The sequence below is a fragment of the Neomonachus schauinslandi genome, chromosome 16 (genome assembly GCF_002201575.2).
Source record: "Neomonachus schauinslandi chromosome 16, ASM220157v2, whole genome shotgun sequence".
Classification (NCBI taxonomy): Eukaryota; Metazoa; Chordata; class Mammalia; order Carnivora; family Phocidae; genus Neomonachus; species Neomonachus schauinslandi.
Window position 1 is genome coordinate 13063155 of NC_058418.1, and position 135320 is coordinate 13198474.

The window sequence follows — 135320 nt, forward strand, 5'->3', positions numbered from 1 at the left end:
GAGATAGAGAGCATGAGATGGGGGAGGGTCAGAGGGAGAAGCAGACTCCCTGCCGAGCAGGGAGCCCGATGCGGGACTCGATCCGGGGACTCCAGGATCATGACCTGAGCCGAAGGCAGTATTAAGCGACTTAACCAACTGAGCCACCCAGGCGCCCGCCGCTGTAAACATTCTTGTACGTGTATTTTGGTGAACATATGTAAGCGTATGTTCCATATTTTCTGAGATTTTCCCAAGATCCAGACTGGGGGATTACCCTTCCCCAAAGACCATATGTATTTACCTTGTTGAACGTATTTCTAATTGTGTGCTCTTTTTTGAACTGGTTCCTGTAGCCTCCTAGACTCTTAAGATTTCCAGGTAGAGTTTGTAGTCGTTTTCCATTTGTTTGAATAAACATTTCATTTGGAATAATTGTAGACTTACAGAAAAGTTGGGAAGACAGTGCAGCGTTTCCATATACATTTTGTCCAGATCCCTCTGCTGTTAACATCTTACACACCCAAGTACATTTCCCCAAACTGAGAAATTTACATTGCTACATTATTATCAACAAAATTTTAGACTTTACAATTGATTGTCTTACTGTCTCCATAATGTTGCCATTTCCTGAACGTCATATACAGTAGGAAGCCCTTGCAGATTGGCTTCTTTCACTTAGTCGTATGCATTTAAGGGTCTTCCACGTCTTCTTGTGGCTTGACAGCTTATCTCTTTTTAGCGCTGAATAATATTCCGGGTGGACCACAGTTTATTTATCCACTCGCCTGCTGAGAGACATCTTGTTTGTGCCCAAGTTTGGGCGGTTATCAATAAAGCCTCCATAAACATTCACATGCAGGCTCTTCTGTGGACATAAATTTTCAATTCCTTTGGGTAAATATTTGGGAGTACAACTGCATATTGTAAAAGTATGTCTCATTTTGTAAGAAACCACCAAACTGTCTTCCAAAGGAGCTGTACCATTTTGCATTCCCACCAGCAATGAATGAGAGATCCTGTTGCTTCTCACCCTCACCAGCACTTGGTACTGTCGGTGTTCCAGATTTGGGCCATTTCTACTAGGTATAAAGTGGTATCTCATTGTTTCACTTATTTATTTATTTTTAAAGATTTTATTTATGTATTTGAGAGAGAGACACAGAGATAGCAACAGGGATAGCGAGAGAGAGCACAAGCAGGGAGGGGGCAGTGGGAGAGGGAGAAGGTGACTCCCCGCTGAGCAGGGAGCCCGACGTGGGGCGCAGTCCCAGCACCCTGGGATCATGAGCCAAAGGCAGATGCTTAACTGACTGAGCCACCCAGGAGCCCTACATTGTTTTAATTTGCAATTCCCTAATGACATATGATGCGAAGCATCTTATGCTGATTTGCCATCTATATGTCTTCGGTGAGGTGTCTGTTCAGGCCTTTTGCCCATTTTTATTTTTTTAAGATTTTATTTATTTATTTGAGAGAGAGAGATAGTGAGACAGAGAGCATGAGCAGGAGGGAGAGGGAGAAGCAGAATCCCTGCTGAGCAGGGAGCCCGATGCGGGGCTCGATCTTAGGACCCTGAGATCATGACCTGAGCCGAAGGCAGACGCTTAACCATCTGAGCCACCCAGGCGCCCCATAAATAAAATCTTAAAAAAAAAAAAACACCAGATATGTATGCTACATTTTCTCCTAGTCTGTGGCTTGTCTTCTCATCTCTTGAGAGTTTGTAGGTTTCTTTTTTTAAAAAAACCAGATGATGCAAGATCTTTTTTCTTAAGATTTCGTTTATTTATTTGACAGAGAGCACAAGCACAAGGACAAGCAGGGGGAATGGGAGAGGGAGAAGCATGCTCCCCGCTGAGCAGGGAGTCCAATGCGGGGCTCGATCCCAGGACCCTGGGATCACGACCTGAGCCGAAGGCAGACGCTTATCGACTGAGCCACCCAGGCATCCCGATGAAAGATCTTTTATAGCCACTGGTTCTTAAACTTCAGTGTGCATGAGAACCACCTGGAGGGCTTGTAAAAACACAGCTGGGTCCCACCTCCAGAGTTTAATTCAGTAGGTGTGGGCTGGGATCCATAAATATGCATTTTAAGAAGTTCCCAAGTGTACGGATGCTGTCAGTCTGGGACCCACACTTTGAGAACCACTGTTCCTAGCAATTCTAGGGTCATCTTTTCATAGATACTGAGACCTCTTGGTGACTTCTCGGATGAACTATGAAGCCTTAGGCCAACTCTATATCTATTATAAATGTTACCAACCTTAAGTTTTAATGGTAGTTTTGTTTTAAAAAGTCTTAAATTTAGGACATTGTGAGGTGCCTCGGTGGCAGTGAAGTGAAGCATCAGTCAGTGAAGCATCCGACTCTTGATTTTGGCTCAGGTCATGATCTGAGGGTTGTGAGATCGAGCCCCATGTCAGGCTGTGTGCTGGGTGTGGAGCCTGCTTGAGACTCTCTCTCTCCCTTGCCTCCTCGTCTCTCTCTCCCCCCTCTCTAAAGAAGAAGACGGCTTAGTAGCATGATACTATGTCATAGGTTTTCACCATTAGCGATAGGTCTTTATTGTGACCAGACCAATGAGAGATCCAGCTTCAGTTTCCCATAATTATAAGGGTCCAGCTGTCTTTTAGGATTCTTCTGGCATCAGCTTGGTTTCCACCCTTCCTTCTACATGGTGCAGTGTTTCTTCATACTCCCTGCCTAGGAGATAAAAGGAAGTATTTATTCATCTGCTCTCATCCCCAGTTGTTCTCCCCCTCGCCCCTGCTTGTGCTTGCGCTCTTGGCATTAATTTCCCTGCAGTGTGGGTTTGCAAGTGACATGGGTGCTGAGAGGGCTTCTGCAGGGGTGTGGGGCCAAGGGTCAAAGCAGCCCAGGGGTAAGCAAAGAACAGTGCTGAGGAAAGGCGCTGTCAGCATGCACCTGCATGAAGATGAAACTAGCAGGGAAACTGTGTGGCCCTGGTCACCTCAGTAAAGGCTGCAGTAAAGGGGAGCCTGAGAGGCGGTAATAGGGTGCAGAAAAAGCATGATATACTGGCCTCCTTTCACTTCCCGAGACACACCAAGCTTGTTCCTGTGCTTGGAGCCTTTTATATGACAGCTGTCCTGGAAACTTCACAAAATGCAGGGAGAATGTTCTGGATTAAAAGAGACTCAAGAGACAGAGCAACCCCATGGAATGCATGGCACTTGATTGGATTCTGGATTTTTAAAACTGCTAAAAGGTGGGGCGCCTGGGTGGCTCAGTGGTTCAGTGGCTGCCTTCGGCTCAGGTCATGATCCCAGGGTCCTGGGATGGAGCCCCGCATCGGGCTCCCCGCTCAGCAGGGAGTCTGCTTCTCCCTCTGCTTTGCCGTTCCCCCTGCTCTCTCCCTCTCTCAAATAAATAAATAAAATTTAAAAAAACTGCTATAAAGGACATGTTTTTGGACAACTGGGGAGATTTAAATGTGGAGTGTATACTAGTCACTTATTCTTTAGCAGGACAGAGCAGAACGGCTATGGGTCTTGTGGAAGGTACAAAGATGGGAGCCTAGTGCCTGCCAAGGGGAGGGGATCTGGTTAACACCTCCGACTGAAGTTGGGGCCCCGAGAGGGATGCACCCTGGGGGAAGAAGTGCACCAATCAGCTCTCAAAGCCATCAAGGACTAAATCTGATCAGCTCAGACACTATTTGGATTAAAAGAATGTGTCCCCCACCATTCTCACTGCGTGAGAAGCTAATCCACTCTAGACAAAGATAACACCATTTCAAGCTTTAGATTTGCCTGTAGTTCTATGGCAAGAAGTAACATTCGTTGGGTATTTACAGTGTTTTAAAGCACGGTGCTAAGGTGCCTTGGTATATTATCTCCTCCAATCTTCACAGAAACCCTGTGATGCAGGACAGACGTTTTGAGTAACCGGTTTCTACCCCTGGGCTAATCAAGTAGCAGAATCAGGATTTGAATCCAGCCAATTCCAGTCCAAAATTTTCCTGTCTTAATCACAACAGTATTGTCATCAGCTTCTCCCCTGAGCTGGAGGCTCTTGTATCTTGACTTCTGATCTCATCTTGACTATCTCAAAGGATCATTGTATCTCCCAAATCAAAATCCTGATGTCTTTTTCCCAAACTAACATCCTCCAGTGTTTCCCATCTTAGTGACTAGCAACATCGCCCGTCCATGGCAAACAAGTCAGAGAACCAATCCCCTTCCATCCATGCAAGTCAGGTTTTCTTCCTAAATGTCTCTCAGGCATGGTTACTTTCCTATCTCTGTCAAACCCTAGGCCCGCTTATCAACATCTCCCAGTCGCACAACTGTGGTTGCCGAGACTCAGGGCCCTGCCCCTCACACCCCATTCTCCAAGATGTAGCAAGATGTATCCTTCCAGATGCATATGGAAGCATGTCACACTCCCTTGTCACACATCAATGGTTTCCCATTGCTCTCAGGTAAAGATCAAACCCTTGACCATAGCATTTAGTTTTGCACGAGTCCCCAGCATACTTGTCCGTCCTCTGTTCCTGGAGGGGAAAATGTCAAAGACTTTGTCTTCATATATGAAAACCACCACAGTAACTAACGAATATGGGAAGATACTTCGAGGTTGTGTGGAGTCCCCTTGGGATTCTCTCTCCCTCTCCCCCTTTCCCTCTCTCTCTAATAAATCTTTTTAAAATTAAAATATATAAATACATAAATAAAGGGGCACCTGGGTGGCTCAGTTGTTTCAGCGGCCAACTCTGGATTTGGGCTCAGGTCATGATCTCAGCGTCGTAGGATCGAGCCCTACATCAGGTCCCGTGCACTTAGCAGGGAGTCAGAGCCTGCTTGAGATTCTCTCCCTCTCCTGGCCCCCCCTTCTTGTGTGCTCTCTCTCTAAAATAAATAAATATTTTCCATCTGCTGAGTAACCACAGGCAACAGTTTACCGGTGACTTCAATATATCATAACATGGGTCATCGTTTTTCCTGGTTTGATAACAATGTCTTCACTACTTTTTCCACATAGGTCACTCTTTTGTTACTTGGTACTCCTGGTACCAGTTTCTGGAGCAGTTACATGACAAGCTTCGTCAAACACTGTGGCAGAACACAAGAAACATTTATTTAGCCTTTAGCCTAAGGGTCGGCTGGGAGGTCCGCTGGAGACAGACTGATCTTTTTTTTTTTTTAAGATTTTATTTATTTATTTGACAGAGAGAGACACAGCGAGAGAGGGAACACCAGCAGGGGGTGCGGGAGAGGGAGAAGCCGTCTCCCTGCCGAGCAGGGACCCCGATGCGGGGCTCGATCCCAGGACCCTGGGATCATGACCTGAGCTGAAGGCAGACGCTTAACGACTGAGCCACCCAGGTGCCCCGAGACAGACTGATCTTGAGTGCCTTGTCTGAAGCCACTTTCCTCAGCTCCATATTGTCTTCTGCCCTCCAACAAGCTGGTCCAGGGTTGTTCTCACGGTGCCAACAGGAGTCTGAGAGACAGTAGAAGCATGAAATGCCTCGCGAGTTCCAGTCTCAAAACTGACACACCATCCTTTCTGCCACATCCCATTGGTCAGAGCAAGTGGTAGGTCAGCTCAGGTTCAAGGGGTGGAGAAAAAGAACCCTACTTCTTGGTGAGAGTGTTACTAGACCCCCAAGACCAGGTTCTTGAGTCTCAGCATCATGGAAATGAACAGTGAATGCGAGAGAAAGAAAACAGATGATGTTTATTAGAAATCGCTTGTACAGGGGGGCCCCTGGGTGGCGCTCTTGGTTTCGGCTGGGGTCACAATCTCTGGGTCCTTGGATGGAGCCCCATCAGGCTCCGTGCTGAGCCTGGAGTCTGCTCCAGGATTCTCTCTCCCTCTCCCTCTGCCCCTCCTCCCCCAGCTCACTTGCACTCTGTCTCTCTCTAATAAATCTTAAAAAAAAAAAAAATGACACTATTAAGAAAATGAACCATTGGGGTGGCTGGCTGGCTGGGTGGGTGAAGCATGTGACTCTTAATCTCCACGTCCTGAGTTAGAGCCCCACATTGGGCTGAGTTTACTTAAATATTTTTTAAAAAGGGGCGCCTGGGTGACTCGGTCGGTTAAGTGTCTGCCTTTAGCTCAGGTCATGATCCTGGGATCGAGCCCCTCGTCGGGCTCCCTGCTCAGCGGGGAGCCTGCTTCTCCCTCTCCCTCTGCTCCTCCCCACTGCTCCTGCTCTCTCTCGCTCGCTCGCTCTCTCTCTTTCAAATAAATAAAATCTTTAAAAACTTTTTATAAATTTTTTAAGAAAATGAACTATTCATGAAAAAATGAAAAACGGGTGAATCTCATAAAAATACTGTTGTGTGAAAGACACTTTATATCCAAGAGTATATAAAGTTAAAAAAAATAAGCAAAACTAAAATACAGGAATGCACCCCTAGGTAGTAAAACAAAAAGCAAAGCGGGGAAACAATTACCATAAATACCAGGATTGTAGTTACCTCTGGGTAGGAAGGAAAGGACAGTGAAGCAGGGGGAAGGGTTCAGGAATACTGGAAATTCAATTTCCAGTGGTAGTTACATGGATGTTCGCTTTCTGATAAATCATCCAGCTGTATATTTCATATACTTTTCTGCATATGTTATACTGCACAGATAAGATTTAGGGGAAAAAATGCCCAAGAGTGGCCAAAGAAATTTTAAAGATAAGAAGGGGCTGTGATTAGAAAGCTTTAGTAGTTAAGAGGATTGTTGTGAGGAAGACAGACAAATGAATGAATGGAGGGCGCCTGGGTGGCTCAGTCGGTTAAGCGACTGCCTTCGGCTCAGGTCATGATCCTGGAGTCCCCGGATCGAGTCCCGCATCGGGCTCCCTGCTCAGCAGGGGGTCTGCTTCTCCCTCTGACCCTCCTCCCTCTCATGCTCTCTGTCTCTCATTCTCTGTCTCGCAAATAAATCTTTAAAAAAAAAAAATGAATGAATGGAAAATAATAAAGAACACCTTCCCCCTCCCCCAACAAAAGCCCCTGAATCTAGACTATTTTGGTATATAATACAGGCGGCATTTTTTTCCCCCTGCAAAAAGTTTTATTATTTTCATTTGGTCCACAGCTTGGGAGCGGGCTCCAGGGTGGTTAAAGAGCTGCCTGGCGGCTGCTCGGACAAACCCAGACAGAAGCCCCGGCACTAAGGGGATGCCAGAGGAGCCCCTCAAAGGCCGCTGGGCTCCAGAGGCTGGCAGTCACGCTGGAGGGTGAGCCTTTCGAAGAGATACTCGCCCAGCCCGGCCTGGGGGCAGCACAGCCTGCGGAGGTTAGTCAGGTGGCCGCCCATCTTCTTGATGGTTTTCACCTCCTCGCCCAGGAAGTGGCTCTCCAGGAAGTCACAGAGATGGGCGTCTGCGTGGGTAGAAGCCAGGTCATGCAGATCCAAAAGGGCCTCGTTCAGGTTCTTCTCGAGGACCACAGCAGTTTCCATGGCGTCCAGGGCTTTGCCCCACTTGTCATGGGACGGCTTCTGCACGTCCTGGAAGAGGGAGCTGCCGCTGCGCTGCTTTTGCAACATCAAGAGCTCCTGGGCGCCCTCGAGCTTCTTCTGGGCTAACTCGCGGAAGAAGCGGCCCAAGCCCTCCAGAGCCACATCGCTGCAGTCGAAATAGAAGCCCAGGGAGAGGTAGGTGTTGGAGGCCCGCAGATACATGTTGACCAGGCTGTTGACGGAGGCCTCCACCTCGGCGGAGTAATTCTGACGAATCTGACAGCTCATGGTTGACTGGCAACAGGGAGCTAAGCTCAAAAACCGGTGTTGGTTGGCCCCGGAGGCAGAGGGTAACCGGGAAGATGGTTCCGAGGGCTGAGGCTGTGCAGAGGGTAACCGGGAAGATGGTTCCGAGGGCTGAGGCTGTACAGAGGGTTGAGGCTGTACAAGCGGCTGGAGGGTGCTCGGAGTCTGGAATAAGGGGTGTCCCTGCGTCTGTTCGGTCCAAGTTCTGTTGAAACACGGGGCCGATCCAGGGGCCCGCCGGGCGCACTGTTGATGGGGCATTATAATCATGGGAGAAGAAGCTTAGAGTGAAGCATGTTGGATGGGATCTTGGGAAAGCCAACAAGAAGCAGTCTTGTAAGACTTTCCTTGTAAACCTTAAGCTGGTCCAGATGGAAAATATGGCTCCGCCCTTGGAAGTTCGGTTACCTCGGGGCAGTTTCAGCTGTGATGGCACATCCGGCCGCTAGGTGGCGGGTGGCGGAGCGCGGGCGCCCGGGAATGACGCGTGCGCACTGCTCCTAGGTTGATCCGTAGGCCCTACGCTCGCGCACACGGGCTCGCACGCTGCGTTTACCGGCGCGCACGGCGCACGCGCACTCAGCTGCACGCCCGTCGTCGTGCTGTCCGGCTATCGCAGCTTTTCTGGGAGCGGCCGAGCTGACCCCGCCGTCCGAGATGTCCGAGCTGCCCGCCGACTGCAGTGTCCGGCAGACGGACGCCGCGAATGGCCACCGCGACGTCCGGCAGGCGGAGGTAGGCGGCGGGAGGCGGGAGCCGGCCCCGGCGCGGCCCGCGGAGCCCGGAGAAGGTCCGGCGGTGGCGGCGGCGGCGGCGGCGGCCGGGGAGGCCCGCGAGGCAGCGGTCGCCCGCGAGCTGGCGGGGCCGGCGGAGGAAGAGGGCGCGCAGGCCAGACCCCGGTCCCGGCCGGCGAACGGCCCGGGCCTGGCTGCGTTGCCGTACCTCCGCCTCCGTCACCCACTTAGTGTTTTAGGAATTAATTACCAGCAGTTCCTCCGCCACTACCTGGAACACTACCCGATCGCTCCGGGCAGAATCCAGGAGCTGGAAGAACGCCGCAGGAGGTTCGTGGAAGCCTGCCGAGCCCGGGAAGCCGCGTTCGATGCCGAGTATCAGCGGAGTCCCCAGAGGATGGATTTTGACATTTTGACATTTACTATAGCTCTCACCGCATCTGAGGTTATCAATCCTCTGATAGAAGAACTTGGTTGTGATAAGTTTATCAGTAGGGAATAGTCTGGTGATGGAACTGCCTCGAGGAGAGCGAGACTTAAACACCGGTCCTGTCGCGTTTTGAAAAGTCATTGTATATGAGATGAGGCCATAGTTGGCGGGGGGGGGGGGGGGAAGTTTATCATGAAAAAAGCGTCAGGAAAGAGAGAAAAGATTCAAAGCTTCGTGACTCCTCTGACGTTGAGTTTGCGGTTGATAACAGATTCTTTGCCCTGCGTGGTGGAAATGTCTTTCAAAAATTGCTGCCCCAAAACGTGAAGGAGAAGTTTTATGAAACTGAGACTTGATGAAGTAATATTGCCCGTAATAGAGCCTGTGGTGATGAGAGAAACTGTCAGATAACTGATGGTGGGAATCAGGAGAGACTGGAAGCCCACGGAGAGAACTTGAAATTGTCAGAATATGTGCTCTCCTCGCCCTCAGGTTCCACAGAAGGTTTTGTCTAAGTCGATTTTGTGTTTTCGGAGGCATTTCAAGTGGCAAACGATGTAACTGTTGTATATATTACGTGATAAATTACGTGTTCAAGAATTTCTGAAGTTTCTGGATTTTCTTTCATTTTTTTAACTTAAGGTTTTTTGGGGTTTTTTTGTTGTTGTTGTTTTTGGTAAATGTATTCACACACCTCCAAAATGTAAAATATACGCTGAAAAGCCTTCCATCCCTGTCCCCTCCATCCAGTGCGTACCACAACCCACATCTGTAGGTGCCTCTTCTGTCCTTGCAATTTCCTCATGTATACACAAGCAAATGCGAATTTGGGTGATTTTTTTTTTTTTAATTCACAAAAGTTGGTATATTTACTGACTTAAAAGTTGCTTTTTCAGTAAGAATGTATCTTTTTTTTTTTTTAATATTTTATTTATTTGACAGAGACACAGCGAGAGAGGGAACGCAAGCAGGGGGAGTGGGAGAGGGAGAAGCAGGCTTCCCGCAGAGCAGGGAGCCCGACGCGGGGCTCGACCCCAGGACCCTGGGATCAGGGCCTGAGCCAAAGGCGGACGCTTAACGACTGAGCCACCCAGGCGTCCCAGTAAGAACGTATCTTGAAGATCCTTCCAAACCACTACATTTCCTCATTCTTTTTTAGAGCTGCATTTTGTTTAATTCTGTGGTGGTTATGTTGTAATTTACTTATCCAGGAACGCACTGATGGGCGTTTGGGTGGTTCCCCATCTTTTTCTTAAATTTTTTTTTTAAGATTTTATTTATTATTTGAGAGAGAGAGAGAGAGAGTACAAGCAGGGTGGGGAGGAGCAGAGGGAGAAGCAGGCTCCCCGCTGAGCAAGGAGTCCAACGCGGGACTCGATCCCAGGACCCTGAGATCATGACCTGGGCGGAAGTCAGACGCTTAACTGACTGAGCCACCCAGGCGCCCCTTGACAATATAATACAGCATTTTTTCCTTAACTTTTATAAAACAACAGGGCATCTGATAATCAGCAGCTTCTTAGATTCTTTGTTATATATTATAGCCGTAGTGTGAATTTACAGAATTGAGAATCCTGGGCCAAAGGTACTCATTTGAAATGTTACAGACGCTGCAGAGTTGCCTTCCGCCGTGTTGTACCACATTCCACTTCTGCCAGCAACCGAAGGGCATCTCCTTACAGCCCACGGACACAGTAAGCCATCAGATGTCTGCATTTTGCCAATCTATATACTTGAAAGATAGTATATCGTTGGTTCATTTGGAGAGAGAGCGTGCACGCTAGCAGGGGGAGGGAGAAGGAGAGACGCTCGAGCAGACTCCCAGGGGCTCAATCCCGGGACCCTGAGACCATGACCTGAGCCGAAACCAGGAGTCGGAGGCTCAACCATCTGAGCCACCCAGGCGCCCCGACAGAATCAGTTTTGCTTTTCTTGTACGAGCGAAAAATCTCTTCTGAGAGTTCTATATATTCCCTTTTCCATGAACTGTTCCTATCTTTTATCCATTTCTCTCCTGAAGAATTTTGTCCAGGGCTATTTGTGTAATAGTGATATGAGATATAATAGCTTGTAATGTGAGTTATGGGTATTTTTTCCCAGTTAGCCATTTGCATTTGGTTTTCCTGAAAGCCTTTTGGCACAGAGATTTTTTGCTTTTGTTTTTGTTTGCGATTTTCTTTTAAACGGGTAAGATTTTTTTTTTTTAAGATTTTATTTATTTATTTATTTGACAGAGACACAGCGAGAGAGGGAACACAAGCAGGGGGAGTGGGAGGGGGAGAAGCAGGCTTCCCGCGGAGCAGGGAGCCCGATGCGGGGCTGGATCCCAGGACCCTGGGATCATGACCTGAGCCGAAGGCAGATGCTTAACAACTGAGCCACCCAGGCGCCTCTCCTTTTTTTTTTTTTTAAGTTTTTTATTTTTAAGTAATCTCTATACCCAACTTGGGGCTTGAATTTACAACCCCGAGATCAAGAGTTGCACGCCAGCCAGGTGCCCCTATTTTCCCATTTTTAAAAGACTTCCTTTGTGTCCTTCAGAAGAGTATTAATGTTTGTCCTCAAATGAATGTTCCTAAAGCAGGCCTTTCACAGATCTAGTTATGTATTCCTAGATACTTTTACCTTTTTTTGTTTTTTCTATGTAAGTGAGGATTGTTTCTGTTACATTTTCTAAAAGTTTTCCTGTGTGTTTGAAAATAATTTATTTTAAAAAAGGAATTGAGGGGCGCCTGGGTGGCTCAGTCATTAAGCATCTGCCTTTGGCTCAGGTCATAATCCTGGGGTTCTGGGATCGAGCCCCGCATCAGGCTCCCTGCTTCGCAGGAAGCCTGCTTCTCCCTCTCCCCCTGCTTGTGTTCCCTCTCTCGCTGTCTCTTTCAAATAAATAAGTAAAATCCTTAAAAAAAAAAAAAAGAAATTGATATGTACACATTTATTTGATAGCCTGTTACCACATTGAATTCTCTGGTTTAGTTTCTCATGTGGTTCTCTTATGTTGGAAAACAGGTGCTATCAAATAGTGAAAGTATTGCCTCTTTACAACTTTTTTTTTTTTTTTAAAGATTTCATTTCCTTGACAGAGAGAGAACAAGCAGGGGGAGCAGCAGAGGGAGAGGGAGAAGCAGGCTCCCCACTGTGCAGGGAGCCTGATGCGGGGCTCGATCCCAGGACCTTGGGAACATGACCTGAGCCGAAGGCAGACGCTTAACACACTGAGCCACCCAGGCGCCCCACTGCTTTACAACTTTTATACCTCGAACTTCTTTCTCCTTATTAATTCCAGTACCTTCTGCCTAATGTAAAATAATGTGAAGGATAATCAGGCATCCTTGTCTTGTTCCCGATTTTGTGGAAATTCTTCACATATGCATCTGTCACTCTGTGGATGTGTGTCTTACCAAGAATGATTATTGAATTTTGTCAAAGACCTATTCAGGCCTTTTCAGAGTCTTCAGTGATCCTAGGGTTATTTTTATATTCATCACCATGATGAATTTGTTACTGATAATGCATGATCTTTGCATTCTTCAAATGATCCTTATTTATAAATGAGGTATAATCCTTTTAATGTGCTTCTGGGTTTTTTTTTTTTTTTTAAAGATTTTATTTACTTATTTGACACAGCGAGAGAGAGAGCACAAGCAGGGGAGCAGCAGAGAGGGAGGAGCAGGCTCCCGGCTGAGCAAGGAACCCAATGTGGGGCTGGATCCCAGGACCTTGGGATCATGACGTGAGCCCAAGGCAGCGGCTTAACTGACTGAGCCACCCAGGCGCCCCTCTGCCTTTTTTTTTTTTTAAAGTAGATTTGTTCTTTTGTTTTTCTTTTTCTTTTTTTTTTAAAGATTTTATTTATTTGACAGAGATACAGCAAGAGAGGGAACACAAGCAGGGGGAGTGGGAGAGGGAGAAGCAGACTTCCTGCGGAGCAGGGAGCCCGATGCAGGACTCGATCCCAGGACCCTGGGATCATGACCTGAGCCGAAGGCAGACACTTAACGACTGAGCCACCCAGGCGCCCCTCTGCTTTTTTTATTTTTTTAAAGGAGGTTTGCATGAGTATTCTGTGAGGTTGCTGTGTTGTTTTCTTGTGCAGTATTTGTTACTTTTAGATACTAATGTTATCATCACATCATATAAATAATCCGGAAGCCTTCCTTTCCTAAATTCTGGAACACTTTAAAATCCACTGGCATCATCTTATTAAGGTTTCGTAGCATTTCCTTTGGGACTGTCTGGGTCCGTGCTTGGGGTGGTAAGGGTGAGGGTCCTGTCGCCACTTGCCCGCCTTTGCCCTGTGGTAAGAGCAGTGGATTTGTAGGGACTTAGAAGACAAACGTGTCCTCACGGACTCAGAGTGACTGACTTTCTTGATCAGATGCCTCTCTCTGCACTCTGTGGTAACAGAAGGCAGTGGCTGGACTTGGAGGGCGGCAGGCACTAAATATAAGCCCATGACCTATAAACCTGCAAAGTAGTCTTCCTGAGGCGCCATTTTCGCTCTCTGGTGTGGTGGGTATCTCAAGGTCAAACAGTCTCCCTGGGTTTGGGAGGTCAGCCTGGAGTTCCTGCTTATCAGGTTACCCAGGGAGGCTGCTTATTCTCAAGAGTTCTTCCAGGATCTGGCCTGAGACTCTGGGTCCCTGATGGCATCATTGGGCAGCCAGCCAACTCCGGCCCCCTCCTACCAGTTCACAGGAAAAACAATTTATTTGTCCTGTTGTGTGAGCCACTGACAGTCTGGTTTGCTGTTACTTGGAGAGAGGAACACCCCAACTGAAACCTACTTATTCTGTGCCAGGCCTTGAGAATTCCATGATTAAATAGTGTTATGATGCCCATTTTACAGAGGAGAAAATTGAGGCTCCCAGAGGGAGGGTCCCTATTGGAGGTCACAGCAACTGTGTGGTAAAGGTCTGACTCCCACACCTTGCAGGGACCTCTTGGCTCATGCCCAGTGACCCCACAGTGCCAGGTGCAGAATAGGGGGCCCATCGATGTTCCAGGAATCCACGCATGGCCCTCCCCCCCAGGTCACCGAGACCTCTCCCAATACTGGGATTCTAGGACCTGAGGCTAGATGACAGGAGCAAACCTGGGGAGCAACAGGATGAGGCTTCTCTTCAAAGCTTCCCTCCCTTCCCCCCACCCCCATCTCCCAGTCCAGACCCTTGGCAATGCCCAGAGCCCAGGAGCAGGCGATCGCCATAGACCTCAGGAGACGGTGGGCCAACATTAGACGCGGTCAGACCAGAATGCAGGGAGGCAGACTGTATGTATTTCCCTGTTCCCCTCCCCGACCCACCCCAGCCCCAGCCACCATCAGAAAAGGACCTGGCTTGGCAACATTTCAGCCCTTTCCGGCATCCTGCTGAGGCTCCTGAAATAGAGAAAGAGAAAATTGTCTAAAATACAATAAATAGTTGTTATTTAAAATAACAACTCCATTTAAAAAATAGCACTTATATTAGGGTTTACTATGTGTCAGGCACCATCCTAATGCTCCCTCCTTGAGTCTCCTTGCCATTTTTCAACACACCAGACACATTCTGACCACAGACCCTTTGCACTTGCTGCTCCCTCTGCCTGGAATACTTTCCCCCCAGATATCCACATGGTTCAGTCCCTTACTTCTTTCAAGTGTTTACAGATTTAAAAAAAAAAAAGATTTTTTTTTTTTAGACAGAGAAAAGATTGAGCCTGACACATAGTAGGGATTCCAGAAATCCTGTTTGTAATTATTTTAAAAACAGCTAAAATACCATGTGAACATTGTCTGGATCATGATTCCCAAACCACCTCTAAAAAGATATTTTTGAGACACTTGAGGTATTAGATGCCATTAAGACATCTTAAAATTTTTGTTGGGGGCAGGGGGGGCGCCTGGCTGACTCACTTGATAGAGCATATGACTCTTGATCTCAAGAGTTGTGAGTTCAAGCCCCATGTTGGGTGTGGAGCCTACGTAAAAATAAATAAAATAGGAGCACCTGGGTGGCTCAGGTGGTTAAGCGTCTGCCTTCAGCTCAGGTCATGATCTCAGGGTCCTGGGATCGAGTCCCACTTCGGGCTCCCTGCTCAGTGGGGAGCCTGCTTCTCCCTCTGCCTCTCCCCCTGCTTGTGTTCTCTCTCATTATCTCTGTCACTGTCTCTCTCTCTCAAATAAATAAAAGCTTTAAAAATATATAATTGGGCACCTGGGTGACTCAGTTGGTTAAGCGACTGCCTTCGGCTCAAGTCATGATCCTGGAGTCCCGGGATCGAGTCCCACATTGGGCCTCTGCTCAGCGGGGAGTCTGCTTCTCCCTCTGACCCTCCTCCCTCTCGTGCTCTCTGTCTCTCATTCTCTCTCTTGCAAATAAAATCTTAAAAAAAATTTTTTTTTAATTAAATATATAATTAATTAATGTAATTAAATTTTTGTTCGGTGTGGGGATGGCCTTATACTTGTTTTTAAAACTTATTAGAGATGCATACTGAAGTACTTACAGGTGGAATAACATGAGGTCTAGAATATACCTTCAAATACCACTGTGCCAAAAAAAAAAAAAAAGGCAAGAAGGAAAATAGATGGAATAAGAGAACGGTGGTAATAGTAGACCTGGTTGATAAGTACATAGAGCTCATTACACTAGTCTCTCAACTAGTATATATATCTAAAAATTTCCACCAAAAATGTTTGAGAACATTATAACCTCCATTTATGTAAAAAGTCTAGAAAATGTAGGGGCACATGGGTGGCTCAGTCGTTAAGCGTCTGCCTTCAGCTCAGGTCATGACCCCGGGGTCCTGGGATCGAGCCCGTCGGGCTCCCTGCTCAGTGGGGAGTCTGCCTCATCCTCTGCTCCTGCTCTCTCTCTCCCTCCCTCTCTCTAATAAATAAATAAAAGCTTAAAAAAAAAAAGTCTAGAAAAATGCAAACTAATCTATGATAATGGAAAGCAGATCAGCAGAGGCCTGGGACAGGGACAAGGGCAGGAGAAATTACTGATGGTCCCCGAGGAAATTTTTGGGGTATGACAGACACGTTAATTATCTTCATTTCGGAAATGGTTTCACAGGTACGTTCATATGTCAAAACTCATTAACTCATACGCTTTAAACATGTACTATCTCTTAGACATCACTTATACCCCAAAAAGGTGACAACAGATTAAGTATTAAGTCAGTAGCAGCTTGCAAATGTGTATATATAGTAAGTGATTTTAAAAATCCAGTATATGGGGCAAATAAATAAAATCCAGTACTGGTGGCAAATAAATTATTGTGCATATGCTTTAATACCTTAAAACAACGTTACCAGTGGAACTTTCCGCAGTGATGGGTTCTATGTCCTATATCTGCACTGTCCAGTCCAGTAGCCACATGTAGCTACAGGGCACTTGAAATGTGGCCAGTGTGACTAATAACAGGTTTTTTGTTTTTTTTTTAATTTTTTGTTTGTCAGAGAGCGCACGCGCTCAAGAGAGCACAAGCGGGGGGTGGGGGGCTGCAGGCAGAGGGAGAAGCAGACTCCCCACCGAGCAGGGAGCCCGATGCGGGGCTCGATCCCAGGACCCTGGGATCATGACCTGAGCTGAAGGCAGCCACTTAACGACTGAGCCACCCAGGTGTCCCAATAACTGAGTTTTTATTGCATTTCATTTTAATTGTAAATTGCAAAGCGGCAGGATGTTATTAGATAGTACAGCTTTACAACGAAAAGGAAAGAAAAAGAAAGAAAAAAAAGATCTTAAGCTCTTTTGAAAAAAATTTAGCTGACATCCACTGAGCCCTTCTCTGAGCGATGTAAATTTATTACGTTATGGGAGGTGTCTCATGGAAGAATCTCAACAAACCCATTTTACAGAGGATGGAACTGAGGTTCAGAAAAGCGTGTAGCTGACTTGTCCTGATCTGAACAGGGAGGACAGGCTGAACTAGGACTGGGACTCGAGTGCCTTTGACTCCAAGACAGTGCCCCGGCCCCTGCCACCCCCCACCTCACCCCCTCACCTCCCTCATCTCACCTCCAGCCAGTTGCCTGCTACCTTTTGCTGATCTCCTCCTCGATAATGCTCATAATTTTCTGCAGCCTGGCCTCATCCACAAAGCCATCACCTTTCTGGACACAAAGGAGAAAGAGCATGGACATGTGGGTCTCCCGCCCCACCGCCCTCCCTCCCTGTCTGGGACCCTTGCTCAGAATCACCTTCTTTGAATGGACCAGTTTCCCATCCACAAACACTTCAAACTCCCCTGTAGCCTGGGCAGCTCTTTCCTCCTGCTGGAGAGGGAATGTTGGGGGTTGGGAGAAGGTGAGCACTCTCCTCCAAGCCCCTGGGGTCTCAGAGCCCTGACCAGCCAACCTCCCCCAGGCCACTCACAAAGAGAAGTCGATTTGGAAATTGCTGCTCCAGACTCTTTCTCAGTAGAATGAACTGCAGAGTGGAGATGGGATTGTGGGGTCAGGGGATCCCAGGACTGTGGGGTCACAGGTCTTGGAGGGAGGGGAAACAGGACCTCCTTCCAGACTTCATGTCCTATACTCCCCACACCTCCAAAGTCAAAACTACTTACCCGAAGGCCATAGCTTCAGAGGCCGCTGGAGGGAGGGCAGAGAGAGATGGAGGGAAGACACTGCATCAGGATCTCCTCCAGCCCAGAGGGAGCTTGGGAACACCTGAGTCTGATCCCGTCCCTCCCATTTGGAACCCTCCCACAGTGCCAGCTCACCCAGAGCAAAAAAAAGCATGGTTCACAAGCCCCCCACGGGAGCTGTCCCCATCACCTCTCTGCCCCATCTCCTCCTCCACTCTCCCCCTGGCCCACTTTGCTCCAGCCACAGGGACCTTGGAGCTCCTCCTCCAATACTCCAGGCATGCCTGCCTCAGGGCCTTTGCACTGCCTGCTCCCTCTGCAGAATGCTCTTTCCCTGGTATCTACATGGCTCCTTCTCTCCCTCCTTCAGGTCTTTGCTCATACATCACCTTCTCAGGAAGGCCTTCCTGACCACCCCAGCTAAAACTATGACCAACTGAGCCACCCAGGAGCCCCAAAGATCTGTCTTAATCACTTCTGTGCCCCTAGTGCCAAGGACAGGGCCTGGTACAAGGTAGGTACTTATCAATGGAATGAATTAGTGAATTAGTAAATCCATGGAGTCAGAGAAAGAGCTAGAAAGGAGAAGGGCAGGGGTGTGTGGGCAGCTCAGTCGGTTAAATGTCTGCCTTCGGCTCAGGTCATGATCCCAGTGTCCTGGGATCGAGTCCGGCATCGGACTCCTTGCTCAGCTGGGAGCCTGCCACTCCCCCTGCTTGTGCTCTCTCTTTCCCTCTCTATCAAATAAATAAAATCGTAAAAAAAAAGAGGCAGAGAAAGAGAGGGGAAATGAGGAAACATGGGGAGGAGAAAGATCCACAATATGGGGAAAGGAAAAGACACTGAGTTGCCTGGAGAGACTACCTGGGCAGATAGGAACGGGGTGGGAGGGGAGGGGGTGAGTGAAACTGGGAGAGATGACGGGGAGAGAACCTTCTAAAGCAGGAGAGAGGTGAGCGGGTTGGAGGGGAAGACCGAGCCCCGGCCTGGGAAGGCCACTGCTGTTCCTGGGGCCACTGACACAGAGACTCAGCTCTGGGGCCAATGAGAACTGAAGCCAACTTCCTTGGGCCTTTGCACCTGGGCTCCTCCTCCCCCTTCCTACCCAGATCCCCTCCCGACGCCCCGATCTTCACTTAGAGGCCGCCCGGAGAGGCCATCCCTGACCGTCCAGTCTGAAATTCCCCCGCCCCGAGTCTGGCTTTGCGTCTGCAAAGCCCAGCTCGGCCTGGAGAGAGAAGCTGGGGGCTCAGGTGAGCGCTCCATCCCCGCATAGGCCCGGCCCATGGCGGGCAGCAGACTCCAAATAAAGGAGTGAGGGTGAATGGGTGAGGCTCGGAGCAGGGATGTGAAGCCACAGATCTCTAGCCGCAGAGAGAGTGACAGGTGGAGGCGTTTCCACCTGGGAATCTTGACTCCCCCCCACCCCAGCAAATCCCCAAAGCCCCAGCGCCCCACCCCCTCCAGCCTCTGGAGGGGGGAGGCAGGTGTGGGCGAGGGCACCCCTCACCAGTAGATCACTCGAATCACGATCTTGCTGTCCATCGGGAAGCTCTCAATGGTGGGAGTGAAAGTGTTGGTGGACTCGGGTAAGGTGGGGGCAAACGGGTCGGGACCCAGGATGGGCACCGGAACAAACTTGGGAGTGGAATCTGTCAACTTCGTGGCCGAGGAGTCTGCCCTCGAGGTGGAGCCCAGGGTGAGCCCCAGGAAATCAGTGGCCGATGGAGTGTGGACAAGAATGGACTCTTGCTTGGACCCGAATCCACTGGCGACGGAGGGGAAGTGCTTCACACTCGGCTTGGGCGAAAGATCCTTGTCGGGCGACAAAGCGGGCTCCTCCGGAGCGGATTCTGGGTGTGGATCCAAAGGCAGGACTGAGTCCGGGAAGGATTCCGAGGCAGGGACCGCGGCTGTGATCTCGATCCGAACCCGGGATGGAACTGGAGTTGGGGCCGGGGCCGAGGCTGGGGCCGGAGGCGCGGTCCAGATTGGAGTAGGTATCCGGGCTGGAATAGGGGTCTGGACCCGGGTCAGCATCCGTGCAGGAGTCGGGGTCCGGATCCGGGTCAGAGTCCGGACGGGAGTCCGGGTCCAGACCGGGGTTGGGGTCTGGATGGGAGTGGGGGTCCAGGCCGAGGCCAGGGTCTGGACGGGAGTGGGGGTCCGGGCGGAGGCCGGGGTCGGGATGGGAGTCGGGGTCCGGGCCAGGGTCGGGACGGGAGCCAGGGTTCGCGCCGGGGTCTGGATGGGAGTGGGGGCCCAGGCTGAGGCTGGGGCCCGGACGGGAGTCGGGGTCCAGGCCGAGATCGGGGCCTGGATGGGAGTCGGGGTCCAGGCCCGGGTGGGGACGGGAGTCGGGGTCCGGGTGGGGGTCAGGATCTGGACGGCTTTCGGGGTCCGGGCCGAAGTCGAGGTCCTGACTGGGGTTGAAGCCCGGACCGAGGTCGACATCCGGGCCGGGGAAGGGGCCCTTGCCTGGTTGTTCATGGTGGGGGCAGGGGGCCCCCCGGGGTAACGGGGGTGGGGGTGGGATCCTGCCCGGTGCTCCTTCCTTGAGCGGGGAGAGCCTCACCCACACCAGGGTTCTAAAATGGGAGACGACCACAAGGGGGCACTGTGACATTGTGTTCCACCCGGTGCGTAGGTTCTATTGCTGAGGGCCAGGCACCAGGCGGGAGGGACCTCCAGATCTCACCTAAAAATTCCCATCCCTAAACCCCACCTCCAGGGTAAGGAACACAGAGATTGCTCCAGTGTTCTCCTCACTGTCGCTGAACATTCATCCGTTCAGTATATATTTCTTGAGTACCTGCTGTGTGCACATTCCTGGGCTGAGAGACTCCAACGTCAGAGCCCTAATCAGGAAAGCCCTGGTCCAGGGGCGCCTGGGTGGCTCAGTTGTTAAGCATCTGCCTTCGGCTCAGGTCATGATCCCAGGGTCCTGGGATCGAGCCCCCCGCATCGGGCTTCCTGCTCAGAGGGGAGTCTGCTTCTCCCACTCCCCCTGCTTGTGTTCCCTCTCTCGCTCTGTCTCTCTCTGTCAAATAAATAAATAAAATCTTTAAAAATAAAAATCTTTAAAAAAAACTAAATCAGTTTTTTAAAAAAAGGATTTCATTTATTTGACAGAGAGAGAGCACAAGCAGGGGGAGCGGCAGGCAGGAGGAGAGACGTAGGCTTCCGCTGAGCAAGGAGCCCAACATGTGGCTCGATCCCAGGACCCTGGGATCATGACCTGAGCTGAAGGCAGACGCTTAACGACTGAGCCACACAGGCATCCCCACAGCTGGGATTCAAATGGAAACTGTCAGGCTTGGGCATCCTGGCACTTAACCACTCCTGTCTTGTTCACTGCTGAATCCACAGCTCCTAGAAGGAGGCCTGGCATGTTCACGGGAGGTTCACAGGAGGTGCTTCCTAAACATTTGTCTTTTTATTTTGAAACAGTGTAACACAAGAAATTAGAAAAATAGTACAGAGCATCCTGTATCATTTCCACCCAGCTTTCCCCAATGGGAACTTAAGATGTAACCACAGTACATTGTCAAAACCAGGGCTGTTACATTGGTCCAATACCATTAGGTCAGGTACAGACCTTATTTTGAATCATGAAAGGGTTTTATTTTTTTTAAGATTTCTTAGAGAGAGCATGAGCTGGGGGAGGGGCAGAGGGAGAGGGAGAAGCAGACTCCCTGCTGAGTGGGGAGCATAATATGGGGCTCCATTCCAGGATCCTGAGATCATGACCTGAGCCGAAGGGTGACGCTTAACTGACTGCGATGCCCAGGGGCCCCATGGGAGGGTTTTAAAAGGAGGAGAGTTAGGAGCATCTGGGTGGTTCAGTCGGTTGAGTGGCCAGCTCTTGATTTCGGCTTGGGTCATGACCTTGGTGTCCTGGGATGGAGCTCCAGATCGGGCTCCTTGGCGGGGAGTCTCCTTAGGATTCTCCCTCTCCCTCTGCCCCTCCCCCACCCACCCACGCACTCATGTGCACTTTCTCTCACTCTCTGTCCAATAAATCAATCTTAAAAAAAGTGGGGGGGGGGAAGAAAGTTATGACCTACTGTGCTTTGCAAGCACTGAGTCCTTAAACCTTGGGCCTGCGTCTCAAAAGCTATGAAGATCATGAGAGACACTGAATTTTCTGTGTGATGCTAAGCAAGTTTCTACCCCTCTCTGGGCTTCAGTTTGTCTCTCTGTGAAATGGGCTTTCCTCTTATAGTGTCATATTGAGAACTAATGCTCATTGAGCATCTGTTATCTGCCAGCCTCTGATATTAAATGCTTTGTGCATATTTAAAACATTTCTTCGGCGCCTGAGTGGCTCAGCTGGTTAAGCGTCTGCCTTCAGCTCAGGTCATGATCTCAGGGTCCTGGGATCGGGCCCCGCATCGGGCTCCCTGCTCAGCGGGGAGTCTGCTTCTCCCTCTCATTCTCCCTCTGCACGCTCTCTCTAATAAATAAATAAAATATATTTTTTTAAAGATTTTATTTATTTGACAGAGAGAGACACAGTGAGAGAGGGAACACAAGCAGGGGGAGTGAGAGAGGGAGAAGCAGGCTTCCTGCAGAGCAGGGAGCCCGATGTGGGGCTCGATCCCAGGACCACCCTGGGTTCATGACCTGAGCCGAAGGCAGACGCTTAACGACTTAGCCATCCAGGTGCCCCAATAAATAAAATCTTTAAAAAAATAAATAAAACATTTCTCCAAGGCTCTGTTCATTTTCTGTCTCTTTCCCTCTCTAGTTGGGATGGCAGGATCTCTTTCAATCTATCTTCAAGCTTGAGAATGCTTTCTTCTGACAGTTCAAATCTACTATTGAGCCCCTCCAGAGAATTTTTCATTGTAGATACTGTACGTTTCAACTCCAGAATTTCCATCAGATTCTTTTTAAAATAGCATCCGCCCCTCTATTGTTCTCTACTTGGTGCAACGTTGTTATTCCCTGCACTTCTTTACTCACCAGTTGCCTCCCCCTCTCCAAACCTGTTTGCAATGGCTACTTTGGTTTTTGTTTTGTTTTGTTTTAAAGGCTCCACGCCCACTGTGGAGCCCAACGCAGGACTTGAACTCACCACCCGGAGATCAAGAGTTGGATGCTCAACCAACTGAGCCACCCAGGCGCCCCTGCGAAGCCTACTTTGAAGGCTTTGTCTGTTCATCCCAACCTTCGTCTCTGGTCCCTCTCCCCGGCAGTTTCTGTCTCCTCCCACCCCCTCCAGTATACAGGTCTTATTTTCGTTTCTTCGCCTATATCATATTTTTTTGTTGGCAACTGGACATTTCAGATAGCGCACTGTGGCAACTCCAGGTGCTGGTCCCCGCCCTGGGGTTTATGTCTGTTTAGTGACTGGTCACATGATTCGTTCAGTCTGTCCTCGCTTCCTCCAGCAAGTGCAGAGCCAGGGAAGGGAGCGTGCAGAGCCTTAGATATGCCCAGTCATCCTGGGCTGGTGGGTTTGGGCAGGTTCTCCGGGTCTTTCCCTGACCATGCTGGGCAGGGGAGCTCCACCCATCGTCAGCTGCTTGCTCTACTGTTCTCGTTGTTCTCAACACTTCAGGGGGCATAAACTTTTTCAGAGACTGATCCAATCAAATTAGGGATCCTTGGAAGGGTTACTCCCCAAGTCCCCCAAATCAGTTTGAGATTAGTTCTGACCCAAGGAGGGTTCTCACCAGCTGTCTCTTTCCCTGGCTCTCTGGCAAACTAGCCAGAGTCTATCAATCTCCTTCCATCTGCCTTACGTACACCACGACCTCCGCGGTCTCTGAGGCATGGTTAGCCTTGAACTTCTCACTCGGTCCCAAAAAGAGTCAGTTCCTTTGAGGAAATATTTGGAGCTCTCTGCTCTGCAGGCTGCTTCTCCCACAGACAAAATCCCTGAGCCATGGCTCTGATACCAGGGTGGGGACAATGGTCGACTTCACTCAGAGGGACCCCACTTTCGGAGCTGAGTCCTCAGTGGGGTGAGGCGGCAGGCCCCCCATCTTCTAGCTTGTCCTCTTGATGTGAAACTCCTGCCCCAGGAGCCAGGGAGGGGCAACCGGGGCCCCAGTATTCTCAAGCACTCCACAAGTATGGGCTGGGCTGAGGAAGGGAGACTCCCCTCTCGGCTGTGCTCCCCCAGAACTTGGCCTCAGCAACAGGTAGCTGGGAGCAGGATGAGAAAGGCTGACATTCTGCCCCTCCCCAGAGGATTGCCCTCCAACTGGGAGTTGGGGGCGGGGAGGGAGCCCAGTCAGAAATGGAGGGGCTGGGGGAGGGTCTTGGTTCACCCATCACTGGTTCTCCCTGTTCTCACCAAATTTTTAGATTTTGTTTATTAATTTGCTACATGCCCTCCGGATCATCCCCAGAAGCTTCAAATGGTTGGGCTGCCATTCTGTTTTTTTGTTTAAGATTTTATTTATTTGACAGAGAGGGAGCGCAAACACAAGCAGGGGGAGCACAGGCAGAGGGAGAGGGAGAAGCAGGCTCCCCGCTGAGCAGGGAGCCCGACGCGGGGCTCGATCCCAGGACCCTGGGATCATGACCTGAGCTGAAGGCAGACGCTTAACTGACTGAGCCACCCAGGCGCCCTTGTCATTTTGTTTTTATAATTTGCACCAGTTTGCGGGCAGGCAGGTCCGCCAAGCTCCTCATTTGGTCATGCCAGAAGTGGAACTCCATACAGTCCATTTTTAAAACACAAACCATAGCACCCTGTTCGTTCTTTTGTACCTTGTATTTTTCCCCCTTGGACAAAATATATCAAAGAAATTTCATACGAGGGGCTCCTTGCTCAGCAGGGAGCCTGCTTCTCCCTCTCCCCCTCCCCCTGCTTGTGTTCCCTCTCTCGCTGTGTCTCTGTCAAATAAATAAAATATTAAAAAAAAAAAGATTTAAAAAAAAAGCACAGGCTCAAAATGGCGTCACTTAGGCTAAGTCACCAAACTGGGGCTTAATACCTAACCTAATTGCAGTTTCAACTTCACCTGAAAATGTAAGACTTAACAGGCCAGTCAGGAATTCTCTGGTCAGCACCAATAAGGTAATCTGTAACATGGACCCTCTCCACCCCCAAAAGGAAGATGAGGTAAGTTCCCAGTAAGGCTCCCTACCCTGGGATGCCTGGGTGGCTCATTCGGTTAGGCATCTGCCTTAGGCTCAAGTTATGATCCCAAGATCCTGGGATCGAGCCCCGCATCGGGCTCCCTGCTCAGCGGGGAGCCTGCTTCTCCCTCTCCCACTCCTCCTGCTTGTGTTCCCTCTCTCGCTGTGTCTCTCAAATAAATAAATATTAAAAAAAAAAAAAAAAAAGATTCCCTGCGCTTCCCCTAGTGGGAGGTGACCGTGGCCCCACCCTCCTTCCCATAAAAACCTTCCTGCTCCCCTCTACTCCCCAGACAGGACGCTGCCCAATTCATGAATCGCTTAATAAAGCCAATTAACTCTTCAAATTTATTGAGTTTTTGTTCTGTAACAGTTGGTTTGCCGGCCCGCTACGATACTCATGTCTAGTAACAAACCCAGATTTGGGGTAGAGGGAGGGACGCTGCTTTACCCGCGCACTCCACTTAATTTGGAGAGGCTGACTGACCTTACTTCCTGCCACACGCTAGACAAATAGCCAAGACTGGCCAATCAGAATAAGCCATTCAGCCTGGCCCCCATCCAAGCAAGGCCATGTGACAAACTGGAGCCAATGAAAGCCCCGCTTACAAATGAAGTCATTCCCAGACACAACTGGATGAAAATATACTGAAGGCACCTGGTCCCCGAATCCAGCCCTGCTGAATTCAGCTACACCTACCACAAGATGTTTCATTTTTATGAACTAATAAATTCTTCTTATTTAAGCCACTTTGAGTTGTTTCTGATCCCTCCAGCAGAGTCCTATTATTCTTCTCAGGACACAATAACTCTCCCCTCAGTCCCAACACTAAGTACAAAGCACTTAGCCCAATGAGTCAAAGCTGATCACAATAAGAGCCTTTTTATAGAGGTCTCTGGAGAGATGGCGGGAGGTGGATAGGATTTAAATAACCATTATGTACAACTCCCAAAGGTAAAATCCTTGCAGCCACCCCCTCCAGTTCCAAAGTGTCTGAGGCAGAGATTGGACACCACCAAGTAAATACAAAAATATCCAGGTTCTGTCTCCAGGCGGTGATGGAAAAGGGGCAGGTCAGGCCTAGAAATGAAATGAGTAGGAGGCATTAGAAAGGGCTGCCCCTCGGCCTCCTCTCCCTCTCCCCAGTGAGTGGGAAACAGTGAAGCTCTGGCTGGGGCTCCCCATCGTGACCTCTGAAGGTCATATGATGTTCCAAAGAGAAGATGGCACATAGCTCCAAACAACAGCAAGAGGGCTACAAGACAGAACTAAATTAAGCCACAAGTGAAAGTTGGCTTAAGGACCTCCCAGAGACCCTACCTTCCTTGTTTTACAGATAGAGTAAAAGAGGGCTACAGGAAATGCAGGGGCTGCCTCCGCCCAGCGTGCCCAGTGTGTGCAGAGCGGGTACAGGGGGGTAGCTACCTCCCGGGCATAGATGGAAGGAGCAGATATGACGTAAATCGCACGAGAGTCTCCATCTTCGGGGTGATTCCAATCCGCTGGCTGGCTGCGGGAGGAAAAGAAGATCCAGACCCTTCCAATTCTCCGATCTTGTTTTCCCCACCCACCATGGAGAGAACCCAAAGCCAACTAGCGTAACTGCGGAACGACCCAATCAGAAAAGGCTGGGAGCAGGTAAGAGGAAGGGACCAATCGAGGTCTATCAAGGAATCAGGCCAATTGCACTATGGAGATGGACGAAAGCTGCCAGGATAGACAAGGCGAGAGAGAGCGCGGCCCCTTACCTCAGCCCATCCTCCGAACCCTCCTGCGCTCTCCTGTTGTTGAGTGCATCTGGGAGCGCGTGCACCGATGGCTCCGGAGTCCCCGCCAGCAGGCGAGACCCAGTATCCTGGCCAGGGCCACGGCGCCGAACGTGGACCAGCAAGAGCGCAACGCCGGCCAAGCCGGCGGCCACCAGCAGTCCCAAAGCCGGAGGCAAAAGGAAGCGCTGCGGGTCCCCCTGCCTCAGGCCCGGCAGCGCCGCGGGCAACGCACCTGCGCCTTCGTCCGCGCCGTCGGGGTGAACCCGGAACTCGCAGCGCGCGCCCATGTAGCCGGGCGCGCAGGCGCAGACGAGGCCGGAGAAGTGGGCGTAGCAGCGGCCGCCGTGGGCGCAGGGGCGCGCGGCACACGGGTCGGTGCGCTCGCGGCAGTCGCGGCCGCCGAAGCCCAGCGCGCAGGAGCAGCGGCGCGCGCCGCCGCCCTCCAGGCACGTGCCGCCGTTGGCGCAGGCGCGGCCGGCGCAGTCATCCAGGTCGTGCTCGCAGCGCGGCCCCGCGAAGCCGGCTCGGCAGCGGCAGCGCAGAGCGTGGCCCAGATCCAGGCAGAGCCCGCCTGTCGGGGAAGGGGCGTCAGGGGCGCGGCCCGGACGGGAGTCCTTGAGCTGTGCGCGCGTCCGCTCCTCCGCTGTGTAGTCCTCCCCACCCTTTCCTCTGAGTCCCCGCTGTCTCCATCTAACTAGGGCCAGCCTCTGGGAGTTGGCCTGGAAAGCAGACCTGCTTCTTTTCCTCTCCAGTGAAGTCTTGGTTTGAGTCAGCCTCACCTCTTTGGCGCGCTGTTTCTCCTTCTTCTCTCGGCTTCAACCATACTCAAATAGTAGTCCCAGAACATGTTTGAACCAGCTGGCCTTTGCCCATGCCTTCTGCCTGGGATGCCCCTTCCCTTTTCCCTTCCTCCTTTCCTCCCGTTCTTTTCAACTTGTCTCTCCCGGAGCTCAGCCTTCAGGTCTCTGCTCAGATGTCCCCTCCTCTAGGAAGCCGTCAACCCTGCGCTCCCCCATCACACCCCTGACAACTCTGGGCTCCGAGGACAAGTGTGTCTTCCTGCCTGGGCTGGTACCCCCATGAGGATGGGGCCCAGAGCTGTCTTAGTCACTGCTGTGTCCCTAGTTCCACTCAGCCCAGAGTGAACACTCAGTGTTTTGGAGAGAATTAGTACTATAAGAATGCTCATGGGCGCCTGGGTGGCTCAGTAGGTTAAGGGTCTGCTTTCAGCTCAGGTCCTGATCCCAGAGTCCTGGGATCAAGCCCCGCATCAGGGTCCCTGCTCAGTGGGGAGCCTGCTTCTCCCTCTCCCTCTACCCCCTACTCGCGCTTGCTCTCTCTCAAATAAATAAATGAAATCTTGAGAAAAAAAAAAAGTGTGCTGAGCCCTTTACATTAATGATCTCATTTAACCTTGTAACACCTATATCAGATGAGATCTCTCCACTGCTAGGGACACTCCTGTGGCTCCATCTCCCTCATGATAAAACCAAAATCCTCCTCATGGCCCATGAAGCCCCCCTCGATCTGTCTCGCTCACCTCCCTGACCTCATATCTCACCACTCTCCCTGCATTCACTCTCTCACTCTGCTCCATCCACACCTGCTTCCCTGTGATCCTCAACAAGCCAGGCACATTCTGACCTCAGGGTCTTTGTACTTGCTATTCCTGTTCCCTGAAACATAACTCTTCCCCATAGATCCCCATATGGCTCCCTCCTTCACTACCCTTCAGCAAGGTTTTCGCTAACCACTTTGGCTAAAATGTCAACCCTCCACTCCATACACACTCCCCATCCCCCTCTGGCTTTATTTTTCTTCTTAGTTTGTTTTTTTTTTTAAGATTTTTTTTATTTATTTGAGAGAGGGCATGTGAGCAGGGGGAGGAGCAGAGGGAGAGGGACAAGTAAACGGGCTTGACGCAGGGCTTGATCTCATGACCCTGAGAGCATGATCTGAGCCAAAGCCAAGAGTCCTCTGCTCAACCAACTGAGCCACCCAGGTGTCTCTTTTCTTCTAGTTTTTATCACCATCTAACTTCCCCTATAATTTACTTATTTATCTTGTTTATTGTCTGTCTGCTCCATCAGCTCTATGAGGACAGGGCTTCTCCCTCTCTCTGCCTCTCCCACCGCCCCTGCTTGTGTTCTCTCTCTCTCAAATAAATAAATAAAATCTTAAAAAAAGACAAAGAAAAAAAGAACAAAAACAGGCTGGGCAGAGGGGGAGGGTCACTTCCCTGGGCCAGAGGGTAGAGAAAGCTCAGCCAGGATTCCCACCCAGGGCTGTCTGAGCCAAGCCCCGCTTTTGCCACTGACCACGCAGGGACCCCCCTCCCCCGTCCCTCACCGCCTGGCCTCCCCACCTCACCGTTCCGGCATGGCTTCAGGCTGCACCGGTCCACTCTCTTCTCACAGTTGGAGCCTTGGAACCCCGGTGGGCAGTGGCAGATGTAGGCAGAGTCAGGGTCCGCGCCTCCCACACATAAGCCGCCATTGAAGCAGGGTCCATCCGCACACGTCACCCCGCTCACCTCGCACCGCAGTCCATAGAACCCGCGGGGACAGGCACATTCGAAGGATCCCGGGGTCTCCTGGGCAGCCGCAAGAGGACTTCAGAACGGGGTCTCCTGGGAGCAAAATCCTTCCCCCGTCCTATCTTGACCATGGAGGGCTGCACCTTGTCCAGTCCTACCTCCCAGTCTTCAGGGGCCGCACTTAGGGAGTCCCCTGAAACAAGCCCTCGCTGCACTCCACGTTTCTGGCTCTGCCCAGCCAACCCCGCAGAGGGGAAGCTCTGGAGGCCCAGAGCGACCCCATTCCCACCTCTTCACCTTTGCCTACACATGCTGCCAGCTGGGTCTGCCCTCCCCGCTTTTCCGTCCGCATAGCCGAATCCTACCTCCGGGTCCTAGCCCTAAGCCCACCTCCTCCTTGAAGCCTTCTCTGGATCTCCCCTTTTCAGGCCCTCCCCCTAACCTGACCCTGTTTCTCACTGTCCCTTGGTGGCAGTGTCCAGGTGGCCCACGCTGGGCTCCACTTTATCCCAGTACACACACCAGGCTCATTCCCACCGCCACACTTTTGCCGACCCCAGGCCGCTCACCTGGTTACTACGGGCTCTTCCCAAACCCATTCATTCCCCAATCCTTCAAGGCCCCAGATGAAGACTGGGCACCTCCAGGAAGCCCTCCCCAGGATGAGGTAGGAGGGGCTGATACTGACGTTACAGCTGCCCCCGTTGGCACACGGGTTCCCGTCACAGGGCCCAGGCCTGGGTACGAGGCATCCAGGGGTGGCAGCCGATGGGCCCCTGGGAGTCAGGCAGCTGCTGGAGACAGGGATGGTGCAGAGGGGCCCAGTCCAGCCCTCCAGGCATTGACATTCATTGGGCTGCTCACAGAAGCCGTGGTCGGGACTGCAGCCCGCTCGACACGCCGCTATGGGGGAAGGAGAGGCAGAGGGAGAGTAACGTTGACGAGGGCAGGGTCAGGAGGATAGGAAACAGAAGTTTCTGAGCGCCACCTTGTTTCATCCTTGTGACAGACAGCCCTCTGGGCTAGAGGGTATTGTGACCCCCAGTTTCCAGACAGGGAAACTGAGGCCCAGAGAGGCACATAGGAAGTGGCAGATGGAGGATGTGAACCTAGGCCATTGAGCTCCAGACTCTGTGCTCTTAGAAGGAGACTGGAGTGGGGCCTGCAGGGTCTGAGCTTGGAGAGAGCAGAATGAGAGAAGGGGATTGGGGATTAGGGAGGGGCCCCTGGTCTTTCAGGGGAAATAGGGGGGTCTTGAATTAGGGCAGCCCTGGGAGAATCTGGATAAGCCCGGGAGTCCTAGGGGCTTCAGTGGGATTCAGAAGTTTGGGGAGGAGTCTGAGGGTCCCCATAACGGAGGTCGGGGATCCAAGCTTTAGATCTGGCCTGCAATTGCAGGAAGGGAGGATAAAGTAACCCTTGGTGAGGGGGTTGAGGGAAACTGCGAGGAGTTTCCAAAGCTCCTGGGTGGGGGTAGGAAGGGCCCCAGCATTAGAAGAGTTAGAGGGTCCTAGCCTTTGGAAAGGGGTGTGCGCATGCGTTGGAGGACGAAGGGGGGTGGGTAGTACCAGCATGGGATATTGGTGTGGGGTTCCTGTTAGGGAAGAGAAAGGGAAGGGGGCTGGAGTGCCCAGAAGTCTGGAGGGAAGCTCAGGGTCCTCAGTTTCCCCGAGGGTGGCAGCTGGATCGTGGGAGGGGGCTGAGGACCGCGAGAGGGGCTAGAGGGGGGCCTGGGGTACTTGGCAAGCGGTCAGCAGCATTCCGCCGTTTCCTGGAGAGGGGTGTCTGCGGCACCCAGGCAGAGCTCTCGGGTTCCCAGTTCCCTGAGGAGGGTAACCGGGTTGTGAAAGGGGCCTGGGGGCCGTAAGTGCAGCTAAGTAAGGAAGGGCCGGGGATGGGGTGGGGTGGAACGCAGGACTCACGCGTGGCCTCGCACTCGTCCTCGACCGGCACGCAGGGGCGCAGTCCCGAGTCGCACCGCGAGGGGGCGCTGCGCGAGCGGCAGAACCGCGCGCATGCGGCCCCGACGGCGGGCGGCTCGCAGCGCGCGCGGTAGGAAAAGCGCAGTTCCCAGGCGCCTGCGCGCTGCACGTCCCGGGCCCACGGGCCCCCGGCAGCCAGGCGGCGCCGACCGGCCACGCGCGCCAGCAGGCTCCAGGCGGGTCCTGCGGGGACAAGGGAGCGGCGCTGGGGTGGGCCGGGCCGCGACCGGACTCTGGCGATACAGATGGAGCTTGCACTCTCCCTGCCGCTCTTAGCGAGGCCAAAACACCCCTTTTTGAGCCCTGAGAATGGCAGTTACCCCCTTAGCAAGGCTGTGAACTCCCATAATGAGGTCGCCATCCCATTAGTACCCTATTACCATCGCGATGATAACAGTCCTCCCACAGAAGCCGGAATACCCCCAGATCTTGCCCCAGAATCTTTGTATATTAAAGCAGTAATGAGACCTCTAACACCCTGTGCCATTTGATATCGCTATATGGCCAAGGCGCAACTCAGGCTTTTTGAAGTGAGGTCATAACACCCCGAAACTGTGCCTCAGGATCTTCCTGTTTCAAAATGGTGACAGAGACCCCAATTACTAGACCATAAATTACCCTCACTGCCTGAAGCCTCAGGATACAGAGAGTGGCATTTTCTCCCCAGCAAAGCTGTCACACCCCCACATTGTGCCACAGGAGTTTTCTATATCTAAATGGTGACAGAACCCCCCCACACACACACACACATACACTGTGGGCCTTACATGGCTCCCAAATCCCCTCAAATTAAGAATAAAATCACCCCGGGGGCGCCTGGGTGGCTCAGTTGGTTAAGCGACTGCCTTCGGCTCAGGTCATGATCCTGGAGTCCCTGGATCGAGTCCCGCATCGGACTCCCTGCTCAGCAAGGAACCTGCTTCTCCCTCTGACCCTCCCCCCTCTCATGTGCTCTCTCTCTCTCCTTCTCTCTGTCTCAAATAAATAAAAAATAAATAAATAAATAAAAATTAAAAAAAAAAAAAAGAATAAAATCACCCCGGGGACCCCTGGGTGGCTCAGATGGTTAAGTGTGCCTTCGGTTCAGGTCGTGATCCCAGGGTCCTGGGATCGAGCCCCACATTGGGCTCCCTGCTCAGCGGGGAGCCTGCTTCTCCCTCTCCCTCTGCCTCTCCCTCTGCTCATGCTCTCTCTCTGTGTCTCAAATGAATAAATAAAATCTTTTTTAAAAAAGAAGAATAAAATCACCCCATCTCTCTCCCTGAAACCTTTGCTCAATATTCACTCTGGTCAACATGCGATGTCCCGTAGGGCTTCTGGGACCCCTATGTAGACACCATGACAGAGCTTTGAATAGAAGAACCAGAAGTAACTCATTCTGCACCCCGGCTTATCAAACTCCGATGGTGATAGTACAGGACTGGGTTATATCCTCCTGCTCTGGTGGCTTCGATTCCAAGGTAGTAAGAGTGTACTTTGCCTGGCATCAGGCCACAGACTCCTACATCCAGTCCCAGGACAGTCCTACACCGACCCGCCAAGAGCCCTGGGACTACCAACACCCAGCACCGCACTCCAGGAGCTGTGAGGACACCGCAGGGGGGGGGGATCACGTGAATGCTCCACCCTATAGACAGCCCCATGTCACTATCCTGGATCTTACATGGGGCCCCAACTCCCTGGAGCCCCCACAGTCTGCACTTTAGTCTGATGACTGAAGACACTCACCTCCAATCTGTTCTAACTCCTCTCTCCAGGTTTCGATGATGAGAGAGAAGGTGCCCTGGTTGGGTGGAGGAAGGAGAGGAAAGAATGGAAGACAGTGGTCAGGGTGGGTACTCAGTGAAGGCCAGACTTTGTGGGGGGGAGGTCATTCAGGGACCAGGCAGACAAGGGACAATTCCCAGAGGGGCTGGCCCAGGGAAGGAATGACAGTTTGGGCTTCCTTTATAGAGCACTTCCTATGGGTAAACACTAGACTGGAGATACCTAGTTGAATCCCTCAAGATGGACCCTTGTGAGGTACCATGATGATCCCATTTTACAGATGGGGAAACTGAGGCTGGAACAGGGAAAGCCACTTTGCCCAAAAGGACAGGGGTCTAGAATTCAAGTACAGGTCTGTTCACCTGTCTGCTTTTGGGGTTGTGGGTTAGGAGATAGGATTTTGGAGGTAAAAGTCATGAATACGGGCCCCAACTGGAAGATCTGAGTAGGGATAAGGTGAGAGGAGATTGGGGAGACAGGGTGTGGGAAGGTCCCTAAGTGCAGGGAGATCTGAAGATAAAGATAAGGATTCCAATGTTTAGGGATCCCCAAGGAACAGAGGTAAGGTTCTGTGAATTTAGGATTTACAGAAGGTGAGTTTGAGGTTCTGGGAACTTGGGGTCCCAAGCATGCAGGGTGGGCATCAGAACATTTGGGATCCCTAAAGGGGAAGTGGGATTCAGAAATTTGGGGTCCACTGTGGGTAGCCCACAGGGTCTAAGAATGTGGGATTCTAGATGATAGTTACTGGTCTGGGAATTTGGGGTCCCCAGAGGGAAAGGTTGGGGTCTTGGAAGTTGGAGGGCAGAAGGCCATAGAGGTTTGGGTAAGGCCTCCAAGCACGCGTTTCTCACCGGCCAGGCTTCCCGGAAGGGCACGCGCATGAAGCCGTCGGGCAGAGGCAGGTCAGGCGCGGGCGCTTCGGGCTGCTGGGTGTAGACGGGTCCGCGCGCACTCAGCGCCGCGCCCAGGGCGCACGGAGACTCGGCGGCCTCCTCGGAGACCCCCGGCTTCAGGCAGACCCTAAAGAAGAGGCGGCACGGGCCCTGCGCACTGCAGGGGGACCGCGGGGCCCCCGGGCCTGGTCCCGGCCTGAAAGAGTGGATCTGCAGCTCGAAGACGCCTGCCGGCCGTGCCTGGGGCCGGAAAGGGGCGCAGGGTGAGGAGGCGTCGGGGCCCAGGCGTCCCGTCCGCCCCGCGGCCCCTCCCCAAGACCCCGGGGTCGCACCCCTTCCCATTCCTCCCTTTCCACTCCTGCTCTGACCTGGGGAAGGAAAATAAGCGCCAGGATCACCGTCCGGGGCAGGAGCTGGGGCATCTGCGGGCTGACCATGGCCTTTCGGGGTGGGGGGGTGCTGGGAGCCGCAGCGGCTAGCTCCCGAGCCTTATATCTGAGGGGACGGCTCCGCCCCTTCAGGCAGCCGCCGGGCTCCGGGAGACCCCAGGGGAGGAGGTCGCAGGGGAAGGGGAGCTTGCTGGAGCAACCGTGAATGGTGGTATGGGCACTGGCAATGTAGTGAGCGTGCGATCTTGTGTGTGGTTTGGGCACGACTTTGTGAGGATGGGGTGGGGCTAGGGGGTTAAGCCAGTGTGTGAGGTTATATATGATTTTAAGATTCTGTGCGTGCGTGTGGTGTGAGCAAGAGCTGGCTGGAGGCTGTACGTGACTTTGTGATTGTGTGCCTAGCTGAGACTACGTGGCTCCACGTGTGCCTAAAGTTGTATATGGTTAAGACTATTGCGAGGTTGTAAGATTCTGTGGTTGTGTGTGTGCGTGTATGCGTGTGCACCTGCATGGGAGAACATAGGCGTACGTGACTTCATGATTGTGTGACTTTGGGGGATTGTGCGGCTGTTGTGGATGCTTCTCTGTGCGTGTATAGGAGTAAATGTGAGATCCTGAACCACTGTGTGGAGTCACATGAACCTCTTTGTGGTCTGTGCAGGTACCTCTAGGTGGCTGTGTGTGTGTGTGGTAGGGTCTGTGTCAGCTGTGAATAACCGAGCGTCCGAGCGTGAAAGAGATTAGGTGTTGGGAAGTCCATGGGTGTAGCCATGTGTGGGTACGATAAAGATCCGGGGTTCTTTGTGGACCTGTGTGTGTACATGCGCGGTGTGTGTGCTCCCCTCCGGAAGACAAAGCCACCCTTCCAAACCCCGCATCACGGATGCACCAGACGCCGGGGTGAGGGGCCCCCCGCCTGCGAGGGGGCTCCAGCTGTATGTAAATGCCGCCATCTGCCGGACGGCCGCGCCCCTCCCCCTTTCGGCCGCAGCTGGGCCGCCCGTTTGGCCTCCGGAAGGTGTGAGGAGCAAATGGGCAGGAAATTCCGTCTTCACAGATCAAGGGGAACCCGCTCCCTCACAATGGGGCGAGGGGGCACCCCCAGGCCCTCCAGAAGCCCCTAAGTATTCCCGAACCACGGCAAGAAAAACCCGGTGGTGGGAGCAGATGCTCCAGCCTCTTGGTCATAAACGTTCTGTGCCAGGTGCTGAGTAAAGTCCTTAGGTGACGCCAACTCCTTCCCCGCCCCCCCGCCCCGCAAGAAAACATTTGAATACTTACAGGCTAATACTTACAGGGGGAAATACAGGTTCGATTTACAAAATTATTTTTGTTTTAGAGAAGATAGAATGATCAGTAAAGTATAGCCCAGCAGAACCGGGCATACACAAGTGCTCATCAATTCTTAATGAAGAGAGAGTTCAGTTAGAGTTTCCTCTTAGGGGTGCCCGGCTGGCTCGGCTGGTGGAGCGTGCGACTCTTGATCTCGGGGTTGTGAGTTCAAGCCCCACATTGGGTGTAGAGTACTTAAAAATACAATTTTTTTTTTTTTTAAGATTCATTAATTATGGAGAGCACGCAAGTGCGGGGAGGGGCAGAGGAAGAGAGAGGGAGAGCAGACTCCCCAGTGAGCTCAGAGCTGGATGCTGAGCTCCATCCCACAACCCTGGGATCATGACCTGAGCCTTTTGAAATCAAGAGTCTGTCCCTCAACCGACTGAGCCACCCAGGCCCACCCCCCCCAAAAAAAATTTTAAAAAAAAGTTTCCTCTTAATCTTGAGGACTGGAGTCATGAAAGTCTTTTGAGCAGGGGAGGGTCATGGTCACTGTGCAGACACCCCAGGCTCCTTCACACAGGTCTTTCCTCTGCCGGAGTCCTCTCTACTCCCTCCTCTATTGAATTCCTTTTTTGGCAGATTCCCCCTCCTGCAGGCACTTCCCTAACACTCACCAAGGTGGCCACGCACCTTCTCTGAGTCCCATAGCCCCGATTCCTCTCTCCCAGCTGTGACCACTCTGGTCCGTGGGTCTAAGTACAAATCTGACCATGTCCCTCTCCTGCAGACCCCTGCATGGCTCCCCAGTGCCTTCAAAGTACACTCTGAGGGATGCCTCAGTGGCTCAGTTGCTTAAGCGTCCGACTCTTGATTTCAACTCAGGTCTTGATCTCAGGTTGAGTTCAAGCCCTGAATTGGGCTCCACGCTGGGCATGGAGCCTACTTAAAAAAACAAAAAGAAAAAAAGAAAGAAAAATACCCTCCAAGACTCTAAGGTTGACATTTGAGCCCCCCCACCACATCCCCCTACTCAAACTGGCTCTGTTGCCCAAAGCGGAGAGCCAAACCTCGTGGACCAACTACTGGGAGTCAAGTTAGGCCCTGTACTGGGGTAGGTGGAGGAGTGAGCTTCCCATCACGGGAGACATTCAAATGGAATCTGGACAGTCTTTAGAACCGGCTGTGGGAGAAGGCAAAGTCCTGCCCTGGATGATAACTTGGGAAGGTAACAGATTCCAGGTCTATCTCAAACATTTTAAAGATTATAAAAATAGCCAGGCTTTATTGAAAGTTTGTGCCAGACATGATAATGTTTCAGGTGAATTCTGTCACATCTGTGTGTGAGGTATACTTTTAAGAGATTTTCATGGAGTCTCTCTGGCTATTCAGGACTCTTCCTTACCAGCTGATCTTAGTGCCTACAGGCCATGCTGAGGTGACATCTGAGCAAAGATCTAAGGTGGGGGGAAGAAGAGGAAGTGATATGCATCCTGGTAAAATATTCCTGACAGAAGGAACAGCAAGTGCAAAGGCCCTGAGGTGACCGTGCCTGACAGAGATCCCCATGGCTTTCCCCATTTCCTTGTGATCTGTCAGATACACCCTCCCAAGAGACCTTCCTTGACTGCTTCATCCAATCTAAATCAGCACCTCAAGTCCCCAAACCACTCTACTTACCATACCTTATTTTTCTTTATGCATTTATTACCTCGAGAAATATCTGACCATTGTTTCCTCCAAGAGGGGAGAGCCTTTTATCTAATTTGCTCACTGATGCACCCTCGTGACTAGAACAAGGCTGGGCAATCAGCACTTAGGAAATATTGGTGAGAGTCAGTCAATGAATGAGGGAGGTACTATAATGAATCTCTTAGGAATGAGTAAACCAAGACCCTTGAGACCTAGCCCGGGTTATAGATAGTACACCTTGGGGCTGGGCAGGTATGCAAATTTTAACACTTCTCTGTGAGACTTTAAAAAAACATAGTGGGGCGCCTGGGTGGCTCAGTCGTTAAGCGTCTGCCTTCGGCTCAGGTCATGATCCCAGGGTCCAGGGATCGAGCCCCACATTGGGCTCCCTGCTCAGCAAGAAGCCTGCTTCTCCCTTTCCCACTCCCCCTGCTTGTGTTCCCTCTCTGTCAAATAAATAAAAATTAAAAAACAAAAACAAAACTTAGAGTCCAGAGATTCGATCTGGCCCACGCAGTTACATTTTAATTATTGTAACAAACACCAGGGGATGTCTTTTAAAAATATTTAACTGGTACTAGCACTAAGTGCTGGCTGGAGGAGAGGCTGGGCCAGCCGGGGGTGGGGGCCACGTCAAAGCGGTCCAGGATATTTCAGTCTGTGAAGAGCCAGTACGGGGATCGGGGGAGAAGGCCCACGGGAATCTACACACCGCTGAGTGTGGGCCGTCTTGTTACTCACAACTGCTGGAAGACAGGTCCTACCGTCACCCCCACCTGTGAGCTGAGGTGGCAGAGGCACACAGATGCATGGCCCAGGGTCCACAGCTCCCATCTGAGCGCCTCACTCAGCCTTCCACCCTAGCCTACCAGCTAGGTACTGTTACCTTTACAGATGGGGAAACTGAGGCACGAGAGGCAAAGTAACCTGCCCGAGACCACACAAGGCGGGAAGTGGCAAAGCTGGGATTTGAACGTGGCCACTCGGGAACCCAGACTGGGGAAGGGCATGCGACTGTGCCGTCCCCTGCAGGGGCCACGAGCCACAGGTGGCTGCTTAAATGAAGGTTACTTAAAATGATACGAGCAGAAGCTCCAGTCCTCAGTTACCCTCATGACGCTGCAGGTACTCCATGGCTCCGTCCGACCATGACAGTGCAGACACGGGACACGGGATAAACATCACAGAAAGTTCCAGCGCACAGTGCCGCCACACCATCTGTCTGTCCCAGTTAGGAGCCAACATTTCACAAGAGACTTAGTATGAAAATCCCAACTTCGGGCTTCTATTGGAAAAGCAGATCAAGCAACACCAGGCCACCTTCCCACAGGGCCACAGCCGACAGAGGGGGCGGCAGCCGCCCTCTCGGGCCGGGAGGAGCTCTGCTCTGCCAGAGCCCCCCTCCCCCCGCACCCCCCTCCTTCCCCGAGCCCACACTTGGGGTGTGCACACAGAGGCCTCACAGGAACCTGCCTCTCCAACCCCCCTGCTGCCCTCTCTTCCCTTTCCCACAGATGAGGAATCTGGGGCCACGGAGTGAGACGCACTTTTTGAGGTCACATGGCACATGGGAAGACGCGGCCAGAGGGACCCAGGTTTGCGGATTCCCAGGCCAGTGTTCAAAACCAATCCTGAGCCACCAAAGGACCTACTCCGTGCTGGGCAGCCCATCAGCCACCGTGGGACGATGACCCAAGAGTCCCGGACCTCACCCCGATGGCCCCACCTGGAGACTCTCCAGACACAGCAGTGTGGCATCTGGGATGGACTTTATTGGATGTGGCTGCCCAAGCCATGGTCTGGGAGCACTGGGGCCTGGGGCCCAGGACCCAGGCAGTGAGTCTGAGGAGGCTCAGAGGTCAGGGCTGTTTGGAGCGAGGCCATAAGCGGTTGGTGAGAGAGCCGAAGAAGAGGTTCTGCTTGTTGGATTTGGAGAGCTCAGCCAGGCGCTGCTGTTCTTCCTGGGGTGAGGGACAGAGGAGGGTCAGCCCAGGGTGGGTATTCTCCTCCTAGGCTCCCTCATCCAAGGGGCCACCTTCCTTAAACCTGGGCCCAGCCCAGACCCCTTCCCCAAGCTCCCAGAACACCAGCCCAGACACAGGAGCCCAGACTCAAATCCCGGTACTGTCCTAATCCCATTCCCCAGATCCCAGGAGGCCCCTCCCCTGAACCCTGGGAACCTACCCTGTTTACCCTAACCTGGATGCTAGCAAGACCCCAGGCCCTTCATCAGACTGCACTGTTCTGCTCCCTGGGCCCCGGTGCCCAGCCCTCAGCCACATGACCCTTGTCTGGATGCTGGGGGATCCCAGGCCCAAATCTCCAGGACTCCTCCTTTGGGCACTCAGGAGCTCCAGCCCTGCTCCCAGGAACCCACCCCAGAATCTGGTCAACCTCAGTCTAGACCCGAGGATCTCTTTCCCAGACTCAATCCATATTCTTAGCCCCACTTCCAAATTACCAGGATTACACTGAGACCACCAGAACTCCTTGCCCAGTCCCTTGGGCCAAGTGTCCAGGGATCCCTCTCCCCAGACCTGACCCAAACCTCCTGTCCACACAAAACCGGGGCCTTCAGATCCGCTGGAAACCATCATGGACTACCCCTCTCCAAGATCTATGCTTGGCGTTTCATGTCTCCTGTTCTCAGAGCAGGCTGTGGAATCGACCACCCCCTCCCCCATTGCAAGAGCCCTACGGGACAGGTTGTGTGGAAGACAAGGGCCTCGCTCAAGGTCTCGCAGCCAGAGCAAAGACAGGCTAGACAGGCTGCTCAAGGGCCCCTCTCTTGGGAGCCTCGGGAACTGATGCGATGCCACCCATCCCCCTGCAGATCCGGGGACCCACCTGCTCTAGCCGGCTCTGTCGCTGTTTGAAAGCCTCCAGGGGGTCATCCTCCAGGGCGTAATGCTCCAGCACAGTCCTGACATCCTCCACGCGGTTCAGCGCAATGGCTATGGGCACAGCAGGCAGGGGTCGGCCAGGCAGAAAGGCCCCAGGGAAGCAGGGCCCGCAAGGGTAACGTCAGACACTGGGGCTGGTCAGAGCTACCTAGAACATTTCTTAACACTCTAAAAGGGCTCCCCTGGACATCCCCCAAGTATTCCCTAAATATTCCAGAGCACCCCAAACCCCCAAACATTCTCGGAAACTTCTAAAGACGACAAGATGCTTGTGAACCTCCCACACTGAAGTACCCAATTTTACATGGGTAAAATCTATCATTCCTCTTGAGAGTCAAGGGCTCCAAGGTCAGAGGCCAGGAGGTCAGGGGTCAGCCTCACTCTTAAGGAAGGCAGACAGGTCCAACAAGACCCGGTCATCGGAGTTGCCGTCCCAGGGCCGCAGGGCGACGCCATTGTAGGGCTGCAGGCGGAAAGCTTCCTTCTTGCAGTCCACGACGACTACACGGGCAGGGTCCCGATTCAGACACGAAATGTCCTGGGAGTGCAAACAAGGCCCAGAGTCTCACATAAGCTACCAAAATCACACAGTCCCAGAGACACTCGGCTCCAGACACAGAGACAGCAGATGGCTTCCAAACTTCATATCCCTCCGTTACCCCCAACTGTCTCCTTTGGAGACACTACCCCCCACCATCCCCCCGCCCCACTCCCATCCCCAGATACCGGGGAAGGAAGAAGAACCTAGAAGCCCAGCCTGTGCCAGGGGCAGGATCAGACCTAGGGCAGAAGCAGGGTTGAGGCTGGGGTCAGAGCTGGGGCCTCATTCCCTCAGGAAGTGCCAGCCCCCCCAAGTCCCAGAGGACCACCCATGGGCCCCCACATGGCACCTTAACATGGTGGCCATCCATGTATCTTGTGGCATCCCGGAAGAGGCGGTAGGAGATGAAGCCATGGGGGTCCACGCTGTCGATGAGCGGGAATGCAGTCTGGGGGGTGGGATGGGAGGGAGAAGAGGGTCAGGCTGAGCCCTCACCCTCCTGCTCTCCGGCCACACTGACCATTCCTCCGCTGTCCCGGGGCCTTACCATGCCAGTCTCGGATGTAAAGATGACGATTTCATACAAAGGGGCAAGCTGCTGGAATAAGGTTTCGATGCCTGGACGCTTCTTAAACCTCCAGCCAGTGGCCAGCTAGGGAGGCAGGGAGAACAGTGAAACACCAAGACCCAGAAACCCCCCAAAGCACAAAGCCCCAGCCTGGGGGGGTCCCCAGAACGAGAGTGCTCTCCCCCATCTTTCTAGCTCTGGGGTGGGGCTCAGAGGTACACGGCCGTGACCGAGGGTCTTGGAGTCTACAGGGTCTGGGTCCCAGACTAAGAGCTGACTCCTCGGTAGCACGGACCGCACGCCCAGGCCCGCTCACAAGCAGCTACGGGGTAGGCAGTCTCACAGGTGAGAAAAGCAACGAGAGCGACGCCTCCTCCCCAACATCACACAGTGGAGCGGGCTCCAGCATCTCTGCTCTTAACCCTATCTTCGCGATCCGGCCACCGTGTCTATCTAGTGTCCTCAACCCGCTGCCTTCCCCAGGACACACCGACCACTCAGGGTGCAAGAGGACGCCCGTGAGCTCCAAGACCAGTGTGTAGGGCGGCTGGTAGTACGGCTCCCGCAGAGGGTCTGGGAGGAGGCAGGGACTGGTGGGCTCGATGATCATCTGTGGGAGAGGGACGGAGGGGGGGGCACTCAGATGAGGAGGCGGGGGCCCGGGCTGGAGGGATGGGGACTGGGCTCAGGGCTCCTGCTCACCTGTCTATAGTCTTTGAAATATTTGTATGTCCGGCGCAACTGCTGTACCAGAATCGGATCTAGGATAGCAGGGCACAAAGGGGTTCCAAGATGAGCCACTGCACAACCTCCAGGACGAACCAGGGGTTTATTTATCTACCCAACACAAACAAGCCTACATACCCACCTGGTCTGAATGAGCTCACTCCTAAGTCCAAAGGTAGATGGCAAGAACATAACCGCCAGGCAGGAGCAAATACACTTATTCATCTGCCCAGTTTTAATGTGAATACTTACACCCACACCCCCCCCATATAAAACAGAACGTTGATACGTCTGCCCACTCAGAACCCACATACACAGAACTCTGCTGACATTATGCCAGTGTGTTCAGTCCATTTTGAACCACCAGGCCTCCAGATCTGTCTGCTTTAAGCTAACACGCCGAGTCTATTTAAACCGCACTAACCATATACATACGCTTATATACTTTATAAACTAGTGGTTCTCAACTAGGAGCAATTTGTTCCACCACCTTCCAGGGAACTTAGGCAATGTCTGACGACACGTGTGATTGTCAAGATACTGGTGTCTAGGGGACCGAGGCCCAAGATGCTGGCACGCCCTCCAAGGCACAGGGCGCACCCCCCACAACAATGCACTACCTGCCCCAAAGTACTGAGGGGGTCAAGTCTGAAAAATCCTGGTTTAAATGGATATACTGAAGCCAGCTGAAAGCAGGAAGTTTACCTGACTGCCTACTTCATTACAGTACTTTTAGTCTAGTTAAGCCACTATCTATGTATGGGCCTGCCTTTTCACAGCCAAAATACTGAAACGAGTTATGCTCGCAAACACACACTTTTTAAACCTGCGTGTTTACCTGCCCCATTTACATCAGTATGTTGATTTATCTGAACCAGAAAGATTACCCAGTTAAAAGATCATACTTACCCACCTGCCCAACTTAAGTAACCTATGTATTAACATGTGGGTTTGCAGACTTCCCCAGCACGAACAGGCGGCTTTCTGGACCTACCAATTTTATTTTTCTCCTGGGAAGGGCCAGGTGTGACAGGACTGATAACTACTCTCTACTATCCAATTTGTCAGAAACTCTCCACCAAAAGCTGGTTAACTAAAAGGAGGAGGGAGGAAAGAGACATTGTTTTGGAAATGAAGAGCCTGATGGGGTGGGGGGCTGGGGGGAAACAAGAGGCTGTTATAAAGAGGAGGGGATTAAGGGCTGCAGCCGCTCAGATCTAAGGCACAGGAAGCCATGTGTCCGGTGATAGACAGCCCCCTCTCTCCAAGCAGGCCTACCGTGGACTCCCCTCCCCCATCTGTCCCTGACCATCTGCTCCTGGGCCAGTGAAGAGGACTGAAGAGGACTGAGGCTTTGTAATGCCCTTCCCCACAAAGCCACCCAGCTGCTGACTCCCCTACCCACCAATGGAAGGAGGAGGGGTTGGGGGGGCACCAGATGGGAAAGGCAACATCCCTATAAACAGCAGAACAGGGAGTTTCGGGGACCTCAGAATCTGTGCTTGTTTTCACTCACCATTGTCGAATTCATCGGGAATCTGGAAGGTGGAGACAAAAATATATGGTTTGGGATGGCAGAGGCAGAACCCCATCAAACCCAAAAAAGGAATCTCCAGGGCCCAGGGAGGAGTAGGCAAAGGGCTCACCCCGAGACCAGAAATGAGCATGAGCAGACCAAAGGGGAAAGGACCCACAGGCTGGGACCCCTGGCATAGCCTCTGGGTCTCTCTCCCCCTCACCTTGGCACCAGTTTCATCCACAGAGTTGTTTCCTGTAAGGGAGACAGGGAGGAATGAGAGAAATTGGGGCCTGGTCTCCTGGGTCTTGAGGAAGGAAGAGGGCAGGGGGCCTGGATTCCTGGGTCTGAGAGAAGAAGGAAAAGGCATGGTCTTCTAAGATCAAGAGAGGAGGGGGCTGGTAGTCAGGATCCTGGGTTTCCGAGAGAAGAGGGACTGGGGCTGGGTCTCAGTCTCTGAAGGAGGAAGGGATGATGGGGAGGGCTGGAGTTTGGGGTGCTGCAGGAAGAGGCAGCTTAGGAGGCTGGTCCAGGCCTCTCCTTCCCCAACTTTCCCTCTTCTAAATGACTCTCTGGATCCTAGTGCAGAACCAACTAAGAGTGGAACCTTGAGCAAAGTAGGTAGAGGAAAAAAAAAGGTCCTCCATTTCCAAGGCAGATGTTCTAGATGGCTGCCTTAATGAGGGAGGAGCCAGGCAATGAAGATGGGCCAAACCCTTAGAGGGAAAAGGGGGTAGGCTATGCAGAAGAGAGGGCCAAGGGAACAAAACTAGGAAACAGGCATATGTGTCTCACCGAAGATATAGACGACGCTCACAGTCCCACCAGCCCCGAGCAGCCCAGCAAGCCAGAGTGCGACTTTTTTGGCGTAGCTGGGACCCTCTGTGCCCCGCTGATGCTGTGGCCCCTGAGCCTGGGCCTTGGTGCCCGTGCGGCTCCCAATTTCCGTGGCCTGCAATTGACAGGAGGTAGATTAGCCCAAAGGGAAGTGCGAAAAGGCAGGATTATCCTGGTACCCTGGTAGAAGAATCAAGGTCAGGAGCCAGGAAGCAGACACCCACATGGCCTCAGGGTGTTTAGTCTCTGGAGGGGCAACCAGGAGATTGGGTCTCTTAGAATAGGCAAGAACTAGACTGTCTGGGGCCAGAATGCCAGGGGTTCAAGAGTTGATAGGCCGGGTGCCCAGGATCCTGTAGGGCAGGGAAATGAAATCAGGGAGCCTGGCTGGACACTGGGATGCCGGGAGCAAGGCAATGGAGGGCACAAAAGGGGACTGAACGGGTAGTTAAGGCATCCGGATGCCCGGGGCTCACAGTAGTGGGGTATAGAGGGGAAGGGATGGGAGCGGGGACAGACGGGCAATCGCTTGCCTGGGGAAGTAAGGGCACGAAGTGAGGTCAGAATGGCTGGATCTCTGTCAATGTGGAGGCAGGTTGATATCAAAAGCCCAGATATCTACCTCATCATCACCTCGGGGAAAGTACCCCCAACGCCAGACTGGGACCCCAGCATCCCGGGCTCTCCTCAAGTATTACCTGAGAGGTCACTGGGACGGGAAACAGGTGACCTCCCTTCCCCCGGCACCCACGTGAGGTCCACAGGAAGTGGCGTTCAGAGGACGCACTTCAGCCCGCAGCATCTAGCTGGGGGGCGCAAGCGTTGCCCACCCCGGGAGGCAGGGAAGCGCCCCGAAACGCGGGCGGCGTTCCATTCAGCAACCTGAGGTGCTGCGTCCCAGAACCCTCACGCGGCGGCGGTCCGCCCGGAACTCCAGAAAGGGACTCCCGCACTCGGGGGACCACCCCCATCCGGCTCACCTGGTCCGGGGTCCGGGGGGGTGGCGTCGCCAGCCTCGCGCACAGCCCCCGCGCGCCGAGCCGGAGCTCGCTCCGCAAGCGGAGGAACAGCGCCGCGAAGGCCGCCATCTTGCGCTGACGCCACGCGGCCCCGCCCACTCGCTCCCTCCTCTCGGGGCCCGGGCCCGGGCCCTGACCAATGGGGGCCCAGGGGTGGGGCGGGCGGGCGGACGGGAGCCCGAGAGAGACAAAGGGCTGCGGGCGGAGAGCGGCAGGCGTGCTAACCTCGGCCGACCTGGCTACACAGCCCGCCGGCCTCACACCTCTCTCGGGCCCCGGGGCATTCCCCGGCCCCTGCAGCCCCACGGGGCGGCACACCCAGTGCCCGGCGGCAAGGCTGAGGCCGCCGCGTGGGAACCCTGTGTCTGCGGATGGTGTCCTGAGAGAGGAAACCCGCGAGCTAGTTCGTCTCGCCCAGAGGAGGTCCGTCCAGCAAGCGGACTGGACGCCAGCCTTCCCAAACTCTTCCCCCACGTGGAGCCTGGAGGCCGAATCAGCCTTCTCTCCCGTCCTCAGAGCCCTTCCTTGCTCCTCCTCCCCTGAGCTTCCGAGGAAGGGTCTGGAAAGCAAGCCACTTCAGCGAGGTCCCAGCCAGAGGAGTCGCGGCTGGCTCTCCGAGGTCAGGCGTATCGAGACGAAGTCGATAAATAAGGGGCTACAGGTAGCCACGAAGAATCTCCCTCCTTTGAGGAGAGGAGGTCAGATACTGCTTATGTAGACTTTCAAAACATGGGAAACGACCATGAAACATTTAGGGATAAATAACTAAGGTCAAGCTTCTTCTGGTCACCTCTGTAGGGGAATGGACTGGGGCTGCTGCTTAAAGTGGGTCCCACCTGCTACGTTCGGTTTCCTGAGCTGGGTGGTGGGGACATGGGTGTTCCGGGTGTCATATCTTTTTTGAACATCTGAAATATATTTTATATTGCATTTATTTAAAAAAAAAGACATTTGATTGTCAAATAAGGAAGGTGAAGGAAGGTCAAGGTACTAATAAGCTCCATTCTCTACCTTGCTCCTCATCTCCACCCTCAAGCCATCAGACAAGCCACAGCAATTCTGGTGTCACTGCTATGTGGGCTCCAGGGAGAGGACCATCAACTGCGGTACCCTGCACTGTAGGGGGAATTTAGGTTTTCCTGGGGGGCGGTTAAGGATCTTCACTTCACATAAGCGAGAATGGGCTGTAACTTCAATCACAGGCAGGCTCTGGTCTAATAATCTCTTTCCAATGTCTCCTCATACATTCATCTTGAAGAGTCCTCTGGCGTGGGCAGTATCATTTTCTAGATGGGGTAACTGAGGCTTAGGTACCATTCAGTTATTTGCCCAGAAAGTAAGTGGGGTCTGCAAATGACCCCACTTACAAAACAGACACACACCCTTGACCAAACAGCTTTTTATTGAAAGACCATAACACAAAAGCAAGCTGGGGAAGAGAGGGTACAGAAGGTGGGGACCCTCCCCCAGACTCTATTCTGATTCCTATGAACATCAGGGAGGGAGACAGGAACCCAGAAAGGAAATCCTGAACAACCAGATTAGCCCTAGTCCAGGCCCCAGACCCTGTGTCAGAGCCAAGGGCCAGGGAAGGAAGGAGGGACACTCCATCTGCCAGATATCTGCCAAAGTCCACCCACCCTGCGTTTCTCAGGCCTCCAGGAGCTTCCCCAGGAAGCGGAGGTTGAGGATCTTGAGCTGCTCATCAAGGTCCATGCGGACGATGCCGTCCTCACCATCGATGCTTAACAGGACCCCTGTGGCTTCCCGATCCTCACCCAGAATCACCTTCACCTGGGGAGGCGGGGCAGGCACGGGGTCAGGGTCCGTGTCAGCAGCCCAGGGCCCCCACGTCCCCTGGCCCCCCCCTTACCTTGTTGTTCTTGGTGGGGGTGATGGGCTCCAGGTGCTCACTGGAGATGCTGACCACCTTCTCACTGTCCTTTAGGTACACAGAGCACATGCCTCCCTGTGGGTAGGGACAGCCTGGTCAGTCGGGCCTGTTTCCAGTGCAGGACTGCTGCCCATACTCAGGGGCCATGGGCTCAGGGCTCATTCTTACAAGTCGCTTTCCCAAGGTGACACAGGCAAGAAAGGCCAAAAGCTGGGCCTGATTCCTGGACGTGTGGTGTGTGGGGGCAGGGTGACCAGATCAGCATGGGAAGCACCAGAATGAAGCTAACTTAGGCCAAAAGAGACTGCTTCTCAGGCACGTGACTCTTCATGTCCCAAGTGGGTCTCATCTTTCCCCTCCTGGGCCCACCGTATCTCAGGGATGTCCTCACAGTCCCTAGTCCCTGGACGGAGCTCTGACGTCATGTTAGCTCTTTCACCGACAACCTCCAGCTCTGAGGTGTGTTCATTTGGCCTCCTAAAGGTCTCTGCCACCTCCCCCCCTCCTCTCTTCCTCACAGCCTTACGGGCTAGCCTGACCTCCCCCAGGGCTCCCCGCCCCCAGTCTCACCCCCCTAATCCATCCCTGCTAGAGCAACATGGTGAGTTAATTCCAAACCACAGACCTGATCCCACCACTGCTCTGCCTGCTTAGATTCCTCAGGACACAGTCCAAGGTCCCCAGCCTGCCACGTGACTTGACCCAGTCACTTCTCTGGCCTTCACTCACCTTCCCCCCCTAGGCTTTCTATGTTCCAGCCACAGTGAACATACTTCAACTCCCCAGATGTACCAGGCTTTCCCTCACCTCCAGGCCTTTGCAAGTCCCCTCTTTCTGTAACACACTTAACCCCCTCCCCAGCCACTTCTCTTGGCTTACTCCTATTCGTTCTTCAGGTCTCAATGCAGACGCCTCCTTCTCCAGTAAGCAACCCCCGAGCCCCTCCAAAGTTGAGTGAGGGTGCCTCCTCTGGGTTCCCATAGCTCCCCTTGCCCTTGGGGCTTCCTGTCTCCCAGCTCTGTGGTCACTCAGGCTCTCCCTCTTGGGGACATGTCTGCCTCCCCAACTAGAATGTGAGCTATGTGAGGGCAAGGCCTGGAGCTGTTTTAGACTCTGGTGTTTAATTAATTAATTCAAATAATATTTACTGGAAGGCCAACAGGCTATTGGTCCCTCATCTAGGAACTAGGGCTACTTAGGAATGAAATACAGGCTCAGTAACCAAAGAATCACCCCCTGAGTAAACTTTAAGCTTTCAGGCAGCAGGTAGGTAACATGAAAAAAATTACACAGACTTATAAGAGGACAGATCTGAGATAGCTCAAAGGCTTCCCTGAAGGATGAGTAGTAGTTTACTAGAAAAAGGGTGGAAGGAAGAGAGTTCTAGACAGAGGGAAGTGATGAGCAAAGGCCCTGAGGCTGCAGGGAACTCGGGGACGGTGAGGAATGGAAAGGCCAGTAATGCTGGAGCAGGGGGAATGCTAAGGGTAGGGGTGCCCAGCGCTAAGCTAAAGCCAGGCACAGAGGAACGCTCAGTCCGTGCTACGGAACTGGTCTCAGAGGACTATGTTAAAGTGTAATCTAGCTCCTGGGCGCCAGTCACTGCTCCAGGCCGAGGAGAAACCCCTGCCCTGCAGTCCAGCCCTTGCAACCCTGCTTTCCCAGAGTACTGGAAATGTGTTTAGGTGGTTAAAAGCAAAAACCCAGTAACCACAGAGCTTGGGGACCCTGAAGGAGAGGATACCTGCCCACCCACCGGCCTGGGCCCCACTTACTGTGACGCTGCGGATGACTCCTGTCTGCCCCACCACCTGCGTATCCAGGTAGGTGTCCCGCACCTTCACCTGGATATCAGTGGTTACCCAGTCGCTGGAGTTCTGCTCAATGCCTGAGCCTGGCGTGTGCGGGTTGTAGCCACCAGGGGAGGGGGCTCCAGGTGTCATCGGACTGTAGCCAACAGGGCTCGGGCTGGGGCTGGCCTGTGGGTGAAAGGGGGACAGTGTTGTTGCAAACAGCTCCTCTACCTTGGCTGTCCACATAGGCCGAAGGCCCATCCTAGCCCACCCCCCTCTTTTTCTTAAAAATTTATTTATTTTAGAGAGAGGAAAGAGCGAGAGTGAGCATGCGAGCACAGGGAGGGGCAGAGGGAGAGGGAGCGAGAAACTTCAGCAGATTTCTTGCTGAGCTTGGAACCCGACTCGGGACTCGATCTCAAGACCGAGATCATGACCCAAGCCAAAACCAAGTCAGACGCTTAACCGACTGCGCCACCCTGGCGCCCCCTAGTCCACCACCCTTAAGGGCATGCAAGCTCACCCATACCTGATAGGCCATGGGAGAGGGTGTGGGGTGGTAGCTGGCTGGAGAGTGGGTGTTCTGGTAGCCTGCTGGGCTTGGCGCCACCTGGTGGTAGCTCTGGGGGCTGGGGCTGGGCTGGTAGGAGCCTTGTGGGGAGGGGGCGGCATAGGGGGAGAACTGGTCTGTGTTGTACCTGGAGAGTCAAAGACAAAAAGGAGCATTTGTTGGGGACAGTGTTGAAGAGAAGAAGGTAACAGCAGCACAGAGGGTCTGGGCAAGGTTTGATTAGGGTCAGCCCCAGTGGACTCACATGGCTGGCGTCCCTGGCGTCTGTGGGTTATACTGAGGGTTGACCTGTGGGGATGAGGGGTCAGGATAGCCAGGTGTTTGGGGATTGGGGGTGCCCCCATAGGCCTGTGGGGACGGGGTGGGCTCGTCATCGAAGGCATACTCGTATTCTTCCTCGGCCCTGTTGGAGAGAGAAGTCTGTTGAGAATGACTGTGGTAATCACAACGATGTAGAAAATGCTTCCAGAATAACATTGAACACCTCACAACAGCCCCATCCAGAGGCCTCCATGTCATTGGGAGGCAGAGACAAGGCTGCCTGCCCAAGGGCACACAACTGATCACGTGACCTAGAGCACACAAATCTGTCTCCGAGCCCAGGTCTTAACGGCAGCAGGCTAGTCTGGTGGGGACTGGAGATTATCTGACCACCAGCCCCAGCCCCACGTACCCCTTCACATGTGAGCAGCCTGGCGCTGGGAGCAGAGAATTCAGGGAGGGCCGTACAGACCCCTCCATCCCGCAGACACCCAGCATAACCACTCACACATACGGGATCAGGGAACCTTGTTCCCCACCCCTGATCCTCACCGGGACGGCGTGTTGGGATTGTTGGGGTCCCAGGCCCCACTCTGAGCAGGAGTGCGGCTGCCGTCATGCAGGGGTGTCTGTGAACCGTAATGCGGGGTGCGGCTGCCTAAAATGAGAGAATGGGACAGATGTGTATGTCTGTCCGTTCTGCCCTGTCTCCAGGCCCCGCCACGTCAGCCCTCGTCCCCTTCCCCCGGGGCATGCTCACCATCCTGGAGAGGGGTCTGAGAGCCATACATGGGTGTGCGGGAACCAGAGCCATACATGGGCGTCTGGGAGCCGTACATGGGCGTCCGCCCATAGGTTGAGGTCATGCCTCCCGGGCGCCGTGAGCCCCTGTGGACACAGAGAACCAATGAGATGAGTAAGCCCCTCTCGCCACCTAACAACCCCCCACCTGGCCCGGCACTGCCCTGGCCCGTACACCGTCGTGAGCCGCTGACGGTCCACAGAGATGGTCTGGCAGGTGGAGTGCAGCTCCACGCGGGCTGTGGACTCGGTGGCGTCCTTCACCACACCAATGTAGCCTGGTGAGGAGACGGGGGGTCAGGCTGGGTGGGGACCCCACCGTGCCCCTCCCCAGGCCTCCAATATGGCCCTCAAGGTCACCTTTGTAGGGCCCTTGGGAGATGCGCACAGTCTGGCCGATGAGCTCGTTGTCTCTCCGCCCCCGGCCCCTGCTCATACCTCCGCTGCCGCCACCGGGGCTGCCAAAGCCACCGCGCTGACCTGCGGAGGAAGGACAACGTCAGCAGTCCCCAGGGCCATGTCCTCCCCTCCCATGCTATGTCCACAGACAAGAGAGCCCTCGAGCCCCCTCTCCACCTGCTTGACTCTCCCAACGCACACCCCCTGGTTTAGGAGCTTCCTCCGGGCAGCCCCCGCCAGAGCCCCGACACTGCCGCAACCACCCTGGCCTGCCACTGGGGGCCGCGGTGGGGGAGGGTCCTGGTCTCTGTGAGCCCTGAACCCCATCATGGCCAGGCCAGCAGAGCAGGCACCCAGAGAGTGGGGGCTGAATAACTGCCCTCCCCCAGCCCCCCAGACACATCCTTGCCCAACTCCCCCTCACCTCCAGCACTGGGGTGCATGGGACTGCTGATCCGGGGGCTCATGGGGGCAAAGCCACCCACTGTGAAGTTGGTCACATCTCGGGGCTAGGGAAGGGACGAGAAGTGAACCGGCAGGCAGGGGCCTGGGGGAGGCTCCCGGCTCCCATGCCACTGCCTGCCTCCATTTGGGAACAGTTCCTGCTTGAACTGGCCTGGCGGCCATCCCTCCCTCCTTCTAGTGACGATACCTCCATTTCCCTTTGGGGAAATTGCCGCGCCTAGGCCACTCTGGGCTGGTCAATGAAGAGGCCCGGTTCTCGGGCTTTCTGGCCCCGGTGATATAAAGACTGCAAGTCAGGAGAATTCCTCACCCCATGCACAAGGCTGTGAGGACCACTCCCTGGTCCCAGCTCCCCAGAGCCCGGGCCTGATTTCCTGAGACGTGGTTCTGTACAGCTTTCCCACACGACCCACCTCATCTGTATCTGCTGCTCCCCAGAGACAGTCACGCGGCTCTGGGTCCCTTCATTCAGGTCTCTGCGCAGGTGTTACCTCAAGCAGGCCTTTCCTGAACCTTCTCCATCTAAAGCAGCAGCCCCCCATGATTCTCTCTCTCCCTATCCTATTCTACTTTTCTTCGCGGTGCCTGTCATCGCCTCGCCTCACGCTGTACAACGTCTGTATTTACTGATTTGTTCGTCTCCGGGCTAGCAGCTGTAGAAAAGCAGAGACGTTCATCTTATTCACTGTTGTAGCTCTAGCTGCTAGCCTGGACAGGTGCTCAAAAAAACTGAATGGATGAATGATTTGGTAGAAAGCCTGGAATCCCAGTAAACCCTGCCAAGGACCTGAGCCTGACCTCTGCCCTCCTACTCCCCCACAAGCCCATTCTTGTCACTGCTAGGGCCGGGGAAGGCCAGGAACCCAAGCGCCAGGTTGCCACTGCACCCGCCTCACCTTGGATCCCCCTGCCAGGACGAGGTGGCGGGTCTTACAGACAAACATGCCCCCATTCTCCACCAGTTTCTTGCAGTGCAGGAAGGCGAAGCTGCGGAAGAGATGGCGAATTTCGCCCTCCCGGCCCTGGACGGGGAAAGGACGGTCACTCTTGGGGCCGTGGCCCACCCCAGCAGTTTCAGGTGGGGCCGACGGGCAAGAGCTTATACTCACTGAGTGGGGGCCGTCAATGACCTTGACGATGTCCTTCACATGGATGTTATTCTGTTCAGAGTCCAGGGCCACGGCAAAGCGGTTGTCCTTCTTCCGGGTCACAGCCTGGTGCCTGACGGTCACCACCTTCCCATACATGTTCAGCACCTAACGGACGGAGGGGAGGATGCTGAGCCGTGAGAGTAGAAAGGGGTGACATAGAGAAGGGCTTCCCTAAGGTGGGATGATCTTTCCTTGTGGGAGACCGCCCCGAGTTCTGCAGAAGTCTACATTCCCTGGCAGTCTCGGGGCACCACCGCCCAGGCACTGGGTCAAACAAAAATGTTCCCAATCATTCCAAAACACCTTTCAGGAGGAGACTCCATCCCGAATGAGCACCAGGGACCTGAGAAATGGGTGCAGGAGTAGATGTTAACATAATGTTTACCCGTCACTGTGTGCCAGGCCCCCTACTAAATTCTTCACACAAGGTTTCACTGAAGCCTCAAAACTTCCCTCTGAGATGGATGTGGTCACGGTTCCCATTTTACACAGGGCAGAATCTCAGGCCCACAGAGGGCAAGTCCCTAGCCCCGGGTCACACAGCATGGAGCAATAGGGCCAAGATATGAATCCAGAGTCCAGGGTCCTAAGCATCAGGCTCTGACTCCCACGTCCACAGGGTACGGATGGAGGGGAGGAGGGCACCTGCAGCCCCCAGCCCTTGAGCAAGCACCTGATCTCAGGGCCTCAGTCATAACAAAAGTACATGCTACCATTCCATTTTACAGGGCACAAAACACACACAGAGGGTAAATGACATGCCACTTGCCCGACACCACAGAGCCAACCCTGGCTGACAGAGCTCAATCGGCCCCCCAGAGCAGTCTGGGTTCTTGGCCACCACGCTCCACCACCTCCCAGGATGAGGAGCTTGAGGGAGAGGGAGACCCCCACAAGGAAGCCCCGCTGCTGAGTACGACACACATGCCTGGAAGGTCTCCCGTTCCAGTCGCACGATGACACCCACGGTCTGAGGGTCCAGCTGCACCAGCTCCCCCCACTCATGCTGGCCCCCTACATCCACGCCCGATGCCGTCTCTGAGCAGAGCTGCAGGTCCCGGGGGAGCACCTTCAGCTGTGGGAAATGGGAAAGGGGTAAAAAAGCAGGGTCCAAGCAGCCACTGGGCCTGGGTCTGGTCCTGGCACATTCCACACTGCTCCCCACCTCCCCCCACCTACCTCATGCATGGTGAGATCAGAGAAGAGGATGACGAAGTTCTCCTCCACCCGCACAATGAGGCCTGTGTCACCCTCAAATCGGCCAGCAATCACCTTTACGTGGTCCCCCATTTTAAAGTACTTCCGAAGCTCCTGGGCTGGGAACTCCAGCATGTCCTGGGGATCGGGTGTGGGCACGCTGAGCCGGGGAAGGGAAGCAACCACATCCTGCCCACCTCCCCGTCTCCAGAAGCCACTCGTATTCGCAGAAAAGACCTTGCCAAGACCCACTCCAGGCTCAGGGCACCCAACCACAGACTCCTGTAGGCTGCCTGGACAACCCTCAGACTGCCCCAGAGACAGCTCACCTCAGACTAAGGGTATCAGCCCGGACACCCCTTACTCCACACACAGAAAGCCTGTCCCCAAAACATATGACACAGACTAGACACTTCCTCAGGCCTCTCCGGAGAAAGCCTCACCCCAGACACACCGTGCTAGCCCAGACAAACCCTCAGACGGACACAAAGACCCAGACACATGCGCCCTTAAACAAACTCAAACCAGGCAGCACCTTGGATTACCCCACAATTACACCGTGCTCTCAGCCCAGTACACACATATGGGCAGCACGGCACCTACCTTGAGGTCCTCGTGCTTGGGCATGATGGTGATCTTGTTGCCATCCACGCTGAGGATTTTGCCCTGCAGGTTGATGAGCTCGCCCTCACACACCTCCACATTGTCCCCAGGTTGGAAGTTGTGCTCCCGCTCCTTCCCTGCAGGGGCAGGTGCGTGGCTGACTTGGGGGCTGCCCGCCATGAGCCGCCTCCTCCTCCTTGGCCTGAATTACCAACAGGGACCAAGTACCTGTGCTCTCAGTCACCACTTCAAGGTCAATGCCCTCCGGCTGATCCTCAAACTTCTCCAGCTCAGAGAGCGTGGGCTTCACACCCTCCGTGATCTGAGCCCCAGGAGACAAGGGAAAGAGAAGGAAGTAGACAAAGGTCGGTGTCACAGCCCAGCTGAGCAGGCTAGGGAGATGGTGAGATTTATTTCCCTAGGGACGCTCCTACACTCCTGACTTGGAAGATTATCCAGGACAGACCCAGATAACCCACTGCTCTGGGGCCTGGACTGAAGGAGGGAGAGAAAACTTGGCCTCCCTGCTTCCCAGCATGGTAAGCAAGATGCCCTCCGGGACCCTCACCACGGCAGACATGGCAAAGCTCTTGAACAGAAAGCCCTTCCGGCTATAACGGTTCCCCTCGAAGATGAGGAAGTCACCATCGGAGGCCACATCACCGCCCAGGGACCTGGGATTTTGTGGGGGAGAGAAGATTGGGAGGGGGATTAAGAAGAGAATCTTGCTGGCCCTCAGGCTCCTCTGCTGGCTGATGGGGAAGGATCATAGGATGGCTGCCCCATCCCATCCCACCGCGTGCCCTCCTGGCCAAGTGACATGTCCTGAGCCCAGAGACTCCTCCCTGCACTCCGCTGCGCTCTCTCCCTGCTTGACTGCTCAGCATAGCGCACCTCACCTCTGATGAGCTACTGTTTAATGCGTCTCCCCAACCAGAATGGCAGCTCCCGAAGGGCAGAGGTCTAACACTTTTCATTCACTGCTACTTCCCCTAGAGCAGGGGCACTCGGTGAATAGTAGCTGGACCCAGCATTGGAGCACGCCAATGGTTCACACATGGAGCACTCAGCCTGCGCCTGGCCTGACCACACACCTCACGGACCTTCTCCCCAAAGCCTCTGACATCACACATGACCCACATTTCCCAGGGAAATGAGGGAGTGAGGTTCGCACGGGGCACACCTCATGGTTAGGTTGGTCTGTGTTCGGATTCGAATTCGGGGGATGGGACTCCCAAGCCTATGCCCTAACTCTCCTGGCCCTGCATGTGGGGTGGTGGACAGAGTTCTGGCCCACGCTTCTAGAGTGAGGAGGGAAAGCCTGCCCCAGTCCCAAAAAAGGGAGCATGGGGGAGCAGGCCGAGCTCCTCCTGCCACTCAATCCTCTTCTCGTTGGTGTGCTGAGTTTGGTGGAGGCCCGAGGGAGCTCTGCGGGGCAGGTCAGGGCACTCAGTAAAAGGAGGTCCAGTCAGGTGGACAGCAGGGGGGCAAGGGGGCCTAATTCGGGCATGTGAAGTACTAGCCAAGTCCTGGGATGCAGCTCAGAATGTGTTCTGTAATCCCCCTTTAAAGGAATGAAAAACCATCTGGTGGCTCACAAGGCCTTCTAGAACAGGACCAGTAGCTCTCGTTCCTGCATCTCCTCCTCTCCCGCCCTCCCCATCGGGAGTCCTCTGGCTAGCCCTGGAACGCTGGGCTCACTGGGCTGCTCCAAAGCTCCCTCCAGCTGCAGAGGGCGAGGGACACACCTTGACGGGGAAGGGCTCGGTAGCTCCACCTCTGCTATCTGGGCATCAGGAGGTCAGGGAAACAGACCTCACAAAGCCTGACGTGCCAAGAGATCCCATTTCAGTCCGTGATCCTGGGGCCAAGTGCCATTCTGGGTACACGTGCGCATTAATTCACCTCTCACGACAACCCCAGGAGGCAGGGGGCGTCACTGTTGGTGGTGACAGCAGAGAAGCCAGAGGCCCAGGGACGTTCAATAACTTGATGGAGGCAGTGCTGCCAAGCTGACCACTCGCAAAGCAAACCATGGATGGGTCAGAGGCACGCCCTGCATCCCAGCTCAGGGGACCCCGCCCGGCCAGGCCCCAGGGGCACTCACCTGATCTTCTCGGCATCGAACAGCCTCTGTGGAGGCCGCTTAAACTTCTTCCTTTTGGCAAACCAGTCTTTCTGTGGAGGAAAGGGGGTGTGGGTGGGAAGGGTGGAGGAGGAGGGCTCGGCCACCGGCAAGGATCAGGCATCCTCCCCACCCGTGAGCTCCAGGGCGACCCCCCAGTACCAAGCTCATGCGGGCCTTGATGCGGTCGTAGTCAATGCGGGGGATCATCTTCAAGGAGATGGTGTTTTGGCTGGGTTCCACATAATCCACCTGAGGAGGAGGAGGTGGTCAGGAGGGCCCTGGCCTTCCCTCCCCAACCCTAGACACAGGAAGGGCAGGACAGGGGGTGGTGGTGAAGAAATCACACTGCAGACACCTCTCCACATTCTCTCTAGCCTGTCTCCCCTCAACTCTGAAGCACAATACCCACTACTTGCTTGACACCTCTCCTCGGACATCTGAAAGGCCCCTCAAGCCTCGTCCACCCACAACTAACCTCCTGTTGGTCCCCAAGCCTGCTTCTCCCCTCCATCATTCCCTCTGCTCTGGCACACCGCCTGGGAGTCATTCTGGACTCTCCCTTCCTCTTCCATCTCCAGTGTGCCAGCAACTCCTGTCAGCTCTGTCTTCAGCTCTGACCTCTTCCCCCTCCTCCCTACTGCAACCCTGGGCCTGTCCCATCACCTGCCACCAGGACTATGGCGGCAGTCTCCTCGCTGGTCTCCGTGCTCCTGTGGCCCCATCCGGTCCAGCCCAGGGCTTGACAGCCAGCTAATTCTTTGTTTTGGGGGGCTGCCCCTATGCTGCAGGATGTTAGCAGCAATCCCGGCTTCTATCTACTGGATGCTACAGCAACTCCCTCCTCACTTGACACAACCAAGAAAACTCCCCTGCGGACAATATTGCCCCTGCTTGAGAACCAGGAGTCTATTCTCAATGAAGCTACCAGAGTAATCCTATTAAAATCCAAGTCTCGGGGCGCCTGGGTGACTCAGTCAGTTAAGCGTCTGCCTTCGGCTCAGGTCATGATCTCAGGGTCCTGGGATCAAGCCCCACATCAGGCTCCCTGCTCCGCAGGAAGCCTGCTTCTCCCTCTCCCACTTCCCCTGCTTGTGCTCCCTCTCTCGCTGTGTCTCTGTCAAATAAATAAATAAAATCTTAAAAAATAAAATAAAATAAATAAAATCCAAGTCCCACTGTGTCCCTCCACCTCCAGTAGAAGCCAAAGCCCTATGATGGGCCACAGGCGCAGTCCCCTCCCTGAGCCCACCTCCTGCCGCTCTCACCCTCGCACACTCTGCTTCAGCCAGGGCGGACCTATTTGCATGCTGTTCCTTCTGCCGCAACACTCTTCCCCAAGACCTCAACAAGGCTCCCTCCCTCACCTCCTTCAGATCTTACTCAGTATGCTTTGAACACACACACAATCCTGTGTGCTCCCAACAAAATCTAGGCTCTGCATCACCTAATCTGAGTGGAGGTCTGCTCTCTGAACTAGGAAGGGGCCGGGAATGATAAAAAGAAAAGGGGGGGGGACAGAACAGGGGAGCAGGAGTGTGATCGCCGCGAGCCCCTCAGCCACCCTGCCCCACCCCCAGCCCTGGCACCTGGGCGATGTCGTCCTTATAGATGCCCCTCTTGAGGCGGACCCAGGATTTGGGCTTCAGGTTGGCCACCTCCTTCACGACTTTGAGCACATCTGTCATCTCCTTGATGGGCACCATCTGCTGGTTCCAGTAGCCAAGCCGCAGGTTGCCCACACCCTCGATGGCCTGCTTCACGTGCGTCTGCTTGTAGGCCTCCACGTAGATGTAGCCCTTCACATGCTCCGGCGCCACCACTGACTTAATCTGCAGGGGCTACAGGGCCGAGCCCACGGCAGGGGACAGTGAGACACGAGTGCCCCGAACAGTTACAGCTGCCACCACAGTGCTCGCTCTTCCGGGAATTCATCCCACAGAAATGTTCATGCAACGACCCGGACACAAGGATATCCATGGCAGAGTTATTGATGACAGCAAACAAATAAGACTGGACATTTGTAAATGCCCCCAAGAGGAATTTGTTAAACTATGGCATAATCATTCCACGAAATATAACGTAGCACTTAAAAAATAACGAATCTCTATGCAGTGACACAGAAAGGTAACCAACATAGGGGCGCCTGGGTGGCTCAGTCGGTTAAGTGTCCGACTCTTGATTTCAGCTCAGGTCATGATCTCAGGGTTGTGAGATCGAGCCTCACGTTGGACTCCAAACTGGGGGTGAAGCCTGCTTGAGATTCTCTCTCTCCTCCTGCCCCTCCCCAATCCCTTGCAAGCATGCTCTCTCTCTTTAAAAAGAAAGAAAGGTAAACAACATATACTATGTGTAAAAAATAACTGGACTGAAGAAAACAGGAATGACTACACTAATAACAAACAGAACACACTTTAAGACAAAAGCTACTGGAGACAAACAAGGATGTTTTATACCGATAAACGGTTTAATCATTCAAGAAGATACAAGTACGGATACATATGAACCTAACAACAGAACCTCAAAAGACACAAGGCAAAAAGCAACAGAAATAAAAGGAGAAACTGAGAGTTCACCAATAATAACTGGGGACAATACCCCACTTTCAAAAATAGATAGGACTAGATAGAAGATCAACAAGGAAACAGAGCACTTGAGCAATCCTATAAACCGACTAGACCTCACACACATCTACAGAATGAAATCTGTCGAATAACACCAGAATGCATACTCTTAGGGCACACTTAACACTCTCTAGGATAAACCATATGTTAGGCCATTAAGTTAAGTCTCAACAAATGTAAAAGAATTGAAATCATATGAGATACATTCTCCAACCACATGGGAGTGAAATTAGAAATTAGTAACAGATTTAGAAAATTCACAACTATGTGGAAATAGAACAAGTAACCAATAGATTAAAAGTAAGAATTACAGGGCGCCTAGATGGCTCAATGGGTGGAGTGTGCGACTCTAAATCGCGGGGTTGTGGGTTCAAGCCCTACATTGGGTGCAGAGATTACTTAAAAATAAAATATTTTAAAACAAAAAAACCCTAAGAATTACAAGGGAAATTAGAAAATATTTTGAGATGAATGAAAACAAAAACATTAAACCTTACGGAACGTGAGAGAGCTGTGCTTAGAGGTAAATTTACAGCTGTAAAAACAAAAAAAGTCTAGGGGCATCTGGGTGGCTCAGTCGGTTAAGTGTCTGCCTTCGGCTCGGTTCATGATCCCAGGGTCCCGGGGTCGAGCCCTGCATTGACCTCCCTGCTCAGCGGGAAGCCTCCTTTGAGCAGGGAAGCCTCCTTCTCCCTCTTCCTCTGCCGGCTCATGCTCTCTCTCGCTCACTCTCTCTCTCAAATAAATAAAATCTTTAAAAAAGAAAAAAGTCTCGTATCAAGAGCCCAACCTTTCACCTTTAAGAAACTAGAAAAGGAGGGGTGCCTGGTGGCTCAGTCTGTTAATCGTCCGACTTGCTTTCCACTCAGGTCATGATCTTAGGGTTGTGGGATCGAGCCCCACGTCGGGCTCTGTGCTGGGCATGGAGCCTGCTTGGGATTCTCTCTCTCGTTCTCCCTCTGCCCCTCCCCCCCTCTTAAAAAAAAAAAGAAAGAAACTAGAAAAGGAAAAGAAGGGCGCCTGGGTGGCTCAGTTGGGTGACTGCCTTCGGCTCAGGTCATGATCCCAGAGTCCTGGGATCGAGTCCCACATCGGGCTCCCCCTTCTCTGTGGGGAGCCTGCTTCTCCCTCTGCCTCTGCCTGCCACTCCCCCTGCTTGTGCTCACTCTCTCTCTCTCTGTCAAATAAATAAAAATCTTAAAAAAAAAAAAAAAAAAGGAAAAGTAAAACTAAACCCCAAGCAAGCAGAAGGAAAGAAATAACAAAGATGAGAGTGCAAATAAATAAAAGGGGCAACAGAAAACTAGAGAAGTCCATCAAAACCAAAAGCTGGTTCTTTGAAAAGACTAACAAATTTGACAAACCTTTAGCCAGTTTGACCAAGAAAGAGACAAGAGACTCAAGTCACTCAAGACTCAAATTACTAAAATCAGGAATGGAAAAACGGACATTAACACCTACCCGACAGGATTATATGAAAATTAGTACGAACAAGTGCACACCAACAGATTAGATAACCTCAACGAAATGAATGTTTTCTGTAGAAAGACATACACTACCAAAACTAACTCAGAAAGAAAGAGAAAATCTGAATAGACCTACGAGAAGTAAAGATATTGAATTAGCAATAGAAAAAATTTCCACACACACACACACACACACACACACACACACACACACACAGCCAGGACTAGACAGCTTCACTGGTGAATTCTACCCGTTTTATTTATTTCTTTTAAAGGATTTTATTTATTTGAGACAGAGTGAGAGCAAGGGAGAGAGACAGAGAGAGAAAGAGACAGCATAAGCGGTGGGGGGAGGAGAAGAGGAAGAAGGAGAAGCAGGCTCTCCACTAAGCAGGAAGCCCGACGTGGGGCTTGATCAAGGCAGACACTTAAACCACTGAGCCACCCAGACGTCCCCTCTACCCAACATTTTAATAACATCGACCCTTAAAAAAATAAATAAAATAAAATAACATCAATCCTTCACAAGCTCTTTTCTAGAACAGGAACATTTCCCATCTCATCCTATGGATCTAATATTAACCTGATACCAAAAACAAACAACATTAAGAAACTACAGACTGGTATCTCTTATGAACACAGATGCAAATATCTTTAATAAAATAGAACTGGATTCAGCAACATATAAGAAAAATCATACACCATGACCCTGGATTTTACGGTATGGAAATTGTATCTCAATTAAAAAAGAAACAACTAAATTGTTTCAGAATTGCTTGTGGGAGCGGAAAATGGAAACCACCTTCTATTTACTGGGCATGAGAAGATGATTAAGGCATTGACAAAAGGCTCACCGCAGAATAATAAATATATCATGTAATACCATTTTGTTTAAAACAAAAATAAAAACATGGGGCGCCTGGGTGGCTCAGTCGTTAAGCGTCTGCCTTCAAGCTCAGGTCATAATCCCAGGGTCCTGGGATCGAGCCCCGCATTGGGCTCCCTGCTCAGCAGGAAGCCCGCTTCTCCCTCTCCCACTCCCCTTGCTTGTGTTCCTTCTCTCTGTGTGTGTCTCTCTGTCAAATAAATAAATATTTAAAAAAACAAAAACAAATAAAACTGACATTTTTTGACTTGCAGAGAAGATGACCTGGAAAGACACACACCGACAGTAATTCCTTCTGAAAACTGGGACTCAGGGAGGGAGAGTTGGCCTTCTACAATACACATATACTACTTTGGTCATCAAAACCAAAAACAATAATCAGTCCTAACTCAAATGGTCACTAGTGTTTTGCCCAGGACACATGATCGAGGTTTGAGCACACTTCAAATGATCTGCAAGTCCTACAACTATCCACTTGGCCCCACTGACACACATCCACTGTTTCAGCAAGTAAAAGCAATGCACTCGGCCTAACACGGATCATATTAAGTGAGAAAATCAGCAGCCAGCACAGGGTTAGTATTCGCTCCATGTTTCGTCAATTTTGAGTATATCCTTCACAGGGTTTGCCCGTGTTCCCAAACTGACAATTATGCCTCCGACAATAACCGTATTTATTGAACACAAGCTGCAGGACAAGTCCTGGCTGAGAGCTGGACATGTCTAAAGCTACTTAATCCTAATGATGCTGAGGGGCAAGCAGGGCACCCAGAAACGGGAAGTGGCTTGATCAAGGTCACAGGGCTAGGACGCAGCAGGGGCAGGATTCAAACTCCCACAGTCTAAAGAAAGATCTGTGAACTCAATGTAGCATCTTCATGTTTCATGTGCTGTGAGTGAGCCCTGAAGGGGCGGGACCGGCTCTGGAAAGGTCACCAATGTATCCTTAGCACCTCCCAGTGCAGAGACCTGCCCAGAGCAGGGGTTCAGCGGATATGTGATGACTGCATGAAAGAGAGAAGGAAGGAATTCTCCCCCTGACAGGCCTGTCCCCTGACACTCAGCCACACTGTTCCATCCCAGGAGTCCTCTCAAACAGTAAAAGGGTGACAGTTGCCCAACAGGGTTGGTGAACAGGCAGAACTGACTTAGAAAAGCTTCAGGAAGCTAAGAAGGCTGACTTCTGGAGGGCTACAGGGGCCGGTGACCCCGCCAGGAATGCAAAGACAGTGAAGACGGCACCTCTGTTAGATAATGAAGAGCCCTTCAATCCAGGGAGGGATCATTTTAGCTAAAGCAGCTCATGTAACGGGCACCTAGTACCCTTGGACCTATACTGTCCCTCCCTCTGGGCTTCACTCTCTTTTCCATGCTGCCTGCCTACCCGACTTACCGTGTCTGTGAACTGGTAGGCAATGAACTTGCGCATCAAGGAAATGGCTGTGGCCCGTTCCTCCCCGATCTGGAAGAAGAGAGACAGACTTCAGAGAGATGAGGACATGAAGGACGGACACAGGGAAGGGGACAGGAGACAGCAGCAAGGCAGACAGAATCATCAGGCAAGATAAAAGACACCAGAGAGAGAGAGGGAGCAGGAGAGGAAAAGGTACAGAGCAAGAGGGATGGGAGGCAAGACAGACAGGGGTGGGAGACAGTGAGTAAGTGAGGGGAGGGCAGGGGGCTGGGAGGTGGGGGATGAAGAGGCAGAGACAGGACTGAGAGACTGACGGGCCAAGGAGACCCAGGACAGAAAGGTGGCGAGCTCTCCCTGACAAGGCCACCTCCCCCATTCCCCTGCCTCCCAGAGAACACACCTTACATTTGACAGTCCACAGATTTGGATCCCTAGACAGGAGAGGAAAAGGAAGCCCTTCAGTGAAATGGCCTCATCACGAAAGACCCGAATCACCACACCCATCTTTCTTCCTCTCCCTCCACCCCCTCTCCTTCTCCATCCTTCCATTCATAAGCGGGAGGAAGAGGTCGAGCACCAACGTGCCACTAGTCCCCACCATCGACCACTCTGTGTCTGCGTACACATATCACCCCAATACAAGATTCCCCCATCTCAGCCCTCCCACGCTACCCCCCCTTACTTGACTCCTGGGAGCAGCTGTTGCTGGGTGATGTCATCCGAGAGCTCATCAGATCCTCCATACACCCTGGAAAGACGATAGCAGTTGGGAAAGGGGGTGATGCTCTGTCAGAGCCCTGACCCTTCTGGAAAAGGGACCACCTGCCCCCACCCTGTGCCCTTACGTCTCTCCCACAGACGACTTGGCATATTTCTTCATGTAATACTCGCCCAGTTCTTCCTCTCGCTGGTCCCTGGGGTGTGAAGGGGGAAAGTAAACATGAATGAAAGGCTGTGGAGAGAAGGGTGGGCTGACCTGCCCTCAAGTCTCCCCTGGGAACCAGTCTCACCCTTCCGCCTTCCTGCTTACCTCCAGAGGTTTTGTAGGCGGCGAGCCCCGGAACGGTCTTCATCCAGGACAACATTATCGATATTGGAGGCTACAGAAAAATGGGCAAATGGGGTGAGTAAGGGGAGGTGAAAGGCAGGGGCCTGGAGGAAGTGATGGGGGCTGAGAGGGCCAGAGTTGGGCCCTGGGGCAGGAGAGACCTCACTAGGAACCCCCAACCCTCACCCTCTCCTCTGTCCTACTCAGCAATCCTGCTTCTCATGAAAAAGACTTGGGGGGACAGGGCCCAACAGGTGGGGGCACCCAGCCATTCCCCATCTCACAGCCACTAAGTATGCCCTGAACTCCATCCCACCCCACCCATCGCTGTGGCCCACAACGCCCACACACACACACATAAACACATACACACTTTCCCAGGCCAACGGCTAGAGACCTGGCCTCAGAACTCCCTGATTCTGGACCCTCTATGAGTCAGAGCCCCCAGGGCCAGACGGGGGTCAGGGGTGGAGGGAGGGTGCTGTGGGCAGGAAGGAGATGTCAGGATACGGGAGGAGGGTCGGGGAATCACAGTTTCCAGATTCTTACCTTCGATCTCTTCTACTTGGAGGAAGAGGAGGTGGTGGTGGTGGTGGTGGTGGTGGTGGTGGTGGTGGTGGTGGGCGAGGGCAGACAAAGTATGAGCCAAATTATAGCAGCGAAATCAACCAATGGGTTGGGGGAAGGGGAAGGGAGGGACACAGGAAGGTTGAAAATCAAAAGTAAAGGCCAGGCACCAGGTGGTTGGGGGAGAAGCCGAAATGTATGAGGCGCACAAAACGGAAAATAACAGGGAAGTGGGGGCACTGGCCCAGGAAGTGGGGGGTATCTTGGGACAGAGCCCATCCCCCCACAACCCCCAGAAGGGATTCACTGGGGCCCTGGGATCCCAGAGTCCTCTTCCCACCACACCCACCACCCACAGCCCCCGCCCCCCAACTCATGGGCCTAAAAGGAAAAGGGTACAGAGCTGGTCTCTCTGGCAACGACAGAAAGAAGCGAGGTGAGGAGGGTGGGGGGGTGCAGGGCATGGGTGGGGGATGGGTTCTCAAGACCCTCTCGGTCACACCCCAAAGCGGTCTTGCAGAGGTGGGGACCCCACAAACCTTTCTCTAGAATGTCCTCTGCTCCGTCCTCCCACTGGTCCTCGTCCTCATACTCATCGTCCACATCTGCAACAGGAAAGCCAAGAGGTCAGGGAGGCAGCTGCAGCAGAGGTGACCTCATGACAGTGGCTCCCGGGAGACATCACTGAGAGGTGGGCATGACAACCATGCACCTTGCAGGTCAGGACAGGACAGAGATGCCCGCACAAGTGAGGCTCTCGCCCAATACCACAGAGCTGCTTCAAGCCACAGGATCAGGTCTCCCGGGCAGCTCCAACCCCATCTGGCTCTAAAACCCATCCCTCCCCCGACCCCACCCACAAGTCCATTTAAAAAATCCGGTCAGGGACACCAGGCTGGCTCAGTCAGCAGAGCGTGCAACTCTTGATCTTGGGGTAAGAGTTCAAGCCCGATATTGGGTGTAGAGATTACTAAAAAAAAAATAATAATAATCAAATAAACTTAAAAAAAAATCAGATCAAAATAAGCAGACACAAAAGTTCTCTCCAACTATCAAGACCAGTATATAGTTTTTTTTAAAGACACGATCCACAATCTGTTGGTTTTGTTATTATTCCCTCAGGTTTGTGACCCTACTGCTCACCGAGAGTGTCCTGCGTGCCCTGCCTGCTGTGAGCACTTGCCACAGACTCCTCACCGAATCCTCCAGTACCTGCACCATTCGGATTTTCCACCAAGGGCTCTGAGGCCCAGAGAGGGGACCTAACTGGCCCAAAGACTCTCAGCTGGTCCCGGAGAATCAGGCTAGCTCCAGGGTTCATGCACCGACCTCTTCACTACGTTACTCATGCTCTTCCGTACGTAGCGAGTATTATACTAAAAACTGAACAGTGATACCCATACGTGATGAAAAAACCCAAAGTGTTCAGAGGACGTACAGTGTGCAGGGAAGTCTCCCTCCCGTTTCTAGCCCCCACTAGCTCAGTCCCCTTCCCCAGAGGCAACTCCATAACCAGTTTCTTGCCTAGAGATCACCTGTGCATATACAAGAAATGTGTCTAAACCCTCCACCACCACCTGCCCCAATGCAACTTTCTAACACATTGTTCGGTACCTTCCTCTTTTTCTAAGCAATCCTACGAGCCTGGGGCGCTTCCACAGAAGCCCATGCCTCATTTGCTATCTGATGACCTGCCCTATAACTCTTTTCCCAGGCCCTTATCATCAGTGGACATTTAGGTCACCAGACATTTACAACTGAAAACAGGACTGCCGCAACTATCTTTGGCCTCGTGTCTTTACACGCCTGTGCGGGTTTAATTGTCGGGTGAATTCCGAAAAAAGAACTCCTGGAGCAAAGGGTCCCTGCCTGTTAAACGTCAATGGGCACCGCTGCACAGCCTTCCCACACGCAGTGCCCGACAAAGCTCCCACCCCAACACGTGCTTGTCCCTGGCAGTCCAGTCCGTGTCACACGGCGTGTTATCCCTTCTCTAGATCTGGCCCTTCTGCTATCTGAGACCTCTTCTCGAAAAAAGGACTCCCTCCCCTCAGCCTTTAAGGGGAGGACCAGGAGTGTCCCAAGCATCTCCTGCCCCTCTGTTCCCTCAGGGGAGAGGGTCCCAAGAAAACGGCGGATGGCATTCCGAGGGTTCTCCTTTACATGGGTAGGGAAGAAGCGCCCTCATGGATGGCTGGTGGGAGGATCGGGTATGGCCTTTTCAGGGGCCAATATTTGGCTGCAGACATCGAAAAGCCTTTAAAATCATATGCATCCCCTTTGCCCAACAGTCTGACTTATAGGGATTTACCATGTAGAAAATCTTCGGGCTCCATGACAGATAAAATACTACATTTTCACTCATCTCTAACTGAAAAGTCATATTTATGTCAATTACAAACAATGGAAATAAATCACAACAACCTTAGCAGCGAACTCTGATATTTCCCCAGCACGTTACAGCTGCAGATACCTCAAAATGTCATTTGCACTCATTGCTACTTCCAAATTAGACTCTTATCAGACCCTCCACTAAATCTTGTTATTTCAATGCATTCATGATGAAGCCCACACATTCTGTGAATATTTAGGTACCGTATTTCTGTATAATTGTTCTCTTCGGAATGCTGTTATTTTTCCCCCTCAGCATTTCAGATCATGGTTCTAAGAAGGGGTCTGCAGACTCCACCAGACTGCCAAAGGAGCCATAGCACAAAAAAGGTTAAGATTAAGAACCCCCAATCTAGGTAAATAACTTGCGTCTATGTGTCTAAGTACATAAAAAGGTGTTCCTAGCAATGCTGCTTGTAATAATGAAAAACAAACTTCAATATCAGATAAGACACTGGTCAAATAAAACAGATTATGGAAAAAGTACTATGTAGCCATGGGGGGAAAAGAATGGGTATTTCCAGGATGATGACAATGATGATGATGATAGCTGCTAAAGTTTATTGAGCACTGAGGTGCCAAAAGTTGTTCAGAAAACTTTCTTTACATGAATTAACTCATTTAATCTACACTATGTTATATGCTCCTCCACCATTGTTGAAAGTAAAAAAAAGCAGTTTACAGAACGGTAGGTGTGACATGGGACTATAGAGTGTTAACAGGTAACCCCCTCTAGGCTGGGCACATCACTTTGGGTTGCCATCTACCTGATGTACTTTATGTGTTCAGCCCCCCAATCCTCAAAATATCCCTTCTGGAATACGAAGGACTGTTTGTCCCCGCTCTACGGAGGGGAAAAGGGGCTCCAAGGGATGGACAGTGACTCACCCAGGGCCACATGGAGAAGAGAGCAGAGGCAGGCCAGGAGGGACCCAGGCCTGTCGGCCTCCATGACCCTGTCCTGCCTACGTCTAGGTCGTTGGGAGCTTTTCATGACGAGCACAGATTTCAAGCTTTTTAAAGGACGATGACGGTATTATAACGGTTGTATTTGAAAAGGACTGATGTGGGGTGTCTGGGTGGCTCAGTCGTTAAGTGTCTGCCTTCGCCTTAGGTCATGATTCCAGGGTCCTGGGATCGAGCCCCACATCGGGCTCCCTGCTCGGCGGGAAGCCTGCTTCTCCCTCTCCCACTCCCCCTCTCTTGCTGTCTCTCTCTCTGTCAAATAAATAAATAAAATCTTTAAAAAAATAAAATAAAATAAAAAAATAAAAGGACTGATGTTTTAGGAATACAGAGAGAAATATTTCGGGGCAAAATTATGTATTTGGGATTTGCTTTCACATCATCCAGCAGTGGGTGGAAGTGAGGAGGAAGAAACAAAACAAGACTGGTACTAAGCTGTTAACTCTTGAGGCAAGCTGATGGGACACGGAGGTTCCACACACTATCCTACTACTGTGGGTTTGACATTTACCCAAATTTTTTTTTTAAAGTACATTCAAGAAATAGAAGTGAAGGTGGAAGTCCAGCCGCTGCTCAGCACTGGACACCCCTGTGACGTACCAGCCTCGTCCAGAATGAAGCCGCCGTGGCGGGGTTTCTTGGGAGGCCGGTCATCATCTTCCTCTTCCTCTTCCTCATCATATTCTTCCTCCTCTTCCTCCTCCTCTTCTTCCTCAGGCTCTTCCTCCTTCTCACTGCCTGCTACACTCCGCCGCTCTTCCTCCACCTGGAGAGTCAGGTAGGGTTGGGGCACCAAGGCTCTGTACCCCCAAATCCAGACACCAAGCCCCCCACCCCCAAATCTGATGCCAGCTCTGCCTGGCTAGTCAATAACCCCCTCTGCTCTGCATACACTCCCTTCCCCCCTGCCCGGGCCTCCCTGCTAGCTAGCCATCCTATCTCAGTAACAGCACTGTCACCCACCCACCCAATACCTGGGAGCTGGCCCAGACCCTCTGCTCTTCTAGAGCTCCTTGCTAGCCTCCGCTTGGCCCGTAAATGTAGCTCCATGAAGTTTGGTCCTTGGCCCTCATCTCTTTCCACCCTACAACTCCCTAGGCCATCTCATCCGCTCCCTTGGCTGTTGGACGTCTCTAGTTCCAGTCCACACTGCTCCCCAAGGTCATTGCCTGCCTCTTGTTGCTAATTCCACGAACCATCTTTACTCCTTACCTACAAAACACTTCACACCACTGATCCTCCGTCCCTAGAGAAAAGCTCTTCCCTTGGCATCTGTCACATCACAGTACCCTGGCTTTTCCCCAACTTCTCTGGCTGATCCTCTGCACTCCCCTCTTTCTCTGCTCACCCCTCAAGTGCTGGCTTCTGTCCCCAGGTTTCAGCCGGGGGCCCACTCTGCTTCTCGCTGCATACACTCTCCCCGGACCACTTTACCTTCCACAGCCTCAGATCCTGTCTCTGCAGGTGATACCCCACCTGTCTCCAGTCCACACTTTCTTCCAGAACTAGAGGCCCCCATGTGTCAGCAGCCTCCACAAATGGCTCCTCCAGATGTCCTCTGAGCCCTGCACACATACCACATCCTACACTATCCTCAATGTCTTCCCCCAGACCTGTGCTGGCTCCCTCTAGCTTCTATTAGGCACCAAACTCTTGGCCTTTCTGCTTTTGGAACGTTGTCCCTCCAATCTGTCCCTTCTTCCCCATCCCTACAGCCCCTAGTCTAGACAGGGACACTGCCCTCTAAATCCTAGCTCCTTGCCCAGCCTCTTGGCCTCTAATCCCTCTTTTCAAACCAGTCACAAAAGGAAATGATCCAGACAAAACAGTGTTCCCCAAACTTCAATCTTTTCTTCACTTACTTCAGGCTTTTTTGCCAAGTTCACATCAGTGTGAATTCACCTAATATTTACCTGATATTCTTGATATTTTCTTTAAATTCACTTTACTTATTTTCTTCAAATTCATTTACCTGATATTTTCTTTAAATTCACTCACGTTTTCATTTAGCTTAACAGAGAAACTTTTCCATACTTTGAAATAGTTCAGAAGTAAAAACATTTTCAAAATCAGTTTGTCACAAGCAACAAGTAACCATAAAGATAAAAGCAAAACAATGTTATTATTAGGTCCTAGCATGATACTGTTGCCGGCTGCAGGCTCTAAGCCAAAAACCTGTTCTCCTGATAAACATGGAGACAAGCAAATTTCAGAAAAGCGTTCAAGACACAGTAGCACCAAAGTAAAACTTTCTCCGTGACCCAATCAAAAGACAGGACATGCAACTTATACAGGAAATAACTTCATGATGATTCAATGTGGCTTAAGGTCTTGTTCTTCTCCTACCTAAAAGCACCTCTCATCACCCCCGACCTAGAGTATATTCTGTAGTCTTGGCAAACTAAATATGATCTAAAACATGAAACGGATCTTTTGGTCCCCTGCTTCAAATATGGCCATGGCTCCCCACTGCCCTCAGGTAAAGAACGAGCTCCCTAGCAACCTAGACTAGAAACACACACTCACTGCCTCTCCCTTTCATCCTGCCTCTTCGGGCTCCCCCTTCCAAATGCTAGGTCCCAGCCACAATGAACACTTGTACCATGCTCTCTCAGTGCTATCCAGCATTCATGCTAGTCTTCTGCAAAAAAAAGCTATTCTCCTTTGCCTCTCACTCCTACTTCAATCAAAATATCCCCTCTTCCAGGAAGTCATGCCTATCCCCCGCCCCCAGCAAAGTCAGGCATATCATTCTCTAGCTTCCTCCATCACAGCCTTGACCACTGAGAGCTCCCTAAGAGCAGGGCCCAGGCTATCTCAGGCACTGCTGGGTCCCCAACATCACCCAGTCCAGGGATGGGAACAGAAGACAATTGAAAGATCTGTTTAGTACATATTCTGACTAATCCACAATGTCCCACATCTTACCAACTCAAACCACAAGAGGACCATAGCCTGATTTCAAGGAACCTTGTCATCATTCCCCTGGCTCAGTCCCAGCAAAACCCTCTCTCCAAACCTGGCTCCCCAGTCCCCGAGAAGAGGACTCCCGTTACTATCTTTGTGTTATCTTGGGGCTTGAATGTGCTCTTACACTGTCCATCCTCACAATCCCCTGAAGGAACCATCTGTTTATAAAACTATCTCCACCCCAAGACAGAGAGCTCCATGAGGGAGCCAGTGATCCCAACATGACCGAAACTAGGAACACTTGTTCAATGAATGAATGAGCAGGTTACTGGGGCTGCGAATGGTGAAACAGATCATTCCCCCAATAGTGGCTCATCATCTGCCATCCCTACCTTCTTCGTTCTATAGGGCCTGGTCCTTCAAGGATATGCTAACTTCTGGCTGTCCAAAAAGCCTATGTAGTCCCATCTCTGGCTGGCGTCTCACTGTCCACCTGCTTCATGTGGTGACAGCAGACGAGCCAGCAGGTGAGTCAGGAGCCTGGTGTGGTGTTCGGGAAGTGACATTTGCACATAGCAAACCAGATGTCGCAGCCAGGAAAAGTACCCCAGGATCCTGATCTCATTACCACCAGGATTTAACCACAAGCAATGCCTTGAAGCCATGAGTCAGAGAGACCAAGAACCCAGTGCTACTGCTTGAAACAAAAGACCTTCCTAGCATCCTCCCATTTGCCTCAGCCCCACCATGGCTTCCCAATTCCTCCAACTCTTCACTGGAAGCTGAGGACTCCCCAGAGAGCACAAGGATGGACAATCAAATGCCTACAGAGGTCAAGAAAAGAACCAAAGTAAGTAGGACAGCTCAAAGGAAACCCATGGCACTCTCTATCTACCTGGTATTCCCCAGGACACAAGTACATGAAATCTTTCCTTTACTTAAATCCCCCATAAGGTAGGCATGATGATAGATGGCAACTAATATATCCCAGGAATTGGGAGAAAATTCCCCATTCTCCAGCAGGCTGATACTTCTTGAGCAAAGAGCTGCTAGGTAGAACAATCCTGGGTCTCAGGTTGCTGGCTTCTCTCACTTTCCCAGAAAAATCATGATTTTTACATGAAATAGCCCTTACAAGTATTGGCAACTAACTTTAAAAAATTGATTTACGTTCCTGGAGGTTAAAAGAGACATCTACAATCATTGAGTCATCTCTTTGTTTGTTTGTTAACTGTTGCCTACTAAGTGTAAACTCCGTGAAAGCAAAAATTTGCCTTGCTCCACTCTCTCCAACACCCAGAAGAATCTGGAACGCAGTAGTAGATGCTCAAACATTTAATCAACAAATAAGTCAGAAATAAACAAAAGAAGGGGCGCCTGGGTGGCTCAGTCGTTAAGCGTCTGCCTTCGGTTCAGGTCATGATCCCAGGATCCTGGGATCGAGCCCCGCATCGGGCTCCCTGCTCAGCGGGAAGCCTGCTTCTCCCTCTCCCACTCCCCCTGCTTGTGTTCCCTCTCTCGCTGTCTGTCAGATAAATAAAATCTTTTAAAAAAAAAAGAAAGAAAGAAACAAAAGAAGAAAACAGTTAATAGCAGAATATTTAAAATCAGGTATATCCCAGGAAATATTTATTTGGTTCCTGAAACAAATCCAAAGCCAGAGTGATCCTTTCAAAACATGGGATCACACCCCTTCTTTGCTCCAAAACTTCTCACGGCTCTGTCGCACTCAATCAGGACAAATTCCTCACCAGAACCTTCAAGATCCTATATGATCTGGCTCCTGCTACTTCTTTGTTGCACTCACTCTGATCCAGCCAAACTCGACTCCTTGTTATTTCTTCGACATGCAAACTCCCAGCTTTGCACGTGCTGCTTCCCCTTACCGCAACACTTTTCCTCCACACGACTCACTCCCTCAACTCCCAGAACATCTTTTTTCAAACATCACCCTCTCAGACTCATCTTATTTAAAACTGACCAAGACTCCCTATTCCCCTTTACTTTTCTCCAGGGTACCCTCTGCCTTATTAAACGATATACTTATCAGTTATGTTTATTTACGATCACAGAGGCGAAGACTTTCAAAATCTGTTTTGTTTACTGGTGCAGCCCCCAGACAAAGAATTGTGCCTAATACACAGTAGGCACAAAAAATATATTTTCGAAATGACGGAGCACACTTCTTCATAAAAACTAACAGTGAGTGCTTGCTATATGCCAGGTTCTTTATACACATCACCTGTTACTTCACTGTACGTGGGGCCTCCCGGGCCTCCCGCACCTGTCCCTCTGCTTGACTTAGGCTTACCTACTTCTCTATCACTACCAACAGCCTGGAAGCTCCCAGAGGCCAGAGCTCGCTCTGATCTCCTCTGAGCTCCCATAGGGGCCTTTCTGCCCTGGTCCTGTTCCCAGGCGCTATGCCTCCCCACCATGTCCCAGCCACACACCTCGGCCTCCTCGCCGTCACTGCTGCGCTCGCTATCCTCCTCCTCGGAGAAATTGCTGTCCTCACTGTCCGACATCTTCTGCTCTTGCAGGAAAAGACGGCGGCCTCAGTGCGTCCTCCAGACAGGAGCCCCACCCCAGCCTCAGTTTCCCCACCAGTTCCCGGGAGAAGAAAAATCCCTTAGCGCACTTCCGGCAGCCTCGTTCTGGCAACCGTGAGCCCGAAAGGCTACCCCCTAAGCCACCTGCTACACCTTCCGTGTCCCCGAATCCGGGCTCTAAGCCTCCCTGGGCCCCGGCGACCCCCGGTCCTGCTACCTAGGCGTCCGACCCACCCCTCACCGCTCCGGTTTTATTTCAGTCTTCGGTACCAGCAGCTGTTCACACGACGCCTGGCTGGGACTGACGTGCCTTCTCGCGAGAACCTACCTGTTGGCCTCGCCTAACGCGAGATTTCCGGCGCTAATCTCCGGCGACGCACTTCCAGGACGCCATCTTGAAAGTGGCAGATCTATCTTAACGTAGAGCATGGAGTCGACATCTTGGGAGGGTCAAAGAGGGGTTAAAGTACTCCCCTTCTCCGACCCGCATTTCCAGCCAGGAATCCGTGCTTGAATTTACTAATGCCGTGTGCCAAGCCGTGAGGAGTCATGGAATGACCAAACAATAATGAATTAGCAAAGAAATCAGACTTTATCTCCTAGACCCCCTAAAACATTCTTAGGAGGTAAGTACCCCCATTTTGCCGACAAGGAAACTGAAGCTCAGAGAAATAAACTAACTGCACAGTGGCAGACCTAAGGCTCCCTCCCCAAGTTTAGGTGACCCTGAAAATCCTTGTTTTCCTTTACAAATACCTAAGTTAAATCAATGTGAACTTACATATTAGTAATTATTTGTCTGACGGTGGCAAAGAGGACCAGGCATGAGAGAGATAAGAAAAATGAATCTGATGAAGGGGAAAACAAATCAGAAACTTTTAAAACACATTGCTAAAATTTCTTGCAGAAGTATTGAGACACCTGGATTCAATTTACAGAAATTTAATATGCACCTAGTTACAGGGTGACATGGTGTGGTTGGGCAACCAGCTGGCTCACAAGACCAGGGAATGACTAATACCACAGGTGCATGTCTATATAAGCATACACTCCCTGATCCAGCAATCCCAGACTGAAACCAAGACAGACTGGGGAGGGGCTGTCGCACTATAAAAATGTTTTCCCTCTATAAGCTCGGTTCCTTTAAACGGCAGCTCTTCAAAATATGATTCCACATATAAAATGCCTATTGACATTGCTGTAGGAAGACATTGACTCCAGGAACAAGAAGGAACAGTAATTTCCTCCCCATAGAAAGTTCTTCCTTGGTGTATCAGTGGTTCTCGATGCTCAAGCCCAGCGCTACATAAGAAGACGCAAGAAGAGGACTATGCGCAGTAGACCCAGAGTGGAAACAACCCAATATCCATCACGAGGACAGTGAATAAACAAATTGGGTGCGTCTATACAATGGAATAGTAATAAACTACTGCTATGCACATGAATGAATCTCAAAAACATCATGCTGAGTGAAAGAACCCAGACACTACGATATATATATATAATATATATGATGTATATGTCCATACTATAATTCCATTCATGTGAAACTCTAGAAAAAGCAAAACTGATCTATACAGACAGAAAGCAGATTAGTGGGTATCTACGACTGGAGGTGAAGATTGACTGGGAAGGGGCATGAGGGATGCTTTGGGGTGATGGAAATGTGGCTGTGTGTATACATTTGTCAGAACTCATTGAAATGTACACTTAAAATGTATGCTTTTTACTATATGTCAAATACACCTCAATGAAGTTGATTTTAAAACTATGATGTTCAGGATCCACCAGAGACCAATTATCAAAATCTCTGGATTGGGGCCTAGCCATCGGTATTACTTTAAATCTCTCCAGGTGGTAATTATTTGCAATCAGGGACTTGAGGTACAAGACCCTCCCTGTCCTCTAGGGGTGGGATTCAGTTAGAAGACACATGTGCCATGCTTTGTCCCTTCCTGGAAGAGGAGAGAGGAGGGAGTGTCTGAGAGGGAGAATAGGGGCAGATGGGGGCCAATTTATCTACCCCCCCACCCCAAGAGGTCAGAGACTTCAGGCTTTGGATCTTATTTTCCTCCTTCTCTCCTCTTCCCCTTGGCTCTTTGGGCTGCACATGAAGTCCTCTGGCCTAAAAGGAGAAGGAGAAGGCTTAGGACTCTAGCTGAGGCTGGAGACCAAGTCCTCTCTCCTTCTCTCCACCCAGCCTCTCCAGCAGTACCAGGGAGTCTGTGTCCTCCCAGGCTCATGCTCAGGGCCGGTGCCGAGCACAGGCCCCCTGTAATAACTCCAAGAGTTTGGCCAGAAAGAGAGGGACAGGTCTCTGAGGATGTCCTTCGCAGGGCGGACAAGGGCCCTGGCCAGTCACCCACAGCCGGGACCCCAGTGCATCCAGCAGACGCTGCAGCCGGAACACGGCAATCCCCAAGGATGGGCCCTCTTCAAACTGGATCACAGACAGCTCCAGCCGGAAGCACCCTAGAGTCTCAGCAGGACACACCTGTGGGAACAGAGTGACTTGGTGTCTCTGGGCAAGGGTCTGAACCCAAATCCCCAACCCTGGGGTTTCTGAACCATGGCCTAGGATAAGCCCCTTCACCTCTTTGGCCCTCAGTTTCCTCATCTGTAAAAGAGAACTCTGAAGAATTCCTACCTTCAGGGCTGACACTAGCCTATACCCAGAAAATGACACTTCTTTCTTAAAACACTTGGAAGTGTTTGTTAGAACAAGATACATTACTGCTATCTACCAGAAATTGACAAATGTGTCCAGGTGTGAATACTGCCCTTATTGATGCGGGATCCTTGTGCAGTATACATTCTTCACATCCATATGCGGTGGCCCTATCTACCTCATAGAGTCAGTGTGAACAGTAAATAAGTAAATAACCAACTCTTGGTTTAGGCTCGGGTCATGATCTCAGGGTCCTGGGACTGAGCTCTGCATTGGGCTACCCACTCAGTGGGGAATCTGCTTGGGATTCTCTCTCTCCTTCTCCCTCTCCCCACTGCTCGTATGTGCTCTCTCTCTCTCTCTCAAATAAATAAATAAATCTTTAAAAAAAAAAAAAAAGGTGTTGGAGACAGCAGTGAACAAACCGTATTTGTGAAGGCTGAGAACACTGAGCCTAGTGGATTCTCCCTAAACTTCCAAGGTCCAGTAAGGAGCTAATGAAATACTCACCGAGAGATCATCTGGGGTGTAGAGAGTGCCATCATTTTTGTTTCCCTATAATTTGGGGCAGGGAGAAGAATCAGATCTTGGAGGGGAGAGCCTGACCCTTCCTCAAACATGCCCTCCCACCCCCTCCCAGCCTGTCTGCTGTCTTTCCCCTCCCTCCTCCTCACCAGCATCTTCATTATGGCAACGAGGAAGTAGAAAGGCTCCTGAGGACAGAGGGGTGATCCTAGGCCTCCCAAGGGCCGTACCAGGAGGAGGATGGTCCAGAGAGGCCACACAGGCACCCTGCCCACACCCCAGGCTTTCTCTGGTCCCAGCCCAGCATCCTGGAAGCAACAAGTAGAGAGACAGAGCAAGTTAGAAGACTGAAGTGTTCTGACCCCTTCCTGCCCAGCTCTACTCAACCCACAGATACTCAGGGAATGTTCTCCAAGAGCCCCAGCGGAAGATGGTCACCCTACAGTAGGGAGGGACCAGGTCAGAGTGTTCCCTGACACCTTTCCCCCACCGCCCACAGGAAGATAAAAGTCTCAGCAAGGGCAGGAGGATCAGCCCAGAGAGATTGGAGGATTTGGGGAAGTCCCGTCCCACCCCCCTCCCCCAACAGGTCCGTAAGGCAGTACAGAATGCATGAGAGTATGTGAATCCTGTGGCCTGTCTTCTCATTGGAAAACACCCCTGATAGGCTTTATCTGTGTTTGCAGGTGCATATTTGGGGGTCTTTGCTTTCCTTTCTACTTCTATTTCTGTATCAGGTATTTCCATATTTCAAATATCTTGGAATCTCCATGCTTCCCTGTACCTGTCCGTCTTCTTTCTCTGAGGGCTGGCCTCTCTGCCTCCGAATCGCCGTCACTTGTGTTTTCTGGGTCCATCTGTAATTGACCCTGTGTCTATCTTCTTTCTCCTCTTCTTCATTGGCCCCTTCTTTGTCTTTCTCCTTCATGTGTGCCTGTCTCTCTTGTGCTGTGTATCGGTCTGTGTCCCCCCAGGTCAGCCTCTGGGTGCTCCCTCCCTCCACCTCTCCCCTCTCTCACCCTTTTGGAGCAGGACTCTGGGCTTGAGGATCCTCCCTCCTGCCACAGACCCGCCCACCAACCTCCACCCAGCCTCCACCTTCCAAGCACAAGGTAAGTCACCACCACCCTTTGAACCTTGGACCTCTGAGTCAGTGCTGCCAGAGAAACGAAGCAACCGTGGGCTCTCTGCAACTCTGAGAAGCCTTTTGCCTGGGAAGGGAGTATCCTGAGTGTGGGGGAGCAGAGGGCAACTCAATCCTGAGGTTCCTCAGATGGGATCGGGGGGATGCTGGGGATGGAGAATTCTGTGGGGGAGGAGCCTGGAGAGTAGCGTGATTTGCCAGAGGAAATGAAGAGATGATTTGAAGGACCCTGGAGAAACGGATTCTAGGGTAGGGACCCTGAAGGGGGGCAATATGGGGGGAGGGTCTCTAAGGAGTGGAGAATCGAGGGGAAACCAGTTGCTGGGAAGAGGAGGCTCTGAAGGGAAAGGAATTCTTAGGAAATTAGATTTTGAAGGAGGGGGCTCTGAAAGCGAGAGAGATTTTGTGAAAGGGTATTCTAACGGGGCTGTTCTGGGAAAGGTGGATTGCGGGCAGAAGTAGATTCTGGGGCTCTTGAGTGGAGGAGGATTCAGGGAAAGAGGAAGTCTGGGTGAGGGCTCTGAGGAGGGGGATTCTGGGAGGACGAAACTCTAAAAGGAAGGAAATCCTGGTGAAAGGTGGATTCTGGGCGAGGGGCGCTAAAAGGAAAGATTCTGGGAGAGGACTCTCGGAGGAGGTGGGTTCTGAATCCTGAATCTGGAAATCCTGACTTCCTGCTGCGGATTTTGACAGAGGAGGATTTCGGGAGAAGGGTGTCTAGAGGGCAGGATGGAGTCTACAGGGGAGGATGATGACCAGTGGTACGGGGTAAAAGGAGCCTCTTCAGAGGAGGGTGAGAATTGATCTTTGGGTGGAGGAAGATTATTAAAGATCCGAAATGCAAATGAACCGGCGGTGACCAACGAGGACCGAGAATGTGAAGAACAGCCCGCCCTTACCCTTCTTCCGCGATTGCACCCTCCGCACTTCAGGCCCCGCCCCTTCCACCCCAGGTCCCTCCTCCTCCGGTTCTGGGACCCACCTTCCCGCCGCTCTTCCGAAGTCCCGCCCTCTGACTGCAATATGAGCCGTAAAGCGCTCTCCCGTCGCGACACAGCACCCAAAGCGCCTGCGCAGACCCTGAAAAGCGGCCGGGGTGGCCCCGCATGTTCCTTTTCCGGTTGCGGCGCCGCGCGGTGAGGAGCTCTTACCTTCGTAGCAATGCCATCCAAGGGTCCTCTGCAGTCCGTGCAGGTCTTCGGACGCAAGGTAGGCCGGGTGCCCGACTGGAGGGGCGGAGGGAGGCCGGGGTCTTCAGGGGCCTATGGGTAGGTTCTGGGGTCGACCTGGGATCCGGGGGCCGAAGCTCACGTGGCTCCGCTGTTTCTTATCGCTTTCCGCAGAAAACGGCCACAGCCGTGGCGCACTGCAAACGGGGCAACGGCCTCATCAAGGTGAATGGGCGGCCACTGGAGATGATCGAGCCTCGCACGCTGCAATATAAGGTGCTGGCATTGAGGGTGGGCGTTTGGGTTGAGTGGAGGGTTCGAGAGAGAGAGAGTTAAATAAATGGGTTCCTGGAATTCATTGGTCTTAGAAGCTGAGGGATCTGGGATCAACAATGGGATGTTTAGAAGCTGAGTTGGGGACAGAAAAAGGGGTATTTGGAGATGGAGCTGGATTTTTGGGGCTTCAGATATTGTGGTAAGAGCGGACAGTGAAAACGTGCAGATTAAAAGGGTGCTTTCAAAACGGGGACATTTGGAAACCCACTTATTTGGGGACTGAAGGATAAGGGGAGCTTGTGCGGCTTGGTTTCTTGTAAGTTAATGGGGGACGTGTGTCGTGTTTACAGTCTAAAGTCTTTCTTGCATCTTAAAGTATACACTCTCTGAGGACAGAAATCAGTTGGTTTCTTAAACACACTGTGTCTAAAAGTAGAGTTTGGACATTGTAGGTGCTTAATAATTAAATATTGGAAGAACAGGAACAGAATTACGGTTTGTCGTGCTTTGCTGTGAAAGGGGTTCCTCCCCTGCCAGTTTTGGCCACAGTTTCTTGAGCTCAGAATGGAAAGAGCAGGGTTTGTTTTTTGCCTCTTTTACCTGTGTTGTTATTTGAGGCAAGTAACTCCATTTTCCTTCCTTGGGTTCATTTATAAAAGGATAATTTTCTACCTCGAGGGACTGTTTTGAGGATAGATTAGTTTGTCGGTGTAAGCTTCTTAGTGTGTATGAGAACGCATTTGTTCTTTAAAGTGCGTTGCTCTTACTTTATTACTTTTTTTTTTTTTTTTTAACTTTAGCGTACTCGAAATGCAATGTTAGTTTCTGGTGTGCAAGGTATAATAAAAGTCTGTCACTTCTAACTCTGAAAAACAACATTTGTGTTGCAGGTTTAGTTAGAATTTAATATGACAGTGTCTGGGATTCCTTTGCATTGCAGACATCAAGCACTGTGGTTTACTCTAATTGTCATTTATACAAAGGTTTTGTTTGTGTAGTTTATGTTGAGTGCTGGGGACACAGCAGTGATCCAGGTATCCCCAGGCCCTGCCTTCATGGAGCTCCTAGTCCAGTGGAGAAGGCAGACTGGACTCAGTACCAGACCCTGCTGCAACATAGTCCGGGCTGGGATGGGGGAGCCCAGAGAAGGCTTCTGCCTGGGTGGGAGGATCAGGACAGGCTTGGGGGAGGTGGAGGTGAATGTGGGGATCTGTGAGCTGAGACCTAAAGTAGGTAAAACAAAAGCATCCAGGCTCACTCAGCTGCCCGGGTTGTGACCTAAAATCCTGTCATGTCCCTTGTTCCTCCAGCTACTGGAACCTGTTCTTCTTCTGGGCAAGGAGCGATTTGCCGGGGTGGACATCCGAGTCCGAGTGAAGGGTGGTGGTCACGTGGCCCAGATTTATGGTGAGTCCCAGGAACTGGGCACGTGGGGGTGGGGAGGTGACTCTTGAGAGCAAGGCCCTATTCTTGGGCCTTCACAAAGCTGCCAACACTCTCTCGTGCATGTATTTCCCTCACAGCAATCCGCCAGTCCATCTCCAAAGCCCTGGTGGCCTATTACCAGAAATGTGAGTGAGAATGGCTCCTTCCCGATGGGTGGGTGGCAAGTGGAGGACCAGCCCCCCGTCTTTAGCCTGAGAGACTAGGAGGGCGCTTCCATGGCTATCTCAGTCTTCACTCTCTTTTCATTCCCAGACGTGGATGAGGCTTCCAAGAAGGAGATCAAAGACATCCTCATCCAATACGACCGGACCCTACTGGTAGCTGATCCCCGGCGCTGCGAATCCAAAAAGTTTGGCGGTCCTGGTGCCCGTGCTCGCTACCAGAAATCCTACCGATAAGCCTATCGTGAGGATGAGGGTTCATCTTTATAATAAACAATTGTCACGGGACTTACGGTTTCAGAGATTGTGCTTTGGTCGTTTGTGGTGGGTCTTGGACTAAAACAAATGCAAAAAATACCCCAGCCCAATGCTAGTCTGGATCGCAAGCCTTTGCAGAAGACACCACTCCAGGGTCAGTGTGGATGGGTGGGAGACGCAGGTGGGAGCAGGCTTGCTCCCAGTCTCCCCGCACCTCCAGTAGAGTCCAGTACATGTGGGCACGGGGGAGGCCAAGTGGGCCATTGCTTGTGTGAGGTGTCCTTGTGAGCTTGTCTTTTTTTCAGTCCCTTTGCTGCTGTCGTGATGGCGTTTCAAGGAGGAGCGGTAGAAACGAGTACGATCAGTAAACTTGAACACGAAGGCAGGAGGAACCTCCTGGGTGCATTCTGAAGTCAACCGCTAAGGGCCGCGCCTGGATTGGAAAGGAATTTTTCCTAGTGCCAACCTGTAGGGAGACAGGCTTGGGATGTGGGGGTGGGGTGGGGTGGGATTTCCCCGACTGGTTCATCTTTCAGGATGTCAGTACTCCCTCCTGGGAAAAGGTCCCGGTTGCACTCATTGTGATGACTGTCCTTACAGGGCTCAGAACGTGTGTCTGAGGACTTGTTCATCATAGTAAGAGCCAGCACGTAGTGGGCTCTCAGTTGCTACTCCGGGCAACATGGGACATTTCCGTTGTTGAAGAAAGCTCTGTGGGACAGCACTGATGTATGTGTATTAGGGAAGTAAAGTGTTGCTTGTGGATTCAGTTACCTTTGGTCTTCTCCCTTACCCCCCCAACCCTTCGCGTTTTTGCAGGAAGCCAATGAGCTTCATTGAGTGGAAAGGGCATCTCCGCCCACATTAGCCTTGTAGCTACCTGGATACGTCAGCCATCCGTCCCCGGGTGGGGGCCCACACTGCTCCCCCTGCTGCCGGGGGTACTGGCAAGAACGTTGGGAGGCAGTTCGACATTGATGGAGGAGGGAAAGCTTTACAAGTTATATATATATATATAAAAGAAGGGATTTGAAGTCTATCATCCAGTTGCCCTTTTTGTATCTGCCCCACTCAATACATCAGCCCCATGTGGCTGCCATACTGGGCTGCACCGATGAGAGAACATTTCCATTGTGAGGAACATTCTGCAGGACCACATGGATACACAGGGAGTATACGTGGATAGTGCTTCTTACAGATGGACAGTGGGGTTGATTGGCACCAATTAGGTGCCCAGCTAAGCACTGTCCCTGTGAGGTTGGTGGCAGGCAGGTGTCTAGATATTAGGTAAGGAAACTAGCCTAGTGGCCACAAACTGCAGCTCACTTAGTTCTGCATTGGAGATGTAGTTAATGAGTTAAGGGTCTGGCTGGCATTAACGTAAATGTCCCAAAGAAGGCAGCAGGGCACCACCCTCCCACTTTGAGCCCAGTCGAACTGTGACTCTAAGGAAGGCGGGGCAAATTTAACAGTGGGCAGACTAGTGGACCAGCAAGGAAGGTATTCCTGAGGAGGTGTCAGCTGGGGCTGTGAAGGAGAGCTAGGAGTCTGGCAGGTGGGAGTAATGGGGTCCAGGGGCAGGGTTCAGGAGGGGCCTGAAGCAAGCCTGGTGTCCATGGTTCTCCAGGGTTTGGAGACCCCCTTCTGAGGCTCCTGGCTCCCTGCCAGAGGCACAGCTGGGATGCATCTTGCATCTGGAAAGGCGGAGGGGGCTCCCCTCTCCTTCTCCACTTGAGGCTTTGGAGTAGACAGCCCCTTTCTCCCTCCCAGCCGCCTCCTCAAATACCGGGAATTCCGGCGCCACTGGGAGCCCAGGCCAGGCTGAGAACTTTCCTTCAGCTGGGAATGTGTAGCTGGGGGTGGAGGAGGGGAGGGCCAAGCTCAGTCCTGACCTCCAGGAGGCTGCAGTGGAGCGGGCCCAGGCTGAGGAGTCCAGCTCAGCCCCGGCCCTGCTGTATAGCACAGTAACCATCCAATAAATAACTAAATAGAAGCCAGCAGCTAACATTTATTGAGCCAGGCCTTGTTTGGCTACCTCACTCAGCTAAGAATCACCCAGGGCCCTTGAGGCACTAGGTTATAAGCCTTATTCCAGAGGGAAGTGGTTCTTGAACTGTGCCTGGCACAGGATAAACACTTAACAGTATGGACCCCAGCTAGGCTGTGTGGATCTGAGTTCCAACTCTGCCCCTTGCTAGCTGTGACTGGGCAATTCCCTTACTCTGTCCTGTTTGCTCATCTCTAAAGTGAGGATCAGAAACCATCCTCACGTGCCTTTTAGGGACATTTGAGAGGATTCAAAGTGAATGAGTTCACATAAAGTGACTAACTGCTGTCCAGTTAGTACTCAATAAATGTCCACTTAGCCGATTGTTAAAACTTCAGATTCCCAGGCTCCTGCCCTGGAAGTTCTGATTCCATAGGTTGGAATTAGATCCTGGATCCTGGGGGATCTGTTAGTTGAACAGTGTCCTGGTGAGTCAGAGGCTCAGATACATTTGGGAAATGAGGCTGTGCTCGCTGAATTTTTACAACGATCTTACAGGGCAGGTACTGTTGTAGTTTTTCAGCTGGCACAGTTGAGAAAACCCAGACGCAGGAGGTCATACGCCAACTAGAAAAGTCAGGATTTGAACTCAGCTATGACGTGGCGCCTCAGGGAATTCCAGGAAAAATTAAATAAGACAATATGCTAAGTACAAGAGGTTTAGCATTGAATGAAGCTAGTATTACCAAAGAAACTGCTTAAATTATGCTGCCCGCCCAGCATGCCACTGCTGCGGGGGGGGGGGGGGGGGGGCAGAATGATTCTAACATAAAAGCCTTTGTCTCTGACCTGAATTTCTTTCTTGGGGGTGGGGGCACGCTGAGGCACTGGAGAGGTCCCAAACTAGAGTGAGAGGGTAGAAAGATCTGATGTGTGTAGGCGGGCACAAGAATTGGGACATTAATGTGTTGGGGAGTGAGAAATCAGATGTGGAAAAGACTTTGCAGAATCCCAAACCCAATTGACTCTGGTGTTAGTGTGGAACAATCTCAGAAATTCTGTAGTACCAGGACCCAGAAGAATCTGATTAAGGAGGGATGGATGGAGAGATCAAAATGGTTGGATGGATGGATGGTAGAGAACGTTGGGTGGTTGTGCTGATGGATTAGATGGTTGAGTGAATGAGATGTACAAATGGGTAAAGGGGGAAATATGGAGGAACATGGATGAATGGAGAGGGTTGGTTGGACAAAATGGACAGGTGGGATAATGGAGGAATGGACTGATGGAAGAATGGGTAGGATGATGAATGGACGAATAGGGTAGAGTTGACTAAATCACGGCATATGGATTGGAAGATGAGATAGGTAGCCAGGCAGGAGATGGACACACAGCCGATGGCTAGACATAGAGACGGCTGAACAGATGAGATGCTAGGATGCATGAGCTGGATAAATTGCTAAGGAAATGGACTTCTAAGTCTGCCTGGAACCAAGCTGCTTAACTTGGCTTTTCTGGATGGCATCGAGTAGTTCATAAACTCCCTAAAAGCAAACACCAAATTGTAATGGGCGGTTGTCGGTAATTCTCAAGTTTGAGATTCCTCCTGTTTTCAGAACCACTGATGCATGTGTCCGACCTTCGCGTTCATTGTCTTGTCATCCCCCCACTGCCTCCAGAATGGGAAAAGATACATAACTTTGTAATATTAACAAAATATTAATGACATCCCCTTCCCCATCCCTGCTGAGTTAATCAAGGTAAGTAGAAAGGACCATTCGCCAAAGCAGCTCCCAGGAGTTGGAAAGCTGCAGCAATTTCTACACCTGTGTTCAGTGTCTGGACTTCTGGGTGAAGTTCTGAGGGTCTGTGGCATCTGGCTGAAGTCCTTGCTTTTCAAGAAGCCTGGTCTCCTGGCTCACATGTGGAAAGGGGCATCAGGAGCTCCCTGGGCCCTGCGAGGGCCCACAGGTTCCTGGGCGGGGGCCAAGAGAGCAGGGTGGTTCAACCTGACCTGGGCCTTGGCTGGCCGAAGCCGCCCGCCACCCCCGACCTGGATGTTGACCGTGGTGGCGTAGCTGAGCCTCCGGGCTGGGGGGGGTGGGGGCTGGGGCTGGGGTGGGGGTGAAGGGGCCCGTGATGCGGGGGCAGAGGAGGACCAGGGACCCCGGGAGGCCAAGGGAGCTTCTCCCCCAGGCCCTTGCCGCCGAGCCAGGCTCTGGCTGATGTACGAGGCTGCCAGGTATCTTGAGAGGGCAGCTGCGTTGGGGCCCAGGAGTTGCCGGGTTGGAGGAGGGGGACTGTGGGGTGGGGTCAACTCTGAAGACTCTGACCTGGCAACAGGAGAGGCCAAGTGGCATCCTGGTTTGGACAAAACCACGGTGGTCTGACCCGGGGCGGATAACAGGCCCTGACTGTCCTGAGAGCTTCTTTGCTCAGGCCAAAGTGTTGCAGCCGGACCACGGACGTCGGGGAGGCTCTTCTGCTCCAACCAAGGTGTACGTTTTTGGACCTGAAGGTCTGTGAAGCTTTGTTCCTGAAGCAAAGGTGCAGCAGAAGGACCCTGGATGTCTGGGAGGCCTCCCTGCTTGGGCAAAGGTGGGAGGGCCTGGACTTGGGTGTCCGGGAGGCCTGGTTGCTGGGGCAAAGGTGTGGCGGCTGGAACATTCAGGTTCTGGGGCAAAGACAGTGGGGTGTTGGCTGGGATCCGACGGTCCAGGCAGCTTCCGTGTGCCGGCAAGGGTGCGGTGCCCAGAAGCTGAATGTCTGAGGGGTCTTGGGGGAAAGACACTGGGCTGTTGGCTGGGATCTGATGGTCTGGGGGGCCTTCCCAGGCAGGCAGAGGTGAAGCACCCGGAACCGGAACGTCCGGGAGGTCACGTTGCAAGGGCAGTGCCGTGCTGCCTGGGGTCGGATGGTCCAGGCTGCTTCCGTGCGGGTGCTCCACGTTGACGGCTTGGTCGCAAACACCAGCTGGGAACGGAACATCCCTGGAAGCTCCTTGCTTAGCTAACGGGGTACTGGTTGGGCTCTGGCTACGTAGGGGGCCTTCTTGCTTGGGCACATTGGCAGTGGCTAAGGCTGTGACATCAGAACAGCGTCCCTGCCTGGGCAGAGCTGGGCTGGTTGGAACCTGGGCATCCACATGGCCTCTCTGCTCGGGCAAAGGAGCGGTAGCTGGAAGTTGGATTTCCAGGTGGCCTTCCGGATCAGGCAAAGCTGCAGCGGGCGCCTGCACATCTGGGGGGTCTTCCTGCCGGGGCAAGGCTGTGGTGGCTGCAGCCACACTCTGTATATTCCAGGGGCTTCCTTGCTCGGGCACAGGGGTAGTGGCGGGGTCAGGCGAAGTTGAAACATGGAGACCCCGGCCATCCAGGCCGCCTCCCTGCTTGGACAGCGGTGTGGCGGCTTGAGCCCAGGCAGCAGGACCCAGGGGGACAGACTCCTGGGCACAGGTCAGCGGGAAGGCCAGCTCACATACCAGCACATGTCCGAAGGCAGGCAGGGGCCCTGTGTGCACAGAAAGAACAGAGTCAGGACGTAGGTCTCCATCTGCGCCGTCTCTGCCGACCACACACGCGGACCTCACCTGGCTCGGCCTGCTCTTGGGCCAGGCGGGGGGACAGCTGTGGCTGCGCCAGGGCGCGGGGCCGGCGGCGGGGGGCGTTGGCCGACGCCCGGGTCTCGGCCCGCTGCATCTGCTGGATCCGCTCGCTGTAGAGCCGCGCTAACTCTCGCACGCGGGAAGCTGCCCTCTCGGAACTCGGGGCTCCTGCCTTCCCGCTCCCGCTGCCTCCGCCCAGATCCGAGTCTTCCAGGATCAGCAGCGGCTCTGGGAACCCCGGCCGGGCCAGCTGCCCTTGCTCCAGGGCCTGCCAGGCGCTCCGGATCTCTGAACAAGAGCGGAATTCCAGCCCATCCGGGAATCCCTGATCTCGGGGGACATCCTGGGGCTGGAAATCTGGGAACGGTTCCCCTTCTTCAGCCTCCTCCCGCCCTGCCCTGCCGCCGGAGGAGGGTTCTCCCAGTTTTGCCAAGCTGCCTCCGGGGACCGGTTCTCTCCTGGTGGCTAGAGCCTCATCGGGCCCCTGCAGAGGTCCCTGGAGCCATGAGTCACAGGGAAGGGTGGGGGCACCGGCGAGACTAGGAATGTCCGGGACACTAGGTATGGCTGGAAGGCAGGGCATTTCAAAAACACTGGAAATGTCAGAGAGACTGGGAAGGCGGGGAATCTTGGGAATTTCAGACAGGCCGGGAATTTCAGGGAGGCTGGGTGCGTCCGGACTTCTGCTAAGGCCGGGAACGTCGCGAGTTTCAGCCGCGCTGGAACTTTCGAGTCCTTCCAGGACGTGGAGTGGGGAAGGCCCCCGTTCGTCCATCTCTAGCTCCTCCTCCTCCTCCTCTTCTGAAGAGTCCCGGCTGGGCAGGGCTTGGAATGTGAGGGTTTCACTGTCGCCCGGCACCTGGGAGTCTCCAGGGAACGTGGAAATGTCGTGGGGGGATGGCTGCAGTGGGCACTGGGCAAGAGGCCAAAGATGTCAGGGCGGGCCGGCCCTCCTGAGCCCCTGGAGCTGTGCCCGCCCCAGCCGACAGCCCCAAGCACACCATGATGTGATGCCCAGCTCACCCCTGGATCCCGGAGGCCTCTTTGGTTCAACAGTTCCAGGATCTCTTCAGTGATGGAGGTCCCGGAGGGTTCCAGCGTGGGGGGTCCAGGGTCCTCCAGGTCCTCAGGGGGTCCGGAAGCCGGCACTGGTGGCTGAGGCTCTAAGGGGGGGTAGAGCTCCCCCTCACTGCCAGCATGCTGTGAGCAAGGAGAGAGGATGGAGGGCAGGAGTCGAGGGCTCCATCCCTTTCTCTCAGACCCAGGAGTCCGGGTCCCCAGGCCCTGTCGTAGGGTGTTTCTTACCTTGAGTCTAGGCTTAGCTGGGGATGGAGAGATGAGAAAGAGAAAAGAGTGAGATGTGGGAACGAGGTCATTCCTGACAGCTGATGAGCTGCCCCTGTCACCCCGCCCCCATGCACACAGGACATCCCCCGGGAAGAGACAGGGAAGAGACAGACAGACGGGGCTGGACCCAGCTGGGCTACGGCGGTCACTTACCGTTCTGTGGAAATGTAACATACGGGTCCTTCACTGGCTCTGGGGAGAGGACACAGTGATGTCAAGGGCCCAGCTCCCACCGCGTTCTCTAGTCAACTTTTAGGTGGAGGACACTCACCGGACTGTCTGCGGCCACGGCGGGTGGCAGAGGGTCCTGGAGATGGGGCTGTGGGAGAGGGAGATTAGAAGCCCATGAGGGGCCCAGCTCCAGGCTCCCGAAGGAGGAGAAGGCTGGGGGGACGGTTCCTGGGGGAGAAACCGGGGGGGGGGGGGGGGGGAGAAGCTCAGGGTTCCATCTTTACCTGTGTTCCTTCGTCCAGGGGTGAAACTTCTAGCATCCCGAGGATGGGGAGACCCAAGCGGGGGTGTCAGGGGCTCTGGGATAGGCTTACTTTTAGGAGCACCTATGGGGAGACATTTGGAACCCGATAATCTACTTTTCCTTGGGAGTAATCCTCTACTTCCACATCCTCCCAACCCAAGGCCCCAACTCACAGTGCAGGCTGTTTTCAAGGAGAACTTGTTTGGCCTGAAAGAGACAAGGATGAGGGTTGCATGGCAGGGGGGGCCTGAGCACCCCGGTCACAGTCCCATTAATGGGTGCTGTACGCGAGGCACGTCACGTGACTGATGATTATTAGTAATCCCCCCAACTCCACGGGGTTGGTGCTGATTCCTCCAGGTGAGAAAACGGAGACCAGAGAGGTTGCCCTACTTGCCCGAAGTCACAGAGCAGGGACATGGTGAAGCTGGGCTTCAAACCCAGGCAGCCTAACTCTGCAATTTATTGATCACGGTCTAAGAGGGTCCCCCTGTCCTCAGGGTCTTGGGGGGCTATGGGGGTGTGGTCCTCCAGCGCGCTCAAGGCTGACTGATATGGCAGGAGCCATACCTTGGCAGGGATGGAGGCGGGGTGGTTCTCAAAGAAGAGGCGTTGGAGACAGTGAATCCATAGCCTCTTCTCTTCTTGGTTCTTGGCCTGGGGGTGGGACAGGGGTGGAGTCGGGAGCTGGGTGTAAGGTCTAGAGGCTGAGGGGAGCCCTGACCACCCAGCCCCACCTTGCACCCACCTGGAGCAGGTGCCTGTGTTTGGGAATGGTCAGATCGGACACCTTGAACCCTAGAGGGTCTCGAGGACTCTCACTCACGCTCAGGTTGCAGCACTGAATAAGGGGGCCGGGGGGGGGGGACAGAAAGGGGCAGCAAGCTCAGAGCCCTTAGACTCAGCAGTGTGCACCTTGCACGTATCTGGGCTTAGGAACCCTCTAGAAAGACATGCCCCGTAAGGTTGCGTGGTGGGTCCCCTTTCCCCCTGTTGAGCCTCCCCACCAGGCCTGGCTCTGCTCCCCCTCACCAGCCCCTCGCCTTCATCTAGATCAAGAAGATGTGCTCCCCTCATGAAGATGCCTGCCTGGTGGGCAAATCCAGCCCCCCCCCCCAGGCCCTCACGTGCATCCTGCTGGCCTCACCCCTCATTAAACCTCATGCCCTATCCTTGGACTCAAGAAAACGTGGCCCTTTTGAGCTGGGTGGTCCCTCCTTTGCAGACCCCGTCCCCGGGCCTCCCTGTAGGGACACGGGTATAGGTATACACGAGAAACCTTGCGGGGGACACTCTGGCCTCGCCCCCAACCCTGAACTCACGAAGATGTGTCCCTTGTAGGTGTACTCCGGTCCCCGGCGCTTGGCCACGAGCAGCATCCGTGAGAATAGAAAGAGCAGCCGCTCGCCCCCTCGAAGTCGGGGGCCGCCCCCTCCGCCACCTCGGAATGCGCCCTCTAGCACCAGCTCCCCGAAAGCACTGAGCTCCGGGCCAGTCCAGCCGCCCAGCCGCCGCTGCACTTCCTGCCGGGACCCCGCCAGGTGCGAAAGGCACCGAAGTGCACACACACCAAGACAGGAAGTGCACACACACCAAGACGGGGGCGTCAGCCACAGGGCTGTGCTGTCCCAGCCCGCCCTCGGAGGCTGATCGCCCCCACCGGAGGCCCTCCTGCCCCCTGCCCCCATCCAGCAGCCCCGGCCCCCGTCCCTGGGCTCACCTGGAGGCGCGCGGCGTGTTCCTGCTTGCGTTTCATGTCGTTGATGTACCAGGCGACCGCGGTCATGGACACAATGGCCTCTTCCACCATCTCGCGGCCCCCGGCGCCCGGGCCCTCCGCCCAGTGCTTGCCTAGCTCCTGCCCGGCAGCCACCAGGCACCCATGGAGGGGACAGAAACAACAGTAAGAATGATAATGACAGGAGACAGAGAGAAAAAAAAGGTAGGGGCAGAAGTGGCGACCCAGAGCAGAGAGACACACAGGCAGAGACAGAAAGTGGGGTCAGCTAGGACCAGTCCCTACTGGCCGCAAGCCCCTGCCCCAATTGCCGTCCCTGCTTCTGGGGACTTGTCCTAGGTCCACCCCCAGACATCCCACCAGGTGGCCGACGGACAGGACCTTGCCCTCCCCGAGCAGTCCCCCAGGGCCACAGCCTACCTGCAGCAGCAGATGGTACTTGAGGATCCGCTGAACGGGTTTCAGCAGGAAGCTCTGCAGGGGCAGTGAGTGGCGGAGCTGGGCCTGGCGCTCCTGCAACCACAGGGCTGCGGGCGGGGACAGCGACAGCTCCCGGAGCAGGGCTAGGGAGCTGGGGGCACAGCACAGGTCAGGGAGGCTGGTGGCCCTACATGGGTGGGGCTGGGAGGGGGCGGGGAGTGGCGGGGTGGGCGGTCAAGGGCAGCTTAGGGCGAGGTCAGTTACTGTCCCGGTCTGGCAGGGGTTGGAGCTGGATGGGTCGAGGTGGAGGGAGGCTGGCTGGCACAGCAACTCTGGGCAAGGCCTGGGGCCCAGCAGGGGCTCCTCACCCCTCACCTCGGATAGTTCATGCAGTACAACGTGTAGATGTCAAAATCCTCACTCTGCGGGTGACACGGGAGTCAGGGAGACCCGAGGTCCCACCTCCCGGGGGGGCCCCCCCTCCGGCCTAGCCCAGGCCCCCTCCCAGACTGAGCGCCCTCGCCCCGACTCACCCTCTGCACGAAGCACTCGGCAATGCCCCCCGCGCTGCGGCTGCCCTCCAGGTCCTCCAGGAGCTCGCTGTGAGGGAGAGAGGGTGGTGAGGGACTGCCCCATCCCCACAGCCCCGCGGGAGGACTGCAGGAGACCTGCGGCCTTGGTGGCAGCCAGGATCTCTCAAGGGGCCACCACATCCAGAGGGAGTCTTCTGACTGTGACCCAGGAGGTCACAACCCGCTCAGACTTTGTCCCTGGACAGCGTCCTATTCCTTAGCTCAAAATCAGCTGGGGTGGGAGGGCAGTGTCTTGTGATATGACCCAGGGAGAAGGGTGTCATGACCCTCAGAGCTATGAAGATCTTAAGATCCTATTGCGATCCTGAGATCTTGTCATGCTTTCTCCCATCTCCTGCAATAACATGAAGATCTCATGAAAACACTCGCAGGAGTCATGATCCTTGGACCCCAGCATCCTCCTCCCTGGGTCCCACTGGCCAACCATCTGGTTTATCTGGAACTGAGGGAGTTCCCAGGCTGAGGTGGTCACACAAATGCTCACACCGGCATGATCTTCGGGCCTCATAAGAGCCCTGGATTCATCATGACCCCAGACCTGACATAGTGCTGAGACCCATCCCAGTATTTAGACCTCATCTGGGTCCTCAGGCTCCCATCCATCTCACCCTCCACCACTCTGGTCCCTCACTCCCCATCACGATCCCTGCCCCATGTCACCGCACCCCAGGTACCAGCCTGGACAGAGCACTACGGAGCTCCAAGGTTTGGGTTAGGATATAGCCCACCGCCCCTGACCCTACCGACTGGTGCCCCTGCCCATCCTTCCCGCCTCTGACCTGCTGAACTCGTAGATGTCCTCGATGTTGGCAAACAGTACGCCCACCTGCTCCGCGCTTAGCCCTAGGACCCCACCATCCAGCAGAGGGCCCAGGTAGTCCTGTGGGGATGACTGGGGTTATGGGGGTGGAGGGCTGGCCCGGGTTCCCACTGTGCTCAGGTACTGGCCTGCCTCACCTCCACAATGCTGCGAAGGTCCCGGACATAGGCCCGCTCTGTCTCCACGATCTCTCGCGCCACTCGCTCCAGCCTCGAGGGTTTGGCCGAACCCGGGGTCCCCACGGGTGACAGATGCAGGCGGATGGGGGGCCCTGGAAGTGGCTCTGGCCTGGACACTGAGCAGACTGGGGTGGGCCCTGGAGCCGGGTCCCCCTCAGAGCCCACCGTGCTCAGGGATGTGGAGCTCCCAGAACCTCGGGGGGAGGCCATGGCAGGGGCTGCAGGGGCTGCTGGGGGTGTGGAGCAGGAGATCAGGGGGTCTCCCCAACTGAGTGAGTGCTCTCTGCCCTACACTCACCCACACCAGGTCACTATCTTTCCCCCGGGCTCCCGTCTCCTCCCCCCACTGCGCTGCCCCGGTCCTGTCCAGTCCTCTCCCATCAGGGTCTGCTCTGGGCTCTGGCCTCCACTCTTCTAATCCACCTCCATGTATCAGCCTGGGAGATCTTTATTAATTTGCCCATTTGACTCCGTCACTCCTAGTACAACCCCTTCATGTCCTCAGGATAAAGTCCAAACTCCTCAGATCCACAGGGCCATATGCAACATGGCCATCAAGTCCTTTCCATTCTGCTCTCTTCCCACAGCCACACCACTTCTCACACTCCGGACTCCAGTCCTATTCGACTGCTTTCAGTTACTTAAGAAAAACCAGTTCCTCTCACCTCTGCACACACTGTTCCCTCTGTGTGGAATACTCTTCCTTGCTTTCCCCAACTCCTTCCTCCTCATCTTTGAATTGTTTAGGTGTCCCCTCCTGCACCAAGCTGTTGGCTGCGCAACCGGACTAGACTCCCACAGTGAGGGGATGGGGCTTTCTCCACCCCCCACCCCAACCCTGTCCCAGCCCTGACCATTCTACCCTGGGTTTCCCCCTCTGGACTGTCAGCATCCGGGGATGGTTCCATCTGCCCCAGCTGACCTGGAACTCTGTGTAGGCAGGGCTGGGGCTGTCCCGGTCACCCTGTGTTGCTAGCAGTGCCCAGCACCCAGGCCTGCACAGTGCCTCAACTGAAGGAACCAATGCCCAGCAGACCCCACCCTACCCTGCACGCTCACCTGTCTGGGTCTCACACACAGCTGCACAGTCACACACTTCACCTGTGGGGCCACGGCCAAGGCTAGGGCTGGGTTTGGACAGGCTCGGTCCACGGGCTCCCTCGGGCATGGCTGAGTGGCTCAGCGGCTGCTTCAGAAAGATCCCCGTCTCGGATATCAGGAGCCCATCGGCCTCCCCCGCCGCCCACACTCACGGATTAGGCCAGAGAATTAGGAGAGCGGTCTAAACCCAGGAGGGACCCCCTGGGAGTAACTAATGGGGCAGCCGAAGGCACAGTGACAGAAACAGGGGCACAAGGGAAAATAACACGGAGAAAAAGATGGAAAGGTTGAGACAAAGAAGAGTGACGCTGGGAGTCTGGTCTGTCTGGGGCCGGAGGCTCAGGGATCCTGGGAACGTTTGGGCTCTGGCTGGAGCCGAGGGCGAGGGGCAGGGCTGGGAAAAGCCGTGGGCGGGAGGCCGCGGGGTCCCAGGGGAGGGCGGAGGAGGCTGGGGGACCGGATGCCAGGGTCCTGCAGACGGCTCCCTCCCCCCGCCCAGGGCTGCGAGTTGGGGCGCTGGCCCTGAGCCCTCGACGCCCCTCCCCCCCTCCAGCCAGTCCCTCCGCGATCCGCTTACTGTCCCCACCGCCGCGGCCCGGGTCCCCAGTGCCTTCCCACACCCCTCCAGACCCAAACTCCCGCCGGCGCCTCCGCTCGCCCCCCGCCGGCACGCCCCCTCATTGTTCAGCGGCTGCGGCGCCGCCCCCTCCCCCCAGCCCGTCGGGGCCCCTCGCCTCCCCCCTCACCTCCCAGGGAGTCTCCAGCCCCGAACCGAGGCTGCTCGATTCTTATTCGACCCTAGCACGGTCCCCGGGGAGGCGCACAGCCGGACTCCTGGGTCTCTGCAAGTCAGGGGCGTGAACTTCGGGTTCTCAGGCTCCGGGAATCAGAATCCGGGGTCTCTCGGAGAATGGGATGCAGCGGTCCGAATTTCTTGGTCCTCTAAATGAGGGATGCTGGGAGTCCCGACTCCTGGGTCTCAGATGGGGCGCTGGGGACCCAAACTCCTGAGTCTTTTAGATAGGGCCGTGGGGCGACCGGATTCCTGAGTTCCCTAACTTTTGGAGCAGAGATTAAACCATCTCCAGGCGGGAGCGCAGGGGAGTCCCAAATTCCTGGGTCCCCTTGAAGTAACGGGCGTTTTAGCCCCAAACAGAACTGGCTGGGGCGCTAGGAGTCCGTATGCCGAGTTCGGATATCTGGGTTCGGATATCTGGGAACCCCTGGAGGTAAATCACCGGTCTGGGATCCCAAGTTCTTTAAGCCGGGGGGCAGGAAGCTCGGCCTGCAGGATCGCTCGGCCTCCCGGCTCCTCCAGGAGGGGGCGCTGGGCACCTGGATATCTACGTTCCTTTAGCCTGAGCTTTGGGGTCTCTCAGGGCGCGGTGCAGAGACTCGCGACTCCGGAGTCCACGACTTTGGACCCCTCAGGCTCTGGGATGAGTATCACGGGGCTCTGACGGCGGCGGCGCCACATCTGTGGCGGGAGAGTCCTGTCCCAGCTGTGAGGCGGGGGGCGGTCGCCTGGGGCTTCCCCTCCCCCCAGCCGCCCGGGCTCATATCCTGTTCCCGCCCGCGGGGGGGAGGGGCTGCCTTCCGGCCACGCAGCCGGTAAAGGGTTAAGACCCCTCCCCCCGTATTCTGAATATTCATGAGAAGGCGAGCCCCGGGCAGGCTACGCCCCCACATTCCAAACGCCTCTCAGACTTTTCCCTTTTACAGCAAGGGCCTTCGGGGCGTGAGAATCCGGAACTGGCAGGGCACTTTCTCCCATTGGTCAGCCAAAAACACTCTTATTTGCATATGCAGCAAAAGGCGGAGCTGTCCAGCGAGGTCACGTGGCCAAGAACGACTGAAGGACCTCGCGACGGGAGGGTGCGGCCGGAGCTCCAGTGGCGCAATCGGTTAGCGCGCGGTACTTATACGACAGTGCGAGCGGAGCGATGCCGAGGTTGTGAGTTCGATCCTCACCTGGAGCATCTTTTTCCTCTTAGTCTCTTTTTATAAATTTATACATCTTAGAAATCAACCAAAACATCTACATCATCACTTAGAGGAATGAACGTTTCGATCTTCGGAGTTTTCGGTCTGGAACTCCTGGAGCTCTGACGACCGCCCTGCAGTGTTCTGTATTGTGGGGAGGTGCCGTTTCCATCCGGGCCGCCAGAGGGTAGTGTCGCCTCTTAAATGCCCGAGCATTTAATTGGGTCTGCAAATCTCAGTTTAAGACTTCTGTAGATGTGTCGGGTCCTCTGCAAACGGTATGGCACTGCCTCTTTCTCCATCTTTTCTGTGTTGGATTTTTTTTTTTCCCAGATATAATTGTCGTATAACACCCTATTAGTCCAGGGTATACAACACGATTCAGTATATGTATAAATTGTGAAATGATTACTATAAGTTCAGTTAACATCAGTCACATCACATAGTTACTATTTTTTTCCTCCGGTGTTTTGGAGTTTACTCTCTCTTTTCCTCCCTTTTTCTGAACTGATTTGTTTCTTTCAACAAATGCTGAACATCCACTCTGTGACTGACTCCTGTTTAGGATTTAGGCATGAGTGATACAGCAATGACAAGACAAAGTCCCTGCCACTGAGGATTTCACATTCTAGCGGGAGAGGCAGGTTTCTATAAGCATGAAAACTACATTTTATATGGTAGGTGGTGGTGAATGTCATGGAAAAAGTAGAGCAAAGTAGGGAGGATGAGGGTGTCAGAGCTTCAGTGTGGGTTGTAATAATAATAGTCAAACACCATCTCACTGAGGAGACATCTGAGCAGAGACCCATAGGAGGGGAGTAAGCCATGGGGATACCCGGGGGAATAGTCCAGGCAGAGGTAGCAGCCAGTGCAAAGGCCCTGTGGCTGAAGCAGCAGGTCAGGTATAACTAGAAGGCCAGTGTGACTAGTTCAATAGTGGCCAAAGAACCAGGACATGTAGGCTGGTGAAGGACTTAGGACTTTGCCTTTTATGTGATCTGACTCTGACTCAGGTGTCAGGACAGGTTCCCTGGGGTTGTCTTGTTAGGGAGTGGGGAGAGACTGAGGGTAGGTCCTGAGCCGGTGAAACCAGGAAGGGGCTGCTAGGAAGGTTCAGGTGCAAGATGATGCTGGATAAGACCAGAGTGGGAGCCACAGGAGACAGGTAGATCTATGTAGAAGGTATCAGACAGAATTGCTGCTGGACTGGGCTGTGGGTTTGACAAAGAGGAGTCAAGGGGACTTCCAGGTGTTTGGCACTGGTAGCTGGTGGTAGGGGTCATTTTCTCAAATGAGGCTTTTGTTTTAGGAAGGGGCTAGTAAACCTGTTTTTGCCAAGGGAAGGGCCAGAGGTGTCAGTTTCTTGTTCTTTCAGTGTCTGTAAATTGTCTCTGCGTGGCTTGTTCTTGCTCTCTACCTCCCTAATGTCTTTGGGTCTCCGTGTTTTCTTTTATTCCAACCCTTTCTCCTAAGTCTGGGCATCTGAGCCCTTTCCCAAAAATGAGGGGAGGGCAGTTTCTGGGAAGAGGAGATCAATGGTCGGGGCCTGCTAGTGGGCAAGGAGAAAGAGCCAAAGAAGAGAGGGCAAGGAGGCATGAGGAAGGGAGGGGAGAAGGCAGAGGAGGGGAAGGGCCTGGAGAGGGTGAGGGAGAACACCAGCAGGAGGGAGCAGAGGGGTGGGGAGGAGAGGTGGAACCGAGAAGACAATGAGTGAGTGAGAGCCCGGGAGGAAAAGGGTGGAGAGGGCGGAGTGGGGGGGAGAGGGGGGAAGGGAGAGGAGGAGGGGAACTGAAGGAAAGAAAGGAGGGGGTGAGGACAGGGGGTGGGGGCTGGAAGGGGAACACATTAAAAAGGGGAAAGGGAGAGGACTACTGGGGGAGAAGAGTTGGGGAGGGGAAGGGCGGCGCAGGAGGAACTGACAGGGGGGAGGGTGGGGACAGGAGAGGGAAGTGGGGGAGGGGAGAGGAAAGGGAAGGGGGGGAAAGGGGTTGAGGGGGGGCGGAGGAGGCGGCGGAAGGGGGGCGGGGCCCCGGCGCTGACGCGGGGCGGCTTCCGGGCGCGGGGCGGCCGGCTCCCCCGCCCCAGGGTGGTTCCCGCAGCCTGTTGCCTTGTATGGTCCGAGGACGCCGCGGTCTCCGGGGCCCCGCCCGACGCGGCCGCGACCCACACTCGGGTCTGGCGAGCCCGAGCCCCCACCCCGGCCCCGCCTGGAGCGCGAGCCCTTGATCTTTCAAGGCTCCCCAAATGCCGAACTTCTCGAGTCCCGACGGGCCAAGACTCTGCAATCCCGAGGTTCTGGGGGCCCGGAAAGCCAGAATGCTGCATTTTGCGGTCCCTGCAAGTTTTCGGAAACACGAGGGGGCTGGAATTCCGAGTCGCCAAGACTACCTCTGAGATTCTGGAATCCTGGGGCTCTCACGCTGCCTGCCCCGGGCTTAAGAAAGCCTGAGTTCTCCCAGGCTCTCACGTCCTGGAACGCCGGGTGGTGGAACCCTGGGGCGCCCCGACTTTCGGGATGCCCCCTCCCCCACCCGCCGCGCCACCCCCGTCCGTACTGGGCTCGCGCCCCGGCACATTCCGTCCTCTCCGCTCCGCCCCGCCCTCTTCCCTCAGCCCCGTGGGGACGGAAACATGCCGTCCCCGTCCCCGCCCGGCCGCGAGCTGGGTCAAGGAGGCGGCTGGACGGGAGCGCCTGCGCCCCCACGCCCCGGGAACTGGCTCTCCGAGTTCCTAGGGTGACCTCACCTGGGCCCCGCCCTTTCAGGTGAACGGCCGGGCCAGGTGACGTCACTTCCTGCCAGGTAAGCGCCGCGGGCGGCTCTGCGAGGGTTCGAGGGGGCGATCGGTCGACCGTACCTACCTATCCCGCTTCTGAAAACAGCCCACGCCACCCTCCCCGCTCCTTTTTACAGCTTCTAGACCGCAGAAAATCCAGGATTCCAGTTTACACGCAGATTCCTTTTATTTAAAAATTCCAAAAAACACAAAAATAAACTTTTATTAATATATTACTTAATATATTATAGTATACTTAATAATTATTCCATCGTTTCCAATATTACAAAAAAGGAGGAAGAAAAATACAAGGGAAGCAGACGACCCGATATATATAAATACTATAAAATCTATTAGAATAAATAAAGTCGTCATAAATAAAGGGCCCAATGGCTGGGGGTGTGTGTGTGGGGGGGTGTTTGGCAATGGCTTTGGCTACCTGCTTTTGAAGGGAAATTTGAGCACCAGGATTCCCCCTCAGGGGGAAGCTCCAGTCACCACCAGACACTGGAACCTCAGGGTCTAGGAGAAATTGGAAGGGGGCAGTGGGAGCCTATTATTCACAGCATTGGGAAAGGGAGGGGTGGGTAGAGGGCTCACTGCCTTCCTCAAATCTGCTACATTTTTTTTTTTTTTTACAAGACCCCGGAAAACTCTCCTTCCCCCAACACCACCAACACCGAGCTTGTACACTGGGGACCTGCCCCAGCGTGGGGTCAGGGGAGTGGGTTAATGCACTTTGGAAAGTGCGGGGAGGCTACTTGATTGAGTCCCGCAGTTTCCCACAGCCCCCGGGGCCCCTGTGGAGCCCGCGGCAAAAGAGAAATGGCCCCCTTGAGATCCAGCTGGTCTGTACCGGGTGGGCACTTGTCACTCAGAAACGGAGATGCGGTTGAAGATGGGGAGTCGCCGGGGGGCTGCAGGCGGCTGCGGTGGCCCAAAAACCCCAGCCTCGAAGACAGGTGAGTCGGAGCCCCCCAGGCTGCTGCCACTGCTGGCGTATTCGTCAGGGTCAGATCCCAGCGAGTGTGCAGAGGGGCTCCGAGCCAGGCCACCTAAGGGCCCCCAGACGCTACTGGGGGTGGCCCTTCGGCAGGAGGGGCAACAGGCCAGAGTGGGGTCCCTTCGGGCCACCGGGGTCCCAGGGGCGGCAGAGAAGGCAGAGGGTGAAAGCGGAAGGTCCCCAGGTGGTGGTGGTGGGGAGCTGGAAGGAGAGAAGGAGCAGGAGGACAGGGAAGGGCCTGCCAGGCCTGCTGGTGGTGGTGATGTTCTGCGGCCGGAGGGCAGGCCTGAGAAGCTGATGCTCTGGCGCAGCACATGGGGGTGGCCTGGGGCGGCCAGATCTTCGCTGGGGTTGTGGATGAAGTGGCAGCGTGAGCCGTAGGGGCAGCGGCCCTGGAGGTAGAACTTGTGGCAGAGTTCGGTCTTGTACTTGGGGTGGCGGCTGGCCTGGCGCAGCTCGCCCAGACCGTGGGCAAACTGGCACTTGGCCCCATAGCGGCAGCGCCCACTCTCTGAGAAGGTCCGACATAGCTCAGTCTTGTACCGGGATGAGGTGGTGGGGGTTGCAGTAGGTGAGGTGGGTGAGGGCGACAGTTCAGGGCCTGGGCGGGGAGCCAGGGGGGCGAAGCCTGGGGGTGGCGGCACCCAGCCACAGCTTCGACCCTCCACCAGGCTGGTGGAGCGGCCAGGCAGGCGGGCACCCACCCCAGCCAGGCTGCTGTCGGATGAGCTGAGGCTCCAGAGCCCGGAAGAGGCCCAGCCTGGGCTGGACTCGGTCTCTCCGTGGTCAGATGGTAGGTCAGGGCTCAGCGACAGGAGGCTCTGTGGGAACAGGGATTGTTTAAGACACCGAAAATGCTGGGTGACGCCCCACCACAGCTGCAGGGCACCTAAGAGCCTGCCAGTCCGGTTTGTGGGCTTCGCGGCCTGAGCCCCACCTGCCCACATTAAAATATGGGTGCCGGATCGCGGGGATCCCCCTTTGGGCGTTCTGAGTTTATTCGCGACAGACGCCGATCCCGAGGGACCTAGGCAGGCACCCCGGATCCCCCGACCGTATCAAGAGGAGACCCCTAAAGTCAGACAACCACCACTGTCCTCCCAATTTCGAGCCTCTGGGCCCCTCGGGATCCGACCCCGCGCATGGGGTTCTCCAGTTTCACAACTGGAGAAGCATGCAAACTTAACCCAGGAGTCGGGATCTTTTCGATTTTAGAGTTCCCAGAGTTCTCCGCTGGGTCAAGGGGTGGAGAGACAGAAGTCGGCTTCCCCTCACCCCGAGACTCCAACCCCAGAAACGCCTCCGCGCAAAACCGCGCCCTCAGCAACTCCTAGGGGGTAAGCCAGGTGTGGGGCCATTTCCGCCTCCAGACAGCCCGAGTCTGAAAAAAGTCCTCCAACTTTCCATCTCCGAGGGCCACCCCACCAATGTTGCGGCGGAGACCCGAAAGTCGCGAGCTCCATTTGCACCTCCCGAGACTCGCACTGGTCTCAAAAGGGAGACAGGGACCCCGGGCCGGAGTGTGCGACTCTTCCTAGCTGCAGTTGGCGAAGGGAGCCGGAGGTCCCGGGCCGGACTTTTCGGCGCTAGAAAGCCCTAGTTTTAGAAGGGAGTCAAGCCAGCGGACCCCGGGGGTGTCGGTCGGCGGGGCTCACCTCGTAGATGGCGGCGAGATCCATGGCGGCGCGAAACGCCGATGGGCTGCGGAGTCGGCCAAAACTGGGAGCGCTGAAGTCAGGCTGCGGTTGGATGGCGGAGCCGCGGTTTTTTATAGAGGCGGTGGAGGCGGGGCCAGTGGGGCGGGCCCCGGTGGGTGGGGCCAGGAGGGGCGCTTCCCGGACGCGCGCCCCCAGCAAGGCCCTCTGGGCCCCCGGCCCCCGGCCAAGACGGACCAGAGCCCGGCCCGCGGGCGGCCCCGACCCAGCGGGGAGTGCCCAGGGTTGGGAGGGGGGGTGGGGGTGGTGTCGGCCCAGTTTTCAAGGCTGGAGACGGAGGCGTGGAGAATCGAACTGCGCCGTGGTGGGGGCAGGGCTCCCGAGGGAATTGACACGGGCTGAGGCCAAGAGGGCGTGCGCGGGAGAGGCGGACGGGGGCGGGGAGAGACGCAGGGAGAGAGAGACAGAAATGGAGAGACCCAAAGAGAGACAGACGTGGAGGGAGAGACACACGCTGGGAGACACAGACACAGAGGGTGAGACAGGGCAGGGAGAAGAGAAGTTGGGAGACAGAAAAGACATGTTAGAGACAGTTCCAGAAAGACAAACTCGAAGCGGGAAGCGAGAGGGAGGGCCACATAAACAGAAAAAGGGAGAAAAACGGAGAAACAAACACCTACAAACACAAATCCGTAGGAGCAACACCGAGAGGAGACCAACAGGCTGGGTGGGGAATTCTGAGACCTGCCCGCCTGGCTGGGTCTCACCCCCAAACAGCCCAGATCCGGAGACCTTTGATCGCTCGCCATCCTCCTACCCCAACTCGCCGGGGGCGTGGGGCCCCAGATACCTGGAGAGGCAGGAAGGGAGCCTCTCATGCTCACGCAGATAATGAATGGCACTTCCGACTATTCTATGAAAGTGCTTTACATACATTAACTCAAGGGCGTTATTATGCCCATTTTACGCACCAGGAAACTCAGGCACAGAAAGGCCAAGTTACTCTCCTAGTGCCTGTTACTAAGAGTTTGCCCTCTGAGAAAACTCAAGATTGGAAAGGGGGAGGTCTTTTGTTGTGGTGGAGGGTTGCCTTGATGGAAAGTCGTCTGGAGGCGGGAGAAATGGGTCATCCCCCGACCAATGGTCGCAGGGGTGTCTTGTAAAGGGGTGTGCCTCGAGAGAACTCTTAATTTGCGGGGATTACGCCCCAGTTTGGCAAGTCTGTGATTGTCAAGGGGGTGCCCTGAGTGACACTCTGTTACAGAGACCTGGGAAGAAAGTTTACTTTTAAGGGGATCTTGGTGAGCTGGCTGCCCTGAGTGAAAACCTGGGGGTAGAAATCATTGCCACAGAGTGCAGTTATAAAGGTGGAAAGTTTATTTTTGCAAGCTGCGACCGCGGGCTCGTACTGAGGTGGGAAGAGTCGGCAGGCACACCGACTTGCCTCGTCGGACAGAGCTCGGGGGAATCCCTGGTGCGGCGCTTTCTGGGGCTGAGGGGCCTTCCCGGCCAGTCCCGTGAGCTGGGCGGCTGCGGGCGGCTTTGGCACGGTTGCAGCCTCCCGCTCGCCCGTGACTCATTCGCAAGGGGCGGGGGAGGGGGGCTTCCTGGAAGCCGTGACGAGGAGGCTCGACCCGGACGCCCGGGTTCCTCTCTTGTAACCAAGGCTTGTGTCGCCTGTAAACACAGCCTCGAGGACAACGGGAAAGAGGGGAAAGGGGAGGTGTCTGGTACCCGCCTCCCGGCTGGGCTCCAAATCCCTGTGCCGCTAGTAGGACGGAGGCGGCGGGGAAACGGGAGGTGGGGAGACACCCCGGGGTCCCCGGAGTCTGGTTCGGCTCCGGCCGCGATCCCGGAGGAGTTTCGATTCCCTAGGGACAGGGAGCATTTCCCAGCCCTGAGTCAGGCTGACCCCCTCCCCTCTCCTATCTGCTTAGTCATCGGCCCCGAGAGCCAGGACGCTTGGGATTGGGCGACGCTCGAAGAGGCTGGAGAGGGAGCTTCGCGCGGGGAAGGGCCGACCCTCCACCGAAACGCAGACGGGTGGGACCCCGGGCCCCGGGCCTCGGCCCCTCCTTGCTCAGATCTAGGGGTCCGGATCTCCAAACCACCTCTCTGCTCAGATCCAGGAGACCGGGCCTCCAGCCCCTCCTACGTCAGAACCCCCAAGTCCGGGCGCCCAGCCCCCTTCTCTCTCTCTAGTCCAAGTCCGAGCCCCCAGCCTCTCCCCCCTTCCCATCTAGGAGTCTGGCTCCCATCCCCCTTCCCACCCCGTCCAGGCCCCAGACGCCCAGCCCGGGAGGAAGTTCAGGGCAGGACTTCTCCCCGCTCCCCACGTAGCCAGCGGGAAAATCCGTGGCCCGAGCGGCGGCCGGGAATCCCCTCTGGAATGACGGTGGGGAAGGGGATGGCCGGGGTCCCCCGCGGGGGTGCAGGGGGGTAGCTCCTGGGCGGGCAGAGCGAGGAGGAAAGGGGCGGAAACCAGAGCGGCTAAAAATACTGCGGGCACTTCCGGCCTAGGGGGAGGGGAACGGAGAGCACAGTTTCCAGAAAAACAAGCGGGGACGGGAAACGCGGGGGTGTGAGAGTCGGTGCGAGTGCGCGGGCGAGCCGGGGAGCGTGTCCTCGCGGCACGTGTGCGCGCCTGGCGTGCCTGGGCGCGAGCGGGCGCCGCCGAGTGTGCAACTGCGTGGGCCAGCCGGGGGGCAGGGGGGGACCGGGTCGGACGTTGTGTGGCAGTGTGTGTGTGTGTGTGTACTGCAGGTGCGAGCGTGGGTGCCCCGGTGTGGCTGGGCGCACAGTTAGGGGAAGTAGGTGTGGGACACGAGGGTGCGCGCCCCGCTCCCTGTGTGAGGGCCGCGTCCTTCCAGTCCCGCCCGCCATGGCTGTGTGAATACATGTGTGAAACCACCTGCGCTTGTGTGGGTGACTCTGTTTACTTTAGCCACCTCTGCGTGTGGGAGTGTGTACTCAACTGCAGCTGTCTTCGAGGTGGCCGTCACCAGAACGTGTGACTTGCATACCTACATGCACACCTGCGGAGCTCGGCACCACTGTGGGCTCTGGGGTGCCTAAGTGTGGGGAACTCCTTGAGGGGTGCCTGCTGAGGGTCTGGCTGGCCGGGCCTCCTGGCGGGAGGCGGGGCTGTGAGCGCGGCTTCGAAGCCGCGAGTGTGAGCACCTGCGTGACTGTAGCTGGCTGTGGCTGTGTGCATGGTCCCTGCAGCTGCGTGTGTCGCGAATTAGTGTGTCCAAGTGTCTGTGTCCTTATTTGGGGTGAGGCTGAGAACACGGGGAGGCCACAGTCTGGATGAGGTTCCTCTGAGGCCCAGTCACAAGGCAGTGAAACTGGTGAACTTCGGTTCCTGACGTCTACAACGCACATGATGGGGAGGGTGGCTGGTCACTGTTCGCCGCCTCCATGGGCAGAGCCGAGACAGACACGCATGCACTCGTACCTGAGAAGCATTATCTGTCCCCAGCTAAGGCTGCTTTTGATAATGTTGAGCTGAGGGTAGGGCTGAGTCAGCCTGTGATGGGCAAAGTCTGCGATGGGGTGCAAGATAGTGGGTTAAGTGGTGATTAGAGAGTTGTTTGTATATTCATGTGGTTGGATTGTTCCTTTAGGGTCTGTTTGTGGGACTGTCACTGGGCCGGAGATCCTGGGGACACCATGACTGTAGGACGGTGGGTTAAGCTGTTCTCTGCGTGGTCTCTTGTGCCCTGTGTGGCTGTGGTTCTCATGTACACCTTTCCCTGGAGTATGTGGCCGTGCACCAGGCTGTATAATCTCCCTCTGGGTCTAATAATCTAGTAAAAATCTCCGCTAAAGTCCTTCGTGACCTGTGTGAACTTCTACCCCTGTCCCTGTGCTGTGGTCCAGGCCTCCACACTGTCCCATAAACACATCAGCACATTCCTGCCTCAGGGCCTTTGCGCTGGCCGCTCTTCTCCCTGGGATGCTCTTTCTCCAAACGCCCACATGCAGTCTGCTCCAGTATCACCACCTCAGCAAGGCCTTCATGACCTCTGCCAAGGACTTTTCTTCCCCCAAAGTAAATCTTACCATCTATTTAACAAGTAATATGTGTAACATCTATTTACAGACCATAATAATAATGAATACCCACAGACCACTACCCAACCTAAGCTCGCAAACTTTTTTTTTAACACAGTAACGTAATTCTCCAACTCCATAGCTTGCATTTGTGTCAGACTTACTCCTGTGGAACAGTATCTTCAGCCAGTGCCCGAGAGAGAGGTCTGCTACCCTTCCTGGGGGCCTGCCCTGCATGCCTGGCACTTCAAGAAAGGAACCTTCTGCGATGTGTACACACACATACACATATACACACACACAGAGGGGCTGGCCATTTCCCAGGACTCCAGTGTGGGGACTCGGGCTCTGGGTGAATCACAGGTCTCCATAGTCCCAGGCTTTCCTTCCAGATGTGGGGTCTAGGACAGGACGCCTCTGAGTGGCGAGATGGGAACCAGGGCACAGAAGGTGTTGGGTGGGGCAGTCCCGCAACCAGGCTGACTCACTTGAGCCTTTCACACCCCAACAGCTGGGCCTGGGCTGGTAGCTCCGCCTTGTACTTGCCCAGGCCTGAAAGCCAAGCCTGAGCTCCCGAAGCTCGCTCTCAGAGAAGAGGGGAGCCCAGTGGGCCACCCTCCCCTGAAGCCCCCTCCCCAAGGCCTGCTTCCCGGAGCTGGGGCCCAGGCGCCTGGGTTCTTCCCCAGGACTGATGATTCACCCCTGCTAAGGCCTTTTCACTTCTCCTTTGGGGCTAAAAATACAGGGACCCAGGCATCCAGCTGGGCTAGGCTTCACCACGGATTGCACAATGCCCCTCCTTTGAATGCTGCTGACGCAGGCTCTGGGTTCGGGTGGGGGGAGTGAGTTGCTCTCAGACCAGGCATGCTGAGGTCAGGGCCTAGAACCCCTTCACTTCCCCTTTCCTGGGCTGAGGACCTGGGGGCTGGGCTGACAGGGGAGGTCCTGGGGATCCCTGGACTTGGCCGTGGCCCCTAGAAATGCAACTTCTTCCCCTAGCCCCAAGTAACCTAGGGGTCTGGCTCCCGGAATCCGGCCTCCTTCAGAACAGAGTCACTTAGGAACTGGGGGCAGAAGAGAGCAAAAGGGAACTAAGACAGAGATGGTCAGAGACAGGGAGACAGGACCACAGAGGCAGAGAGACAGGGACAAAGAGACCAAATGAGAGACAGACAACAGACCCATGCCTTAGAAACACACAGAGAGACAGCTAGAAAAAGGAGCCACCACAGAGAGACCACCCCCCCAACAGACAAAATCCGGAAGGACTGAAGAAGAGAGGCAGGTCAGGGCTCTTTGCTCAGGCCAGGCTGGGGGAGAGCCCCTGGAAGAGGTCATCAACAGGCGGTCCAAAGTGCATCCCGGCTAGGCAGGACAGCAGGGCGGGGGCGGGGGGGGGGGCGGCCCGGGAGAGGCAAGGCCCCGCCCTGCGTGCTCCCTGCTGGCCTCTGCTGCCCCCTGCTGGCTCCGGCCACAAGGCTCAGGCGCGAAGAAAAGGCAGAGACCAGGCTGCTTTGAGGTCATTTTCATTCCCTCCTCGCCCCCTTCCCGCGCAGCCTGCCCACTCCCAGCCTTGCCAGCTCACAGGGTGCCCCCAGGGCCTGTAGGTGGTGCAGGCGTCTTGCCCGTGACCTTGTTCGCGCAGTCCAGGAGAGCAGTGTGAATGTCCTTGGCACAGGCAATCTGGGCTTTGATGACTGCCAGGTACTGTGGGTACGGCAGGCTGTCCGGCTGCACGGCATCCGGTTTGGTGGCCGTGGGCACCAGAGTTGGAGAGTGCTTGGCGCTGTCGCAACTCTGGGACAGGCACTCATGGGCCAGGCGCTGTGGACGGGCAGGCAAGGTGCGGCATCAGTGTCACTCCCGGGGCTCCCAACCCCACCCCAAGGGCCAGCCTCGGGTAGCCTGCTTGGCCTCTGGACTCCCAGGGGCTTGGAGTCAGAGCCTGGCCCTGCCAACCACATGCTGGGTGACCCTGAGGCACGCGGCTGCTTCTCTCTGAGTCTTTTCCTTCTTTGGAAAACAAAATGGGTTTAATCACTGCCTTTGCTACCTCGTCAGGTGAGAGTGGTGAGAACAGCGTGAGAGACAGCCACAGGTCCTAGCACGTCACGGAATGAGGGTCAGCTGCCGGTACTGGGGCTGTCCTAACTCCAGCCCTGACCCTGGCAGTGACTTCTCTGATGACACCTACTCCTGGTTTTCCTCCTTCCTCTCTGGCTGCTGTCTAGTTCTTGCTTACTCTGCCCAAGCCCTACGTGGGGCAGTTCCCAGGCCCCAGCTCCTCTCGTTCTCATGGCCTCTCACGGCTGTCCCACCCACATGCACCACTCAGCTCTCACCTCTGCAGTGACAACACCACACCTGTGTCCCCAGCCTCCCCTGAAATCCCAGAGTTCTTCTACCCTCCCCACCAAACTGTTCCTCTTCCTCTTCCTGGGTCCCTATCTCAGGAAGGGCACTGCCATTCCAACTGGAGCCCTGAGCCTCATCCTGGAGACCGCTCCTCCCACGGTCCGGTAGCCCCGTGGCCTGTACACAGAGCGTTCTGGGTAGCTTTCCCATCTGCTCTTCCCCACTTCCTCAGGGCCCTGTCCTGCTGCAGCCTAGCCCACCTGAATCCTGTCATGGTTGCCTCCTTGGGCTCTCAGCCTCCACTCTTGGCTCCTCTGACCCATCCTTCACTTGGCAGCCAAAGAATATAGCAGCCGTATTCCTAAAAAACCCAGCAGGTCCATGTTCTTCCCTGCTTAAACTCCTCCATGGCTCCCCAGCACCCTCGGGGCTATATTCAAAATACAACAAGCCCTGGGGCGCCTGGGTGGCTCAGTCGGTTAAGTGTCTAACTTCGGCTCAGGTGATGATCTGGGCGTCCTGGGATCAAGCCCCACGTCAGACTCCGCTCAGTGGGGAGCCTGCTTCTCTCTCCCTCTGCCCCTGCCCCCTGCTCCCGAATGCACATGTGCTCTCCCTTTCAAATAAATAAATAAGAAACCTTAAAAAAAAAAAAAAATTCCAACAAGCCCTAATGCCTACTATACCTCAGCTAAACTGAATTTCGTGATATTCCTAAAGGGAAATTAAAGTAGAACCTGTTCCTTCTGGTTGGAACACCTTTCTACCACCACCAGGCTTCTCAAATTCTGACTTTTCCTTCAAATCCCAGTTTATTTTATTTTTTATTTTTAAAAATATTTCTTTATTTGACAGAGACACACAGTAAGAGGGAACACAAGCAGGGGGAGTGGGAGAGGGAGAAGCAGGTTTCCCACTGAGTAGGGAGCCTGACGTGGGGCTCGATCCCAGGACTCTGGGATCACGACCTGAGCCGAAGGCAGATGCTTAACGACTGAGCCAGGTGCCTCAAACCCGTTTAAAATAATGATGATGATGATGTCACTACAGGAAACGTTTGCCACGTGCTTCGTACCATGTTACGCTTTTTACATATATTATCTTGCCGTCTTTCCCCAAAATCCATTTCTCAAAGGAGAAACCCGAAGCTCACAGGTAGAGACTGGTGGTCCATCCAGATTCCAGAGGCTGTGCTCTTAGCCACCTGCCCTCCTCGAAACTCCTGCCCCTCTACTATTTTTGCTCCAGCCTCAGCTCAGATGTGCTCTCTACCAGTAAACCTCTCTGAGCCACCCTCTCCTCTCCCTGCCCCACCCTAGGCAGAGTCGGGTGCCTTTTTTGGGCTTCCACAATCCTCTGAGCTTCCCTCATTTCAATCCTGACCCCTCTTCCTGTGCCTCCCCCATCATAGCCCTGACTTCTGTGGCCTGGGCTTTTCCTATTACAGCCCTGACCACTCTCAGCTGTCACTGTTTGGGGATGTATGTCACCCCACTGAACTGGAAGCTTAGCGAAGGCAAGGATCGGAGTAACACTGTGTCCCCAGCATCAGCTAAGGCACAAGTGTGGCCCCTAGGAGATGCCCAGTGTGTGCTGACTGACTGAATGACAGTTCCTGAAGACCTGGGGACTGAGGCAGGACTGTGGTCACCCAGTGTCTAGGAGGCCACTTACCAGGCACAGCTCCAGCTGGTCACAGAGTGCGTAGAACTCCTCCAGACACTTGTCAAAGCGCTGTATGGGTCCATCACTGCTCTTTCTATAGCCCAGGAGAAGAAGGTGACTGGAGAATGGATTTCCAATCTCTGGGACTTCAGTGTCTACCCAACCAAGTATCCATCAGGAAACCAAGTTTAGGCCCAGAAGCCCCAAGGCAGGGCCTAAGGGGCTGTTTTAGAAGAGGCAAAAGAGCAAGCCGAGTCGCTAAGGAGTGGGGCTCGAAAACAGAAGGAAGGGGGCTAGGTGGGTGAGGATCCAGGTGTGAGGTTCTAAGACTCGGGAAAGGGGACTATACTCACTGTCCGTTGTCAATGTTAGTGTTCTGAATCAAGTTCTGGGCTGCAACCTTCATCAAGGTCTAGTTAAAAAAAAAAAAATGCAGAAAACAGGAAAACAGAAGGGGACACTTTTGATAGATCTACACTCTTCCTTAAGATCTATTCAATTTCGGGGCACCTGGATGGCTCAGTCGGTTGAGCGTCTGCCTTTGGCTCGGGTCATGATCCCGGGGTCCTGGGATGGGCCGGCGCTTGGCTCCCTGCTCAGCGGGGAGTCTGCTTCTCCCTCTGCCCCTCCCCCGTCCCCCCCATGCTTGCTCTCTCTCTCTGAAATAAAAATCTTTAAAAAAAACCTATTCAATTTCAAGCCTCCTCTTCACTTGGCACCTCTCCTCCTGTCAATCCAGAGTAGCAGCCATATTTTCCCAGAGGCCCGCTCTCACCTAGGGTTCTCCCAGTAATCTCTCCGACAGATCTTACAGTCCTCCCACACCCACCAATCACGGGCAGAATCTCTGTAGAGGCCAGTCCTTTCCTCAGGCTTTAACAACCAGAGCCTTGTTTTACCTTTAAACTCCCTCCCACTCGAGTTCCGGCCATTCCCAGGCCCAACATCCGTGCTGATCCGCTCACACTGTCAATCTGCAGAGCTTCGCTTTGGCCTCATCAAGAGGACCAAATGTCATTCCGCTTTCCTGCCTAACGCTTCTTTGCTCTCTCCCAGACTAAAGAGCCCCTCTGCCCTCCCCCTTGGAATCAGAGAACCAAACCCCGCTAGCTTCTAGCAGCTCTCGGCCAATCACCTGTAGACTCTCCTTCAGCTGCGGGATGAGCATCTTATAACGCTGCACCGGATCGAAGTCCTGTTGCTGTTGCTGCAAAAGCCCGCTCTGGGCAGGCCCCACCAGTTGTGCTGGTGGTTGCGGCTGCTGTTGCGGACCCGGGCCACCAGACGAACCCGGACCCGACACACCCGCAGCAGACGAAGCAGCTGCAGCCTGCTGCTGGGACGCAGCCATCTTTCTCAGTTTAGCGCGCCGGAAGTGCGCCACAGAGCGTCTCTCCCTGTTTCTTTTTAGCGTCTCTGTCTCCAAGCCCCGCTTGCTAGTTAGCTCCGCCTCCCAAACAACTCAGCCAATGGGAGGAGAGAATAATCGCCTCCCGGATTCGACTCTCAAATAAGACGTCCAGACTGAGATACCGATTCGCCAATCACAAGAGGCTCTTCCTCCCTCGCTCCGCCCTTTACCCAGCCGTTTGCCAATCCGGGTGTGGGTGTAATCCGAACTCTATTTCCCAGAAGGCCTCGCGGCCTGAGGCGACCTGTCGGGTCCTCAGCGTCTTGGCGGCAGTTGGTGGAGCCGGAGCTGCGAGTCCGTCTTTGGCGCTGCCTGCGCGTTTAGCTGAGTCTCCCCTGGAACTCTTCACCAGCGTACCTCATTCCGACCCTACCCCGGCAGAGAGCGGCGCCAAACCGAGCCCTCCCTCGGATTAGGCGTCCGCCGACGTCGGTACACCCCTCCGCGTCTCGCCGCGGCTCAGCAAGGACCCCGTCCGGGCTTCCTTCGCCTTGTCGCCATGGCGCCCACCATCCAGACCCAGGCCCAGCGGGAGGATGGCCACAGGTAGGCGCCACGCCACCTGGCTGTACCGCTTTCGTCTAGGTCTATCCGGGTTTCGGCGAGGCGGGGGGTCGGGCGCGGGTGTCTTCCTACGACGTCACCAGCCCCCCACGTCCGCCAGTGATGTCAAACCCTCGCCGCGAACGCCGTGACGTCACGGAGCGCTCACTTTTGACAAGACAGGGGTGGGTTCCTTCAGGGATGGGGTGTTGCCCCCCCCTCCCTGCCATGGAGTTCAGGGATTAAGCTTTTGGGAGACTATCTAGAAGGGATTGTGCGTTTATTACTTCAGTCAAGCGTTCGGAGAACCCCTTTGCTAAAAGCAATTGAGCACGTAGTTCTATTAAAGCACATGAAGACGGCCCCTCCAAAAGGGATTGAGCAGTTGGATTCATTCATGAAAGCGTTTGGAGACACTTTCTCTGCAAGGAGTTGAATCTTAGGGTCCTTCCGTTAAAGTTCTTGGAGCACCCAAGGGATTACCATTTGTCACCCCCTCCCTTTTTTAAAAGCTTGGAGAACCCCCCCTTTAATTCTTCTGTCAATCCTGTTTTCTCCATCTTTCTCTCAATGTCTCTCTCTCTCTTACCTACCAGGCCCAATTCTCACCGGACTCTGCCTGAAAGGTGAGCCCCATTGGGGTTTCCCAGAAGGGGTGGGCCAGTGGGGGCTGGGAGCAGAGGTGGGGCAGCAGGGGCTGGGTTTTGAGCCACTGTATTCCCAGGTCAGGAGTGGTCTGCCGAGTCAAGTACTGCAATAGCCTCCCGGACATTCCCTTCGACCCCAAGTTCATCACCTACCCCTTTGACCAGAACAGGTGAGACTGAGATGGAGGAGGGCGAAACAACTCAGATCATGAGTTCCTTGAGGGCAAGGATTGCTTCTTTTGTTGACTGCTCTCATCTCAGGGCCTAGAACAGTACCTAGCAATATGGTAGTAGGTGCTCCATAAATATTTGTTAACGAATGAAACAAGCAGTGTCCTAGTGTTTTCCCACTGAAGAGCCAGCCTTCTGACTCCAACACGGGGGACACTCCCATTTTGAGTTCCTCCCTGGAAAAGCTTAGGCTCTGGGAAGCAGGAATGTGAGGGGTAAAGCTGGAATCAGGAAAACATAATGGGTATGTTTCCCCACCCAGGTTCGTCCAGTACAAAGCAACTTCCTTGGAAAAACAGCACAAACACGACCTCCTCACTGAGCCAGACCTGGGGGTCACCATTGATCTCATCAACCCCGATACCTACCGCATCGACCCCAACGGTGTGTGGGAAGGCAGGGAGGGCCTGCTCTAGGCCAGCAAAGGCCAGGCCCCCTCCCTCACAGCCCTCATAGTCCTCCTACCCCTTTGTTCTCCTCTAGTACTCCTAGATCCAGCTGATGAGAAGCTTTTGGAAGAGGAGATTCAGGCCCCCACAAGCTCCAAGAGGTGAGAGTGTGCTGAGTGGGGATTGGAGATGGGGCGGTGGGGGGAATCTATGATGGAAGGAGGGTGGTGGATCCTAGGTGCCTAATATTCTACCCCCAGATCCCAGCAGCATGCGAAGGTGGTGCCGTGGATGCGGAAGACTGAGTACATCTCCACTGAGTTCAATCGTTATGGCATCTCCAATGAGAAGCCTGAGGTCAAGTAAGTTGTGGTGGGTAGGGAGGGAATGTGGAGATTTCAGGTGTGTCCAGTGATCCCTAAAGGCCTCTCTCTTTACTCCTAGGATTGGGGTTTCTGTGAAGCAGCAGTTCACGGAGGAAGAAATATACAAAGACAGGGATAGCCAGATCACGGCCATTGAGAAAACTTTTGAGGATGCCCAGAAATCGGTATTTGAAGGACTGGGATGGGATGGGGGTTGGGGGCAGACCAAGGTGCAGTTCCAGAGCTCCACATTCCTCCTCACCCACCCTGTTTTTGCCCCCACCAGATCTCCCAGCATTACAGCAAGCCCCGAGTGACACCAGTGGAGGTCATGCCTGTCTTCCCAGACTTTAAGGTCAGATCCAGGGCAGGAGGCAGCAAGGGATAGCCTGCCATCTCTGCTTGTCCCAGTCTAATCCCAGTGCTCTTGCCCCTAGATGTGGATCAACCCATGTGCTCAGGTAATTTTTGACTCAGACCCAGCCCCCAAGGACACGAGTGGTGCAGCTGCTTTGGAGATGATGTCTCAGGCCATGATCAGGTAAGTAAGTGGCCCCACTGCCCACCTTGGCCTGTTCCTCACTGCTCCTTTGTCCTCACTCTTCACTCTTCCTCCTCTTCTCCCACCCAGAGGCATGATGGATGAGGAAGGGAACCAGTTTGTGGCCTATTTCCTGCCTGTGGAAGAGACGCTGAAGAAACGAAAGCGGGACCAGGAGGAGGAGATGGACTATGCACCGGATGATGTGTGCGTGGGTTGGGGTTAGGTTTTGGGAATTGAGGACTGGGTCTCCCTTTTCTCCCTCATAAGAAAGAAATGGGGGTGCTGACCTTGTTCCCCTCATCCTCATCAGGTATGACTACAAGATTGCTCGAGAGTACAACTGGAATGTGAAGAACAAAGCTAGCAAGGGCTACGAGGAGAACTACTTCTTCATCTTCCGGGAGGGTGACGGGGTTTACTACAATGAATTGGAGACCAGGTACTTGGTACACTCCTACCTCAGATTAGCCTGGGTCTGTGCTTTAGAATCCTGGTCCTAGGGTACGTGGGAACTACCGTGGAGGTCATTTGGAGGCCTTGGAGGCATTTCAAACAAGAATAGCAGAAGCTTGCTTGAGCATGTGAGCTGGACCTGGTTCTAACACACGAACCCAGGAAAAAAATCTCGAGATTGAGCTATCTTGTAGGGTGGATAGCCAAGTTCCCTCTGATGTAATAAGAGACTTTATGTGAAAGTCAACATAGGTGAAATACAGGGTAATACATCAAATTAGCATAAATATTTTAAATGAAATCCTGGATACCTGAGTTAAAAAAGGTGATCCCCACAAACTTTCTCCTGAGAGCTAGAAGTTTACTCCTGTGCTAGGGACCTTGATGCAGTGTAAGGGTTGGGAAAGAAAGTGTGACTTTGAGTTTGTTTAAAGCAGACATCACAAACTCTGATCCCATGTAAAAGGTAGCACTGTGGGCTGGTGGGCTCCGGGTGACTTGGAGCTCTTGGCAGCCTCCAAGGGGCACCATGACCTAGCCCAGCAAAGGGCTCCAATCTACTGTTGCTATTCTATGGGAAGGAAAAGTCCCAGTGGAGCCACAAATTAACATTTTCCAAAAGCCAACAATCTAGATTCTGTGCTTTTAAGTGTTGCTAATTCACCTTAAATCTGTTACATACACCTAACACGTGTGTGTGTACATTTTATAAATACATGCGACTCATGGAGCTATTATCCTTCCCTTTCCCTTATCCAACCTCTGAGTTTAGTCTCCTTCATTCAACCTGCATTTATTCTGGTCTGTTCTGGAGTAAGCATTGGTGAGGAAGTAAGAACCAAGTCAGAGTAGATCCCCCGCTGGGGTCTTTAAATGCATCTTCCACACACCCCTCCCCACCAACCTGCCCACTGCAGGGTCCGCCTGAGTAAACGTCGGGCAAAGGCTGGGGTTCAGTCTGGCACCAATGCCCTGCTTGTGGTCAAACACCGGGACATGAATGAGAAGGAATTAGAAGCCCAGGTAACAAACCTCACTGGCCCAGGGCACCCATGGTGAGGGTGGGGGTGGGTGAGGAGAGAGACAGAAGCCTGACAGTACACCCTCCTTCCCCTCAACCCTGCCGCTTGTAGGAGGCACGGAAGGCCCAGTTGGAGAACCATGAACCCGAGGAGGAAGAGGAAGAAGAGATGGAGACAGAAGAGAAAGAAGCTGGGGGCTCAGGTAAAGCTGGACAGGCCAAATCCCAGGAGCTCTGGAAGGGTGGGAAACTGGGTCTCATTTCTCCCTGCTCCCTTACAGATGAGGAGCGAGAGAAAGGCAGCAGCAGTGAGAAGGAAGGCAGCGAGGATGAGCGCTCGGGCAGCGAGAGTGAACGTGAAGAGGGTGACAGGGATGAGGCGAGTGACAAGAGTGGTAGCGGCGAGGATGAGAGCAGCGAGGACGAGGCCCGGGCCGCTCGGGACAAAGAGGAGATCTTTGGCAGTGATGCGGATTCGGAAGACGATGTGGATTCTGATGATGAGGACAGAGGCCAGGCCCGTGGCAGTGACAATGATTCGGACAGTGGCAGTGATGGGGGTGGCCAGCGGAGCCGGAGCCGCAGTGCTAGTCCCTTCCCCAGTGGCAGTGAGCACTCCGCCCAGGAGGATGGCAGTGAAGCTGCAGCTTCCGATTCCAGTGAAGCCGACAGTGACAGTGACTGAGTCCCAGGTCCTTCAGGGTTGGTGCAGACATGATTATAATGCGATTATTACGCGCAGGAAGGCACTTTTCGAGTGGTCTGTTTGCGAGCCCTTCCCTTTGTTTCCTTCGTCTCCTCCAAGCCTTGCTGTTAATAAAGCCGACTTTTTTCCCTTTACGTCTCGTCCCAGCCCTATGGTCTCATTCGCTTTATACCTCTCCTTTCCCCCCAACCCAGGAGCTCAGTGGCCTCAGCTTAAGGCCGCTAGGTTTTCCATGAAGTGTAGCATAACAAAGGTCAGAATCCTTTTTTGTTTTTGTTTGTTTTTTTTTTTTTTTTCCAAAATAAGCCCAGACCATTAAACAAGTGAAACTCCAACAAGTAAGTCTTCTCCAACAGCGAGAAAAACTGTACAGTTACTCAAAGCTGATTCTGCCAGTGGGGCTGGGGATAGGAGGGAGGGTGAAATCATGGTGGGGGAGAGGGGCCTGGGGAGGGGCTGGGGCAGAAGAGGGTCAGGGTCCTGCCCATCAGAGTGGGGCCGCCTGCGTCCTGCACACTCTGCTGTCAGGTGGGGGAGGGGGGCAGCTCTTGCCTCCCATTGTGTGTGGGGGGGGGGGGGGGGGTGTCCCTCACCACCTCCCAATGCCAGGCAGAGCCAGCTCACCCTGAAGGGTAGTGAAGAAGACAGGACTGGCTGGGAGGTGGTGAGGGTCCTGTAAGAGGGACACCCTGCTGATTCCAAACGAGGTGGCCCCTGTCCATCCCACTTCCCAGGGCTACTGGGAGGGGGACTGGAGAAGCCCTGGGAGCTTGAGGGGAATGAGCAAAGGCACAGAAACATGGAGGGGCCGGGGTGGGGGACTTGCATAGGTTGATGAGTGTGCAAGAGGTACATAAATAAACCTGACACCCCACCCAGCCCGGCACTGGGAGAGGAGGTGGGGACCTTAGCAGATCCCCAGGGCCACCCCACCCTCTGGCTTCCTCCCCCTCCCTGGGCTCAGAGCTGAGGGAGGTCCAGACCAGGAGGGCAGAGGCAAGAAGGTCTGGGGAATGGGCTGAGAGTGCAGGGAGGGCGGTGGTTTTAAAATTTTTTTTTTTTGGTTTTTTGTTTTTTCCCAACATTTTGTATCTTTAATAACATACACAATGGTTACCAGCCATATTCATAACAAAAGTTATTCATAAAATGTATCTAAAAATAACATTTTTTTTTCCTTTTCGGTGTGAAAAGCTTGAGAATGTCCCAGTGGGGGTGGGTGGGTTGAGTGGGAAGGGGGGGTTGGGATAGGGGACCCTGGCTTCCCCACAGCCTGAACCCCCAAGTCCCCTCCCTCCACCTGGGCCCCAGCACAACCCCTCAGCAGGAACAGAGACCAGAGGGTCTGTATGACTCCACGGCTGGGACAAATCTCTGGGTTATGATATAGTGTTCCACTTAAGTGAGGTCATGACAGAATGGGGGGTGGGGAAGGATGAAAGAAAAGAGGGGTGGGGAAAGAAACCAAAAACCAAACAATCCCCTTTCCCTTATTCCTTACCCCAAGTCTTTCAGCAACCAGACCTGGGAGTGGACAAGGGTGTGTGTTGGTTGTGGGAAGGGGATGTTAAGGCAACAGACTTCCTGACCTCACTGGCTGCCCTGGCTCCCTGCCTTCAACCTCTGCCTCTGGGGAGCCAGGACTGGGGGGAAGTGGGGAAGGGCGAGGGGGTCTGGAGGAGGGGGCTCTGCCCTCTCCCCTCGTAAAATTCAGGCTCCCCCTGCCACTTTCTTGGCTCAGAGAGAGGCCTGGGGATTCTAAAAATGAGAGGGAATGATCAGAGAGAAAAACCGTTAAGAACTATATAAATATGCATCTTAAATAGGCCTAAGAAATTAATTGTAGAGAACCTCTGATAAACAGGGCAAAAGGAGGTGAGTGAAAGGAGGGTGGCTCCTGTCCTCGGGGAATGGTGGGAATGGGGAAGGAGAAGAAGGTGGCAAGGAAAGAGAGAGAGGCAGGCTCCTCTCCTCATCTACCACCTTCTCTTTAGCTCCTCTCAAATAACATCCAGGAGAGCAGGTTATCAACCCTGCTTCTCTCTCCCCAAATGTCAGATGGTTCTGAGCAGGTCCCACAAGATAGGGGTAAGCTGCTCCCTTAGGAGGGGCAGGTGGCCGGCAGTCTGGAGGAGGCAGGAGTGGGACGGGGCCAGGTGGGGGATGAGGGAGGGAAGGAGGGGCAGTCAGGCTGGCCAGTCCCTGCCCCCTTTATCCTGGCTGCCCCCTACCTCCCTGAGCCTCAGCAGAGATCCCTCGACGGGCATGGGAGTGAGCAAGGCGTGTGCCAATGTTAAACAAAAGTTAAAAGGGTGAGAGAGTAGAAAAATACTAGAATGTATAGCTGAGCCAGCCCACCCTCTTGCTGTCGCGGAGAAGCCCGTTGGGGGTTGGCCCCCGCCCGCCGCCCAGGGAGCCTATGGGTGCGCTGGGCTGTGGGTCCCGTCAGATGGTGGAGGTTTTGTCTGTCCCATCTGTGGTAAGAAAGGGAGGAAGGGAGGAAGATCAGGAACTGGCGGGAGGCCCAAGAAAAGGCGCTCGGGTAGCCTGTCATCCCAGTCAGGCCCTCCCTGGAGGCTGGCCTCCCCTAGGGACCCCTCAGGATGCTCTGAGTTGCTCAGTTCAGAGGCGGAGACGCTGCTGGGTAGGTGGGAGCTGGGTCAGGGAAAGAGGAAATGCTCACCACCCAAGGCGTGTTCTGTCATGCTCAGACACAGAGACTCCAGAGTGGGATTGATCTCCAGGTCAGGCCCAGGGACCGGGCAGTCTGAGGGGGAGAGAGAACAGAGGCGAGGGCTGAACTGAGTGCGGAAAGCAGAACCCGGGAGACAAAGGACTGGATGGGCTGGTGCGGGGGAGGGGCTGAGAGGGCTACGAGGAAAAGGAGGGAGGGAGAGAGGCAAGAGACAGAGAAACCACATGTAAGACACGGCACACGCTCCCACAGAAGGATGACGGGGCAGGGCTGGAGAATACAGACGAGCCTGGGTGTCTCACAGAGCAGGGCAGAGGCAATAATGGCAAGGGCAGAGGCTTAGCAAGGAAAAGAAAGCCTGACCAGCAGGTCGAGGAAGTGATGGGAAGCTGAGGGAGCTTCCTGGAGGCCACACGCTGCATGTTGCCTTAGGCGCGGTCTGGGCACCAGCCCCAGGCACTGGGCAGCCCCGAACTCCTTGACTGATGGCCTGCTCTGTACTTGGTGCAGAAGCTTAATTAGAACCCTTCCCGTCCCCACTTGGACTTGCTCCCCTGGGCAGGCCTGGCAGATGGGGCAAATTAGGACAGCAGCCATGGGGCTTGTCCTCAAACCATCTCTCAAGGGCCTCTTGTTCTGGTGTCTGGGAAACAGCCCACCTCCCTGAGCAGACCTGACCCCACCCCACACTGCTTAAAACCCCTTCCTTGGCCCCTCACTGCTATGGGGAGAAAGGCTGAGCTTTCTACCTGAGTTCAGAAGACCCTGCTCCCACCTCCAGACTCACCTGTCATCACATCCCTAATGAACTCTGAGCTCAGGCCATGTCGGGACACCTAATTCTCTCTTCTTAGCAAATATTTTTTTTGACCTGGGGCGAGTCACTTGAGTCTCAGATTCATGACTGGTATGATGGGAATAACACCAGCGCCCTCATGTATGCAGCTGGGAGGATCTGATTTGACAGCATGGAAAGCCGTCGGACACACAGTTCAGCACACAGCACGCCAGCAGAAAGAACTGTTCAATTTTTTGCTCACGCAGTTCATCCATCCAGTCATTTACATCAGGTACAGATGCCTACCATGTGCCAAGCCCTACGCTAGGATGGACACAATGGACAGGGTCCTCTGCCTCTGACAGATGGCAGTTCACATAATCTCCTAAGTTAAGAAACCCACTGATTTGGCAGTTTATGTCATGAAGAGCTTAGGGTCACCTGCAAATCTAATTAAAAAAATTTTTTTAAGTAAAACTCTACCTCCAACATGGGGGTTGAACTCATAACCCTGAGACCAAGAGTTGCATGCTCTACTCATGAGCCAGCCAGGCGCCCCATCACCCACAAATTGAAAATCTCTCCAGAGGCAGCCCTTTCCAGACCAGCCTTCTCTGCCTCTGAAGCCTCAGTGGCCAGCAGCAGGCTGGGCCCAGGGCAGGGGACACCCCCACTCGACGAGCATGGCAGGGCTAGTGTTTCTCTAACCTCCCTTTTGCCCACTTCACCCTCATTCTGATCTCTCATCTCTAGACTGGTCTGTGAGCTGAAGGAAAACAGCCGTCTCACCTCATAGACCCTTTAGTGTGGAACCCGATCTAAGAACTGAAGTCTCTGGTTCCTGCCTGAAAGAATCCCAGGGGACTGACAGGCAGGACTCCCCTCCATAGAAACCTCGATGCTTTGACTGTCTCGTCCCCTCCACCCCTTCCAAACTGAGTATTTAATGATCCTCTAAGGAGATGGTGACGAAGACCAACAGGGACACTAAGACTGTGAACACAGGGAGGGAGAGGTGTGGAGAGGTAGGGCTGGGAGAAGGGAAGAGAGAAGACAGAGAAAGCAGCAGAATCAGAGAAAGAAAACAGAAGTGGGGGAGTGGGGGGGTAAAAGAAAACTCAGGATGTGTGAAGATGGGTGCAGAGTGGTGGGAGGTAGGAGGGGATAGTGGGAATGGGACTGAGAGGAGGGCCACCTAAGAGTATTGCCGAGGCGGAGCCCCAAGGGTGGGGGCAGCTTACCTGGAGGGAACATGAGAATGGCCTGGGGCGAAGAATGGACCGGGAGGGAGTGGGTGCGCTGCACAGAGCTGCGGCTCTGGCTGGGCATGCTGTTGCTGCCTCCGGGGTTGGCAAACCACAGGTTCTGCACAGGGCACAGGGCAAGAGAAAAGTGGTGAGCTGAGTGGCAAGAGGCCAAAGCCCGAGGCCCAAGCCCAGGCTTGGTGGAGCTGGCAAAGGAGCTTCTCCCCTCTGAGCCAGGCCCAGGTGCAAACACATGGACACGCACAGCCCAGGCACCACCACCCCAATCCCAGAAGTGCCAGGCCCTCCGCTTCCCGCTGGCTCACCTGTCGGCCCTGGCCCCCAAGGCTGGGGCTAGTGAGGGCATGTCGGGGGGAGATGCCCCCAATGCCTGAAGGGCTCAGAAGGCCCATCCTGCCGGGTGGGAGGGCCCGGGGAGGCATGGGGAACTGCCGCTGGGTCCGCCGGGCCACCCCCATCCCCACAGAGCCAGCTATGGGAAGTGAGTTGGAGCCGAACGCCCAGCTGTGAGAGAGTAGAAGGCACGGTGTCAGTTGAGGTGGTTGGGGCCCCTCTGTCCGCCCCTTCCTCACCTCTCCCGTCATAATCCCCATGGAAAGGACAGAACACAGACCTGCTCTGAACAAGGACTCCCTGCCCAAGTCCTTGTATCACACACTCTGTACTCCTGTCCCAAGGTACCCCCAGGATGGAGATGGGAGTGGACAAAGGTTTCCTCACATCCACTTACAGCAGTTCTAACTTCAATTCTCAAATGCGGTATTTAGTATTTGGGGAGAAAAGGGACTTCACAGCCCCCTGCACACAGGGGAGGAGAACACGGGACAGGTGTTGCTTCTGCCAGCTCAGTACCCTGTTCTAGTGGTAAGAACACCCTGATTTTCTTCTGGGAAAGTCTTCACAGGGTGACTTGTGGAAGGTCACCCAGTGATTGAACAAGGACAACCAATTCCCAGCCCAGAATGCGATCAGCCCACTGAGCACCACCTGTCCAGCACCAAGGGCCTTGGGAGGGAAGGTCCCCACGGCCCGGCCGCCCGCTCACCCTTTCTGCTGCCGGTAGTTCTGCATCTCTAGTGCGGCTTTGCGCGGGAAGGTCCGGAGGAGTTTCAGCACTTGCTGTTTCCAGGACAGCAGCCGTTTCTTCTGCGTCTCCGTGAACGCCTAGAATTGGGAGCGTGAAGCAGGGAGGGTGTGCTTTCGGATCTGCCTTCCATTCATCCACCTGTGCCTGCCTGCTCTGTGCTAGGCAATGCTGGGGTGCAGAGATAAACCTGCACACACAGAGCTCACGGTTCAGCTGGGGAGAAGCTACGCGGGCCATCTGAACTGTGATGAGCACCGTGAGGGAGAAGCCCAGGAGGCGTGAGAAGCCCGATCTGCTATGAGGGGCCAGTGAAGGCATCCCTGAGGTGTACTCGTTCGAACTGAGTTGCCGAGGGACCAGCAGGAGGGAGGGAAGATCAAATACATATTTCTTATGTTCCAGTATTACAGGCCCCATCGGCAGTGCATCCTATCCCCAGTAACTGATGAATCTATGGCCCAAGAATGTTATATTATTAAGGAATATGTAGTAAGGCTCCCCAGAGAAGAAATAGGTAGTAAGGCTCTGAGAAGGAGAGCTCACAGCAGCCACTGGAGCCAACACTGGTGGGATGAGGGCTGGAGACGCTGAATGGGTGCCAGGTGGGCAGGGCCCTGAGGGCCACGTGAGGAATGTGGATGCTGAGAGCGATGGGGGCAGCCTTTCCCTTCTTGGGACCCTAGAGAAGGCCTCACCTCATGAGTCAGGCACTTTTCAATGAGCTGGAGGTAACTGGTGATGTTCTCCTCGTCTGGTCGGGACACCAGCAGCTGGGTGCACACTGAGGGACAAGGGAGAGGGAGGAAGTTAGCCCCAGCATGTCCTGTGCCATGCGCTAGCTCCCTCGGCCCCTGCTGGCCAGCACAAAAGTTGGAAGAGGACACTCAGGCTGGATGCGTTCTGGCTGTGTGCGAAGCACAGTACCTGGCTATCATGAGGATACATAAAGCCCACCATAGTGGCTCAGAGAGGTGGAATCACTTGCCCCAGGTCACACAGCTAAAAGGATATGGACCCAAGTGTAAAGTCGGCTATGCCATTATGCCTTAGGAAAGGCCAAGCCCACTATGAGTTTCACCATCCCCATCCTGTGGACTTTAGTCCCCCGTGAAAGAACCAATGGATTTGCCTCATACTGTACACAATTTCCACTGACACACTGTTCCCCCTTCTGCTCAGGCTAGAGACACTGTGCGGGTAAGTAAGGGTTGTCTCCCACCATCAACCAGGACATACCTGAGGGCAGGGCCTTGCTACTCTCAGTCTCAGCCACTCTCTGAAGTGATCTAGTCCCCAGGGTACTTTAAAAAGCTCTGCTCCCATCATTTAACTTGGATTTGATCCCTGATGACTGGGTTCACTTGGCTCCCTGTCCCAGAACTTCTTGCTGGGCCTTGCCTGGTCTCACCTTTGCCCATCACCCGTGTAAACTGGCTGGGGATGTCTCCGTCGGCGACGGGAGCCGGGGCTGGTTCACTGCCATCAGTGGGAGCTGGAGCTGGTGGAGGGGGGTAGCTCTCTGCAGCTGGAGGGTCCTTGGCCTCAGTGCCCTTGTCTGTGCCGGGGTGAGCCAGGGGAGGCTCAGCACCTGGCAGTGGTGGCTCCCCCCGGCTCCCATCCTTGGCAGTAGGGGTGGTGGCGGCGGCGGCAGCCACGGTGGCCTGGAGGACGCTGTAGGCCTTGATGGGGGTGATGATTATCTGCTGCAGCTCCTGCAGAGCGTTGCGCAGATTCCCGCCTTCCAGCACATCCTGAGTAGGAAGGACACATCTTGGGTCACATGCTGACCCCCACAGCTACATAGAATGACTACACAAGTGGGATCAGACAGAGCTTGGAGAGGGCTGGTGGAAGCTTGAGTCCTAGCACTTAGAGAAGGCAAGAAAGGACAAGACAAGCTCACATATACACACATGTATGTACACATTTGTATACACGTACTCCCGCTTTCCCCCCTTCAAAGTGGAATTCCATAGGGCTCAGGAGAAGGTGGTCTGATGCTGGGGCCTCAGGGTCCCACCAAGGATGGAACCAGAAAGCAAGTGGCAAGGAAAGGGGAAAAGGAATGCAAATCAAGGCAGATATGAAAAGAGAGTGAGTGAATGAGAAACCACCAATAGAAAGAGAGATCATGCACACAGGGAGACATTCGGCTCCATGGGAAACACCAGTCAGAAATGAAAAAGTGAGGGCGCCTGGGTGGCTTAGTCGTTAAGCGTCTGCCTTCGGCTCAGGTCATGATCCCAGGGTCCTGGGATCGAGTCCCATGTCGGGCTCCCTGCTCGGCAGGAAGCCTGCTTCTCCCTCTTCCACTCCCCCTGCTTGTATTCCTGCTCTCGCTATATCTCTGTCAAATAAATAAATAAAATCTTAAAAAAAAAAAAAGAAATGAAAAAGTGAAAGGGGACAGCGAGGATTGAGTTAACAGAGACAAAGTCTGGAGGCACAGACCAGGACAGAAAGGGAGGGGAGCCTCTCAGCCACGGGCAGGTGAACCCTGTGATCTGACTTGCTCTTGGCCTCCCTAGGGCTGGGGCCTCTGGAGGTCAGACCTGAGGGCTGGGGAAGCCCACAGGGGAGGCCACCCAGAGCCACTGGGCAGTCAGCTGGCCTTGGAGATGGGAGTACCAGGTCCTCACCTTCTCCAGGGACTTGAGGACGCTCTGCCTCTCACGCAGCTTCTGGATGCTCAGGGCTATCTTGTGGCGGGCACCTTTGGTGACATTCTGTGGTAGGGGCAGAAAGGGATAGGAAGCTGGAAATGTGAGGCTGAGGTACTTGGGGTGCCCCAACAAGGCCTGAAGAGACATCAGAGGCTGGAGCCACAAGGGTGACGTCAAAATGGTGCTGCCCATGACACCTCCCTGATGGTCCCCTTGGCGTCACCTGAGACTCCAGATGCTGCTCAGTCAGCGTCATCATCTCCTCGTAGCTCATCTGTGAGAAGAGGGCCGCGTACTTGTGCAAGCGGAGGCTTTTCAGCCATGAGGGCACATCTGTGGAAAAGGAGAGAAAGAGGTCGGGAATCTGGCCCTTGTGACCAGGGCAGGGGAAGGGTTGTGGGGAGGGAGCAGTTTTCTGCAGTTTTTAATGGTCCATCCTTGGTGGGACCCTGAGGCCCCAGCATCAGACCACCTTCTCCTGAGCCCTATGGAACCCCGCCCTGAAGCGGGGAGAGGGAGTACGGGGATACAACATAACCAGAGGTAACATGAGAAACTGCAGAAAACTGGGAGAAGGAGGGGAAAGTCAAGGGTCCATAAGCCATTTTTTTTTTTTTTTAAAGATTTTATTTATTTATTTGACAGAGAGAGACATAGCGAGAGCAGGAACACAAGCAGGGGGAGTGGGAGAGGGAGAAGCAGGCTTCCCGCAGAGCAGGGAGCCCGATGCGGGGCTCGATCCCAGGAGCCTGGGATCATGACCTGAGCCGAAGGCAGACGCTTAACGACTGAGCCACCCAGGCGCCCGCCATTTTTTTTTTTTAAGATTTTATTTATTTACTTGAGAGAGAGAGAGAGAGCACAAGCAGGGGGAGCACAGGCAGAGAGAGAAGGAGAAACAGCTTCCCCACTGAGCAGGGAGCCCAACACGGGGCTCCATCCCAAGACCCTGGGATCATGACCTGAGCCGAAGGCAGATGCTTCACTGACTGAGCCACCCAGGTGCCCCCATAAGCCATTTCTTCTCCTGCCCAGTCACACCCTTCTAGGTGGCCTTCCCTGATATCAGGACATCTGACCCTTCTGAGCTGCTTGATTGGCCATATACTAGGATGACTTCACTGGTATCCCCAAAGTCTTCCTGGAACTTCTGTTCCATCAGCTACCGCTGTGTCCTGGCTTCCTTGTTAGGCTGGGGTGTCTGAGAGCAGGGGTTTCTCCCCTATCAGACCAGGGCCTAGAGGGATCTCTCTGCTCAGTCTTGAGCCCTAAGGGCAGAGACTCACTCTTCCCCTCAGACCTGTCCCTGCCTAGGGTAGGGTACAGGGTGATGGGACAGGAAGGCAGAAGCTACCATGGCTCCCTTCTGTCCTCTAGGCTATGCAGAAGCCTCTCTTCAGAGAGTCCTAGTGCTGCCCTCCCTTGTCGTACCTTTCATGCCACTGCCGTCCTCCTGGAAAGTGTTCCGGCTGGAGCCCTGCTCCTCCGTCTGCTCACTGCCAGAGGAGGCCACGCTGCTCTGGGGCGAGAGGGGTGCGTGGTCGGGCGTGGTGAAAGCAGCCCGGGCCCCGAGCTCCTCCGGACTCGGCCACTCACCAGGGGCCTGGGGGCTCGTGGGGATGAGCGACATGGAGCGCTTCAGCGGGCTGGGGTGAATTTGGCAGGGGAGACCTGGCCAGAAGGGGAGAGGCAAGAGGTCAGGTTTGGAGATCTGACCACAGGAGATTATGCCCCCTGGTTGGTGCCACGGACGGCGGCTCGGCCCCAGAATCCAACAACAGGAAGGGACCCTGGGGTCTGAGGGGAACCACCTACAAGATATTGCTCATTCCCTCATTCCTCCCCACACCCAACCCATCAGCAAGCTCTCAACCACATCTCTGGGTCTCCTCACTTTCTCTTCCAGCTCTCTTCCAGCACCCTGGTCTGTAACTGGTGTCCCTTGCTGGAATTACTGCTACAGCCTCCTTACTGGTTTCTTGCCTTCATTCTTGCCTCCTACAGTCCATTTACCTCACAGAAGTCATGTTGATCCTTCTAAAAATGCAAACCTGACCAAGTTAGCCCCTGCTTTAAATCCCACCTATGACTTCCCTTCACACTGAAGATAAAACTCAAACTTCTCCACACACCTACAAAGCCCTGTGGGACCTGGGACCTGGGCCCTGCTCATCTCTGACCTCTCACCTCCCCCAACTCACCCTTCAGTTCAAGCCTTTTTAGCTTTTGCTTCCCCACCAACCCTCATTTATTCCTGGAACACTCAAGCTGTCCAGCCTCAGGACTTTTGCATTTGTTCTTTCTTCTTGTCTTCCTGATCTTAGCAGCTGGCTCCCTAAAGTCTCATCTCCAGCAAGCATCATCTCTTCCAAGGCCTTCCCTGAGTAGCTGGCCCCAACCAATCTTGGTTACTCTATCATATGACTCTTACTTATCTTCCTTATAACACCTACCATACCTGGAGTGATTTTACCTAGTTATTTGTGTACATGCTTATGAACGGTACATGCCTGCTACAAGACAAGATCTGTGACAGCAGGGACGTGTCCTGTCTTAAAGATCACTGTATCCTCAGTAATTATAGTGGGGTCTGGCCCAGAGGAGCTGCTTCATTAGTATTTGTAAAGTAAATAAATCAATGAAATACATAAACTGCTTCTTCAACATCCCTGTCATTGGGCCTCACCACCTCCCAAAGATTTTTCCTGTACTGAGCTAAAATCAGCCACCCATGAGGCCCAGTGACTCAGGGTGAATCCAGGGCTTCTTCCACAAGATGTTTCATACTCTCCATTCATCCCATTCCTGAGGTAGGAAAAGGGTTCCAACTTGATTTTAACCATCCTCAGGACAAGGCAGGTTCCACGAGCTTCCAGACCGTTCCATGTAACTACTCCTCTGCCTAACTCACCTGCTCTTCCACCCTGCCCTCCCAGCCACCTCAGCCTTCACTCTGCAGTCAAGTGTTAGCTCTTCTGTGACTCCTTCCTCTGCACTCCCTGGGGCCCTGTGTTACTGCCTCAAGCCTGGCATTTACTACTTTCATCACCTGCCCGCCTCCTGTACTGGACTCTGGGCTCATGTATATTAGGGCCACATTCTGGGGGGGCCTTGAAGGATAGGGTGAAGCTTTTCAATTTCAAGCAGTTGCAGGAATAGCAACCCCGCTTTTGGTTTCATAAAAGCCCAAAGGAGGGCACCGATGGTCCATCCTAAGGGTGCTAAGGGCGCCTCTGAGCTTGACACAGGGAATTCAAAAGTACCCAAAGTCAAATAAAAAGACAAGGCCACAAAGCCAAAAAGCCTCATCTGGGAAGGTGAGAACACCAAGGCTCAGGGAACAGAAGCACTTTGCCCCAGGTGCCAGAGGGAGTTGGGAGGCAGCAACGGAAGAACCCTAGCCTTGTTTCTGATGGAAAGGCTGAGATTCCTGCCAGTGCTCCACCGAAACTCAACCCAGAAAGGACAATCAGCCTGGTACAGGCCCCAAACCACCTTCCTCCATCTGTGACAAAATCTATGCTCCTAGCCAGGAAGTCACCTGAAGGACAGGGCAGTGCACTGATCCATCCCCTCAGGCCAGCCTCCACGTCTGCCTGTGACCTCTGGGGTCCTCTTCTCACGGCTTCTTCCAAGTGTCTGGATTCCCAGAAAACGGCACCGTTTGGGCCCCATGGGACTCAGTATAGACTTTTTTTTTTTTTCTTTTGCCTGTCTTGGTGCCTATGGCCTCCTCCTCTTCCCTTCTCAGCCAAGGAGGCAGGCAAGGCTGAGAGGGCAGGAAATTATCCTGATTGGAGTGATCGTGCAGTTCCTGAGGAGCCCTGCTTGGCCAGGCGCTGGGGTGGAGGCCGGCCACAGCATGAGAGCTATAAAAACAGGAATGCCGGAGATCCAGGGCCTCACACTCTCCAAGAAACCCTGGTCTGTCCTTGGCAGCACCCCAAACCCACCCTGCCTGCCCTTACAGGCCAATCCTTGCTCCCCACTCAAAAATATTTTAATGGTTTCCTGTTTCCTGCAACTGCTTGAAGTTGAAAAGCTTTACCCTATCCTTCAAGGCCCCCCAGAACGTGGCCCTAATATACTGAGATTTGGGAGTCAAGACAGACCTGCACTAAAATTCTGGCTCTGCCATCTATTAACTTTATGATCCTGGGCAAGTCACTCTGTCTGCCCCCTCTGCCTCCATTTTCAAGTAATGTCCTTGGCACAGGGGTAGGCACACAGTAAACATGAATGTCTGCTACTGCTATTACTCATTTAAATCCTTGCATCTCTCCATCCCAGCCAGACCTGTCTGCATACTCCAATTTGCCACCCCTGTGACTTCATTTCATGCTGTGTCCTCTACCTAGAATGCCCAATTCCTTTCTCTCTTCTGGTTCAACCCTTCTGACGTTGTTCCAGCTCAGTTAGTCCTTTAATAGCTGCTGTCCCCATTGGAGGGAGGAAGAAATGTATGGGCACCCTGCATGGGTAAACCCTCCCCTTGATGAGGTCCGAGCATCTATGGCAGGGTCACTTTTAGGTGGAGGCAATGTAGCACAGTAGTTAAAAGTATGAGCTGTGGAGCCAGACTGCCTGGATTTAAATTCTGGCTATACTACCTGGGGCAGGTGACTTTTGTGTGACCCAGCCAAAGAATTTATATGTGTAAAGTTCTCAGAACAGCTTTTGAAAAAGACTGAATGCTCAATAATCTTAGCTAGATTTATCCTTATTAATATATTTTCCCAATTTGGACCCAGAAACTGTGATGCTCTGACTATAAAACAAGGTCTAACACACTTTGGGTTGCTAGAGATGCCAGAAATGCTCTCCTATCCCTCTATTTTCCTTGATTCTTACCAGCACCTGAGAGGGAGGCAGGTGGCCAGGACATCTGTATGAAACTGGGGGAAGAAAGAGGCTCAGGGCATCAAGGATGTGTACCAGGTGCCAACAGGAGACCCAGGTTCGCCCCACCCACTGGATGGATGACATTTCACTGCCACTCATTCTTGGCTTGCTTTAACCACTACCAGCCAGCCAAAGGGGACCAGCCATGCTGAGGTTAAATCTTGGAAACCTCTCACACCTGGAGTCAGGTAATATTACCTCACCAAGCCTTGGAAATGCCACTTTCACCTATCCTGTTCATTTCAACTAGTATTTCAAAAACTCACTAGAATACCAGCTCCTCTTGCTCACCCCAGCCTCTGGGGTGCTGACCAACAGCCCTTTCCAGACCGCTTAGTTGGAGAACAGCGTAGTTGCCAGGGGCAGACTCTGGTGTCAGACTGCCTGGGTCTGAACTGTGGACCATTCTACTACTTGTTCTGTGTATAACCTTGAATACATGACTTCACCTCTGAGTCTCAATGTCATCTCTAGAATGGGGCTGATGATAAAGTTGCGACAAGGATTAAATGATATCAAGTCAGAAAAGCGCTTACAGCACAGTCAACGCTCAACAATGTTACCTACTATTATTAATACCTTATAGTGTGAATTACATCTTACATAAACAGGCTTACAAACACAGATTTCTCAGAAACAATGCTGTTGGCTGAAGCCATATGCACAAATCCACAATGTCTAAGCTGGAAGGGACCTTAGATTATGGCCAGTGACTCAATGCTTTCAGAGGTCCAGCAGGTATCAGACATGCCCAAAGGAAGGTGGCAGGGGCACCGGCCAACTGGGGCACATGTGCAGGATTTTGCGGGCGGAGGGAACGACACAATATTCAGCTCCATCTTACTGTTGCTACAGGATTATAGGACTTGAGTTGTCAGATTTTTTTTTAACTTTTAAGAGAAACTGAAATCTGGATTTTTAGGGGAAAATTCCCAATTTCTTATGTCACCAAATTTATTTTAACACATAACAAGACAAAACCAAAGTTTCACTTTGGGCTCAACAAGACATGTCTGCAGGTCAGATATGTCTCCCGGAACGCCAGTTCACAAGCTCTGCACGGCCTCATAAAGCTGAGGTCCAGAGAGATTATGTGACTTGCCCAGGGCCGAACAGTGAGTCAAGAGACCAGTTTGACCTTTTTCAAGTAGGCATGGCCTCCTGGAACCCCCACTCCCTCACCTGCATTTGCGTTGCTCCCAATACTGTTGATGGCTGGCGGCACTGAGCTGGATGGGTGGAAGGGCACATGTCCATTTTCCCGGGGTGGCTTGTCCTGCCAGCCTGGCCCTGCCTCCCCAGGGCCCAGCTCTGCAGGGCTCCCCCACTCATCTGAGCCTTGGCGTGAGTGGTACGTGGGCTCAGGCCGGGTGCGGAAGCCGCTAGCCAGCCGCTCTTCCAGGTGGCTCAGCCAGAGGGCCAGTGCGTTGCGGTCCTCCAGTGTGGTGGCTGGGTGGATGAGGGCATAAGAGAGCAGCTGGCGGCTCTCCTCGATGAAGGCATTGCTCTCAATCGAGTAGGCCAGCACTTTCTGCAGCAGCCTCATGTACTCCGACTTGGCCTCCGTGTTGCCTGGCTGAAGCAGGGGCAGGTGGGACAGCAGGAGGGATACCACCTTCTCTTTGGACTCCTGCTGCCATTGGCTGACGATGGCTGCAGAGGGGACAAAATGAAATGTCAGGGGAGCCAGGGAGACCCAGGAGTGCTACCTATAGTCTGCTCCCTCAGCTCCAATGTCCTCTCCCTTCTCCTTTCATGACCCCTAAGCTTGTCCTTCGTATCGGTGAGACCCAATGCACTCACCCTACTGCCAGAGTAATTTTTCCTGGTTCCATCCCTCCTACTTTCCAACACCTGCTGTGGCTCCCCATCAGCCAAATCTGCTTGCTACTCTGGAATCTGAGCTCCTCCTGCTGTCCCCAGGCCTGCCCTTCTTGCTGTATCCCCGTTCATTATCTTCACAGCCTCTACCCACACCCCGTTTCCCCTATCAAAAGAGCCTCCTTCCTGAAAGGAGATGACAGTGGAATATATGATGGTTACCAGTTTGCGCTCTAGAATCAGACAGTCTGGACTCTCCAATTCACTAGCTAGACCCTAGGCAAGTCACCTTGAACCTCACTGAGCAATGATTTCCTCACCTGAAAACTTTTGGAGATAATTACAGTACCCAATTCACAGTGTTGTCCTGAGATCCAATGAGCTAATAAAGAATGGAAAGTGGCCAGGCATATAGAAAGAATATATTTACTAAATGCTTGCTGTTTTGTTTTTTTTTAGCATAGCTTTATTTTTATTTATTTATTTATTTTAAAGATTTTATTTATTTATTTGACAGAGAGAGACACAGCGAGAGAGAGAACACAAGCAGAGGGAGTGGGAAAGGGAGAAGCAGGCTTCCCGCGGAGCGGGGAGCCTGATGTGGGGCTCAAACCCAGGAGCCTGGGATCATGACCTGAGCCGAAGACAGACGCTTAACGACTGAGCCACTCAGGCGCCCCTTACTTTTATTTTAAAGATTTATTTACTTATTTGAGAGAGTGAGCGAGAGAGAAGGAGCAGGGGGAGGGGAAGAAAGAGAGAGAAGCAGACTCCCCGCTGAGCAGGGAGCCTGACTCGGGGCTCGATCCCAGGACTCTGGTCTGGGATCACGACCTGAGCCAGAGGCAGACCTTAACCGACTGAGCCACCCAGGCACCCAAATTCTGGATTGCTTAAACCTGCCCTCTTCCGGGAAGCCTCCCCAGCTGCTCTATGATATAGTGATCTGGTGACGTTCTCTTCCCACCCCAGAGGGTGATGGCCTAAGTCTGTCTGTGGAGATGAGCCAGGTTTCCCCTCCCCTCAGAAGGGCACTCCCCAGGAATAAGACCACAGCCTGGCCACATAAAGGAGGCCTTAGGAAGGAACTATTACAGGTCTGACTGTCCTCCTTGAAAACCTTGTTACCACTTCTGTAACTAGCTCAATGGAGTAGAGGATGGGAGAAAATGCTGACAGCACAAAGGAAAGGGACAAGAATACCAATACTTGAGAAAAAAGATAATGATCAAGGACTAGGGCCAACTGTGTCCTCCCTCTTGGGCAACTGAGCTCAGACCTGTAGCCAGGGTGATGATTTGCAAACACCTAACACAGGCGTTCTGAGGGATGAGCTACTGGGCTATCGGTGAGGTCCTGGGAAGGGGTAAAGGAGCTGGCTCTAACCTGACAGAGCTAGGACCCTAGAGGGGTGAGTGATGAAAAAGAACAGGTAGAGATGTGGCTTATGTCCCTCCTCTCCCACTTACTGACCATGTTACTCTGGGCAAATGTGGTAACTTCACTGAGCTTTACTTTATCTGTCAAGTAGGGGTCAGAATCATTCCTACCTGGCATAGCTCCTATGAATTAAGTGAGACCACAGCACAAAGTAGGGCACAAAGTAAGTCCTCAGCAAATATTAGCTGCCCTATCTAACATCACGGTTATTATATCTTACTGTTGCTCCTTCTTTTCAAATACCCACAGAGATTCTAAAGCCACATGCCCACTCCTGGTCCTGGAAAGGCTGGGAATGGGCATATATTATATAAGGAGAGCCTCAGAGTACCAGGCATCTGGATTGCAAGTTGAGCCCCGATCTGGATCCCTCTGCATCTGATGGTGTCTCAACCCAACTTCCTAAAGGCTTAAGTTTCCAAGGACCACTGGTCTCCTCTGCATAGGGAGCCTTGCATAAAAACATGAGAAACACCCCCTCACGCCTCTCCTTCTCTTAATGACCTGTATGGAAATCTACGGTCCAGGAATTCACATAAATTTCCAATTCTGCAGGGCGCCTGGGTGGCTCAGTCGTTAAGCATCTGCCTTCGGCTCAGGTCATGATCCCAGGGTCCTAGGATCAAGCCCCATGTCGGGCTCCCTGCTCAGTGGGAAGCCTGCTTCTCCCTCTCCCACTCCCCCTGCTTGTGTTCCCTCTCTCGCTGTCAAATAAATAAATAAAATGTTAAAAAAAAATTTCCAATTCTGCTTAAATCTGTAGCTCTAAGAAAATGAATCACACACAACTCCCAACTCCTGGCCATATAACTACACATTTTCTTGGCCTGGGACTCTCTGCTCTGAACTTCCTAGAGAACCCCTGTTCGGGTGCCCAGGGATTCATCCATTTATGCAGAGTCCTCAATTCCTGCTATGCCCATAGTACTGGCCAAAATAGAACAGTGATACTACACAACAGTAATAACAGGTAGCATTTATTGAGAATTTACTATATGCCAGACGCTATGCTAAGAACCTCACCTCCACCCTCTTTTAACATCTCCATCTTATAGATGAGGGACTAGATTCAGAAGGTGGAATCACTTCCCCAAAGTGACAGAGCCAAGATCTGAACCCTGGTCTGTCAGCCTCCAGAACTGGGAGGAACTTTTACCTGTAACAGTGTACTAGTTCTCCAATGCCAAGTCTCTTGTTCTCCATCCCATCGCCGTCCCTGGCTTCCCAGATCTCGTGCAGGACTTGCCACTCAAGGCTAGGAAACCTCATCTCCTCCATCTTCTCTTGAACCAGCTCCCCACGACTCCAAGGCTGATTCTTAGGTCATCCCCATATCTAAGGATGTTTCCAAGGTGGGACAGGCCTTCCTGATTTCAGGAAGCCTTCACCTTTCCCTCCTACCCCCATCTGGCACTTGATCACACAGGAACGAATACCCTGGTACCCCATTTCCCTGACTTAATACCTGCAGTTTCTGCTCTTGATGAGAAGGAAGAAGAAATACAGCGATGAAGATTAGGGACAGAAAGTCAAAGGAGGCTTGCATCCCGGCTGGGTTATACAGTTGCCTGGGCAATGTGCTACCTCCTCTGGAAAAGGGGGATTACAGGGCTTGTGAGAGGATTTAGGGAGGCAATGCATGTAAAGCACCTGACAGAGTCTGCCCACAGTAAGCACTTAATATGTGACTCAGTGATTGGTGTTTTTCTTCCTTCTCCAGCAGTCAGCCTACCCCTTCCAGCCCTACCCTGATGTTCTCAATGGCTGTTGTTTAGGCCTTATAGGGTAGCCAGAGGCCTCTGGGACAGAGAGAAGCCTTGTCTATTCCCTCCCCCACCCCAGAATACTGCCAGGACCCCAGAGCTACAGGACACAGCTTCTCCTCTGGTACTGCCAGGGGACATGACAGAACAGCCCCAAGGCTTGGGCTCAATGAAGGACCTTGTTCTACTACAGAGAAAGGAGAGAGTGGTTTTGGACGACTAGAGGCTGACCCTGGGGAAATGTGTTCATGTGTCTGTGCAGCGGTGTGGTGGGGAGGGCGGGCCTCCCATGACTGGGAAGCATCAGTGAGCACTGGAACTGGTCCAAGGAATTTACGCAGCCTCAGGCCCCTTGGGGTGAGCCCAGCCAGGGCTGCAGATGACGGGTGGGGATGAAACTTCGTTTCCTGCTCAGATCAGAAAAGTCTGGCCCAGAGTTGAAGCACAGCAGGGGCCTAAGGAATACCTGCACAATTGAACCCAGATGGTCTCCTAGAAGGTAGTGGTGTCTAAGTGTGTTTCATGTGCCCTCTCGAGGATCCCCTGACCCCTCAAGTGACCCTGTCTCATGTCCTAGCAGAGTATACTGTGTAAGAGCACAGCTTCAACAGGCCAGCTTGCCTGGATTCAAAATCTACCTCTGCTTCTATGACCTAGGTCAACATAATTGTGGGCCAGTCCTTTAACTTCTCTGAGCCTGGTCTCCTCTTCTGTACAACAGTGGTAGTAAAAACCCTATCACAGGGTTGTTGTAAAGGTTCAATGAGACAAATGTGCAAAGCACCTATGTGTTAAGTACTCCATGCATTTTAACTATTACTGTCATTGCTCCTGGTTGAAGATTTAGAGCCCACGCTGTGTGGGGGCTGTGGGGAGCAATTAACATAAGAGGGCACATCTGGGACTCCCCCTTAAGATTCCTGACAGGGGTGGGGAATTTCATGCAGTTATTTACCAAAAACAGACATGTCTCTGGTTCCTCTGAGCTAGAGGCACAATAAGCAATGATGAAATTCTAGAGGTGGGCGGATGGGGGAGGGGGCTGGGGAATGCCATGATGCCAATGGCTGCTTCTCACCAAGCTGCAAACCTGGGTTCTGTAGGCACAGAGAGGACCAGAGAGACTGTGCATGAGTACTCTCCTTGGCCAGGTGACCAGAGCTAAGTAGGTCATGACCCAGGGTCCTGGCAAATCATAGGAGCCAAATATATCTTGGAGACTGCCATAGGAGCAAATCCATTTTTATGTGCTGGGCTGTTGCAACAATCGTGGCAGCCTCAGGCACTCGTCACAGGGGCTGGGGTTTGGCTGCAAGCACGCCCTTCTCTACCTCACCCCAGCTCGCACAAACATGGGGGAGGGCCAGGGGGCTCACATTTTTGTTTGATGAACTGTGTCAGTAGAGCTTCAAAGGGGAGGGTGGAGGCATGAGAACTGAGCTCTGGTGACTCATTCAGCCTCGGCCCCCTCCTGACCTCAGTTTCCCCACCCAGATTCAGTGAGCCAGAGAGGGAGGAGTTTAAACCTGCTGGATACAGGGACTCTGACTCAGAGGACAGGAGGAGGAAAGAAATGCAGGAAATGTGGCCCAGGAAGCGAAGGGGATTTCAGCTTCCCTGGCTCTACCCTTTTGGTCCAAGTCAGCATCAGGGGGAAAGAGAGGGCCAGGATTACTGTTATAGCTCCAAACAGGCAGGGAAGACAGCATTGGGAAAAGGAATAGGGATGACAGCAAGGGGAAAGCTGGGGCCTCTCCTTCCCTGTTCCAGAGACCCGTAGGGTACTACTGCTTTTCTCTTCCTGGGTATGGTTTCAGATTCTGCTTCCATGAAACCAACACTGGCTGCCTGGGCTGGGGAACTTCCCTAAACCCTCCCAGCTGCTTGAGAGGAACGAATAGCCCAGACCAGACCCCCCTTCCACAGCCCCAACTCCCTACTCCCAGTAGGTTGCATACCCTCACCACCTTCCTGGGCCCACCCAGAATCAGCGCCAGTATCAAGACAAGTGGTTCTCCACTGGATGCACACAAGAGCCAACTAGGGAGCTTAACAAATAGACTTGCTGGGGATAGGACCCAGGCCTCAGGTTATTATTATTATTTTTAAGATTTTATTTATTTATTTGACAG

The 135320-nt window shown here is 53.7% G+C and overlaps 13 protein-coding genes and 1 non-coding gene across 22 annotated transcripts in view; 4 read left to right on the forward strand and 10 right to left on the reverse strand.

Moving 5' to 3' along the window:
• Window positions 1-7065: 7065 nt before the first annotated feature.
• On the reverse strand, window positions 7066-7736 carry LOC110590311 (ferritin light chain-like). The gene has a single exon (XM_044922295.1). The coding sequence runs from the start codon at window positions 7698-7700 to the stop codon at window positions 7146-7148; it is 555 nt and encodes a 184-aa protein (XP_044778230.1). The 5' UTR covers window positions 7701-7736; the 3' UTR covers window positions 7066-7145.
• Window positions 7737-8312: 576 nt separating this feature from the next.
• LOC110590313 (EP300-interacting inhibitor of differentiation 2-like) lies at window positions 8313-9438 on the forward strand. Its single transcript, XM_021701090.1, has one exon. The coding sequence runs from the start codon at window positions 8376-8378 to the stop codon at window positions 8952-8954; it is 579 nt and encodes a 192-aa protein (XP_021556765.1). The 5' UTR covers window positions 8313-8375; the 3' UTR covers window positions 8955-9438.
• A 7470-nt stretch (window positions 9439-16908) lies between these two features.
• Window positions 16909-19952, reverse strand: SELENOV (selenoprotein V). Its single transcript, XM_044911376.1, has 6 exons — window positions 19491-19952; window positions 18973-19382; window positions 17442-17466; window positions 17249-17302; window positions 17074-17148; window positions 16909-16986 (listed from the first exon to the last, which is right to left on the reverse strand). The coding sequence occupies exons 1-6, from the start codon at window positions 19950-19952 to the stop codon at window positions 16909-16911; spliced, it is 1104 nt and encodes a 367-aa protein (XP_044767311.1).
• Window positions 19953-25404: 5452 nt separating this feature from the next.
• On the reverse strand, window positions 25405-33948 carry DLL3 (delta like canonical Notch ligand 3). The gene is given in 10 exon segments (XM_021700958.1): window positions 25405-25456; window positions 25882-25964; window positions 25966-26071; window positions 26310-26901; window positions 28701-28923; window positions 29555-29769; window positions 30789-31031; window positions 32577-32631; window positions 33470-33751; window positions 33880-33948. Coding segments are annotated over 10 exon segments (1920 nt in total).
• Window positions 33949-38558: 4610 nt separating this feature from the next.
• Window positions 38559-45093, reverse strand: TIMM50 (translocase of inner mitochondrial membrane 50). Its single transcript, XM_021701011.2, has 11 exons — window positions 44939-45093; window positions 43917-44073; window positions 43345-43376; window positions 43122-43143; window positions 41582-41640; window positions 41370-41489; window positions 40859-40963; window positions 40661-40759; window positions 40152-40308; window positions 39715-39821; window positions 38559-38828 (listed from the first exon to the last, which is right to left on the reverse strand). Exons 1-11 carry the CDS (start codon window positions 45044-45046, stop codon window positions 38727-38729), a joined length of 1068 nt encoding a protein of 355 aa, XP_021556686.2. The 5' UTR covers window positions 45047-45093; the 3' UTR covers window positions 38559-38726.
• A 1269-nt stretch (window positions 45094-46362) lies between these two features.
• SUPT5H (SPT5 homolog, DSIF elongation factor subunit) lies at window positions 46363-73551 on the reverse strand. Of its 5 annotated transcripts, none has more exons than XM_021700941.1 (30): window positions 73390-73551; window positions 72963-73040; window positions 68200-68365; window positions 64782-64847; window positions 64225-64236; window positions 63658-63727; window positions 63473-63541; window positions 63310-63375; window positions 63028-63058; window positions 62607-62675; window positions 57827-58078; window positions 56400-56489; window positions 56220-56290; window positions 54681-54786; window positions 54341-54434; window positions 54113-54249; window positions 53492-53647; window positions 53241-53387; window positions 52271-52417; window positions 52058-52183; window positions 51121-51205; window positions 50658-50777; window positions 50473-50575; window positions 50257-50384; window positions 50049-50154; window positions 49480-49638; window positions 49194-49362; window positions 48647-48850; window positions 46851-46946; window positions 46363-46771 (listed from the first exon to the last, which is right to left on the reverse strand). In XM_021700941.1, the coding sequence occupies exons 2-30, from the start codon at window positions 73035-73037 to the stop codon at window positions 46628-46630; spliced, it is 3264 nt and encodes a 1087-aa protein (XP_021556616.1). In that variant the 5' UTR covers window positions 73038-73040; window positions 73390-73551; the 3' UTR covers window positions 46363-46627. The 5 variants fall into 5 exon arrangements, with proteins under 5 accessions (XP_021556616.1, XP_021556617.1, XP_021556618.1 ...); XM_021700942.1 differs by lacking the exon at window positions 73390-73551 and adding an exon at window positions 73303-73359; XM_021700943.1 differs by lacking the exon at window positions 73390-73551 and adding an exon at window positions 73296-73353.
• A 1044-nt stretch (window positions 73552-74595) lies between these two features.
• On the reverse strand, window positions 74596-78330 carry LOC110590329. The gene is made up of 5 exons (XM_044922303.1): window positions 78298-78330; window positions 76404-76562; window positions 76240-76284; window positions 75424-75555; window positions 74596-75186 (listed from the first exon to the last, which is right to left on the reverse strand). Exons 2-5 carry the CDS (start codon window positions 76413-76415, stop codon window positions 74980-74982), a joined length of 396 nt encoding a protein of 131 aa, XP_044778238.1. The 5' UTR covers window positions 76416-76562; window positions 78298-78330; the 3' UTR covers window positions 74596-74979.
• A 105-nt stretch (window positions 78331-78435) lies between these two features.
• Window positions 78436-80738, forward strand: RPS16 (ribosomal protein S16). Of its 2 annotated transcripts, none has more exons than XM_021701106.2 (5): window positions 78436-78607; window positions 78742-78843; window positions 80154-80250; window positions 80367-80414; window positions 80542-80738. In XM_021701106.2, exons 1-5 carry the CDS (start codon window positions 78560-78562, stop codon window positions 80685-80687), a joined length of 441 nt encoding a protein of 146 aa, XP_021556781.1. In that variant the 5' UTR covers window positions 78436-78559; the 3' UTR covers window positions 80688-80738. The 2 variants fall into 2 exon arrangements, with proteins under 2 accessions (XP_021556781.1, XP_044778237.1); XM_044922302.1 differs by having other exon boundaries at window positions 78511-78607; window positions 78742-78792.
• A 3875-nt stretch (window positions 80739-84613) lies between these two features.
• PLEKHG2 (pleckstrin homology and RhoGEF domain containing G2) lies at window positions 84614-93039 on the reverse strand. Of its 2 annotated transcripts, XM_021701071.1 has the most exons (19): window positions 92931-93039; window positions 91830-92098; window positions 91652-91752; window positions 90813-90879; window positions 90655-90701; window positions 90280-90430; window positions 89842-89979; window positions 89444-89644; window positions 88870-88962; window positions 88692-88778; window positions 88295-88328; window positions 88102-88203; window positions 87918-87965; window positions 87800-87838; window positions 87605-87621; window positions 87323-87499; window positions 86285-87200; window positions 85556-86205; window positions 84614-85453 (listed from the first exon to the last, which is right to left on the reverse strand). In XM_021701071.1, exons 1-19 carry the CDS (start codon window positions 93037-93039, stop codon window positions 84614-84616), a joined length of 4086 nt encoding a protein of 1361 aa, XP_021556746.1. The 2 variants fall into 2 exon arrangements, with proteins under 2 accessions (XP_021556746.1, XP_021556747.1); XM_021701072.1 differs by lacking the exons at window positions 85556-86205; window positions 86285-87200 and having other exon boundaries at window positions 84614-84670.
• A 1819-nt stretch (window positions 93040-94858) lies between these two features.
• On the forward strand, window positions 94859-94951 carry TRNAI-UAU. The gene is given in 2 exon segments: window positions 94859-94896; window positions 94916-94951. It is a non-coding gene; the product is annotated as a tRNA-Ile (tRNA).
• Window positions 94952-97898: 2947 nt separating this feature from the next.
• On the reverse strand, window positions 97899-100481 carry ZFP36 (ZFP36 ring finger protein). The gene is made up of 2 exons (XM_021701024.1): window positions 100389-100481; window positions 97899-99554 (listed from the first exon to the last, which is right to left on the reverse strand). The coding sequence occupies exons 1-2, from the start codon at window positions 100410-100412 to the stop codon at window positions 98601-98603; spliced, it is 978 nt and encodes a 325-aa protein (XP_021556699.1). The 5' UTR covers window positions 100413-100481; the 3' UTR covers window positions 97899-98600.
• A 5464-nt stretch (window positions 100482-105945) lies between these two features.
• Window positions 105946-109887, reverse strand: MED29 (mediator complex subunit 29). 2 transcript variants are annotated; one of them, XM_021701060.1, is made up of 4 exons: window positions 109600-109887; window positions 108818-108876; window positions 108474-108558; window positions 105946-106268 (listed from the first exon to the last, which is right to left on the reverse strand). In XM_021701060.1, exons 1-4 carry the CDS (start codon window positions 109813-109815, stop codon window positions 106026-106028), a joined length of 603 nt encoding a protein of 200 aa, XP_021556735.1. In that variant the 5' UTR covers window positions 109816-109887; the 3' UTR covers window positions 105946-106025. The 2 variants fall into 2 exon arrangements, with proteins under 2 accessions (XP_021556735.1, XP_044778165.1); XM_044922230.1 differs by having other exon boundaries at window positions 105969-106199; window positions 108475-108558; window positions 109600-109885.
• A 180-nt stretch (window positions 109888-110067) lies between these two features.
• Window positions 110068-114908, forward strand: PAF1 (PAF1 homolog, Paf1/RNA polymerase II complex component). Its single transcript, XM_021701004.2, has 14 exons — window positions 110068-110421; window positions 111015-111044; window positions 111143-111235; window positions 111559-111680; window positions 111780-111846; window positions 111946-112047; window positions 112130-112235; window positions 112337-112405; window positions 112488-112591; window positions 112682-112798; window positions 112905-113033; window positions 113965-114070; window positions 114181-114271; window positions 114350-114908. Exons 1-14 carry the CDS (start codon window positions 110375-110377, stop codon window positions 114751-114753), a joined length of 1587 nt encoding a protein of 528 aa, XP_021556679.1. The 5' UTR covers window positions 110068-110374; the 3' UTR covers window positions 114754-114908.
• A 93-nt stretch (window positions 114909-115001) lies between these two features.
• The window catches only part of SAMD4B (sterile alpha motif domain containing 4B), a 38229-nt gene continuing 17910 nt past the window's right edge, over window positions 115002-135320 (reverse strand). The window contains exons 3-13 of one of the 2 annotated variants that reach the window (XM_044911390.1): window positions 129347-129817; window positions 124694-124933; window positions 123486-123595; window positions 123239-123325; window positions 122008-122350; window positions 121295-121380; window positions 120558-120676; window positions 119818-120016; window positions 119489-119612; window positions 117458-117541; window positions 115002-117248 (exon numbers count right to left, since the gene is read on the reverse strand). In XM_044911390.1, coding sequence (XP_044767325.1) covers window positions 117220-117248; window positions 117458-117541; window positions 119489-119612; window positions 119818-120016; window positions 120558-120676; window positions 121295-121380; window positions 122008-122350; window positions 123239-123325; window positions 123486-123595; window positions 124694-124933; window positions 129347-129817 — 1892 coding nt within the window. In that variant the 3' untranslated portion in view covers window positions 115002-117219. The remainder of the gene's footprint in view (window positions 117249-117457; window positions 117542-119488; window positions 119613-119817; window positions 120017-120557; window positions 120677-121294; window positions 121381-122007; window positions 122351-123238; window positions 123326-123485; window positions 123596-124693; window positions 124934-129346; window positions 129818-135320) is intronic. The other variant, XM_044911391.1, reaches the window with a different exon arrangement.

Bases quoted from the DNA above. Each gene is read 5' to 3' on its own strand.
- ZFP36 (XM_021701024.1), bottom strand. From the start codon at position 100,412: ATGGATCTCGCCGCCATCTACGAG. The intron at 99,555-100,388 runs GTGAGCCCCGCC...CTGTTCCCACAG, and splicing joins ATCTCGCCGCCATCTACGAG to AGCCTCCTGTCGCTGAGCCC.
- LOC110590311 (XM_044922295.1), bottom strand. From the start codon at position 7,700: ATGAGCTGTCAGATTCGTCAGAATTACTCCGCCGAGGTGGAGGCCTCC.
- LOC110590329 (XM_044922303.1), bottom strand. The intron at 75,556-76,239 runs GTGAGTATTTCA...CTGTTCCCACAG, and splicing joins ACACCCCAGATGATCTCTCG to GTGTGTCCTGCTGAGACTCT. The intron at 75,187-75,423 runs GTGACTGGCCAG...TTCTCCTTTTAG, and splicing joins CACTGGGGTCCCGGCTGTGG to GCCAGAGGACTTCATGTGCA.
- PLEKHG2 (XM_021701071.1), bottom strand. From the start codon at position 93,039: ATGCCCGAGGGAGCCCGTGGACCGAGCCTGTCCAAACCCAGCCCTAGC. The intron at 92,099-92,930 runs GTGAGCGTGCAG...CACCCCCAGCAG, and splicing joins TGTGTGTGAGACCCAGACAG to CCCCTGCAGCCCCTGCCATG. The intron at 88,963-89,443 runs GTGAGTTCAGGG...CCCCTTATTCAG, and splicing joins CCTACAAGGGACACATCTTC to TGCTGCAACCTGAGCGTGAG.
- MED29 (XM_021701060.1), bottom strand. From the start codon at position 109,815: ATGGCTGCGTCCCAGCAGCAGGCTGCAGCTGCTTCGTCTGCTGCGGGT. The intron at 108,559-108,817 runs GTGAGTATAGTC...CCTGGGCTATAG, and splicing joins ACTAACATTGACAACGGACA to AAAGAGCAGTGATGGACCCA. The intron at 106,269-108,473 runs GTAAGTGGCCTC...GCCCGTCCACAG, and splicing joins ACCAGCTGGAGCTGTGCCTG to CGCCTGGCCCATGAGTGCCT.
- RPS16 (XM_021701106.2), top strand. From the start codon at position 78,560: ATGCCATCCAAGGGTCCTCTGCAGTCCGTGCAGGTCTTCGGACGCAAG. The intron at 78,608-78,741 runs GTAGGCCGGGTG...CGCTTTCCGCAG, and splicing joins TGCAGGTCTTCGGACGCAAG to AAAACGGCCACAGCCGTGGC. The intron at 80,415-80,541 runs GTGAGTGAGAAT...TTTCATTCCCAG, and splicing joins GGTGGCCTATTACCAGAAAT to ACGTGGATGAGGCTTCCAAG.
- SUPT5H (XM_021700941.1), bottom strand. From the start codon at position 73,037: ATGTCGGACAGTGAGGACAGCAATTTCTCCGAGGAGGAGGATAGCGAG. The intron at 54,435-54,680 runs GTGAGGGTCCCG...CCTGGGGCTCAG, and splicing joins GCTTTGCCATGTCTGCCGTG to ATCACGGAGGGTGTGAAGCC. The intron at 49,363-49,479 runs GTGAGTCCACTG...TTGACTCTCCAG, and splicing joins ACGCCAGGGACGCCAGCCAT to GTACAACACAGACCAGTTCT.
- TIMM50 (XM_021701011.2), bottom strand. From the start codon at position 45,046: ATGGCGGCCTTCGCGGCGCTGTTCCTCCGCTTGCGGAGCGAGCTCCGG. The intron at 44,074-44,938 runs GTGAGCCGGATG...TGTCAATTGCAG, and splicing joins CCCCCCGGACCCCGGACCAG to GCCACGGAAATTGGGAGCCG. The intron at 38,829-39,714 runs GTGGGTCCCCGG...CCCTCACCCCAG, and splicing joins GACAGAGCCGGCTAGAGCAG to GAAGAACAGCAGCGCCTGGC.
- PAF1 (XM_021701004.2), top strand. From the start codon at position 110,375: ATGGCGCCCACCATCCAGACCCAGGCCCAGCGGGAGGATGGCCACAG. The intron at 111,847-111,945 runs GTGAGAGTGTGC...TTCTACCCCCAG, and splicing joins GCCCCCACAAGCTCCAAGAG to ATCCCAGCAGCATGCGAAGG. The intron at 112,406-112,487 runs GTCAGATCCAGG...TCTTGCCCCTAG, and splicing joins CTGTCTTCCCAGACTTTAAG to ATGTGGATCAACCCATGTGC.
- LOC110590313 (XM_021701090.1), top strand. From the start codon at position 8,376: ATGTCCGAGCTGCCCGCCGACTGCAGTGTCCGGCAGACGGACGCCGCG.